The sequence below is a fragment of the Pogoniulus pusillus genome, chromosome 39 (assembly GCF_015220805.1).
Source record: "Pogoniulus pusillus isolate bPogPus1 chromosome 39, bPogPus1.pri, whole genome shotgun sequence".
Classification (NCBI taxonomy): Eukaryota; Metazoa; Chordata; class Aves; order Piciformes; family Lybiidae; genus Pogoniulus; species Pogoniulus pusillus.
The window spans coordinates 7,061,353-7,181,802 of record NC_087302.1 but is presented as its reverse complement, the minus strand read 5'-3'; the positions used below and the strand labels follow the sequence as shown (position 1 = coordinate 7,181,802).

Here is a 120,450-nt window from a genome sequence, read left to right as displayed (position 1 = left end):
AATTACTCTGATCCAATCTCATAAAAATATTATATTGGGAGTATGAAGTACATATTACCAAGTGTAATGTTGATTAGACATTCCAAATCTTGGAAGCAGTCTTAGGCAGTTTCCTCAGCTCAGGTGTTGTATGAGAACAGATTTGTAGATTTAGTCCTAACTCTTTTTTATGGCTAATAAAAGTTGTCAATTGCAACTACAGGATTCCCAGCTTAGAATGAGACTTTGTAAATTAAAACTTTTTAATTAAGAGAAAGTTATAGAAGTATTAATAGTAAGTCCAGTTGTAGAGGAATGCTGTACTGTCTTCAAATGGAACTTAATGGTCATGCCTGTGCATGAATGTTAACATTGATTTTCTGACACTTGAGAATTTAGCATTAACAAGCTTGTTCTTCTGGTATAAACCAGTACTGAGCATTTTAAAATAGAAAGAATAAAATATGCAAAGAGAGAACTAGGACCAGATTGACTGTCGTAGCTATGTGTTACAGCTATGTAGTCAGCAGCAGGGAAGCCTCCTCCAAACTTTAGGAGTCACTGAAATTTCCTGGTGCATGATATGATGGTAGCTCAAAAGGCATACCTAATCTCTCACACTTCACAGCAGTAAACCAAGATGTGAAAGTAAACTTCTTCAGCAAACACATACATTCATTAACACCTTGCTATGAGGGCAAGTAAATCCTGCATGCACACAAAACACAGCTACACCCTGTGAAACTGTGGAGTCCATGACAGAATGCAGCATACATGTCCAATGGGAATTGTCAAAGCATAATAACTTGGTCAAAGTTGAAATGATTGGAGTGAGAGCTTTGGGTGTTTGGGGCAGTTACAGTCATGCTATTCCCAAACCAAAATGTTTTGTGCCCATTTTTCTCTTTTTCAGTGTACTCAAAATAAAACTGTGTGCTGTTTCCTGAACTAACAGCAGTCAATATAAACTGGAATGTATGTTGATTCAATCATTTGCTTATCCATTTAACATAGAAATTCATCAATAGTTGGTTAGTCCTGACTGAAAGACTTCAGTTTATCAGAAATGGAAGCAAAAAAACCCCAAAATGTTAATTGTTAAAAGTAAAGTACACAAAGCAGTCACTTAACAGAATGTACCAGTTCAGACTAGACTACATACTGTCTACTTATTTAAGGTGAAAGAACTTTTTGCCATTTTTATTGCTATAAAATATCATATACTCACATATTATCAATGTATATTAGCAATTTTAAGATGCAAAACACACTTCTTGTAGAAGAGGCTCCAGGGAGCTCTTTAAGATGTAAGTATTGACAGTACTTGAACTGCTATTGTAAATATTTTGACAATTGAGTCATAGGGAAATTTCTTGTTTACAGGGCATTTGAGGAACTCAAACTGAAAATCTTCAGCATTTACTTAAGACACCTTGTAGCACATCCATGATCATGCAGTGGGACTAGACAGCACATTTCAGTCTCAGTGTTAATGGCTGTGCTCATTTTGCTTCTGGAAAATATAGCTGAACTTTGTTATTTGTGAAACAAACCAAAAAGTGCAAATAATTTAACTTAGAACAACTGGTGGCAATTGTGTGTGATACTCAGTTTCACTCAAGCAATTCAGCAATCACTGATTGCTGTAATTAAGTAGTGTTTTTGCAGGGGAAGTTGTAGGATCACTTGATTGATCCTATATGCAGCTTATGTGCAATACTATGGTTTTACCTGTTCCTCCCAGTTTCACTGTGCCAAGAAGCTCCCCAAAGCTGCTGTTTGAAGAAATCCCACTTCTCATTAAAGGTATTGCTAGCTTGCCACATAACAACCATAACAGGAATTGCCTTATTTCACTAATGAATTGTGTTACAATTATCTTGAAGCCTTCCTCTGAAATCATTACCCCATAAATAATTATTTCAAAGCTAGATTTTTTTATACATTGAAAAATAAGCAGTTAGGGGTTGTATGAAACTTAGAGTTTTCCAGGTTCTTTGGGGAGAAAAAAACAAATAATTGAATTTAAAAGGCATTTTACTTCACTCTCTCTGTCAGATGAAGTACTGATTAAACAAATGCTTGCCATCAGGACTGCAAAATTGAAAGTGTGTATTTTCTATTTCATTTAGTCAGTCACTTAAAAGAAAAAGGAAGAATAAAGTGCAGTGGCTGCAATACTTTCACGTGGCAAATTGATTTATGGCTAGAACAAGAATTTCTAATTCCAGAGCATTCAGAAAAGTAAAGGAAATACTTACAGGAGTTCCAGAGGGTTTCTTGCTTCCAGAGCTGAGTCCGCTGGGCTGCAGCACTGATCCTAGCTCTGAGTCCAGCTGGAGCAAACTGGGTCTTTTCCCTATTTATCAGTTTCTGTGCATACACGAGGCTCCAGACACTCTGCAGAGCAATGCTATGGCTCTGAGACACAAACTTCCCACACAGCCTTTTCTGGGGTCGAAGCAAGGGCAGCTGCAAGTCCACATAAATCAAATAATAACTGGGTCATCAGGGACAGAGGCCATGGGGACCCTCACGTCACTGTTTCCCAGAGTTCTCCCTGTCCAATTACTAAATATTCTGCTTTCTTGGTAGAATTTAAAATTCTCTTTTTGCTTGTTTAACATTGACATGTTTGATTGCTAGTGGAAAATATTCATTTCCTGAGCAAGGAAAATTGTGCAGTAGCATTATTTGGAGATACTTACACGATACCAAAATTCATCATAGAATGGGTTTGGTTGGACAGGACCTTAAAGATCACCTAGTTCCAACCCCCCTGCTGTAGGCAAGGACATCTCCTACCAGACCAAGTTGCTCAAGGCCTCATCTAACCTAGTCTTAAAGACTTCAGGGATGAGGCATCCACAACCTCTCTGGGCACCCTGTTCCAGTGTCTCACCACCCTCATAGTAAAGAACTTCTTCCTAATGTCCAAATTAACTATCTCCTGCTCCAGTTTCAAACCATTGTCCCTTGTCCTGTCACTACAAACCCGTGTCAAAAGTCCCTCCCCAGCTCTTCTGTAGCCCCCTTCAGGTACTGGAAAGCTGCTCTAAGGTTTCCTAGAGCCTTCTCCAGGTTGAACAGTCCCAACTCCCTCAGCCTGCACCCATACAAGAGGTGCTCCAGCCCTCTAATGATCTTTGTGGCCTCCTCTGGACCCTCTCCAGCATTTTGATGTCCTTTTTGTGCTGGGACTCCAAAACTGGACATGGTGCTCCAGGTGGGGTCTCAGCAGAGGAGAGAAGAGGAGGAGAACCACCTTCCTTGACATGCTGGTCACACGTCTTCGATGCAGCCTAGGATATGGTTGGCAGTTGAACTTGGAAACCCTTGGTTAGGTCAGTATCTCCAAACACAAAACACTTACATTTATCTCCCTTTTCTAATTGTGACATGTGCCCCCATAACACACAATGATTCTTTGCACCTTTCTGTGCTGCTAAGTTTGCCAAGTTTCATTCTTAAAACCACAACTATTCCCATTGCTAATAATTTCTACTAAATGAATTGTTACAGTTTGAGGGTTTCAGCATTTCCTAGGTAGAAGATGTGATCTTTTGGGTAGGGCATTTTTTGTTAGGCATCATGGCATCGCACTTGCCCCTTGTCATTGATCTGTGGCACAGTGTGGCAGCAAGCTGATGTTACTCCTCAAATGAGAGTCACAGTTGTGTTCCATAGGCTTCAGAGATGAGCTTGCTACTTATTTCCATGTAGTCTGACACCATTTTGGAAACTATTGGTCTCTGGAGGTAGAAGATAGAATTATAGAACCAACCAGGTTGGAAGAGACCTCCAAGCTCATTCAGTCCAACCTATCACCCAGCCCCATCCAACCAAGCAGACCATGGCACTAACAGTGGAGTCTGGCTTTGAAAAAACAAAAAAGATCGACTCAGATATAATTCAAGCAACTTCTGGGGGGATTTGAACTTTCAAATGCTCTGCATTGATAAAGGTTGGTGACAGAGGGCTGCAATGCATAGATTATGCAGTAGAGACAAAGATAATGAGCTTGTGAGTTTAATTATGATCAGCATTTTATTTTTAAGTAAAAGTAGTCTATAGCAGTTGCTGGGATGTCATCAAAACTTCAGTGGTAGAAATGAAGAACTTAGAATTGTTAGAGCTAAGATATTGTTCACAGCAGTATCTCTTTCACATATAACTTTGGCTTTTTCATCTTATCTTCTCAGCCTTTCCCATGAAAGCTGGAAAAACAAACAGAGCTTTGTGAAATGTTGCCTTTAGCTTCTAAATATTACAGACTGGTTTTTTAGTACCTTTTTCAGGCTTTTTAGTACCTTTTCAGGTATCTTTTATGACAAGGTGTTCAAATGCACCTATGGGATGTGGCTGTTTAAAGCCTATTGACTTCAGGAAACATAAGTCTGAAGCACAGGTGTTTGGAAGGTGTCTAATCATCCTCCTGTTCAGCATTATAAACCCCAGTGGATTCAGAGCAAACACACACACATATACACCTAAACCTAGAACATAGATGCAGCAGAAATTCACTGCAGTGCCACATTAAGTATTGGCCCATGGGCATGCACTCCAACCCACACACTATCTTTTTATCTGTGGAAATGAAACTTTTGCATAGTCATGCAGTGATTCAGACCAGGTGACTGATCCATCTTAAATACATATATTTAGATTATTTTAACAGATCACTTCTCCAAAGCTTAGAGTGATAATAAAAATAGGAGACCTGAGAGTTCTCTTGAGTCATGTAAAGAACTGCAAAAGAAGAAGAAAATAAACTGCTTTCCCTGCTTGTAAAGAATCAGGAAACAAGAAGCTGATTTAATAGTAAGGAAGATTTAAATTAGGTACTAGAGAAAGCAATTATGGTGGTAAAAATAGCAGTGGAATAAATTGTCTGTGTAATCTTCATCACTGCATGTTTTGAAGATCTGTTTGGGTGACTTGCTGAAACTTAAGAATTGTTCTCTCTGAGTTAATTTAATGTCTAAAGGAGGAGGAAGAGCTCCTGAGATATCTTCCAACTCTATTTTGTGTTGATTTTACTTACATAGTGTCAACTTGCAGAAAACTGATAAAGCCTCTGATCAGTACCATGCCTTGTGCCATTTTGATGGGCAGAGGAGACAATCAGAATTCAAGCAAGTTTTACTAGGGGAGAGTAAACAAAATGTTACTGATAGATACAGCCTGAAAATATTATCTGAACAAGTTCATGTTACAAGCCAAAATCTGCCAGGGAAGTGGAGAATGAGGGACACACATGTTTTCCATGAAAAATAATCAGATCTGATGACACTTGCCTGACCTTGCCTTGTGCTGCTTTTGCAGCCTCATTTCCATCTTCAGTGTAAACTGTGAGCTTTTGTGCAATCTGATCTACCTAGATCTACCTGGCTGCATTTGTGCTGTTAGGTTTGAGAATTTGATGAATGCTAACAGTGCAGATCAAGAAAGAGCTTCCCTAGACTGATGCCTTTTGAGAGAATTAATTTTTCAAGCTCAGAAGTCTGTATTCATTTGGACTACAGAATCCAGTAACTTGTTTGGTATCATCTCTGTAACTGGTTTGGTATCTGAATAGTTAAAAGGAAATCATATCTACTCCAGCTGGATCTTCTCTCCATAACTGACCCGTTTAGCTTGATCTGGTATTGGATTGTTTATGTAACTTCAGTAATTAACCACTATCAGCCTCATTAATGAAACATAAACCACCTCTTCTGCTCATTTATAAAGCATTTGTCAAACAAAACTTAAGCAAAGGGCAGAATCTCAGCAAAGTAACAGTCCTTCAAAAGCTACTGAGACTCTGACTGCAAGCCATTACGGTCACTTTGTTGTTGTTTTTCAGTCAAAATGAAACAGAAGCCATGGCATTGCCTATTGCTTTTGGCTAACTTTGCATAAAAACATCTGAGGTCTGTCACATGGAGGCAATGATGCCTGGACAACTATTTTGGCTATTTCAGTAAAAAATACTGATGTTCCAGCTCGTTACTATAAATCATTGAACGATGAAAGCCAGAGTCAAATACTAAACAATCAGGAGCCTTTGGAAAACTAATTGCTGATTACAGTAATTGTTGTTATATGTGAGTTAAAGGTTGAAATACAGATTAGTTCGTTACAGGATTGAGCCTCTCCTGTTAGTAAAATGTTTTGAACAATATTAAAGCACCATAGAATAGTCTGGGTTGGAAGGGACCACCAAAAGTCATCCAGTCCAACCCCCTCTGCAGTAAGCAGGGACATCCTCAACTAGATCAGGTTGCCCAGAAAGCCCTGTCAAGCCTCACCTTGAGTATCTTCAGGGATGGGGTCTCAACCACCTCCCTGGGCAACCTGTTGCAGTGTTCCACCACCCTCATGGTAAAGAACTTGTTCCTAACATCTGATCTAAATCTAGTCTTCTCTACTTTGAAATGCAGCTTATGTATTAAAATGATCTGACTTAATCTATACCTATTTTCAGTTTTAGAGGGGGAAAAAAAGTTTTAGAGGTATAAAATATGCTGGAGGCAAATTAATGCCAAAGGATTTGTTAGGATTTTCTGCATAGCACGGATGAAGCCAAGTTCTGAGCAAGAAATGTGTGGCCAGCAGGTCGAGGGAGGTGATTCTCCCCCTCTACTCCACTCTGGTGAGACCCCACTTGGAGTACTGTGTCCAGTTCTGGAGCCCCCATTACAAGAAGGATGTGGATGTGCCCAGAGAAGTGCCGCTGGGATGATCAGAGGGCTGGAGCAACTCTCCTATGAGGATAGGCAGAAAGAGTTGGGGCTGTTCAGTCTGGAGGAGAGGAGGCTCCCAGGTGACCTTATTGTGGCCTTTCAGTATCTGAAGGAGAGCTACAAAAAAGCTGGGGAAGGACTTTTCAGGGTATCAGGGAGTGACAGGACTGGGGGGAATGGAGCAAAGCTGGAGATGGGTAGGTTCAGACTGGATGTGAGGAGGAAGTTGTTCAGCATGAGAGTGGTGAGAGCCTGGAATGGATTGCCCAGGGAGGTGGTTGAGGCCCCATCCCTGGAAGTGTTTAAGGCCAGGCTGGCTGAGGCTGTGGCCAGCCTGATCTAGGGTAGGGTGTCCCTGGGCATGGCAGGGTGGGTGAAACTGGCTGATCCTTGTGGTCCCTTCCAACCCTGGCTGATTCTATGATTCTGTGATTCTAAATGGCAAAGCCTCGTGACTCACTGGTGTTATCCTGCACTCCTAACACTGGACAGACTTATTTTGAATGGGATGTGTAGGTGTTGCAGGAGGTGGTTTTGGTGGTTGGATCACATGTTCCAAGATACTCTCAGGTCCAGAAGCTACAGGAGTAGGAGATTTTCCCTTGTGGTATTCAGTCCATTCACCAACAGTTTGGATGCAAAACTTGAGGACAGGGAAAGGAAGCCTGGGTGGGAGCAGGACTAAAGTGTATATAGGCATGGGTTATGAGGAGGGTTGCAAAGAAGAGAAGAGTCATGGGATTGTCTGGCTGAGATGACTTGGTTTGATTTAAGTTGTTATTCACATAAAATGTAATTAACCTAGAATCTAAGAAACATGCTTGTTTTATGGTCAGCGTTTGCCTGTTTTGCCTGGAGGAGAGAGAGAGAACTTCATGTGGTTCACCAGAAATGTAAGGGTGTGAGTGTAGTAGGTCAGGGACTGTCTTTTTGTGTGGCCTCTGTTGAATGGGGCTCCAGCCAGCCTAAAGATCTTAAGATTCACTGCAATACTTCTATTGCTCTATGTACCAAACATAAGAGAAGGCACAGAAGAAGCAGGAACATTTTGTAAGCTGTTTTGAGATTATGTTCCTGTTTCTTCTGTGCATTCTCTTAAGCTTGGCATGCAGGGCAGTCCCACCACCTTAAAGCAGAATAGGTAATGATAAGCCCATCCATTCAGCACTAACGAAATCTGTGGGTTTCCTTACATCCTCACCTTTCAATATCCTGTGCCAAATCTATGCATTTCCCCTTGGACACCAAAGCTTGTCAATAAAATGCTGCAGTGCACCAATATTAGGTAAAGGACAGCAAAGGCACCTAGTAGAGCTTGATTACAAGCTCCTGCAATGACCTCAGAATGGATAGTTCTTAGAGAACACTTGTAAATGTCAGTTTAAACATTGAGACTTAAATTGACTATACTTCTTTGTAGGTACAGCACAGAGAAGCCAAGTCCTAGACCTGATTTCCATAAAGCAAAATATCTTGTCATGGTATTAAGCATTAAAAAACCAATTATTGTGGAATCCCTTGGTCAGCATTTTATCAGCAGTGGAGTCTTGCTGCTGAGAGACTTAAATAGCTAAATATATCCATTTATCAATGATAATGTTTCCTGCTTTTCTCCAGCCTGGATTCCATCTTAAGGATATTTGTTTTAAGAGTAAAAAGAATATTAGTCTCATAAATGTGAATGCTGCAGTGCAATGGGTGACTCGTTGAGATTTATCAAAGCAGGATAATTAAGATGAACAATAAAATGGAGTTTCTTGGTAATAACTTTTGTCACAGAATGGCTCTGTTTTGTGCAACAGTAATCCACTTGGAAATATAGGATAGGAAGTGCAAGAAGTGGATTCACTTGGCCTCCTGCCTGCTCTGTGAGTCTCTGCTACAGATTTTGTTGGGGGCAATACCAGTGAGTTTGTGACAGTAGCTGATGACTGTTAACATCATCACTTAATTTTAAAAGCAAGCAATCAAAAAGTGGTGGAGTCTGTCATGGATGTTGCCAATTTCTACCAGTCAGTTCTTCTGTGTATTATTATCCATCATTTCCAGTTTCTGGATAAGTTACAGGTGCTATCTGGTGCACATTGGTTTAACACCCTCAGTACTGATGCCTGAATTTGTCTCAGGTATACAGATACTGTGTTGTGCTCAAGGTCCTGTCCTCTGCCTGTTACCTGTCTCTTCAAGCACTTTTTCTGTACTTTAAGTCTGTTTAGATTTATGATCTTCCTCCTGTGAACAACAGTTTCCTCAGCTATACTCAGAAATGCTGTGGATTTATTCCGTCACAGAAATTCTATTGATGATTTTTCAAAGATGGCCTAGAAATGGTTTTGGTTGTGTAGCAGCTTTGCTGTTCTGGAGAGCCTCATATGCTTCTGTCTAGTGTATACTTCTGCTAGAACAAATCCACGTTCTGTTTGACAGAATACAGCCATGTGGTTAAGAGTTATTAAAAGCATTAAAGCATTAACCTCTTGTAACCTCATTTTTCACTTTGTACACATACATAAGTGTTTAATCGAATTGAAGTTAAACACTAAAAAGTTTGAGAGGCCAAATTTATACATTCTCTGTAGTTTATACAGAGTTGATGTGATAAGCCAAAGGAATTATAAGAAAGACACCACTACTCAGAAAATGCTCATCCGTTGATTTGTTTAAGCTCTCTTGCTGCATGCTAGAAGTTTTGGTGACAAGCATTCCCAGCATTTAAATCAAGGAGCTTTGTCCTCCTGGGATCTGATCTGTGTTCTGGCGCCACACTAGCTTATTCTGCTGTCCTTTGTAGGTTGAACAAATAATTCTGTGTCAAAAGATCTGATGGAGAAGGACTGAGCCACATCCTTGAGTGAGAACACGAGAATGGGCGCTGTGCAGTGGCAATGTTGTAGACTCACTTCTTACTGTGCAGTTTTATTTCAGCAGCCAGAATTGCAGAGAGGGACTGAACTGATCCTGGAAAGAATGTCTGATACAGCAGTGCTGGCTCTCATCTCCTTTCCTTGTCTGTACTTGGCATGAAAGGCCAGGATGTCATCTTGGAAGCCAGGGAAAAGTCTTAAATATTAAGTATAAATACAAGGAACAGAACAGGCCAAAGATTCAGACATGCAATTCAGGTGCAGCTTTTGTTGAGGTGCAGTGACCCTTTGCATTGCACAAACAGGTTGCTCCTTTAGCTGACTCATAGAATCAACCAGGTTTGAAGAGATCTGCAAGATCTTCCAGTCCAACCTATCATCCAGCCCAACTAGACCATGGCACTAAGTGCCTCATCCAGTAGATGTGGAGGTTCCAGTGCTGCACTTCTAAGCAGCTCACCAAGCGCCTCTCTGCTGTAAAGCTGAAGTAAGTGGAACTTTGGAGAGGGCTTGTTTGATTTCACAGAACTTCCTTACACTGCATAAGGTGAAAAATGGAAAGATACTGAACTGCTAGGCATAATATTCTGTGTCAGGCCTAGTCCTGTGTGGCTGCTCAAAGGCTCTGCAAAAACAGATGTACTGGCAGAGGCTTTCAGAGCAGCCACAGAGCTGGATGTGCAAGCAGAGAGAAGCACTGGAAGTGCTGAACTGAACTGCACTGGTGGGGTTGTTTGAGGATATAATGGTGGGTGACAGACAGTGCAAGAGGGGAAACAAGCGTTGCTACAACTGGAGGATGTCTTGCCTATCTTAGTACAGGATTACCTTTTGCCAACTTACTCCATAATCAGAATGACAAACAGCAACTTTCATCAGTTTCCCAGGTGTTGATGAGTCAAGTATTATGGAAAAAGGAATTCTAACCATGAGTTGTCTTAACTTTTATTATTTTCACATTGGAAGAAAAATGCAGAAGGGAAAACATGCTCTGAGCATGGCCCAGACCTTTAATTCCACACAAGCTGCTGTAAAGCAACAACGTTTCCCAGTTTTGCAAAATAGATCTCAATAGTTTTCTAATTTTGATGAAATACTCCAAATGCAGCTGCTTACTCCATTCTCTTCTGGATTGCAGGAATGCTTTGAGATTGTTGCTTATATAAAATAGTTTTATTCAGCACTTCTGCACCAGGCTTGATTATCCCTGGGCTCATAAGGAAATTCATAAAAGTATTCAAGATTTTTCTTATGTGTCCATCTGAATTGGGATTTAAACTTGAGAGAGGCCTCAAGTCAAAGGCAGTCTTGTTAAAACATTATTGTTGAAAACATCATTAATAAAGTCATTAATACAGAATAAAAAAGCTTTGTGGCACAAAGTTAACCAAAGCATCAAGGACATCACTTAACAGTAGCCTTTAGCTAGCAAATAAGTATCAAAGCAGCAAGTCAGCATTACAAAGCTTGTTATTTTAACTCGAGTAGAGGATGTTTACTGTTAAAAGGGACAAACAAGAATATTAGATAAGATGACAGCTCAACAGATCTCGGGCCGGAATTTATCACACACTGTTTAAGGGAGTATTTAAAAAGATAAGCAGGCCGCCTCGGGTCAAGGGTATGCGCCCTCCTGCAAACAGAGCGCGGGGCACGGCAGCCTTGCTCTGAGCCAGCCTTTCACGGAGGCTTCCTCCGGGAGAGCCGCGGCGTACAGCACTCGGAGCCGTTCCCTTGGCGAGCAGGAGCATCCCTACCGGTGGGAGTCGTGCACGGGGACACGGGGACACGGGGACACGGGCAGCGCTCAGTGCCGAGGGCATTCCCCCGCTGCGGGTGGCTGCGTTACGCCGCTTCCTGTGGCCACCGAGCGCTGGAGGCGGTGACGCTTCCGTGCCGCTAGGGGGCCCCTGCCCACCGCGTGCCACTCGAGCGCCGGAAGCGGCGGGGGCGTGCGCGGGTGCGTCCCGGTCCCGGTCCCGGGCTCGCCTCTGTCCGTGCGCGGCGGCGGCGGCGGCGGGGGAGGGGGAGGGTGCGGGTGCGCGCCGCCGAGCATGGGGCCGCGGCGGAGGTGAGGGGCGCCGCTCGCCTCAGCTCTCGCCATGACCTGCACCATCGAGAAGATTCTTACGGACGCGAAAACGCTGCTGGAGCGGCTGAAGGAACATGACACCGCGGCCGAGTCGCTCATCGACCAGTCCGCCGTCCTGCACCAGCGCGTCGCCGCCATGAGAGAGGCGGGCGCGGCGTGGGCCGAGAAGGTGAGAGCGGGTGGCGGCGCGGGGCGAGCGAGCAGGCGTGCGAGGCGGCCAGACTGACAGCTGCGTCTCCGCAGGGCCAGGGCCAGGGCCAGGGCACCGTGGCGGAGCGGACCGACCCGTCCCGGCTGCGGCCGCCCGTGCTCCTGTCCCAGGAGAACACCCAGATCCGCGACCTGCAGCAGGAGAACAGGGGTGAGGCTGCCCGGGCTGGGGAGCGGGACCGGCTAGCGGGACCGCGTGGCGCTGATGAAGGGGTGCGGGGAAGCGTGTCGTGGCGGGGAGCCGGCGTCGGTGCTGGCAGAGCGCGCTGGAGGAACCGGCGGACTGGGAACTGGTTGGAGATGCGCTGGGGGTGGAGGGTGATGTCCGCAGGGACCCAGTGGCCGTGTCGGAGAAGGGTGCTAGGGGCAGCGTGCTTGGTGCGCCGGGCGAGAGGGGTCTTGTCGAGGGCACTGGGCAGTGCCTCTATTTTGCCTTCTGTCAGAGGTGTGGAAGCGACTGCCGATGTCAGGATGCGAGAGGGGTGCGGGCAGGTGGCTGCGCTGGCGACGGGAGGGGTGGGATAGCACGAATCAATCGAACGAATCTGCTGTCAGTGCTGTGAAAGCCGGCTTGTATTTTGTGTCAGAGACATAGTGTATTTTGCAGAGCTGTGGATCTCACTGGAGGAGCACCAGGATGCGTTGGAACTTATCATGAGCAAATACAGAAAGCAGATGTTACAGCTTTTGCAAGGGAGAAAAGGTGAAGATGCGGAACCAGTCTTGAAAATTCATCAGGCTAATTCTTTGGTAAGTTGGGATGGGGGCAGAAGAGGGCCCAACATTTCTGTTCCCTGTCTTTAGCCATACGAAATCTGCTCCACAGTCATTATATTTGCAAGAACCCAAATCTGTTGTTTCAGTCCTTGTCACTCTTGAGTTATTTCCATCTTTGTATGAGTGACTTACCTTGCTGAGTGATGTTCTTTCTGTTGACTGTTTTCATTGATGACTCATGATAATGGACAACAAGGTACACATATTCACCTTTAAACCTTACAGATGTTGGAGAGGATTGCAAGTGCTTGGAAGGAAAGGATTAAAAATCAAACCAGGGAAATAATCCAAAAACAAGAAAAGGAAAATAATGTAACAGGGATAAATTATCACTGCTGCTTTTGCCTGAAGATCTTGGGTATGTTCTTTTTATGTCTTTCAGGAAATTGAAAGTCAAATAGACAGAATATGTGAGATGGGAGAGGTGATGAGGAAAGCTGTTCAAGTTGATGATGACCAGTTTTTTAAAGTTCAGGAGAAACTAGCTCAGTTGGAGGTAAGAACAGCTACAGTTGCTAAGAACAGACTTACTCTGGACATTCTGTTTGCATGTCAAGGATTACAACAGCCAAAAAATTGGAGATGGGGTCAGAAAAGGCAGAACATGATCTCTTTATTTTTGAGGGTTTGGTGTCTCTATTTGGATATAAATAGAAATATAATACATAAAAAGATCACATTTTATTTATATATATACAAAACTGTATAATTTCTATTTATTTTATATAAGACCATATTTTATTTATGTATATACAATTTCTATTTATTTATATCTATATGAAGCCAGAAGCAAAAGATAAGCTTTAAATGATATGATTCTATTCTTGCTAGCACTGTATTAGGGCTTACATTAGAGAATTGATGTGTCAATTACCTGACACTGTTTAAAGTTTGTTGTCCTTTAATTGTGATTTAGCTCATTTCTATTGTAGTCCTTTAATTGTGAATTAGTTCGTTTCTGTTTCAGCAAAAATATTGATTTTGCAGCTTGAAAACAAAGAGCTGCGTGAACTGTTGTCAATCAGCAAAGAGGCTTTTGAGGTGGGGAGAGAAGATCTGCCTGACTGTGAAGCTTAGCTCACAAAATAACCTTATCTCCAAATCTTGACTTCAGAGACTATTATGAAACTACCCTCCCAGGATGGGTTCTGTTTTGTTCTTTGAGGTGTTTCCTTGTATGTTAATCTTTCTGTGGGCTGTTTTCTCTGTGTTTTTCTGAAGTTGCATACTGTTGATGGCAAAGGCTTTGCATTGCTGCTCTGTCTCAGTAACTGGCAGTGTGTACCTATGCTTAACAATGAAGTATTTGATGTGTACTCTCTTGTAATAGTTTATTTCCTCTCCCATTTCTGGGTTTTGTTTATGAGCTTTAGTTAGTAATTCCAGCTGTGCATCAGCACAATCTGCCTTGTTATTAGCTAAGGAACATGATACAGATTGTGATTGTTTTATTTGGTAGAACAATCAAGAGATTATTCAAAAACTACCTTGTAAGTGGTAAGTACACATTTTGTTCTGCCTGCACAAGGAGGGCACACACAGCGTTTGATTTCTTCTGAAGAGTTGTTTGGCAGGTTTAGCATTGTTACTTGGACAGTTGCTTTGGATGAGAGAATAGCAGATAGCCAGAAGAGCACTCCAAGTAGTAAGACATGGAGCATACTTCACCTTGATTTAGGAGTGGAAATCAGAGTGGATCACCCTTTCTGGCACCTGGGTGTTTTTGAAGGACACTGCCTATAGAATCTTAGAATGGTTTAGGTTGGAAGGGACCTCAAGGATCATCCAGTTGCAACCCCCTGGATAGGCAGGGACATCTCCCACTAGAACAGGTTGCTCAAGGCCTCATCCAGCCTGGCCTTGAACACCTCCAGGAAGGAAGTATCCACATACCTGACTAACTCTTTTCTATGGTAGAGCTCTTCAGCTTTACTAGTGCTCCAAGGTTTGTGGATGCTGTCTAGCACTGATCTGAAGGCAGTGCACCCAAACCCTGCACAGAACACAGTGCCTTCAGATTAGAGGTCTTTGACCTCCTACCAGTTTGGACTTCAGGAGGTGAGGTCTTGCCTCAAAACTAAACCAAAACCAACCATGCAGACAGGTTTTTAGTATTACATCACAGGCAATCTTAGTGATAGATGTTAGGTAGTTGTTATTATTATTGCAGAATCCTGTATTGAGTGAAATTAGAGTTGCAAAGCTTAGTAATTTAGTGATATTGTGATATTTTTAATGACCTTTTTGTATTAAAAAATTGTGCGCTTCTGACCTGTGATCAAAGAAAAATCCTCCCAAGAACAGTAACCATCTTATTGCCAATATTAAAGTTTTATGCCTTTTTTTCCCCAAGTGACAGTTCTGATAGATACAGAAGATGGTTTACATTCCTGTGCTTACTGAAAGCCATTTTCATGCAACTGTTTGGAATATCCATCAAGATTGTGTGGTCAATGTAAGGGATTTCTGTACAGGAGCATTCTTACATTTGATTTTCTACTAGAAATTGTCTAAGAGGGAATAAACCAACCCCAGAGGGCAGTTATTTTCTCAAGTGTATTCTGTTTCATGGACCCTGAGGCTGTACCCAAGCCTTTTGCACCCCCTCTGAGATACTGCAGTGACAAAAGAGCTGCCGCGTCTCTTCCCAAAAACGCACCACCAGCTGAACGATGCCTTTCTGCCTTCAGCACCCTAACGTTAACGTTCCTTGAATCGAGGGCTGTAAAAAATGGAGTTACGCAGCAGGTGTTTGGACTAATGAATTCAGCATTAATTAGCAGTGGCTCAAATTAGCAGGGGACTTTTAAATCTCTTTGCTACAGTCCTGTTCTGGCTCTGCATGGAAACAGCCCTAGGAGCCCTGTGGGCTGACATACGTGTACTGAAGAACTTGGCGTGCTCGCGTTGAAAACCGGGCAGGAGCCTCAGCTCCGAGCATGCTGCTGCCTGCGCTGGCACCAGTCTCACAGTATCACCAAGGTTGGAAGAGACCTCACAGATCATCAAGTCCAACCCTTTAGCACAGAGCTCAAGGCTAGACCATGGCACCGGGTGCCACGTCCAGTCCTGCCTTGAACAGCTCCAGGGACGGCGACTCCACCACCTCCCCGGGCAGCCCATTCCAGTGTCCAATGACTCTCTCAGGGAAGAACTTTCTCCTCACCTCCAGCCTAAATTTCCCCTGGCACAGCCTGAGGCTGTGTCCTCTCGTTCTGGTGCTGGCCACCTGAGAGAAGACAGCAGCCTCCTCCTGGGCACAACCTCCCCTCAGGTAGTTGCAGACAGCAATAAGGTCTCCCCTGGGCCTCCTCTTCTCCAGGCTAAACAATCCCAGCTCGGTGCCCAGAGCTCGGTGCCCTCCGCGCCGGCCCTGCCTGCCCCCCACGGCCGCCATCTCCCCTGGGGGGGGGGGGGCGCGGCCGCCTGCGGGCACGTGACGGGGGCGCGCACGCGCGGCGCTCGCGGGCCGGCGGGGGTGTGCGCAGGCGCAGCCCCGCCCGCGCTCTCGCGAGAGGCCGGGGTCTGTGCTGCGTGCTGTGCCGTGCTGCTCATGGCGGCGCTGGAGCGGGGGCGCTGAGCTGTTGGGGTGAGTACCATCGCAGCGGGCCGTGCCGCTCCCGCCGCCGTCCGAACGGTGCGGGCGCTCGTGAGAGGGCACTGGAGGTCCCCTGCAGTCTGCGAAAGAGGTAGAGGGCACCTCTGGACCCGCCTCCTGTGTATCTCTTGTCGTAGCCGCCTTGGCGGGGCAGAGGCGCCTGGAATCTCGCTGCGCAGATTGCGGTAGTCGGTGGTGGGGACGACGTGCACCTGCCCGGTAGACCGCCACTTCTGAGCGTGGACTACTGGTGGCCACGGTCGCTGGGCCGTGGCGGCGTGCGCACTACGCTTCCCGGCGGCCTGCGGGCAGCCGCCCCGCCGCCGGGGCTCCTGGGGGCTGGAGTTAACCGGCCGCCCGCCTGGGCGGGGCCGGGCCTCACTGGAACTCGCCTTCCCGGCGCGCTGCGCGCCGCTGCGGGCTGCGGGGCTTGGTGGGGCCTGCAGGCTGACGGGCACTGGGCCGGTTGCGGTCGGCGCCCGGGGAACTACGGACCCCGGCAAGCCGCGGGCGGGGACTCAACGCTGGGACTCCTGGGGTTGGGCCTGCGCGGCCGCCGTGTAGGCACAGCGGCGGACCGCGGCTCCCGACGTGCTGCGCGTCAGCCCCACCCGGCGCAGCTCTAGGGCCCCCATCCCTTTGTGTGCGGGGGAACGGCCGCCATAGCCCCCCTTTGTGTGCGGGGAGGGCGGCAGGACGACCACTCCCTCTGCCACGCCTGTCCTTCCCTCTGGGACGGAGAGTTAGTGCGTCCGGCGCGGCCTCGTTCGGCCTTTGCGCTGTCATAGCGCAGGCCGCGGCCGGCGCCTCCCGCACACGGCAGCCCCTGCTCGGCGCCGCTGGCTCGGCCGCCTGGCACCGCCCCTCGGCCGGGTCCGCCGCTCTGCTCCGCGGCCACCATCTTGCTGCAGCGCAGTGAACAGGGCCGTCGGCAGCGCCGCGCCGGGCCTCGGTGCTCGCCGGGCCTAGGCCGCTCCTGAAGGCCTGCGACGACTCTATCGGTCTGCGTCCAATTTTGTGTTGTCTGCCTTAATAACAAGCACAGAGTTCTTCTCCAACTGCCTACCCGTTAAGAAAAACGGGCTTTTTGTTTAATTATTTTCACTCTCTGCGCCCCCCACTGATTCTCTCTGTATGCCTTTGCAGATGTACTTGGAAGTTCTCTTTTCGCTTTTCCCTGTAGGTGTATTTTTGGATGCAAAAGTGACTTCTCTAACCTAGTGACTTAGGTAGCTGATCTCGTAGCTGTCATGTATTGGTTGTGATGCTCGAAAGTTAGTATTCAGTACTGCTTTCCAATATTCATCTAAAAAGACAGGGAACAGCTTCCTCAAGTATCTGATAGCTGCTTTGTGCATGAATAGTGAAAAGAATTTGTCTTTATTACAAGTAAGTTGTATCGTTGTTACATGTGTAGTCATCTAAGAGGTGTCTGTCTTTAAAAGCACACCTTCCAGTCCAGTAAAATGTGTGTTCTTGCACTTAACCTCTTTTTGTGAGGAAAATAAGATCCAAGACATTTGAAATGTTGGCAGTTGCAGCTGTTAGGCTGTGTAGATGTTTTCTACTTGTGAACAGCTTTATGTAACTTGCTGTCATTTAGCAAAATCCCCACCTGAAAGAAGTCAAGAACAAGACCTGTATAGTTCCTTCCCCGTCCTTTCAGCTGTAGATACACAAATGCAGAATCCAGTGTGATTTGGGGGGCTGGGCAGCTGCTATGGGTGTTTACCATTTGGAGGAGTATTTATAGTAGCTGAAGTAAAGTAAAGAATTCAAGACAGACATACACCAGATTTTATTTTTTCTCCCATCAAGTTAGGCTTGCTTGACAGCTTTGTTACATGTTTTAATATTTTCAGGCTAGTAAACCAGGCTTGTTATTGAACACACTTGTAAGAGAAAAGCTGATGCCTTATTTTATTAGCTGTAGTTAAACTTTGGACAGAAAAGATGCTTGTTTTCTGAAAACGTGATGTGGTCTATGCCCAGACAAGTGAGAAACGTAACACAGTCAAAGCTACAGCTCTAATATTAGCTTAATTAGATAAGTAGATGAATAAGAAGATTCTAAGTGTCTGTGTGCAGTTTTTGTGATAAGGAATATACCTGCTTCATTCCTCCTGAGCTTTGTTGGGAAGGTGCTTGTTTGGGATCTGAAATGCTGTCTGAAAAATAATACTACCCTAGAAGAGGCTGTAGTAACAATTACCCAAATCTGCTATAATTGAATCTTACACTGCAACCTTTTCATAGCAGATACTGCTTTGTGCTGCCCTCATCCAGTTCAGAGTCCTTTTTAGATGGTTAATGGACTGACAAGAAAACTTGTTTCAGCCAAAAGCTTTTTTCAGATGGGTGACTAAAGGAAGATGCTTCATCCGTAGGAGAGGTCATTGAAATACAAACTTGTGTGACAACTGAGTGATGAGTTTGCACACAGCCACCATGTCCTTTTGGGGTTTAGAGTTCTTGTTTGTAATGGCTGACTGCAGTCAGCATTTCCACTGAGTTAACAGTCTGCATTCACGTTTCAGTCGCTTAAGTTGGCTCTTCGCTAAGGGCAATTAGAAGCTCAGTGTAACTTGTGAAAATCCCTTTTGTGCTGCAGTGAAGGAGGGGGCTTTGTCCATAGCTGTTGCTCATTTGCTGTGGGACTTGCAGAACTACTTGAGGAGTTGTGCTTTGATGCTTCATGCTTTTAGATTACTTCATGACATGCGAGTTCATCTACAGATTCATGGTTGTGTTACTTCTTGATCTATAGCTTCAGAGCTGTGTTACTTCCTGGCAGCTGTTGTACACAAAAATCTCTTCCACTTTTCCCAGTATCTACTATTGAGTAAGCAGCAAACTCTTCTCAAAAAATGTTGCTTCTGTAAGGTTTCAGTTTGCATAACCCACTTTGCCATGAAAATAGTGGCACTGTAAAACTTCAGAGAGAACTAGTGTCCAGTCAGTATTGCAGAGCAGTGTCTCTGTTAAGTTATCTACACAGATATTATCTATCTGTAATCAGAACTACTCAAACACTGTTTTAGTAGGTCTGGAGAGTGTCTGCAGATTTTTTGGGTGTGTTACACCTGCATGAGTATGATCTGTGATGAACCAGCAGGTGTAGAGCATCTATACATGGAATTGAGAAGGTTGTTTATTGTTCTATAAAGGTATAGGTGCTTCAGGTTTCTGACTTAACTTTGGAAGAGAATTTACCATGAAATTCTAATTCTCCCTCTCCTATGTGCCCTGTTGCTATCTTCGTAGTCAGTGCAAGAACTTAAATTATGAAACTGCATCCACATGAAGTCCTTTTTGATTGGAGGACTAAGACTTGTTTTAAATGATGCTGCTCTTCATCAAAACAAAATTGCTGTTTTTAAACTGATACCTTTCCTGAAATGTCTAAGCACATCTGAGGGGTATGGAATTGGAAATACCCTGTTGCTGGCTTGAAGGTAGAGTTTATTGGAAAAGATGCCAACCCTGTCTGTAAACCAGATTTTTATAAGATCAAATCTGGGACTGATGTGTGATTTCTTCTGGAGTGATACTTAGTCTGTGGTGTTGTGTGTTTCTTTTTCTTACCTGTAGTATGAAGTGGAACAGAACAGAATTTACCACCTGAAACTGCTGCTTCAAGTTCAGATCGGGAAAAGAATCTACCACATTGTAACAACTCAAGACCAAAGAAGAGGAAACTTACACTGAAGATACAAGGCTTGATCTGAAACAAGAAGTTTGTGCCTACTCAACAGCTTCAGAAGAGCACGTCCCAACGCTGCTAGTCGTCTTTGTTTTCTCCAGTGCTGTACTGAATCTGCCCAGGGCAGCAGCACGTGCATCCTCTATTAGCTTGATAGTTTTCTTGCTATCTTTTTTTCATTCTCTTTCTCTTTCAATTTTTGTTTCTTTTCCTCTTAATAATAGCAGTCTTCATCCTTAGAAACTTGTGCTGAAACAGAAGAATCGGCCAATACTACTGAAAGTGCAATATTTGAATATCACTGCGAGGTTGGTGCTTGTGCTCTTGAAAAAGTTACATATGTGTTTCTAAGCTAAGTAGGAAACAAGTTGACAACACCAATTTCAATGTGGGGGTTTTAGCTATGTGCTGTTATGTTGGTTTAGTTGTAGTTTGACATGTTCACAGTACCTGCAGTATGGTTCCATTTAACAATGTTTATAACCTTGGGGAGTTGGTATTAGTGTTTTGTGGGGAGGTTGTTGTTGGTTTTGTTTTGGTTCTTTTCTTTTCACAGGATGTCCAGTCATCTTTAAATCTTAATGCACAGGGTTCTTTTCTCTTCCTGTGTTGGTGGGGTTCATAGTTCTTGTAAACTGACAAGTCAGCTGTTGGGAATGAACTGTTGGCAATGGATAGCACAGGCAGGTAGTCATTGTGGTTTAGAATTTAACCATGATGTTGTAGCTGCAAGTCCTGTTTGTTTACTATTAGTTTGTAGCCTATTACTGCAAGTTCCTGAAAGAACAGTTTTGTGACAGTGTTCCTGGTGATATCTATAAATGGACATTATGTTGGTTTTTTTTTTAATGCTGTTGCAACATGGTGCTTGAAGAAGTGTAGGAATAAAACAGGCATCTGGAAAGACTGCTGCTATTGTAGTGTGTCTTTCTTTCTACAGCATGTTTCAGTGCCAGTCTGAGAAGTGTAACTTTTGAACTTAAGTTGTCAGGCTTTGGGTGATTATTGATGAGTTTTGTGCTGTACTGCTAATAGTCTTTTGAGCTTGAACTGTTCAAGTGGTACCATGCAATGGCAGTCTGAACAAGAGATTACAGCAGGGTGGTTTTCTAGCTGTAATACGGACTACTCTGAACTTGACTTCTAAGCAGATTTCTGTCATTTATCTATCTGCTGTACCTTTAGTAGTTACTTCCTCAGTGTCTTTGACAGTGAGAGTGTGTGTTTATGTGCTTGCTTTGTATCAGAGATGTGAAGTGGCCATTTCATGACTCACAAGCATTTCTCACACTCATTTGATCTTTCAGAGTGGGTTAATGGCCTTGCCAATTATTCTCCTGGGAGAAGTTACACTAATCTCTCACTTTCCCTTCCCCCAGTCATCCTACTTGCAAGACCCAACTTATTTTTTAGAAGTATTTCAAACTCCAGGGTGACCTAAAATCAAATATTTCAGCTATTGCCTTTCAACAAGGGCATCTTCTTGTGTCTAGAATGCCCTAGAGGTTCCTCAAAAGGTGAAGGTTGCTCTGTTGCAGTGATGCTTACAGGAATCAGTCTGTAACTTTCAGCACCTTTGCATGCTGTTTTTTTTTCATTAGAAAATGTGCCCTCTAAATATAATCCACTACATAAAAAAGATGAAATTCCTGTGGCTTTTGTCCCTTGAGCAGTTCAGGCTTGATGTGAGGGAATAACTTTGCCAGGAGATCAGTGTAGCACTGCAACAGTTAATGCAGAAAGGTGATAGAACCTCTGTCCTTGGAGATTGTCAGGACTGGGCCAGACAAATGTGTGGCAGCCTTTGTCTCTTGCTGTCAGGAGGCCTTTGAGGAGGATCATCTGGAGTTTTCCGGGGGTCTTTGCTGGGAGTCATGTTCTGCAAGGCTGTGAACCTAATTCTCTTGGTTCACAACTGTTGCATTTTTCTAATTCCCAGCTTGAGAGCAGATATTTGAGAGGTTTTCAGGCAGTGGTGTGAAATAGGGAATTTTGTGTCCATTTAGTTTGTTTTGGTCTAATCCAACTTTATTTTGGTGTTTTATTTCTGGCCTATTTTATAAACATATTGGCTGTTTAAATTTAAAGGATAGTAGTACAAAAGCTTAACTATCCTGGTGTCCTTACTCTTATCTTAAAACTGGTTACAGTTTATTGCTCACAGTAACTTCCACTAAGCTCTTTGTGTTTATTACTCTCTGGGCATGGAGCAAGGAAGCTCATTTTAAGTAGTGGGGTTTATGTGCCCCTTTATTTCTCCTCTCCCTGCACTTTGTGTTAAACAGATGAGCTTTGATCCAAACCTGCTCCACAACAATGGACACAATGGGTACCCCAATGGTACTTCGGCAGCACTGCGAGAGACGGGGGTCATCGAGAAGCTGCTGACCTCCTACGGATTCATTCAGTGCTCCGAGCGGCAGGCGCGGCTCTTCTTCCACTGCTCACAGTACAATGGCAACTTACAGGAGCTCAAAGTAGGAGGTAATTGGGCAACTTTCAGAGCTGCTTGATTGAGTGGAGACCTGTTTCTTTCGCTTGCATAGAAAATCCTTTTTATCTGGTGGCATGAACAGATGCATGCTGTTTCTGCTGGGTTAGAGACAGTTTAATTCATCTGCCGCTCCCTGAGAAACCTTTACAGTGCTTCAGCTCTTTACAGCTCGAATCAATGCAGTTGTGGCCGTCTGAAGAAGGTGTGGTGTTAGGTCAAGCTTGTGTAACTGAGGTGGAGGGAAGTGGAAGAAATACCTCACCTACTCAGTACTTCTTTTCTTTTTTTTTTTTTAGAATTAGTTGGAAGAAGGTCAATTGTTTCTCATAATGGGGAGGCTGCTACTTCATGCTGCCAAGTAACGTGGCAGTGAAGTTTCTAAACTGTTCAGTGGCAGGGCAGGGAGAGGGAATTATCGAGGGGCAAACCATTACAGTAGAATAATTCAGTAACAGCAGGAGTAAGCAGAATAACTGTAGAAATAGTTACAAGTAATGTCCTTCCTTGGTGACAGTCACCTGAGTTTTATTTCATTGCATTTGGCTAGAGCAGTGAGTTATTTAATATAACTACTTAATGATTTTTAAACAACCCAACCATGCATCCAAACCAAACTGATGCCATTCTCATGTTTATCTTGTAGATGATGTTGAGTTTGAAGTGTCTTCTGATCGCCGAACTGGAAAACCCATTGCTATTAAATTGGTCAAGATAAAACCAGAAATACTACCTGAAGAACGAATAAATGGACAAGTTAGTGCCTGTTTCCCTTATGTACATAACTTCCATCCTTCAGTGCAGGAGCTAGATTCGTTAAACATGCATATTAACTACACACAGTTACACTCTACTGTATTTTTGTTGCCCTAGTAAAAACTGAGAGGTTCAGCGTGAGCTCTTACTTAGTTCCAAAGAGTTCTGAGAGTCCTCTGTAAGATTGAGTCTTTGCAGTGTGGCTTTCCCTGTTGAGTTACACCACAAGCACATCCCCAAGTGTGTAGTAGGGGATACTGAGATTGGTTTTGTATTGAACGATGCTGCTCCTAAAATGACTAGCAATGGATTTCTTGTTTTTTGACTGGTAGGTTGTGTGCGCTGTTCCTCACAATTTAGAGAGTAAATCTCCAGCTGCCCCGGGTCAGAGTCCAACAGGGAGTGTATGCTACGAACGTAATGGGGTAAAGCTTACCTATTTTACTTGAACTCTTCACTGGTCCATCACTGTGGTCTATGAGCAACAAAATAGACGCAACTTAATGCGGACAGTTGATACTGCTAAGAGCTGCAGGTTTTGGCCAAAAAATAGAGCATGCTTTGGTGATTAACACAAACAGAAACATTAATTTAATGGCTTCTTGCTTTTGTCTATGGAAAGCTTCATCTAGAGCCAAAATGTTGTTTCTGTCTTTACATAACCCAGCTTCGTTAAATTTTTTAATGCCCATATATCCATATCTTGAAGTCACAAAGCTTAGAAGTAGGCATTTAAAGGTGGCCACATACAAACTGTAGTGATGCCTCCTCCCTGGGGGCGTTCAAGGCCAGGTTGGATGAGGCCTTGAGCAGCTGAGTCTAGTTGAGAGGTGTCCCTGCCTGTGGCTGGTAGGTTGGAGTAGATGATCTCTGAGGTCCTTTCCAACCTAAGCCATTCTGTGAAACCTTTCAAGTTTAGTTGCTGTAACAAGAGCACAATGGAAAAAAGAATGTGTTTGTGTGCCGTGTTTGAACAGCTTTTATTTCCTCACTAATAACAGTATCTGCTATTAAAGAAATTAACTTAAAACTGTGTTATTCTCTTTGAAACAACCATTCTACAAATTGAGTAATATTAGTCAATGTTAATTTACAGGAAGTATTTTACCTGACTTATACCCCAGAGGACGTTGAAGGAAATGTACATCTGGAAACAGGAGATAAAATAAACTTTGTAATTGATACAAATAAACAGTAAGTTGATATTGCTTTTCAGCCTTCATACTTTGCTTTAGTAGTCAGGCAGAATTCATGCCTGTTCCAACTACTGAAGTGACTTTATGAAATATGATCTTTTGCTCCACTTTTGAGTTGTTCAGGTTTGCTCTGTGTATTTTTTTTCCTCCAGTACTGGTGCTGTAAGTGCTCGTAACATTATGCTATTAAAAAAGAAACAAGCCCGCTGTCAAGGAGTAGTCTGTGCCATGAAAGTAAGTGATGCTTCAGCTCTGAAGTTTCATTTGAAAAACCAAATGCTGTTCTAAAAAGTGATGTTATAAGTAATATAATTAGGGCATTAAGAGCTATTAACAGTTTGGAGCTGTGGGTGTAAACTGGGTGAAATGTTTTAAACAGCTCATCTTTGGTACTAATACTCTTCTTAACAGAGGAAGTCTCATTTATTTCCATCTGTGTATTTCTCATGGTAGTCTGTTAGCTGTCTGCACTCATAAGTTTGCTATACTGATATGTCTTGGTCTTTTGTTGTGTTTGATAGAAGCTGTGAGATTTTTGTTTTGTGCCAAGAGAATGGACAATTTATTAAACACTTTGTTTTGTTCTTAGGAAGCCTTTGGATTTATTGAGAGGGGTGATGTCGTGAAGGAGATATTCTTTCACTATAGTGAATTTAAAGGTGACCTAGAAGCCTTACAGCCTGGTGATGATGTGGAGTTTACAATCAAAGACAGAAATGTAAGACGAAATCCAGTAAAAACTGAAGACAAGGTCCTAGGGCATAACTGGACAACTGTCTTCTTATCTCAGATGAACTTGTAAAAAGAAGGGGGGAGGAGGTTCTTAGGAAAATGTCTGTTACTTAAACTCTTGCTTGTATTTGACTGATTCTCTGCTTTTAGGGTAAAGAAGTTGCAACAGATGTTAGACTCCTGCCTCAAGGAACTGTCATTTTTGAAGATATCAGCATTGAACATTTTGAAGGAACTGTAACCAAAGTAATTCCAAAAGCACCCAGCAAAAACCAGGTGAATTTCAATGTTAGGCTTATGTGATATGTTGTATTGATTGTACAGAATTCCAGTTAAACAATGAAAGTGTTCCCTTTTCCCTGTAGCACTGCTGCGGAAGTGTTGTCTGGTCAAGGCGTAAGCTCAGACTTAGCCTGTCGTAGCCACTGATAGCAGTCACAATATGTGATCTTTATAAAGCAACAATTAGGGAGCTTTTTTTTTTCTTTTAATGTTTCAAATACCTTTTCTTGATTTTTGTGGGTTTAGAATGCATCTTTAAAACAAAAGCACAGGAAAAAGGGAAGAAAATACTTCCTGGACTTAGTCTGATCTGTGGCTTCCTGCATGTTGTAAGAATTCATGAGGTTTTTGACAGATGACTTGACCTTTAATGTTTGGCTTTGAGGAAACTCTATGTGAGCCTTTCCCTTGAGTCTTTAAGGGAGTCTGTGGTGGTGTCTGGGGTGGTATTTTTGTGTTTTATACACTTCTAAAAGGCAGTATATATGGTAAATCTAATCCTTGAAATAGTTTTGATATCTTTGACAGTGTGTGCTTACTGCTTTAAAAAGCCCCAAGCAACAAAGAAAACACATAGCATGTGGGTATGGACAGTGAACTACAGAATGATGAGTGGTAAAAATGAAACATTGCTCTGAGTCCAGCGGGCATTTGGTGTCATCCTTCCTTCTCTTGGCAGCATCATTTTTGCAGATTCTGCAGCTTTGCTGAGTCCTGTAGGCAAACTTAACTGTTTGTGTTGGATTTTCTCTCTGCTAGAGCGATCCATTACCTGGCCGCATCAAAGTTGACTTTGTGATTCCTAAAGAACTTCCATTTGGAGACAAAGATACAAAATCCAAGGTGACCTTGCTGGAGAGTGACCACGTTCGATTCAATATTTCAACTGACAGGCGTGACAAACTGGAACGAGCCACCAACATTGAAGTTCTCCCCAACACTTTCCAGTTTACTAATGAAACGAGGGAAATGGCAAGTATCTCATAGAGGTTTTTAATCTTGAGGGGAAATGAAGGTAGAACAAGGGATTTTTCTCATAAATGGTAGCTTTAATGCAAAAATCACTGGTGTATTCCATTGCCTTCTCTGAAATTCAATCCCCAGGTGAACACTCCAATTGTTTAAATACTTAAGTGGTGCACAATTCAGAATGAATGCTGTCCACCCTTTAAAATAAGTTAGCTACTGAACAAATGAAATCATGTTAGGGAGTTAGACCTTAGCTAGGCTTCTTGGAGTGGATTGCTTACTGCTTATAGCAGGCACAAGTAATGCACTCATGAACTATTAGTTCAAAATTCACGTGCTTGAGTCTAAATAGATAACAGCTCCTGTTCCTTGGCAAAAATGGAAGATCCTGGGGCTGCTCTGGTTTGGGTAGTGAAAAGTCTTAAGTATCAAAAGATGCACTCTGTGCAGCTTTTGGATGTCATGGGTTTTGACCAGTCAATCTGAGGGTCCAGCAGAAGAATGGTGAAGAGCTGTGCTCTCACACAAAAAACTCTGCAGATGACAGGGACTAAGGGGGATGTGCTAATTGGTATTGATGTCTCTCACTCCTGTGGTTCGGAATGTTGGTTCTATTCCAGGTGAACCATAAGCTTGCCTTCCTTTTCGGTTGGAGTCTAATTGCAGTGCTGTCACATCAGTATGTTGTTAATTAGGGACCCTTTGCCTTAAGAAAACCACTGAACTTTGACTTCATCCTCTTAGCTTTGGCATTCTAAGTCCTCTAGCCTGTCGACATTTCTGCTCAGGCTAGTTGTGTGTGCTGGCCTGAACGGAGCTGGCACCGAGGTGACAAGTGCTGGTGGCATCTAGAAAGGTTAGCTGCTTTTCCTGAGCTTATGAAAGCTATATAGGAGAAGAATGTTCTTGAAGGTGAAAAGTGGCTTAGCATTGTGTTCAAATCCTGTCAGCCTTTGCAGAGACTTGCTGAAGGTTCAGTGGTAACTAGGTTGAGCTGAGTATGATAATGGATTCTGTCTTGCTCAACACCTCTGGTGTGGTTATGTAACATGCTTACCATAACTCAGTCATCAAGATGGTAGTCTTGTTTTAACACACTCTTTTGTAAGAAAGCCTTCTAATTTCTTCATTTGTGTCTGAAAATCTGATGGGTTTTCTCTTTAACTTCCCTCTGCCCTCTGGTTTTATTTCCTGTTTATGTAGGTTCTCCTGTATTCCTTTATGTTCTTATGTGTGATACTTGCATGGGTGCTGCATGCATTGGTAAGGTTACCCCCTTTGAGACTACGTTCTCTGGGTAGTAGTAATCTCAGGTTCTTTAACTGTAGTTCTTCTTGTTGCTGGCTTAAATTTTCTTTCACTCTTCATAAGAGATTAAGTTAGGAAATGAGACAAGTATGACTTGTTTGCTTTCCAGATTGACCACTCCACTTGTGGGGAAGCATGTTGCGTAATCCAGGAAGTGTGTTCATGGGGTTCAGGCTTTGTGTTCAGAGTTGTCTTAGCTTTTCCACAGACAAATGTGTGCTTGTAGTAAAACTGTACTTGTCCATTCAACTGTTCTCAGGGTGTGATAGCAGCAATGAGAGATGGCTTTGGCTTCATCAAATGTGTGGACCGGGATGCTCGCATGTTCTTCCACTTCAGTGAAATTATGGATGGAAATCAACTCCATATTTCTGATGAAGTAGAGTTTACAGTTGTTCCTGTGAGTCAAAAGAGTATTTTAATGTTCTTTGTAGACAGACTGCATGTAAGGTCTTTACAGACTAAAATCTGATTGCTCTTGGGTTTCAGGATATGTTGTCTGCACAAAGAAATCATGCCATAAGGATTAAGAAACTTCCAAAGGGCACAGTTTCTTTCCATACCCAGTCAGATCATCGTTTTGTGGGCACTATAGACAAAGAAGCCACTCCAGCTAAAGCTGCTAGCCCAAATAAAGGCAAAGAGAAGGTAATGCTGCTCTTCTGTCTGTAAAGTACCTGTTTTCTGTTCCTTAAAATCTCACTTATGTGTTCCTCCTGTGTGAATTTGAACTACATTGAACAGCTAATGACAGCAGTCAGTGAAAACTCACTTGTGTCAAACAAGGTAATAAAAGTATTGGCAGTGATCATGTGATTGAGGATACTTCCCAGGAACCTGATAGGAAATTTCTTTCTACCTCCTGTGGCATAAGATGCTAGACAGGATTGGTTAAAATGAAGTTTCTGGGCCTTGAGGAGATGCTTGGCCTTGTTGTAAACAATGCCAGGATACTTCAACTTCCAATAAATACTTACTAGAAATAGTGGGAATACTTCCATTCCTGCAGAAATATTGTGTAATATCATTTCAAGCTTCTTAGTTCATTATGTGGTTTCCAGCAGTGACTGACCAGTCACTGTAGAACTGCTGTGGCTCAAATGTACAGTGCTTGAATTGTGTGTAATTAACTTGTTTGCTTACAATTCAGATACTGACTGGTGCATTCTGATGGTTGGTTGGTTTTTGTTTGTTTGTTTTTTAGGAAGCTGAGGATGGGATAATTGTTTATGATGACTGTGGAGTAAAACTGACCATTCCCTACCAGGCCAAGGATGTGGAAGGATCTACCAATCCCCAGATAGGAGATAAGGCAATATAACTACCTATACCATTGGGAAATATTTAGTCAGTATTGGGGAGCTATGCCAGGAGGACAGTCCTGATACTGTTCTTGAAAGTCTGAAACAAGTGAAAAAGTTGGGTATATGTTCAGTGTGGGTCACTGGTGATGAGTAGTGAAAGGAGGCAAATCACAGAGACTCTATGTAGGGTAAAAGAAACTGGGTACTAGGGGCTGGTTTGCCTCACAGGTGTCACTGCTGTGGCTGCTACTCTTTGGAATGTAGTAAACGCCAATGGCAGATGTTCCTGGGACATCATGGCTAGCAAATTAGTTTCTTGGAGAGCCTAGGCATTGATTAGAGCTACACAGCTTTGACATGTTTTTTCATGGTTTTTAGTTGTTGGGCATGGTTTTGGGTGGTTGGAGTGAGTTGGCTTATTTTCTATCTAGTATTGATGTGCATCTCTCCAACAGGTTGAGTTCTGTGTTTGTGAAGTGAAGAGAACTGGTCTGCAAACAGCTGTTTCTGTCAGGATGCTAGGACGCAATTACAGCTCTAAGAGGCTTTTGGGATATGTGGCAGCCCTGAAGGATAACTTTGGATTTATTGAAACAGCCAATCACGATAAGGAGATCTTTTTCCACTACAGGTGACTTTTATCATGTTTGTATGTGTGAGGGATGTGTGTTTCATCAAAGGAGAGGAGTTTTGTAGTGTTGACTGTTAAACCCCTTTGGACTTCACATGCTTGGGTGTGTTAAGTTCCACTTAGCTGGACTGGTTCAAGCTTCTCAGTCAGCAATCTTTGTTCTGTGTCTCCGAATCCTAGGCCAAGAAGTATGTTAGTGTTGTATATTTAAAATACTTCATTAAATGTGAAGTACTAAAAACTAGTGAAATAGTGTATGAACTTATGTAGATGTTGGATGAGCATCACTGTTTTCATGTAACTAAGAAAATTGTGCCTAATTCTGTCTCTGCAGTGAGTACTGTGGCGATATTGATAGCCTGGAACTTGGAGACACTGTTGAATACAGCTTGTCAAAAGGCAAAGGAAACAAAGTTAGTGCAGAAAAGGTGAACAAAACGCATGCAGGTAAGACTGTACCTGGTATTTTTTTGCTCACAAGGCTTTTGGCAGGTGCTGATGAATGAAGTTCAGTAATAATCTATGACTGAGGCCTAGACCTAAGAGGATGATGTTTACTGTGGAGGGCACTGGTTTCCTGGAAGCTATTGCCTGTTTTCAGAAAGCAGACAAGTGCAGACTAACAGCCCTATAGACAGTGACTCTGTCTTCAGTTGAAGGGTTAGAAAGGACAGACCCAGTGGCAGAACTAGTCCAATTAGTAATGATGCTGTTCCTTGCAGGAAGCATGTAGATGAGGGGTTCATTAAGGACTTGGGGACAAAAACCACACACTTGAAAACTGTTAAATCATTACAGTGAACAGGAATTGGGAGTGCAGAGGAAAAGAAGTAAAATACTTCCATGAGAAGCTAGCATTTTTCTGCTCCTGTGTTTGAAATGTCAGTGTGGCCTTGATCAGCAAAGCTGTCGTTACTTACTGCTGGGTTAAAGCCGATCCAGTTTTGCTGGGTGGTAGTGTACACCACCTCCAGTGTCTCGCAGTGCAAGCAGTTGGCTTCTGGCCCATCTGAATCACTTAATTCTTTTTAAAATAAAGTGTAACTAGAACATCCTGTTCTCTCTTGCAGTGAATGGTATCACTGAGGAAGCTGATCCAACTGTTTACTCTGGTAAAGTAATTCGTCCTTTGAGGAGTGTAGATCCCACACAGACCGAATACCAGGGCATGATTGAGGTCATGGAGGATGGTAAGATTTGTTGCTTTTAAATTAGAGTGCACAATCGAGATGGGAGTTTAATAAACTTGAAATGGGTGTTAAGGATTATAGTCACACTATGAACTGCAGTCATATTACTAAGCTGACAGTAAAAGTAGCATTTTTAATACTGGAAATAAAACTGTGCATACTCTTAGGCAGAAAAGCGTGCTCCTCAGCTCTGCCTTGTGTTTTATCCCCTAGGTGAAATGAAAGGAGAGGTCTATCCATTTGGAATTGTTGGAATGGCAAACAAAGGTGACTGTCTGCAAAAGGGAGAGACAGTTAAGTTTCAGCTCTGTGTCCTCGGCCAAAATGGGCAGACAATGGCTGTTAACATCACGCCCTTCCGCAGAGCCACAGTGGAATGTGTGAAAGATCAGGTGAGTGAGCACTCCTGTGAAGTCAGGGTGCCTGTTAATAGGAAGTAACTGCTTGGTTTGGCATAGGGCAGGTAAGAACTAGGTAATTGCACCTCAGAGTGGTTAGACAGTCAAGTGCTGTGGAAGCTTTCTGTCTTGACAGTTACTCTGCAGCACTAAGCTTGAGTCCTTTCTGGAGAGGCTTGTTGGGCTTCGGCAGTCTGTAAAGAAGTAGAATTGTTAATGGAGGTAGTGGACTTCTAACCGGAGACCAAAGGATGGAGTCAGCTCTACTGTGTAACTTCTAAGGTGGAGTCGTAGGAAAGGGCATGAACAGTGCTTTCAGTACTTGTTCTGTAGACTTTAGGGTTTAAACGTGACTTCACAAACCCAAGAAGAGGAGTGACTCTACAGAACAGAATGTTTTGTTCAGTGTAGAAATTGCATTCCCAATTCTGTTACCCACTTCAGAGCTTTTCCTAGAAGCAGTTAAACTGGCAGAGTGACTTAAGTCATAGTGTATCTGTTTGGATTAAAAGGAAAGAAATTAACTTGTGATGTGTTGGTTTTCAGTTTGGTTTCATTAACTACGAAGTGGGTGACAGCAAAAAGCTCTTCTTCCATGTCAAAGAAGTTCAGGATGGTGTGGAGCTGCAGGCTGGGGATGAAGTGGAGTTCTCTGTAATCCTGAATCAGCGCACAGGAAAATGCAGTGCCTGTAACGTCTGGCGTGTCTGGTGAGGCTCTGGAATTGCAGTGGGTTCATCTGGCACAAGCTGCTCCTAGAATGGCTTCAGTGAGAGCCACTGGCCTGAAAACATCCAGCACCTGTAGTGCCCAGAGCAGCAGCAGAGCTCTCAGCTAACTTAACTACAGATTGGTTGCTCTTACTTTATTCTTAAGAAGCTCCCTACCGGGAACCTGAGTACAGCCTTTTGAGCTGAAATTGGTGAATGATTACAAAACTGATCTCATTGCTATGTAGCTGCTGACCTGTCTGGCCAGGGTAGCACTATATAGTGCTTCCACCTGTTTCCTCAAGAGCAACTCTCCTTTTTAAGCAGAACCCCCATGTCATTTAGGCATTTCCTTGCAGGCCTTTCCACAAGGGCAGGGTTGTTTGGTTTCGAGCTACTTACACTTTTTGGAGAAAACTGCACAATTTGCAGCACTTCTACAGTAACAAGAAGCTAACTTTTTCTCTCTGCATTTCCTGTTCTCATCTAAGATGTTAATTCTGTGCCACTGTGTACTGGCAACTTGTAAGCATTTTACTGCTATGGTTAAAGGAGGCAGGAATGGAGGAAATAATCCTTGAGTGCATGAGAGTAAATGCAGCATCTCTGCTTGCTAAAGAACATCCTCTTAATGCTGCTTGAGCTGCTGTTAGTTCAGAGTCTTGTGTTTAAAGTCACAGTTTTGAGGTCGATGTTTGCACCATCCCAGAGGTCTGCTTTCACACAGCACAGGCTATGCTAGTGGGTTGAAGGGAATGGTGACCAAGTTGGGAAGCCATCATCACTCTGTGCTTGCCTCGGTTACAGCGAAGGTGCGAAGGCTGTGGCTGCTCCGCGCCCCGACAGACTCGTTAACCGTTTAAAGAGCATTAATCTGGACGATGCCAATGCTCCTCGTCTCACAGTTCTTCGTCAGCCCAGGGGACCTGATAACTCAAAGGTATGTGTGAGAAAAGTAGGCTGGCTTGCAGATCAACTGCAGTCTGTTCTAACTCATCACAGAGTGCTGCTTCCTCCTGTGGCAAGCCTCAACTCTCTGGGATCTGTTCTTGTGCCTCAGAGATCTGGTTGGTTGCTGTGGGACATGAGGTTATCTTTGTGCTAAGTCAGAGGTGCTGTACCCTGTGCCAGTAACCTGTGCACACAGCATAGAAACGGACGATTGCTGCCTGTGTCCTAGCCAGTAATGGCCTTGTTATGTCTTACCTAAGCCTGCTGCTCCCTTTCTCAGAGATAGCAAGGGGAATACTTTTTCCTAAACTTGGTGGCAGAACCTTACGGGAAAGCCACTTGCTAGGCAGGAGTAACAAAGTGTCTGGGATCTGAAGTATCTGGGACTATAAAGAGCAGTCCACAGAACCTGTTCTATTACTGTCTGTGTTTCCAAAGACAAACGTGGCTGACGTGGCTGACAAAGCGTGCTAATGATTGGAACAGACCAGTTTTCTTTTCAAGCTTGATGCTGGAGCTAAAAGTTTTGTTTTCCTTGCAGGGATTTGGTGCAGAGAGAAAGATTCGTCAAGCTGGTGTTATAGACTGATCCACAAAACCCATACCTGATGTACAACTGAGTGGTGGGGGCTGGTGAAGGGTACCGAGTTATCTCCCTGTTCATCCCTTCCTCCAAATTCTAAGAAGCTCTGACACCGGTTTTAACACCTTCTCATGTTATGTTTAAAATAAATTTATGAAACCATTTTAAAACTCTTCACAGTTGCATTCTGGAGAACTTAAGGTGGCGCCTTATAGTATCACATTTTAGAAGCTTGTTTTGAATGGTGCATTTAACGCAACTGGTAACTGCAAATCTACATTGCCTATGTGAGTAAACATTATAGACAGCTCTACTCTGGTAGACCCTTATGGAATTCTGCACCACAGTTCTCTAGGATTTTCTCTTTGTTATTTTGGCCGAGGTATTGCTCTGCCTTAGTGCTCAATTGTGTTGTTTTTCCTTCCGCGCGGAAGTCTCGCGTCAGCTGGAGTCTGCTTAATTTCTGAGGACCATATGAGGGTGGAATAAAACTTTATATGAAAGCTGTAGCAACATTTAAAAGAACTTCAGTTGATGGCCAAATTTGCAGTGTTTTCCTATTTCATTTGACTCGACTCCTTTAACCAGCAAAGCTCCTAGAACTCGGCGAATGCCTCTGGAGTAGACTTCGTTTCTGTGGCGTTCTGGAACGTGTGCAGTGCAGAATTTCATGAGGCTGAGGTGTGCCATCAGTGTGGTAATTTAAATATATTTAAAACAATGCACAAATCTGCTGCTGCTTAGAACACTGCAGCTTCTAAACCCAGTTTCTTTTTCTGATTTAAATTTAAGAAGAAAGAAGTTGTGCCTGAAGTGAATACTTTTTTTTTTTCTCTTCTTCTTTGCAGCCAGCACCCAGTGTACTGTAAAAGAATAAATACTTAGGCTTTCCATAGCTGTATTGAGACTTTCATCAAGGTGAAATAGTTGATGTCTGTGTGCTTTTTCCCCTCCCTTCCCCTGCCCCCTCCCTCCATTTCCCCAGTCACACCTTATCAAGCAAGAAAACTGAATGATTGGTCTAAGTATTACTTTAACCAAAAAAGATCAGGAGTTCCTTTCTTTGAATAGAGGGCAGTACTGTGGTTTATTTGTTTTGTTTTGGGTTTTTTTTTTTTGGGGGGGGGGGGGGGGGTTGTGTTTGGGGGTTTTTTTTGTTGGTTTCTTTTGGTTGGCTTTTTTTTCTCATGTTACCTCTATTCTCAATTTAGGGTTTTCTTCTCGGGGAGATGCATTATCTTTGTAAAACAAACATTGCTTTCTCCAATTTTTTCTGTTAATGGCAAAGAATGGAAATAGAATAAAGTTTTACTGATTTTGAGAAACGCCTGCCCCTGGCCTGCCTCTTCCTTCCCGCGGCGGCGCTTCCGGCGGCGCCTGATGACGCAGCCCCGGGCCGGAAGCCGGAAGGCTCTGGGGAGGGAGTTCCGCGGGAGCGGCGGGCGGGGGCTGGCGGCGGCCTGAGCTGCGCCGCGCTCCGCCCGAGGCCGCCGTGGGGGCCATGACCGAGTACAAGCTGGTGGTGGTGGGGGCCGGCGGCGTCGGCAAGAGCGCGCTGACCATCCAGCTCATCCAGAACCACTTCGTGGACGAATACGACCCCACCATCGAGGTGAGCCCGGAGGCCACGGCCCGGCCGCCGGTGGGGTGTGTGCGGGGAGGCTTCGGGCGGGAGCGGGGTGTGAGGCGAAGCGGATTGACTGAATTACTTGGCGGGGGGGGGGCGGACTGAAGCAGGCAGGTGTGAAACCAGAGCGCGCAGGACAATGGTGGGAGCGTTCTGAAGCCTGCTTGCAGAGCTCCTCTAGAAGGCAGCCAACAATGGCAACCCGCGTCAGAGGCTGCAGGTTTTACTCCTGCTGTAGGAGTTAGATTTGTAACCTTTGTTCTTCTGGCTGCCATTTGAGGAATTCCTTGTGACGAACAGGACTTTGTTTTGTGTTTGAGTCAGTGACATTGAGGCAGTTCAGAGTTAAGGTTTTAAGTGCTGCTACGCCTAGGTAGAGCTGCCTTTTCCTGGGGAGCTGGGTTAGAAAAGCTCCTCTGGGCCACACTCTTCTTTTGTAGTGTGATATTTGTTTCTTTAATGATGCCTAAGGTGGAAAGCAGTAGTGCAGTGCATCAACTGGCTCCTATGTTTGCAGGATTCGTACAGAAAGCAGGTTGTCATCGATGGGGAGACCTGCTTGTTGGACATCCTGGACACGGCAGGGCAGGAGGAGTACAGTGCCATGCGTGACCAGTACATGAGAACGGGAGAAGGCTTCCTCTGCGTGTTTGCCATTAACAACAGTAAATCGTTTGCTGACATCAACCTTTACAGGTATGAGCTGCAGCTTTACCACAGGGAGAGAAGACTGGAAAGGGCATCAAGCCCAGTGCAGATTAATAGACAAATATTAAATCTCCCACTTCTTTCAGGAAGTTTTTCAATCTTACCTGCATTTTTGGTCAACAGGTTGTTAGTGGCGAGTGGGACAGTTATCTGGGTTGTGTTAATCAGATGATATTTAGAGCATACAGAATGGGATTTAAGTAAATGGATCAGAAGGCAAATCCATCAGAGTAGATTTATAGATGGAGTAAAAGATGGAGTGTATGAAGTCCTTAGACTTACTGCTGTAGGTTAGGATGTGTGGAGTTCTGCCCAGCTTTAATCCAGATTTTTGTAGCACAATATTGTTTAAATATTGGACTAAAGCAGCTTTGATATTTAGAAAACAATCTCTAACTTTTTCTTTTAAATTACTATTGGTCTTTTTAAAGAGAACAGATCAAGAGAGTGAAAGATTCAGATGATGTGCCAATGGTGCTAGTTGGGAATAAGTGTGATTTGCCCACAAGAACAGTAGACACAAAACAGGCTCAAGAATTAGCTAAAAGCTATGGAATCCCCTTCATAGAGACATCTGCTAAAACAAGACAGGTAAGATGCTTCTGTTCTTGGTCTGTCTGCTTCGTGTATGCGAAGTACAGAATGGTTTAATGTTTCCCATATATTTCTTAATCCATTTGCAATTCTTAGCTTTTGATTCCCCATACAAACAGGACTCTCTTAAGCTAAGTATCACAGGTCTAGGCCAACAGGCAAACCACTTCAGATTTTCTCTCAAGTGGGTCATGCTTGTAAAAAGAAAAGGGATTTTTATCTGCTCTTCATGAGAAATGGTCAGGCTGTAGTTAGCCCAGACCCATTTGGTTTTCTTGGCTCCTTAATGAAGGCCACTTGTGAGATGATGTTTACAGGAAGAATTTCCCACGCTGGTCTAATGGACATTTGAGAGCTGCATTGAATGTGTGACTGTCCAGCCAGCCTGTGTTCTGCCTGCACCTGTGGAATGCTGCAGGTATTATGCAGTAACCAGGAAACTGTCAAGTGGAGGTGACTGTTTCAGTAGCTCATTTTCTGCAAGGAACCTCTCTGCAGTTAGAATTTGCCTGGCTTCTTTTCATGGCTGTTAGCTTGGGTGCTTGCCTCAGAGGAAGAGTGGGGAGTGGAAGTTTGAAGTGCTGGTTTCTTCCTCCGAACTGTGGGGCAAGTTGGCTACTGCTGTTCCTGTAGAAGTCTGTCTTTGACATACGTTAAGGGATTTTGTGATCGAAAGAGCAGTAAACTCAGAAGTTTCAGGGAAGAAAATACTTTCCTGGATCATTTGCATTCAGGGTGTGGAAGATGCTTTTTACACGCTGGTGCGAGAGATCCGGCAGTACCGGATGAAAAAGCTCAACAGCAACGAAGATGGAAACCAAGGCTGTATGGGACTGTCCTGCGTTGTGATGTGAGGAGGTGAGCTGTCATTTCTTCATTGTCTGGATGTCTTTTAATTGCTGATAAGCTTGGCTTATACTAGCTGCTGCAGGTGGTTGTTCTTCCTGATTTACAACCCATCAATACCCAGAAAATAGGAAAAAAAAAGATAACTTTTCCAGAACTTCTTTACCTCTAAGTAGGTAGCAAAGCTTAAGAAAAGGAAATTCTGTTCATAGCAGCCTGTAGCCTGTGGATTTCCACTGGACTGATAATTGTGTGATTTCTCTATATCATCCTTGCCAGAGTCTCCTTCCTTTGGGAAACCATTTTGATTGTTTGGAAAATGTGTCATTTCTATCTTGTACACAAGAAACAGCTGAACTAGAGAGAGGAGTGTGCACAGTTCTGCAGTTGCCATTTGCTGATGATTGACTGACTTCTGCACAGCTCGCCTTGAGCTGTGCTCCTCTGGAAGATGCACTCTGTGAACCTTAACCAAATAAAATAATATGAGTCATGAAATTTTTGAGTTCCCCAACTGAGTGAAATTCTTTGCCAGTTGCCTAAAAGATGTTGCTCACTACTCTGAAAACAGCTAGACCAGTTCAGGACTTGTACTGCACATCCATCACAGAGCTGGACAGCAGCTAACTGGAGGTGCCTTTCTGTTCCAGATGCCAAGAATACCTGGTTCAGATGTAGCTGCTGGACAAGTCTCGATGCTGCTGTATTGCGTCTCATGCTGATGCCCTGCAGTATTGTGGTGCCAGTGACCAGGATCTTGGTACCAGTTAACTAGCACAAGGTCCTTTCCTGTGCTCCATCTGAAGAGAACATCTATGGCATCTACCTCCTTGCTCAGCTGTCGGAGCAGTCGCATCTCTGGCTGGACTGGGATTCTTTGCTCACTGTTATCTGGCTTTGTTCAAGAAGAAAACCAGTCACAAGAAAAGTGAACCATAGAGACTAAATGCTGTGAAAACGATGACGCTTTACCTCTAGAGTAAAAGCTAGAAGTGATGTTTGTCCCCTCTGTGTTGGATTCTGATTTGTGGTGCTTTCAAAGGAGTGGCAGTAATCGTTACTTGGCAGGTTAATGTCAGGAATGATTTTGCCACCACAAATGCTCCTGTCCCCTCTCGGATTGGTATCTGCTCTCTGCGTATTTACAACCTGCCCTTTGTGCCAGAAGTACCACTTAACTTTTCTGTAATAAAAAGGAGATATCTTTCCTAACTCAAGTGCCTGTTTGCTACGAAGATATGAAGCTGTCCCCTGCTCCCTTGGGTGGAGGAAAACCCCAAGGACTGGAATTTCTTGGGAGCTCATTGTCTTAAGCAGGCAAATCCTGTGTGGATGGTATCTTTACCTGACAGGACACTAAATCAGGAATTTGTAGGCTGGAAGATCCAGCAGGCACTTGTAAGGCTGTTGAACTAGGGAGAGGGACATTCTGCATCTGGTTTTTACTTTCTTGTAGGTAGAACTGTTAATGTTCTCTACTGTTGTTCTGCAGCATTCAGATCTCTTCCAACTTGGACCAAATTAGTCAGCTGTTCATTTCTAACTGCCAACATTTAAGGGCAGCTTCTCAATAGTTGATCTGGTAACTGGAGGTGAGTTAGTTTGAACAGCTGTTACTCTGTAACTTGCAAATTACTCTCTTTTGAATTATTTTCTCACCACCAGACTGTAAACATAGTCTCTTCAAAATGGCTTTCAGTAAAATGTAGCTGGAGGGTCTCCTTGTCAGGGGAGCAGTGTGGGGTTTTAGCTGACTGCAGCTGGTGCAGTGGTTGTTAGGACATAGTATACCCTGACTGAGGGGAGAAAGCAGGCAGCTCTGACAAGACTGAGACAGCTTCTGCTGGTGGTGTCATTGCCTACTGAGGCAGGAAGTGAGTTCTTTGATGACTGCAGAAGTGTGTGACACTGATGGGAATTCTGGGCTTGTTCTGACAGCCTTGGAGTGGAACAGAATTACTGCATAAGCTGTGTGAGTTCTTCCTAGAAGAGAACATTGTCACCATCTATTGTTGGAACATCAGTGTGGTCACTGTTGCAAAAACCTACCAGTGTGCCTCAGAATTGTGTCCTTACGCTGCTGGGACTGGATTCTGCTCTGTGTGCTCAAGTGTCCCACAGCAAAGCTGAGCTCCCAGTTGCTATCCGATGGAAGAGTAATGAGCCCTCAGCCAACAGAGGGAGCGTTCAGCCAGGCTGCTGAGACTGGCAGCAGCAGGATTGTTAAGGGGTTTCATTTTGGTTTGTTGGTGTCAGAGTCAAGCATCTTAATTTAGACTTCTCCATTTCAAATGGCATTAAAAATCAGTAAATAGTGCGAGAAGAAAACGTTCTTTTTAGTGTTGCTTTCTTCACTATTTGCATTGTTAATTTTCCTCTTGGCATGAGGAGAACCAATCTGACTCATGTTTTCTTCTTTAGCCATGGTAGTCCTAAGAACTTTTTGCCATTTATTTGACCTTTGACTGATGTGTGACACTGATAAGACTTAAACCCACAATACTTTTAACTAAAGCTTTCTTTTCCAGCGCCATACACAGTGATGGGCATGATTAAGGATAACTATAGAGAGTTTCTTTCCTGGCAAGCAGGGCTGCAGCATTCAGAGCATGACTGCCTGCAGCCTGTGGCAGTAAGAAGCCTTTTGCAGCTGGCATTTGATGTTTGAAGGGTGCATGGTCAAGTGTGGAAAATTGCTTCTTTGGGATGGAAGTTCATGGTAATCATTCTCTGCATTACAAGGCATTAAAAATGTGCTCACTGCAACTCCCAAAGTTGTGAGTTGTCAGAATTGTGTGGGAACTCACAAATGTAGCTCTCTGCATTCTCTCCAGTGTTCCCTTTTGTCTTGGTCTGTATAAAATCTTAAAAGGGAGGAAGGCCTGGCATAGTTAGGTCAAGCCTCTGTGTCAACTGTGGAACCTTAGAGGGGGATGCATCAGCTTTTAGGATGCTGCAGAGCTGAGGTGGACAGGCAGTCCTCCCATCTGCATGATTGCAGTCTCAAATGTAGCAAATGATACAAAATCAAGGTGTTGTGCTAGTCATGAGTAGGAAGTGTATGGCTGGACTTCATTTCTAGCTGGCTGCATAAGAGGACCTTGATTTGGGTGGCAACTGGAGAGAGAATTGTGTGGAAAGAACTTTGGGAACGTTTAGAAGATAGGCACAATTTTTCTGCACAAGACAAGTCCCTGGAAAAGGTTTTGTAGATTTAGTCCAAATGTAACTGAGAACTACCAGCACAGCACCGTGTTAGTGCCAAGCTAACTTTACTATCCTGCCTGGGAGGAACAGGCATAACCAGCTTCTTGTTGCTAGAAAACAGCCTTGTTACTGTCAGTGTCCCCACTCCGTGGTCTCATTCAAACAACAGCACTCCAATGCTCTTCTTGTCACAAAGGAGGACTTTGGGGAGCAACAGTGATGCTTAAAACATCGTTTTTAGTGCAGTTCAGTGATAGAATTGGATTTTGAGCAACTTCAAGCCTAAGGGGGGAAGGAGAGTAGTGGAAGCTCAAATTTACCTTCTGATCCTGTCTGTGGTCCTCCTTTACTCCATAAGCCTTGAGTGACTGTGTATAACCTCCAGGATGGTAGGGAACTGTTGGGTTCTGGACTTCTTAAACAAGGGCTAATTTGTGGTTACTTTGTATAATTCTTTGCATCTCTTCTGGTTTGAAGTAAATTATTTTGCTTCTTAACTTTTTTTTTTAAAGAATAAACTTGGAATTGTTTGGTTGTTTCTGTTGTGGTAGTGATCTGGGCATGGGATCCACAGCTGGCTGGCAGAAAGCTTATCACGGTGCTCTCTGCCTTCTCTCTGGGATTTAGATTTACAAAGAGTGTCACTTCTGTAACATGGCATGAACTGCTGAATCCTATGCATCCCCTGTGGCATGAACAAGCACTGAGAGTGGCTTTGAGATGTGCCATAGGCTTGCCCCAGAGTCCACTTTCCACCAGTCTCTGCTGTGCCATATACACTGAATTTGTGGTGAGTCTGTATTTGCAGTGGAGCCTCCCTCATAATTCTGGTGCCTTTGCCCATTCAAAGAATGCTTGAGTCAAAGGTGGAGGGGAGATTTTTTCACTTGCTATTCCAAGAGTGAAATCAGCTATTGAATTATTGCTGTGGCAAAAGACTTCTCTGGCTTTTGTTGAATTAGGTCTCCTAAAATAATTCCCTTTTGGTCTTCCTCCTGCAATATGGCAAATGGTGCTGGACCATGCAGTCCTCAAATGCTCCTCAAACACTCTTAGGCCTCTAGAACTCAGAACCCAATTCTGGTTTCTGTGCAAGGAACTTTTAAAACATGCTCTTAGGAACAGAGGTGTAAAGCTCATTGCACTGTGTAGCTGCAGAAGTTGCTGCCTCTTCCAAAGAGATTCAGGAGTCGTCCAGATGGGTGCTTAGTGAGGGCTTTCTTGGCTGATTAGGAAAGCCTTCCCCCAATGTGGTTGCTACCCAGAACCATCTTTTCCTGCAAACTAGTTCACACCTGAGGGACCTGCTGATTTCTGCTGCAGACAGCCACAGAGCCCATGAGGAATCTGTGAAGGCTGTGACTAATGGGGGGAGAGAAGAACTTGGTGAGGCTCTTAGTGCAAGATGGTGGTGGTAAAAGCATAGCACCTCAAGTAGTGCCCTTTTGAGGGTCTACATGATACACTCTGTTCAAATACTTTCAGTCTTCAGGAGTTGCAAACATTTTTCTAGCACAACTTGGCCCTAGGCTTCTACCTGGCCAGCTCCCCCTGTGACCTGGCTGCTCTGGATGGTGTCAGACAGACGACGCTGGCAGATGTCTGGCAGGTTTGGCCATTCTCCTTTGACAAGACTTGGGTGGAATGAAGGCAGCTCGAAGAGAAGTGTGGGGGTTTAGAGCCACCCTGAAGCCTCTGCGTGTGAATCACTGCTTTTGCTGCTGAAAATGAGTGGGAAGATGACTTGTTTGTATTCAGGGCTTCAGCCTTAAGAGGCTGGAGATCTAACTTTAGCACAGCATACCCACGCTGGACTCGTATTTCTACCGCAGACCCAACTAAGTTGACCCTGTGATTTGAAAAGCTAGAGGATCAAGAGGTCTTTTGAGGCTGATGACCTCTGCACTTGAAAGGTTATTTTTGGTTTCATATGTGAATCTCAAGACCTTGATATAACCAGGAAGGTTGAAGGCACATAGAGTACCTGTGGGAGAGTAAACAAGCAGAAATCAGTTCTTCTTGACCTCAAATAAAATGGTGAAAGTAGTGCTGGGGCCTCACAAACTGGGACATGAATGAGAAGAAAAATCATTTGGAAATTGAAAACTACTCTCAGCATGAGAGAGGAGACCAGATACTGGAGCTCAAGGCTGTAACAGCATCCCAGCTTTGCCCTGTTGGCTGCACCTCTGCTTCTTGTGGAGGGAAATCAACTTTATGCTCTTGGGAATGTATCTGGGGAGTAGGACTGAAACTTAAGCTATGGAGGGTTTCTGAGTTGTAACCCAGCATGTCTGGAATTTGTGCATATCCAATAAAGGTCTTTCAGAGAGAGTTTCTGGATCCTCTGGAAATTACCTCACCTGGAGCTGCTGCTCCAGGCCTCAGCTCATCTGACTGTTCTTTCTAGCTCTGTACCTTACACAAGTGACTCATTCCAGCTATCCTTCTGGACAAGTTCTTTTCATAGCTGTTCCTCCACACTAGCACAGGAAGCCCTGGCATAGAATCCTAGAATTAAGTTGGAAAATGCCTGAGATCACAGAGTCTGACCATCAGCCTAAGACCCCCATGGGCATTAAACCACATCCTGAAGTGCCATGTCCACACCTTTTTGGAGCACCTCACATGTTCCTTAGTCCTCGTGCCTAGCTCCACGTTGTCTTTTCCATGGGTGTTCCCTTCCACATTATGACCAAAGTTACCTTCTAAATCAGTACCAAGACTGCAGGCTCTAGTCTCAATGTTCTGCTTGCCTTGCCATGATTTCAGTGCACTTTTTCAACTCCATCAAGAAGTGAAGTAGAAACAGGAAAAGACTCTTTCAAATCAAAACTATTGCATCCTTCTGACCTGTTTGGGCTTGCTGCTTCCCACCAGGAAGCTGAGTCAGAAGCTCAGTTACCTCTGCAACATACAGGCCACTACACATTCTGGCCATTTGCTTCAGCTGGCAGCTGTTTCCCAACTTCATGTCAGAGGTCTGAAGCAGCAGTACCCAAATCCTAAAGGACTCAGTACAGCTCCTGATGCCTGTATGCTAGTAAAAGAAATCTATTTAAAACAAGCCAAGAGGACTTCCCAAACTGCTCCTCTGCTTTGCCAGATCCAACCCACAATGTGTAGCTTAAGGGATGAGTTTTTTGCCATGCTGGTCTCTGTAAGATACCTCCTAGTAATGACTTGCACCTACAGAACTGAACATCACCTCCCTATTGATTAATTTTTATACAGGCAGCTCTTTAGGAATAAAATGCAGCCCCTTGCAGTTTCCTTTTGTTTGCATGATTCAGAAAAGCTCAGGATTAAAATGCAGCCCTTCACAGTTTCCTTTTGTTTGCTTGATCGAGCTGGGTAGATGAGAGGAAATCTGTGCAGCTCCTGCTGCTAAAATCCAGTCTCGCAAGCAGACTCTCAGGAGAAATCTCTGCCCAGCACACTGCTTGATGAGAACACATCATTAGTGCTTATCCACCACGCTGGTCCTGATGGAAATACAGCCCTGTGCCTTAGGGATCTCCTTTAAACCACTGCTGCACCACAGAACACATCTGCTTGGTCTCTCTCAAAAGATTGACTTCTAGAGTCCACTTCAGACAGGTGCAGCTGTCCCATGAAGAAGCTATGGGGCCAGGCAACAGGTGGAACTCTGCTGGATGTAAAATGAAAGCCTAACTGAAAAAGAATATTATTTTGAGCCCTGCCTTCACCTGTTTCAATGTAAGTGCCTGTAGTTGCACTTTAAATAGTCTTACAGTTGATCTCCCTTCTCCTTATAGAGCAGGAGAGTCTAATTACAGGGAGGGGAAAGCAGTAAAATTAGTGTGGGGCTGTTGTGCAGTCAGTCAGCCACTTGTGCTCTGTTACTAGCAGGCTGTTACTTGAGGCTCTGCAAACCTGCTGCAAAGATGTCACGGGTGAAAATTCCAGGTAGGTCTGAAAACGTAGTGAGACAAGGAGCCATAGGGCAGGTTCCTTAGCCTGCAGCCTCTCAGATTTTTTGACATGGTGTCTTTGTGGTCCAGGAGACCTTGCTGTGGACTTTCAGCATTTTTCTTCCTGCTTGGTGACATTTTTGATAGTGCAGCAAAGAAACAGCATTACTGTTTTAACCTTGCTTGGCTTGTACTGAAGAGCAATAACTGTCCCTCCTGCAGCATAGTGTAGACTTTAGTGATACCATGTGGAAGGCATCCAAGGTATTCCAGCAGTCTTTGGTCAACCTGGCTAAGCTCAGAAGATGTGGAGTGCTGTAGTCCTAAGGAGATATGGGGCAGAAGCTGGGCAGCAGGAGCAAGGGCAGCCAGGTTTGCAGAGGGACATGTGACTGCTGTTGCAGAGGCCTGAAGAGTATCAGCACCAAACAGTTCAGATAAAGCACATTTAGGTCTGCAGGGCTGTGGTGTGTGGCAGGCACTACCCTAGCACGTGGAGCCACTATTAAAGCTTGGCCCTGCAACGTCGGTAGGAGTTTGTTGACCTTCATGAGTGCAATTTTCATCCACTAAGGAGATAAGAAGTCAAACTGGATGTTTCTGAGATGTGGAGTTTGCAGCTGAATATGTGGAGTTCAGATGCCAGGAGCACCTTCCACAGCTGGTGATGCCAGAGCTGTAGTCTGAATGTTCTGCATCAGGTAGAAAGGGCTTGAGTTGTACCCCCAAAATGTTGATACTGCTCTCTATGACCAGGAGAATGAAGACCTGTGGAACTGCAGTGTCTCAGCTGTCTGCTCCTGCTAGTGAAGAAGTGGAGATGTGCCCATAAGGCAGCAGGAGGATGACCATCCATCCTGATCTTCACAAAGGAAGACAAGTCATGGGCAACAACCAGCAGAGCAACCCCAGTGCTCACTAAAACTCTGCTTTCTTGCTCAGGCAGAAGAATGCTGCTTTGCCCTCCTAAGTTGTCCCTATTTTCTTCTGCATCCCTAGGCACAGGCATAAGAAGAGACCTTCCAAGACAGCTCAGTTTTATTAGACAAGAAAGTATCTGTTAGCTGCTTGTAGTGTTGGCTGAGGTGATCTGGGCTCTAGAAAATGCTATTCCCCTTGGACAGCTGCTGTAAGGCAGAAGTGCTGCCAAGAGCCTCAGGTTGGATGGCATCTGCAGGATGCCACCAAGGCTCTATTGTGGCATAGCCAGCACTGTGTCTTGTACAAAGTGCCAAGTGCTGTGCCTCCTAAAGGGGAAGGCTTTGGCTACACTTCTACTTTACTAATGCCTTCAGTCACTGACGTGAAAATCAGGCCAAAAGGCTCAGATTTTAAGAGCTGACCACATCTGGGTTTATTCTATTTCTGTTCTGTCTCAAACAGCACAAGGCCAAGGTGAGTCTTGCTCCACTTCTCTGTGTTCTGCTGCCTGACTGCCTAGACAAGGTCACTGCAAACAGCAGACACATGAGCATGGTGATCTTCCAGCAGATGCTCTTTCTCAGCAGTGCCAGCTGTGCCCTGCAGTGTTTCCTGGAACGCTTTCAGCTTTTTGGTCCTCTGATATATGAGGCTGCTCTTTGTTAAATACTGTCCTAGCACCCCTGAGCTCCTGCTTAGGAGATCTTTTTCTAGTGGAGTTCCTTCCTCTGTGGCAGGAAGTGAAACATGTTGCAATTTCCCTTACACCTATTCAGGCCTTTGTTGGCTTATTGGTTGGTTCTTGTTTTTCCATCATTTCCCCCCCTTTTAACAGAAAGCCTAAAGTAACTTCTAAAGGCAGTGGGTAAAGTAGTTTCTTCTGAAGAAGGTGTGTTTGACCTGTGAGGGGACAGATCCTCCTTTAAAATCCACAGTATGGTGTCTCTACCACCTTCTTTGTGCTTTATGTTTGCTGAAGCTTTATGTGCCAGCAGAAAACCTTTCTTGCTGAGACACTCATCCTCTCACAGTCAGCAATAATGGGATAGTGCAACCCCCCCCAGCATTTTGCCTTTTAAGATCTTGGGCCCCACTGATGATGCAGCAGCTCTTCCCCAGTGAGCAGCTTTTGTTCCTGAAATCCTGGTTGTGACATTGCACTGCTGAGAAATGGAGCCAGCACCAGAGTTTTCCCATGTGTTCGTAGCTCAGCACAAGCCCTTTTGCCCTGCCACATCACAGCAGGGAAAGGAAGCTCCTGAGTTATCCTCCCCAGGCCCTATTAACCCACAGCTAGGTCCTTGGAACTGCAAATTCAGGGCTAGAGGTTTTGATCCCCTGACACCCTGCTGAGGGGGGAAATGGCCAGGCTCTTGCACTGAAAATCTCCCATCGCTCTGGCACACTTCTGCCGTGCACATCACTCCTTTCTGCCTTGGTCCTCTCCTGCTTGTCTGACCTCACTGGTCCCTACCATGGCTTGTCTGTCATGTCAGAGGTGTGGTCCATTCTTCAGCATCAATCCCCACTATACTTCCTGGTGATCTGCCAGCTGCTGGGAAAACCTGCTTGCTGCTGTGCAAATGTGTGCTTCCAGGAGATGAGGCCAGAAGAGCAACATCTGTTGGCAGAAGGTTTTTAACCTTCTTTCTCCCCCTTCATGAAGCTCTAGCCAGCCTTGTGTCAGTGGCAACTTTCATAGGACCACAGAAGCTGGCACCTTTGCAGCATGCTGTGTGTGGTGGGCTGAGAGAAGCCTACTCCACATGATGGTTCCCAGGCTAGAAGCTCTTGAGCTGCTCTGTGACAGCAGGAACTGAGTGCTGGGGATGCCAGCTCTGTCCTCTCCATCTTTGTCCTGACTGGATGCCTTGTGGACCAAGTGGGTCTAGGGCTGAGTTGTAAGGACTCTGCCAATCTTCTCCTCTTCTCTGCGGGAAGAGGAGCTCTTAGAAGTGCTCTTGCCAAGGACTGGCTCCTTTCTAGGCCTTTCTGCACTAGCCTTGGGCTGTGTGTTGTTTGTATGGGGAGTGTCCAGGTATGGCTCCAGTCCACTCTGTGTGCCCCAAGCTCTGGTGATTGTTGGAGATTTTGGAGGTTGCTCAGAGTCTTCCAGGCAGCATGGAGGTGCAGGTGCCATAAGGAAATGACATCTGAGCATTCAGCTGACTCCAAGGGGCACCTGCTCGTTAGGGTGTCTGGGAACCAGATGCCTGTGTGACCCTGTACTCTGCTCCTTCTCCTTGCAGAGATGGATGAGGCAATTCGCTTCTTGGCGGAGAAAGTCTTTGCCTCTGAGGTGAAAGATGAGGAGGTCAGGCAAGAGATATCTCCTTTTGATGTGGAAGAGATCTGCCCCATCTCCCTCCAGGAAATGAGGGTGCACATGATGCTTCAGGAGAGATCTACCACACAAGAAAAGCGGTGAGCAACAACCAGGGCAGGTGGGGCAAGGAGAGGAGCATTGTCTGCACATCCCCAGCTACAGCATGGAAAATGCAGGGGGAACATAAATTAAAGCCTGTGCAAACTGCTCCTCACACCTGTGTGATAAATCCTTGGTAATACCAGGGCATCTCTCAGGTATTTTGGGGTTTCTTCTCCAACTGTTCCCACTGATGGGCAGAAAGACACCTTTGACCTGTTCCCTGAGTGCCAGCACAGAGCTGCTGGAGAGGGAGACACTGAGACCTTGCTCTGGAAAGGTTTAACTTCCAGAGACCTTGCTTGAAAATCTGTGGCTACTTTGTGTGTAGTGGCTCCTGCTCTTGGTGTATCTGTTTAAGGTGCTCAGAGAGCACCAGTGAGCTGATTCCCATTGTGCACAGCTGCGACATGGCTGTGCTCCTGGCTCTGCACTGGCACGTGTCCATGGAGTCAGGGCTGTCTGCCTGAGGCTTCCCCCCCCGGCAGGAAGAAGCGTCTGCTCCGAAGTCAGACAATTGCTTTTGCGGTCCCGGGGGCTCAGAAGACTACAACCACACCGACCACTGTTGAGGAGGCCATCTCTACCTCCCCCCTGTATCAGACCGTGCCTGACTTCCAGCGGGTGCAGATCACAGGGGATTATGCCTCTGGGGTAGGTACTTGCATGCCTATACCCATCCCCATGCTAACTGCCACCTCCTGTAGTCCCTGCCTGTCCTTCAGTAGTACCCAGTGAGTGTCACAGGAGTCTGTACCAGGCACCGTGGGGACAGTCTGTGTCTTCCAACTGAGTCTGTCTCATGGGCATTTGATGGTGCCCTGCTGTGTTCCTGGAGGATCTGGAGCTGAATTCCTTAGCAGGAGTCTGTGGGGTGCTGCATGCTTCCCACAGGATTCTCCAGGGAGGGCAGAGGGGAGGGCATGACAAGGTGAGCTGTGTTCATCCTCTGGCAGCCTGCTCCTGCTTGCACACTGCTGCGGCTGAGATCTGTGCACAGCACAGGTTCCTAGAACGTTGAGATTGGCAGGGATCTCTGGAGGTCTTCTGGTCCAGCACCCACACTAAAGCAGAGTCACCTAGAGCCAGTTGACCAGGACTGCCATCACATCCTGTGCTAATTCCTCTTCCTTCTCCTGCACAGTCTCCTATTACATTTGTGCTCCTTCTGAGATATTTCTGGTAGGTTGCTCCATCCTGGGCTGAACCAGGCTGCTCAGCCTGAGCTGTCAGCAGAGGAAGTTAGGAGAAGCTGAAAGTCCTTCCATGCACAGGCACATTTCTTCTGCCGTGACTGTAGCCAGCTGCAAGTGCTGCATGGTATTCTCCCATGCTGCTCCAGTGTGACTTTGCCTGCCCTTGCCTCTTGACTGCCCAAAACACTTGCCTCTGCAGTAAATCAAACATCCTTGACACATTGGCTCAGTGTATGTTGTTGGTCCTGCTTCAGTTTCAGCCTGGGCTCCAAAAATAGCTTTTAGTGGTTTGTCCAGGCCTGGCTTCCATTTCAATGCCAGCTACAGTTCACAGCAAGGAATGTAAGCAGGAATGACAGCTGGAATTGATTCTGGTGTGAGGAACTTCCCTTTGCCACCTCTGAGACTCTGTCTACCATCCCTGCTTTACCCTGCTCAGGCAGAGTGGTGGGAGGGGATGATGAAATGTGCATGGAGAGATTTAGACTAGAGATTAGGAAGAAATTCTTTACAGAGAGGGTGGTGAGACACTGGAACAGGTTGCTCAGCAAAGTTGTGGATGCCCACTCCTGAGAAGTGTTCAAAGCCAGGTTGGAAGTAGCCTTGAGCAACCTGGGCTAGTGGAAGGTGGACTAAGATGATCTTCAAGGTCCCTTCCAACCCAAACCATTCTATGATCTTGCTGTCAACAGAGCTGCTCTGTTCATGTCTCAGTGCACCAGGGTATCTCTTTGGAGGCTAGGTTCCAGCTGTGCGGTTGCATTCAGCAACAATCCTCTTGCAGGTGACAATAGAAGATTTTGAAGTTGCCTGCAAAGGCCTCTACCGTGCCCTGTGCATCCGGGAGAAGTACCTGCAGCAGTCCCTGCAGAGGTTCCCCAGGACCCCGTCGCGGTACCTGCGCACCATCGAAGGGGAGGTCTGGAGGCCAAGTGATGCTGGCCCAGGTACGTCTGAGCCCTGCAGGGTTTTCCTCTCTGGCTTCAGCATGAGGTGGGCAAGGGGCAGAAAAGGGTTCTAGAAGTGCACCCTAGGAGTATCAGTTGCCCAGACCTCCTCTTCAGTGTCAGAGTGTTGGGGCTGTCCCTGCCTGGAAGAGACGAGCAGGACTCTGGGGATTTGGCTGGCAGCCTGTACCTCATGGTGCTCTCCTTTTGGCCCAGTGTTCACTCCACCAGTGAAGGATGGACAGGATCCCTTCGAAACTGAGAGTCTCCCAGAGGACCTGGGATACCACATACAAATGAAGGATGGAGTAATTTACATCTATGAAGACAAGGCAGCAGCTGGTAGAAATGAGCCAAAGGATCTGTCCTACCCCAGCCTCGAGAACTTCATCAATGACATGAACTTCCTCTTGGCCCTGACTGCACAGGGGCCTGTGTAAGTGCACAGCCCAGCACTGCTGGGTGCAGCTGAAGAGGTCCAGCCTCAGCAGGCAGAGGGAGGACAGAGCAGAGCCAGGGTTGCCTTCTCTTCTTGGGAGGAGGGAGGAACCTGCTGGTGACATATTTGCAGCCAACTGATTGCCAGAGTAGCCTCAGCCCTTGTCAGCCATCTTGACTGGGATCTTAAGTAAGGTCAGCATTCAGGGGTTGGAGACACACCCTGCAGGTATGCTCACATCTGGCCAGGCCTCCCTTCGAAGCTCTGCAGTAGAGCCAGGAGGAGCACCTTAGGAAACAAGGCTAGGCCAGCATGAGCTCCTCCACCTCAGGAGAAGCTGCATCCCTGTGTTGGGCAGACCATGCCCCTGTGTGATGGGGTAAGGACTCCAGTCACAGTTCTTCCCTCTGCTTTCACTAGTAAGACCTACACTCATCGGCGCCTGAAGTTCCTCTTATCCAAGTTCCAAGTGCATGAAATGCTGAATGAGATGGAGGAGATGAAGGAGCTGAAGAACAACCCCCACCGGGACTTCTACAACTGCCGGAAGGTAAATGGCAAAGCTCACAGCCCCACTGACTCTGAAGGTGACCTTGCACCTTCCCCTCCCTGGGAACTGGACTGGAGGCAAGTCTGTGGCATCTACATTGTTCCTGCTAATGGGATGGTGCAGGCTGGGCTGCTCTTGGCCTAGGCCTGTTGTGTTCTTCTGTTGGCCTGAGCCCTGATTGCCACACAACTTGGGTTCATCCCAAGTGACCTCTCTGTGATGATGCTACCTGAGCATCCCAACTTGAAGCTAGATAGCTGCCTCTCTGGTTTCTCAGGTGGACACACACATCCATGCTGCAGCCTGCATGAACCAGAAGCATCTTCTGCGTTTCATCAAGAAATCATACTACATGGACGCCGACCGTGTTGTTTATGATGCCCAGGGCACACGGCTCACCCTGAAACAGCTTTACCAGAAACTCAATCTGCACCCCTATGACCTGACAGTGGATTCCCTGGATGTTCATGCTGTAAGTGATAGAGCATTTACTGCAGGGCCACTCTCAGGTTACTCTCATCCACCCCTGCGGTCCCGGTTTTCCCCTCCCTGTGTAGCCATGCTGTGTTAGTGTTTACAGCAGGTTGTAGCAGCTCCTGGCTTTCCCATTTTGGGGTTGTTTGGATCAGTCCCTGCTTCTAGGAATGCTTGGCCCCTGCACGCACCTGCAGTTTGCCCTTGACCCTCCGTGCTGCAGGGGCGGCAGACGTTTCACCGCTTCGACAAGTTCAATGCCAAGTACAACCCGGTGGGGGCCAGCGAGCTGCGAGACCTCTACCTGAAGACAGAGAACGCCATCAACGGCGAGTACTTTGCTACCATCATCAAGGTGAGAGCAGCGGGGAGGAGAGGGCAGTTAAGAGATGATGCTGCTGTGCCCAGGGGCTGAAGAGTCCCCTTCCAACTGCTGGTTCTGATTTGCAGGAGGTTGGCTCCGATCTGGAGGATGCCAAGTACCAGTACGCGGAGCCTCGCCTCTCAATCTATGGGAGGTCAGCTGAGGAGTGGCACAAGCTTGCCAACTGGTTCAACATGCATCGAGTCTATTCCCCCAACATAAAGTGGATGATCCAAGTACCCAGGATTTAGTATGTGCCATGGGTCTGAGGCAGCACAGTGCCTTACCCCTCATCTTTTATCCTAGAGTGATTATGGGCACGGTGAGCCACGTTGCACCTCTGCTGGCAACTAACCCTGTTTCTGCCCACAGTGATGTGTTCAGGTCTAAGAATTTTCTCCCACACTTTGGGAAGATGCTGGAAAACATCTTTGTTCCTGTGTTTGAGGCGACTCTCAACCCTCAAGCTCACAAAGAGCTGAGTGTCTTCCTACGCCACGTGAGTAGCACCTGATGTCAGGGTGTGCTGTGCACTCATATTCCTGTCTGCACACAACAGGCTCCTGGCCCTGGCGTGGAAAATGTCAGCAGTGGACTTGTGGCTCTACTGCCACATTCTGGGAAAAGGGAGGGGTTGTCCAGAAGTGCTGGGAGGGGTCAGACTCCCTGAGCTGGCTGCTGTGGCTGTAAGTCACGCTGCCCACTCGCCCCTGGAGAAGTGGTTTGTTGTGAGCTTTATTTCTAGCTCTTGGCAGAGCTTGGAAGTTTGAGAGGAGTAAGGTCTGCAGCCTTGCCTCTGCCTCTGCTCTTAGATGGTGCATGGTACAGGCTACAGCTGGGCTATGGCAAGCTGCAGTGGGCAGGATGAGCCACCCTACGTGGGCATGATAATGTGGGGAGCTTTGAGGTGCAGCTTTTTTGTTATTTGCCAAGCAGATCACTGGCTTCGACAGCGTGGATGATGAATCCAAGCACAGTGGACACATGTTCAGTACTAAAAGCCCAAAGCCAGAGGAGTGGACTTCTGAGAAGAACCCATCCTACACTTACTATATATACTATATGTATGCCAACATCTGTGTGCTTAACAACCTACGCAGGTGAGGCCCAGGATCTGCTAAGGGGCCTGTGATGGGCTGGCAGGAGGGAGGCTGTCTCATGAGTTGTCTTAGCTCTCTGATTGTGCTTGTGGAAGAAGTAGGGCCCTCTTTGCTCTGCCAGCAATGTATTTTGGAGCTTCATGTCCTAGAGCAAAGCAGTAGGAAGTGTGATGGACTTCAGTGAAAACTCTGGGACTGCAGACATTGCATCTATTGTGTGCACAGAGGAGAAAAGCAAACTAGTCATGTGCTCCTAGGTCAAGCTGGATTCTTTGGGATCCACTGGTGCAGGCAGAGCTGGACCTGAAGTTGGGGAATCTTGCATTGCATGCCACCTAACCATGCTGCTTGCCTGCTCAGCTTCCTTCTATGTGTTTAGGCAGCGTGGTATGAACACGTTCCTCTTCCGTCCACACTGCGGGGAAGCTGGGGCCATCACACATCTGCTTACAGCCTTCATGACAGCAGACAACATCTCCCATGGTCTCAACCTCAAGAAGGTAAGTGGAGGAGTCTTGATGCAGAGCAGCCCAGGCATGGCAAGGAGGACACGTTCACAGCTGGCCTCTACTGTCACTGCCAGCTAATTGTGCCTCTGCTTTAGACTGACACAGCTTGGCTTCAGGCAGATGTTACATGGTTCTCTGGGTTTCTCCAGGCATATCTGAGGATGTAGCTGAGAAATATATTCAGATTTCAGGGGTTCAGTCAGTGACAAGTCTGTGAAGCTGTGTCTGTTATCACTGGAGCAAACTGAGTTCTGAAATCACACAGCTTTGAGCTTGCTTGGGCTCTGGTGCTCCATGTGGGCCCTAGGGGATCTCTTGCCCCCCTCTTGTACACACAAGCTCTCTGCACCAGACTTCCTGGCTGGGGTATGGGGCTGAAGTGACCCTGGAGAGGTAGGGGGACACAACAACTTTATCCCTAACCTGGCAACTCTGTTCATCTTTGCAGAGCCCGGTGTTGCAGTATCTCTACTTCCTCGCCCAAGTTCCCATTGCTATGTCCCCGCTCAGCAACAACAGCCTCTTCCTGGAGTATGCAAAGAGTCCACTGCCTGACTTCCACCAGAAGGGTCTCATGGTCTCCCTTTCTACAGATGACCCCATGCAGTTTCATTTCACCAAGGTACGGTGTGAGCTGATCACCTCCTGTCTGCAAGCACCAGGGCTGGGACTGTGTGGGCCTCATTTCTCAGGGAAGCCAGCAGCATGTGCAGAGGGTGCAGCATTGTGCAGAGGGTGCAGCATTGTGCAGAGGGTGCAGCATGCTGCGCCCCTGGCAGCGGCAGGAGCTGGTGGCCGCTAACACAGCCTGTGGCTGCAGGAGCCCCTGATGGAGGAGTACGCCATTGCTGCTCAGGTCTTCAAGCTCAGCACCTGCGACATGTGTGAAATTGCCAGGAACAGCGTCCTGCAGTGTGGCCTGTCCCATGAGGTAGGAGCCTTTCAGGGAAGGGCGACTCGGCTCGGCCCTGCCTGCCGCGGTCCCTCCTGCGAAAGCGGACAGTGCCGCGGCTGGGACCTGCCTCCAGCGCTTTCCTCGGGTGCTGCACGCAGCGCTCTTGAGGTCTGCGCCGCCGTCCTCGTCTCTGGCAGGATAAAGTCAAGTTCCTGGGTGAAAACTACCTGGAGGAAGGGCCCGAAGGCAACGATATCCGGAAGACGAACGTGGCTCAGATCCGCGTCGCCTACCGCTACGAGACCTGGTGCTACGAGCTCAACCTCATCGTCGAGGGCCTGAAAAACGACTAGGCGTGGGGACGGACGCTGGGGTCTCGGGCCAGCGCCCAGCAGCGCGCCGGGCCAGGCGTTGCGGGAGCCGCGCCGGGAGCCGGGCGCGGCAGCGGAGGGCGCGCATTAAAAGGCGGTGTGCGAGCAGCCGGCAGCGGAGGGCGCGCATTAAAAGGCGGTGTGCGAGCAGCCGGCAGCGGAGGGCGCGCATTAAAAGGCGGTGTGCGAGCAGCCGGCAGCGGAGGGCGCGCATTAAAAGGCGGTGTGCCGAGAAGCCGGCGGCGGGGGGCGCGCATTAGAAGGCGGTGTGCGGAGCAGCCGGCGGCGGGGGGCGCGCATTAGAAGGCGGTGTGCGGAGCAGCCGGCGGCGGGGGGCGCGCATTAGAAGGCGGTGTGCGAGCAGCCGGCGGCGGGGGGCGCGCATTAGAAGGCGGTGTGCGAGCCGCCGGCGGTGTGCGAGCAGCCAGCGGCCTGCTTTGGGGCGGTGCCGTGCTTGAGGGGCGGCCGTGACAGCCAATGGGGGCGGCTCGGTGCGCGCCGGGAGCGTTCTCTGGGAGCGGGGCCGGCCGCGGCCCGGGCAACGGCAGCGGGTGAGATGGGGTGGGGAGAGCGGGGCTGGGCGGCGCGGCGGGGCGCTGGCCGGGGCGGGGGAGATTCGGACTTGCCGAGAGTCGGTGGGGCGCAGTCGAAGCTGGGCTGGGCCTGCCCTGGGAGAACGCTGGCCGGGCCCGGGAGGCTGCTGATTCGACGTGAGGCTGCGCCATCCGGTCGCTGCCGGCCCCGGTGGAAGTTCGGTCTCGCTGCGATCCGGTGAGGGAGAGCCGCGGCGCTGTTTCCCAGTCCTGATCCGGCCGGCGTCTGCGGGCGGGCGGCCAGCGCTCGCCGATCCGTGCTGCGGCTGCAGGGTTTTGCAGGGCCTGTGGCGGGGAGCTGCTCTGTCCCGAGGCGTCCCCGAGAGCCGGTTCCCGGGGCGGCAGGGAAGAGCGAGCGGGAGCTGGACCCACAGGATCAGTAGACGCCTGTTGGAGCTCGGCAGCAGCCGCCACTGAGCCACCAGAGCCCCGCGTCAGCCCAGCGCCCCGGCCTGTCCCGCCCGCTCCGCTGGACACGAACGCTTACGGAGAGGAGCGGGCAGGCTCCGGCGGTGCTCGGGGACGGGACCGGAGCTGATGGGTGCAAACTGACGCAGGAGAGGTCCTTCAGCGTGGGGAAGCAAGCACTGTCACAGGCTGCCCGGGGAGGCTGTGGAGCTTCCAAACACGGTCCTGGTCAACTTGCTGTTGCTACTTGAGCAGGTGTTTGGACAAGGTAACCTCCGAAGATCCTCTCCCACTTCAAGCACTCCGATTCTGTGCACAAAGACTGTTTTTAATGATTTGCTGGCAGGCGGTGACGTTCCAGGTAGTGCTGGGTATTTGTGCGCCGTTGCACTGAGCTCTATGGGCCTGAGTCATTGCTGAGGCCCTTCCTGGCAGTGCTGTCCAAGGGCACGAGGTGCAGCCTGGCATGCTGCACCAACCTCCCTTTGCCCCTCTTGGTTCACTGTGTGCACCTCTCTGTGCCACCATGGTTGAACACAGCCTGAGTGCATCTGGCTGCCGCAGCTCTTGATAGAGCCCTAGCAGTGGTGAGAGCTCTTCTTGACAGCTGGGACCTGCATCGGCCCTAATGATGGAAAAAATGTAGACGAGGAGTCGCAGCAACACTGCCCTCGGACATGCTGTTTGGGGCATGGTGTCTGTGGTTTCTGCTGTGCCAGTTATAGAGAGGAGGGATGAGGAGTGAGGAGGTGGGAATAGAGAGGTGGGAAGCTGCCGAACAAGCCTTTGTGCTGCCCTTTCAGGGCCCTGTCAGCTGGAGGGGAGGTGCAGGGGTTTGTTCCAGCTGTCCACTCAGCTGCAGGTGGAGAAGGTGAGGAAAAGCTCCTAAGCAGGGTATTTACTACAGCTCTGGAAGTGTTCTGGCTGCTCCACAGGAGCATGATATGTCTTTCAATCACAAGAAATGAAAGGACATTTGTTGTGGTCACACACAGCCTATCCCTGGTGGTCTCTGGAATGTGAAGGTGGTCAATGGCTTTATGGTGATGCCAGCCCTAGGAGATGCCTCTGCCGGTTGCACTGAGAAATGGCTCCATGCTATCTCATGCTTGAGTGTAGCTTTTTCACTGTCCCCACCTTGAGTCTCAGTTCCTGTGAGAAGCTGCAGCATTCCCAGGGCATGCAGCCAGCCCATGGTGTGCTGACCTGAGCCTTCAGATAGTGTGAGTCAGGCTAGACCCCCACGACCTGAAAAACAGTACATCTGGCTTCTGTCCAGGTGTCCTCGGGTATAAAAACCTTCAGGGCTTATGCATTTAGAGCTCTGTTTTTGGTTGTTTTTTTTTTAGCATGGGTAGAAACTTACTTTCAAGAAGTTGAATTTCACCACTTCAGAAAAAGGCTGAAAGCAAACAATATCCAGATACACCTTTTGCACCAGCACAAAGTCAGGAACCGTGGCAGAGGTCAGGCTTAAGCTCCTTTTGCTGGGTAATTAAGATCAGCATCATACTTACCCTGTGTAGGAGCTGTGCTCTGCGTGGCCATGTACCTGATGAGGTGGAACTCCGTTCCTCGGTGTGACATGCAGAAGCTCTGAATGAGTTAATGAGTGGGGTTGCTTTGTGTCGTGATGGAAATGACTAAGCACACTGCATTCCTGAAGCATTACTGATTTTGAAATAAAATCTGCCTATCCAGTACTGCCCATGTCTCAGCAGGGCAGAGTTTTGCTCAGAAGAGCTTCAGGGTTATTCTGGAGCTGAATAGAATGGGAATAACTGATAGCTCTGGAAGAAGTCCTTGCTGCTGCACTGGCTGTCCCCTCGTTCCTCCGGGACTGGGCTGGCAGCTTTCCTATGCCTCAGAATATCAGGAACTGATTTGTGTTTGGCTACCAACACAGCAGACTTGGTGACAAGGGGCGATTTAGAGCTGCACGGGTCTCAAAAGGAGTAAAAGATTGCTTCAGAGCTGCCTGGGCTTGCCAAGGTGGTGATTTGCATATTCTCTTGCCTGTTGTGCAGTAGGATAAGGTAAGGTGATGCCTTAGTGTCTTCTTTTAGCTACCTAGTGCCTTCTTTTAGCTAATCAGCTGGTGATGTGAGTGTGGTAGAGGGACTTGGGGGTGTACCAGCAGCACCTGTGAAGGCTGGGGTTGACCTCAGCTCTGGAGAGTATTTTGATCTTGACACTAGCAACGTTCTCTCCTTGAGGATGTGGTTTCAGGAAATGGAATTGTCTTGAGACTTTGCATGGAAAAGGCTTAGTGTGCTCTCTGGCTTCCAGAAAGAGCTGGAAAAAGCAGGGTACCTATCACATGCTGTGAATGTGCCTCATTCTTCTGCTCTGGATAAAGATATGTAAGCTCTTTTGGCCCTCTCTTAGCCTGCCTTTCCTCTGCTAGTTTGTGCTTCAGGTTTTGAGGAGTGGCCCTGAGCACTGTTGCTGTGAAGTAGTTGCAGTGGCATAGGAAAGGGGGAAGCTGCTTTCCTGTGCTGCTAATCAGGGCTGTGCAGACAGGGACTGAGGAAGGATGGCTCTGCTCTGGCTCAGGATGTTTCAGAAACAATGCCTGTTTATAGGACAGGACAGGGGCCCCTTGCTGCCTGCAACAGCAGGGGAGCAGACTGGCTGTGTGGGAAGAGGTCTCACAGTTAGGCACTCCAGGCTCTTATGGTAAATTCAGGTCAAATGTTGACAAGCAGAAGATCAGACAGGTTTTTACTTGCATGTGCAGCAGGAGAGCACTTCTGAGAGGACAAGTGCAGTCAGGCTCTCACCCACTTGTCACAACTGTCCCAGATCTGTGTGAAGCAGCAGCTGCCACCCTGCTGCTCTGCAGATGTAGATGGGGTTCCCTTTCTACAAAGTATTTTGTCTTGCTGTGCCTCTGCTGCATTGAGAACTGTGCAGAGCCATCGTGCTGCAGTGGTTTGGCTATGTGCTGCCTGAGGTGAGCAGCCTGTAGCAGTGCTTAGCTTCTCCCGATGCTGCCTGGCCTGCACTGGCACAAGCCAGCAGCAGAGGAGCTGGCTGAGAGCTCTGCTGCTGACAGGCCACTGTGCTGTTAAATAATTTCCTTGAGCTTGGACTCTTGGCATCCTCAACTGTGTTTGGTTCCTGTTGTGGTGGTTTGGGTTTGTTTGTTTTTAAGTCGGTGAGACCTCTGCTTCCTTTTGTTATCCATCCCAGATGTGTGCTACAGAAATAGGCTCTGTGGGGAAGCCAGCCCTGAGCAGGTGGTTTGGGGAGCGATGTTCTCAGCAAGTGCCAGAGCGCCGCTGGGAGTGCCTGGTGCTGGCTGTGGCTGGGCTGCAGCTGAGAGTTTGGCTTTCTCCTTTTTGTCCACAGGTCCTGCTAGCAGCCAGTCCTTGAGGAGCTGACTCCCAGGGGCTCTTGGACACTACTGGGTGCTTTGGAGTCTCATGCCAGCCCTATGTATGCAGGACAAGGCTGGAGATGGGGTGGTTGTAAGCACATTGGCACTTGCCATGCACTCGTCAGGCTCAGTGGACAGCAGCTTCTCGCGCTTGGCAGTGCAGACCCTGTCCCGGAGCCACTGCCGCAACATCAAACAGAAGATCTCCCAGTGGGAGGGGAGGACACGAGGGTGCCCCAGCAAGGAGAAACAGCAGCTGAAGGACTTTGGAGTAAAGTATGATCCCAGCTGTGATATTCTACCTAAAGTGAAGCCAGAACATACAGAGAAGGGCAGAAAGACTGGATCCAAAGATCCAAAGAGCCTGGGCTTGGACTTCAGGGAAGATGCATGGAGCTACTTGCAGACTGATGAGAGTGGAGACCTTAAGCCCTGTGCATGCAGCGTAGCTTCCCAAGCCAAGGAGAAAGGAGGACAGCATGCAGGCTTCCTGGATCCAGGGACAATGTCGCCCCTAGAGAACTCCTATACCTCACAGGCTCTATGGAATGGAGTAGATTCCCTTGTGCCTGGCAAAGCTGCACCAATTCCCTTGGGTCTTCGGAGGAAGCAAGTGAGCTGTAGCTCCACGGAAAGAGAACTTACAGGAGCTGACTGTCTCTGCAGGGCAGAGAGAAGCTTGAAGAACATTTACTCTGAGGCTGAGGGGCAAGAGAAGAAGTCAGCTGCTGTTCCACCACCCAAGCCCCAAAGGACTTTCCACTACCTTGCAGAAAAGGGTGCTGGTAGCTGTAGCAATGGCAGTGCCACCAGGGGAGCTCCCCTGCAAAAGCAGCATGGAGGAAACTTGGTGTCATCCTCCAACAGCCCTGAGAAGAAAATAGCCATCAGGAGGATCAGAGGGAGAACCCAGAGGTACATTGATTCCTCTCTCATGTCTAAAACATGATTCCTTAACTCAGTTTCTAGATGGGTTTAAACAGTTTGCCAAAACATCCTTGTGGAAGTGCTAGTACTGGTGATGGGGAGAGGATGTTTCTGGTCAAAGTATCCCCTTTCCAGCACTGCTTATGCACTGCTTCTGCTGATGACAATCTTGCAGAGGTGGCTAAAACCTCCAAATCTATTAGTCCCACACCTGACACAGAACTAAATGACAATATGCTGGCCACGGGAGAAGTGCTGCCTGCTTCTTGTCCTGAGCTGGTCTGTAGCTGCATGTATGGATCGCAGAGTGGCCTTCTCCTGAGGCAGGTGGCTGCTAAATGTTGTGGCTTTCATCTGAGCCTAAGATTCTCTTGTTGCTTGAAGTTGGAGGCTGTCAGCTATGAGTATCTCTGTTGCTATTCTTCCCTCTTTCCTGTACTTTGGTTCCTATTGCAGAGTAAAAAAAGCTCAGAGCTAGCTTAATGCTCAATTCTGCTTGCAGATGAGATGCCTGGGGCAGCTGTGCTAGAGAGAAGTGAGCATTGCAAGTGGAGATGTGGCTAAGACTCCTCAAACCTTTCACAGCAAGCAACAACAAACCAAATTTTATGATGAGCTAAATCCTTACCAGCTGGTTTGTGAGCTGTGCAGCATGCCTTTGAAATGGAGGCAAGTGTGTCAAAATGCAAAGCTTGCAACTGCAATAACACCCTTGACATGAGTTGTAGGAGAAGTCCAGTGGAAAGCAGTGCCCTATTTCTGAGTACTGCTGTAAGTGCTTAGTCTGCAGAAGATGATTTAGGTTCTTGCCTCTGTGACAGGATGGGTCTCTCACGTCCTGCTTGGAGTGTGCTTGGCCATGGAGCATCCAGCTTTACTTATCATTTAAAAACCTGGCAGGTGAAGTGAGTAGGACTTGCCTGGTGTGCTGCTTTGGGCTGGGCTAGAGTTAGAGGTAATTTTTCAGTAGTAGCTTTTCTGGTGCTGTGTTTTGGATCTGTGGTGGAAGCTGTACTGACAACACAGCAGTGCTGTGGGTACGGCTGAGCATTACTTACAGTCAAGGCCTTTTCTGTTCCTCATAACCAGCCCACAAGGTAACAGGCTGGGGGTGAACAAGGAGTTGGGAGGGGACACAGCCAGGACAGCTGACCAAAGGGATATTCCAAGCCACTTAATACTGTGCTCAGCAATAAAAACTGAGGGAAGGAGGAGGAAGTGGGACATGCCTTGAGTTGTGGCGTTTGTCTTTCCAAGTCACCACTGCACATACTGGAGCTCTGCTTCCCCAGAGGTGGCTGAACAGCTGCCTGTCAAGGGCAGTAGTGAATTAATTCCTTACTCTGCATTTCTTGCCTGTGCAGCTCTTGCTTTACCTATTAAACTGCCCTTTTGATTCTCTCATCCATCTCACATAGGGGAGGGAGTATATGTGTGGGGCTCAGCTGCTGGTTGGGATTAGACCTCAGCACTTGGAAATCAGAGTGCAGAGTGGAGAATCCATGTGCTTGATGGCTCCAGTGAGGAGCATACTCTGTGTGAACTGGAGACAGCAACTCACTGCTACATGTAGGTGCCTTTAGAAGTTGCATTGGTTTTCCCCTAGGAAATCTTTTGAGTTTGAGGACATCCAAGGCTTCCGCAAGCGTATGGCAGCCACCAACTCCCACAGGCTTCCAGAAGAGACAAATGACACTACAGGATCCAGGCTTGTCTACACACAGTCAGAAGACAACATCTACGAGGACATTATCTGTATGTGCCTGTGCTTCTGGGGCTGCACTGACTGTATTTAAGGGTGGCAAATTTGCTGGGAAGGGAGGAGTGAAAATGAGAATGCATTGAGGCCCTTTCCAGCTGGGTGGCATTTAAAGTTTTCCCCACTTGAGGTTCTTTCTTGATACTATTAACTGTCTAAAATCCTGCCTGGTTTCAGATGTCATGGGAGGTCGCTAGAGCTGGCCTGTGCTGAAGTGATTTCTTTGTTATCTCTTCAAATGCTTTGCTTGAGTGCTGCATAGAGATCAGTGTGAACACTGACAAAATTAGCTGCTTTGCAATAGAGCTACTTCCTCTGCACTGGTAGAAGGGTTTTGTTTTGCTGAGTCTGTGCACAGCTTTCCAAGTTGGCAGTAGTGAGTTTAGAAGTATCTTTGAGTGGTGGGAACATAATCCATCTTAAAAAGGTCTTTTTCAGGCCGTGTTAAAGCTTGGCAGACAACTGCACACCCTCCCTGCTTACCTCCCTTGCAAGAGGGCAGGACTTTATCTCATTCCATAAATCCCTCATCCACTGCTTTTTCCAGGTCCTGCCAGAGAGAGCCCCTATGAAGATATCGGAGTGCTGCCCTTGTGGAAGGTGCCATCAGTCTGGAAGCTACCACCCCCCCGGGGAGTCAGCAGGGCTCCAAAGGTAGGGTAAGGGGATTACATTGTCATGAGTTTGCAGAGTCATTCTCACAAGGACCCTCTTTTGTGCTCCCCTGTGGCCCCAGTTTCTTTATTGCTACTTTATTGATATTACTTAGTTTTTATTGTTTATTAGTGTAAATTATAATGAGCAACCATGGCAGTGGCAGATGATTAAGCTGCTAAGAAGCAAAAGAACAGGAATCACAGAGTCACAGAATGTCTGGGGCTGGAAGGGAACTGAAAAGCTCATCCAGTCCATCCCCCCTGCCAGAGCAGGATCTCTTATACCAGATCACACAGGAACACATCCAGGCAGGGTTTGAATATCTCCAGAGAGGGAGTCTTCACAACCCCCCTGGGTAGCCTGTGCCAGGGCTCTGTCACCCTCACAGTTTAAATGAAACTTCCTATGCCTCAGCTTTCACCCTGTGCCCCTTGTCCTGTCATTGGGCATCACTCAGAGCCTGGCTCCAACCTCCTGACACTCACCCTGCACATATTGGTAACCATTGATGAGGTCACCTCTCAGTCTGCTCCAAGCAGCAGAGCCTCAGCCCCTTCAGGCTCTCCTCATAACAGAGATGTTCCATTTCGTTAATCATCTTCATGGCTCTGCAGCAGTTCTATGTCCCTCTTGAACTGGGGGGCCCAGAACTGGACACAGTACTCCAGATGTGGCCTCACCAGGGCAGAGCAGAGGGGCAGAACATCTCTTGACCTACTAACCACAGCCCTTCTAATACACTCTAGAATGGCATTGGTCCTCCTAGCCACCAGAGCACATTGCTGGCTCCTGGTCAACCTCTCACCAGCTAGGACCCCCAGAAGCTTTTCCTCTTCACTGCCTTCCAACGAATCAGTCTCCAGCCTATACTGATCCCTGGGGCTGTTCTTTCCTAGGTGCAAGACTCTACACTTGCCCTTGTTGAATTTCATGAAAGGGTGTTGAGATGTTTGACTGTGTGTGGTAGGATGGAGAGCTTGGTAGAGCAGGAGGCTGCAGGAAGTTTGTAATCTAACTCCTCTGGGCTTGGACCAAAGCTTAATCCCATCCTTAACCATCTCTTCTGATTTTGTTTTCTAGCCTCCCCCAAAACTCCCCTTCCTGAGTCGCAAGACTCTTGATGTAAAGCCCTCACAGACAAGTTTCCAAGGGAAGGTGAAGGAGACAAGCTTGCCTGTCACACTGACTGAGTGGAAGCTGTTCCGAGCTGTAGAGGCTGCTAGCAGGAGAAAGAACTTGCCCTGGGTAAGATTTAAGCATGAAACATTACTTCTTGCTTGACATTTCAAACTCTTGCAGCTCATGTCCCTCTGATAAAATCCCAGCTATGTTAGTGGTAGTAACTTAACTTGTGCCATGGTAAAATCCTTTAACTTCTGCACATCTTCATCTCTTGTGAAAATTAGATGTATTTGTTCAAACTGCACAAGGTCGAGGTGGAGGTGGATAGCTGCAAAACACTTCCCAAACCTTAAGTTCTTTAGGTTAACAAGCAGCTTCTGTGTGTGTTTTAAAACAAATTGTAGGACTAGAAAATAAGGCAGGAGATGGCAGGGTTATAAAAGTGATGTGGAGTGTCTTTCACTGGGAGGGGAAAAAGAAAACATTCTCTGCAAGCAAGCTGATTCCAAAAATCTGGAACAATTTACATGCAGGAAGCACACTTTGCTCTTTTTGCTCACAAGGGATTGAGCCAAGATTGCTTGAGAGGTTGTGAAAAGAATTGGGAGTCTAAAAAGAAAAAAAAACTTAGTTATTGCTTAAGAAATGCAGAGCTGCCTCAAACACACCCAGTATCTTTTAGTGGTGACTCAGCTGCCCAAAAACCAGCCCAGAAATGGAAACCCTCTAGGTGAGACTGGGTGATAGAGGAGAGAAGAAAGCAGGCAGATTCTGCAGGAGAAGCACTGATTGCTTCCTTGCAGCTTCCTGGTGCTAGCAGCACTGACTGCCCCAGCAAATGGGGAGAAATAGATGGGAAAAGATGAGTCTGAGCCTAGTTTGCTGTGCTGGGGATAAAGGCTTGAGCTGCAGAACAGGTTCTCTTGCTGAATATCTTCCTTTTTTTATGCAGTAGTTGTGGTGACAAATGGCTGGGCCCCACCCTCCTACGTTCAGTGGGAGCATGTAATGAATTCTTATCATGAGGCAAGAATGAACTTGACCTGCTCGCTGCATTTAGGGTAAATACTTCTTCACCCAGAAGTGCTCTGCCTTTGACATGCAGGGAACCACCTGCAGCATCCAATGCCTGACAGCTGAGGGGCTTGTGCCAGGAGAACAGAAAGCATTAGGACCTTAGTTTTAAGGCCATTGTGACCAGTGGAAGGAAAATTAAGAGTGTCTAAATGCTGACTTCTTTCATGTCTGTAGCTTAGTCTGCACTGGGGTATGGTTTTCCCTACTTTTTTCTTCCAGTGGACCATGTCTGTGGTGTCCCTGCAGCACACACCAGTTACTCTGTGCCACTGTCTTTCTTCACCTATGCAAAATGAAAGCACATAACTCTTAGCTAACTACCCTGGGATAAGGCCTATGCTTAGAGCAGCCTTGCTCTGTGCCAGACCTGGTGTTTTGGAGAATCTACTCTGACATCCAACTACAGCAGGAAACTTAAAACAAATGAAGACAAACCCTCAGCTACACTGACAGAGCTCTGCAGTTCCTGGACTCAGTAGGAATTGGGATGCTTGAGAGCACGAGGAGTTCAGAATCCTTTGTGGTGGAGGATTTGTAAGATATTCTTGCAAGCACCTCTGCAGTTGGCCTCTCTAGCAGAAAACAGTGATGCAGTGCCAGACAGTTTCTTGGTCTCTTTGGTCAGCAAGTTATAACTTCAGAATGCATGTAGAGTATGGGGTCATCTCTGAGTTGTGCTGACAGTGACCTCTCTCTCATAGCAGAACTTCTGTGCACATTCATTATCCAGTGTGCTGTGCTAAAAGGACTCTAGCAAGAAGCCTCTGAGCCAGGCTCCCTGATGGGACATGAACAGCCTTTCACCTAGCAGCACAACACTGGGGATAGCTGTTATGCTGCAGCCCTGTTGGCACCAAGACCCTCCTTTAGACCCCCACATTAACCTCTGCTTCTGCTTTGCATTTCAGCTGGTACTGAAAATACAGGAGATCTTTGATTCTAAGCGTGGAAAGAAGCGGCTGAAGTTGCTCAGTCCAGCTGGGAGAGAAGCACCTCCTGTGAAAGGTATGGAGATCTCCAGCACCACTCTCTCTGCTGTAAACCTCTACAGCAGACACTTCCTGTACAACTGCCAGCAGGGCAGGCACCATCAGCTCCTGCAGCTCATGCTGAGCAACCTATGCCAGTGTCTCACCACCCTCACTGCAAAGAACTCTTTCCTGACATCTAGTTGGAATCTCCCTGCTTCCAGATTAAATCCATTACCCCTCGTCCTGTCTTTACAAGCCCTTGTCAGTAGTCCCTCCCCACCTTCCTGTAGCCTCCTTCAGATGCTGGAAGGCCACTATAAGATCTCCTCAAAGCCTTCTGTTCTCTAGACTGAAAAGCCCCCAACTCTTGTAGCCTGTCCTCATAGAAGAGTTCCTCCAGCCCTCTGAGCATCCTCTTGGCCCTCCTCTGGACTCGCTCTAACAGTTCCATGTCCTTCTTGTGTTGGGGGCTCCAGAGCTGTAGACAGCACTTCAATAGCAGCATCAAATGACCTCCTGGTTTCTGTTCTTTGCCTGTGTTCAGCTGGTGGTTTACTGGCAGCATTGACTTGATACCAACCTCACATTTGGAATTCACTGTTGGAGCAGATTTGCCAGAGCTGGCTGATCTTTGAGCGGGGTGGGTGGGCAGCCCTGGGTGATGTTCATCTGATGAGTCTAAAGGTCTCTCTCTTTCCCAACTTTGGGTGTTGCCCATCTTCCCTCAGCGTGGCTAATAAGCGAAAACTATGTGTGTTTCAGGTGAAACCAGTGGGAATGAAAGTGATACAGAGAAGCAGCCAAAAAGTGAGTGAATCACAGGGGCTGGTCCTGTCCCCGTAGCACTGCACACTGAGCACACCAGCAGAAGCTGTGACTTCTGCTAAGGCAGAGAAAGGGGACATTTAGCAGGCAGCATGGCTGAGGTTGGGAGTCATTGCTGTGACAAATCAACCTTTATTTCTGCCACTTCTCCTGAGCCCTTAATGTTTAATTTGCCAGCTGCTAGAAATAGATTTGGTTTTGGGTTGGTAGAATCACACTTAACTAAATTATGTCTGCCTGTCCCTGGATCACCTTTGCTGATAACACTTGAGATTAGTTTTGCCCCCCACACTTTCTTCCCTTGGTTCTGTTTGTAATGCTGTGAATTGTCTTTTCTCTTGGGAGAGAACATGTGCTTATTGGTCTGGTTTCACAGTCCTGATTTTGATGATGGTCCCAAACAACAGACTTGAAATACCTGCTTTATTTGAGCTGGTCTGGGAAGGAGCAAAGAGGTTGTAGTTTCTACTTCGTTAAGGTTTGAATGCAGAATGGTCACGAGTGGCCAGTGGTGTCCCATGTGTGACTCTGTTACATCTGTCAGCAAGCATCTAGAAAAACAGCAGTGGAATTGTTTGAGGTGGTTCATTTACTTGGAGGGAGGCATGCAAAATGCCCTCACTTGGAGCAAATAGTGAGTTCCACTTTTTTGGGTTAAGGAGAGTAATGGAGAGTGAAGAAACTGCAGAAATAGAGCAACTGAGTCACTGCCTGACTTAAGAGTTGTTTCCAGAGAGTCCAGAATGTGTCACAGTGCCTGGGCCACAGGAATTTCTTACATCAGAGTGCTGTGCCTGTGCTTGTGAGTTTATGCTGTCTGTCAAGGCATCCCAGCCTGGAGGTTTCTTGGCCAGGAAACTGGCTCTGCCTCTCTTGAACGGCCATGCTGCCTGACAGAGCAGTGCCTGAGTCCTGGCCATTGCTGAACTGGTGGAGCTGAGCTTTGCCTCATCATCACCATGGTGTGTTGCTCTGAGGTGTGGCAAAAGTGTCAGGACAGCAGCAGGATGCTAGCTACTGGTCAAGAGAAGTTTGTAGGGCTACTGCAGGGCCAGTGTTCTTTATCTGGAGCAGCAGTGTTTGAGGAGCTGACACAAGTCCAAGTCCTGCAGTGCACAGCAGTGCTGTTAGGCAAATGCACTCCTCTCTTTTGTCCCCTTGTAAAGGTGGTGATGAGTCCTATTCTGTGACCTCTGGCTGTGTGGCAGTGATAGCCACACACTGTTTTTGCATTTGTTTCTTTCTTCAGGTCGACACAAGTGCCTGCTGCAGGTGCAGTCAGCCTCCAAGAGGAACCCACACTACCAGACCTTGGAGAGGGATTTGATAGAGCTTCAGGAGCAGCAACTGTTTGAGCTGTTTGTGGTGGTGTCGCTGCACAAGAAGGCATCTGACATGACATACACACCACAGATCATACAGCAGTTTCCCAGCAAGGTAGGAGCTGCATGGGGACTGTTTATTTCCTCTCAGTGTGTATCCATTCCTAAACACTAGTAGTAAAGCTGCTCACTGGTTAGGATACAAGCTTGGGGTAGAATTTGAGCTGCCTTGCTCCATGGCAGGCCTAAAGTGCAGTGTTGGGCACTTGTTGAGTGTCTTTTTTGATGATGAGCTTATGGACTTTCTTTTTCCTTTGAACTGGGAAGGCTCTAACTCTAATTCTGATTGTCTGGAAATACCATAAAGCCACCCTGTATTGTGATACACTGCTGAGGAGGCCTGCAGGAGAGGAAATGGAATGCAGTGCTCCATCCCCAGAGCTGGCATTGCCTCATCCTGGCAGTCTGTTATCAAGGAGTGAAGCAGCTTGGCTGAGGGGGCACAGGAACTAGAACTGCAGAGCTTATACACTTATTTGTATTAGTCTGGGAGAAAAAAGTCCTTAAACTGGCAAAGCCATGTGCACTAGCCCCCAGAAACAGAGGCAACTATGGGCAACTGCAAATGCTGTAGCTAGGATAAGCCACTTGAAGCCAGCTTGCTTTCTGTCTGGTCAGCCCAAATGCATGAGCAGCTCAGTATGTGATCTGAGCTGTGGCTCAGTGTGCACAGCAGCTACTGTGAAGCTGAGAGGATGGAGCCTTGGTGCTTGCTTCTGTGATGGTTCCAGATGGAAATGAATATTCAGTTGCCATCGTCTAGGCTTGTACCTGCTGCCTTCCACTCAAAGCCAGAACAGAACTAGTAATTCTAGCTGTGCTGTGTGATGGTTTGGGAGTTACCTGCCTCCCCACTCTTGTGAAATCACCCAGGCTAGACTCAGCTGGCTGGAAGATGAGGAATGAAGCTTTATATGTATAGCTAAGCACAACATACAAGCAGATATTTCCAATGTATACAGCTATATACAAGTTAAAAGTAATACAGAAACACAGTACCCGTCCCTGAAATCAGATTGCCCAGGAGGCTCCCGACCCAAACTTCCTCCCCCTCCCTCTTTTCCTCCCTTCAGAAATAACCAGATCAATCCCTGTATATCTCTCCTGATAAATCTGGAGAGATCTGAGGTGAGATGTCAAAAAGATGACAAAGAGGTGAGAGGAAAAAGGGTTAGGTTGGATTGGAGTTAAGGCAGAGGCAGCCACACAGACAGACCACCAAAGAGAAGGAGCAGAACTGAGAGCTAAGAAGTGTGAGAAGTGTCTTACCTATATTTTGATTAGTTGCATTTCTCAGCAGAAGAAAGAGTGATAGAGGCTACTGTTGGATTTTTCTTTCTTCTCACAGCTAAGGATTTAATTCCTATCAATAAAATACTCCAGTTAGCCTCAAGCCAGCACAGACAGATTACTAATGGATCTGCATGCCATCCAAATAGGGAGGGAGATGTCAGATGCAGTAAGGGAGGTTATGTGGGACTCAGCAGGACCCATAGCATCTGTCTGTGGGAAGTTGGTATGCAGATAACTCCAGGGTGTAAATGTTTTGGATTGACAAAGCGAATAAGGGACTACAGCCAGAGTGCATAGTCTTATTTTAGTGGTAAAATTGAACATATGTAAATGATAGCTGCTGAAACTGCAAACTTTAGGGTGTTAGAAGGAGGGAAGGAATGTAACCAGATTTAGCTTTTCCCTGGTGCAACCACTCTGTCTGCTAGAGCACCAAGAACAGAACAATACATTGCCCTCCCCAAAGGCAGTGAACAATCAGGCCCAGCAGTACCATTTGGCTTTTGACTATCCTTTATAAAGGCACTAACAAAGCAGATTATTTTCTCTGTGTTTGTTTAGCCTCTGCTCGAGTGCAGATGTTTTGCTGAGTGACTTTGGGACAGTCTGTCATGCTGGGATTTTGCTGGAAACATTGCCCAGTAATTATGGAGGTGTTCTGATTACAGATTTGTCTCACTTCTTAAAATAGCCTTGCTTCCAAGTAATCTGCTTGGCACCCTCTTCTTCAGGCTGCGTGCCAAAGGCTGTGGAAGTTTTTGTGCAACTGTTACTCTGTGAAAATGCTGTACTGTTTTCCTAGCCCCTCTCTCGTGCTGTCACAGCTCGGGACACTGGAATAGCTGAGATGGCCTGGCTGAGAGTAATGTCTGAGATCAGCTTTGTGCAATAAACTTTCCTCTTCCCAGGAGCCTTCCCTATTCCAGTGGCATCTGTCTTCCTTGAAAGCCTTCCTTTTGCCCCTTTGTGGCAGTTTAGAGCTTAAGTTGTCCTGTAGTCTTGGAAGGATATGGTTTGAGCCCACACATGGGGACTGGAACATGTGATTCAGATACGCTGTTTTTGCAGCTCCATGGTGAGTGATCTGCCCACCACAAGCTGAACACATTCCTGTCCCTCTTAGTATCTTCAGTGCTCCTGGGAGTACTGACACAACCATCATTTGGGGGGGTCAGTTATAGCTTAATTCCCCAATAAACTTGGTTATGTTTGTAAACTCATGCTCAGTTTACTCAGTTCTTACCAAGACTCCCTGGGTAATTTTACAAAGGTTCAATTAGCAGGAAAGTTGCAAGAGGAAGCTGGAAATCTCCTACAGCCAGAGTCCATTCTACTGTGCTTGTGTGTTAGCTGTCAGATGGTGTCAGGAAGATGCTGACTGGTATTGGTTTAGGTGCCTCAGCTGTACATCACACTTCAGTGACTTCAAATGTGTGACTTGCCTCTGCAGCCTGAACACCCCTTCAAACAGTCAAAGGATATGGAAGAGAGGCTAAAGGTCATTCCCAAATTCTGCTTTCCAGATCCCAAAGACTGGTTTCCTGCATCAGACCTTAAAAGGTAAAGACTTTTTTTTTTTTAATATGCAAGCCCAAAAGAGGCAATGATGAAAACTTGGGTTTGTCCCAGCTCCCTGGTCCAGAGAAAGGAGTAATCCCTAACCCTTGTGATAGTGGAAGATGAGATATGGAAGTAGACTCAGGAGTGCTGCTCCTGTCCAAGTCCCAAGGAAGTTTGTGCTTTTTGTTCCACTTGTCTGCTCCTAAGGTTGGCAGAGTGGAGAAACAGTTGGGAGAGAAGATTGCTGTTGTAGTTCAGTCAGTGTCCGTGGGCACAGTTTTACACTGAATAGAGCCTGAAGCAGCTTGCTACCTACAGCAGGAGGTCTTCAGCATGAGAAGAGTGACTTGCAGTGCATGCATTGTCTGTCAGTCTCTTCTCTGAATTTAACCCTGACTGTTCTTTGGTTCCCCAGTGAAACGTTTTCTTTTGTGTTGACTGGTGAGGATGGCAGCCGCTGGTTTGGGTACTGCAAGAAGCTCCTGGTAAGCATCTGTGTGTTGGGTGGAGTGCAAAGAATGTGCTGCTGAATGCACAGTCAAGTGCAGGACATGAACCAGCAGCAATTGCCACGTGGGTTCTGTGGCACCTGCACTGCTGCTGGGGTTTCTAGCCCATTGAATGCTTAAAGGCAGGAGCAGGGTGATCCCCAGCACTACAGTGACATGGGCTCTGGGGAATGAAAGATTCTGGAACTGGTCAGTCCTCAGGAATCAGAACACTTGAGGGAACTACAGCAAAAGGAATTCTGTGCATCAGCTACAGCAAAGGTGCTAGGTTCCTTACTGCATCCCTGTTCTCTCCATAACTCTTCTGTTGCCTTTCAGCCAGAAGGGAAAGGGAAGCGCCTTCCTGAGGTGTACTGCATCGTGAGCCGCCTGGGCTGCTTCAACCTCTTCTCCAAGGTGAAGTGGGCAGAGCTTCTTGCTTATTGAACTGCTTGGACTCAATGGTCTTTTCCAACTGAAATGATTCTGTGTTTCTGTGAACTTGAGTCTCTGGCAGCCTGCAGGCTCCAGAAAGTAACTGGATATTTCCCTGCAGTCCTGAGTTGCTCAGCAGCTGTAACTCATCCCAGGACAGTGCTGCTTTCCTCCTGCCTTCAAGGCCAGTGAATGATCCTAGTGCCAGGACTTGTCAGCTGTCACCAACTCCTTCACAGAATTGCAAGGGAGTAGCTTCTAGTAGCTGATATTACTGATGGTGCCCTTCATCCTCTTCTTCCATCACCTGGAAATGGAAAATCAGTTTAAGGGGCAAGGGGAGGGAGGAGATCTCACCTTGGTTCTCACAGCACCATCAGGAGAGTAGATAAAGAGGTAAAGAAAAGGTAAAGTGCAACCATTGCAGAAGAATACAGGAGCAGACTTTTGACAGCTGATTTCTAATTGTCAGAGCATTGAGCCTCTAGGACAACGTTTCAGGAAGATTTCTTGGAGGATGGAGTGTTGCTGCTCTTACTAGTTCTGAGAGTTTGATTACCACTTCCCAGGCATTTCTTTGCAGTAGCAGCAGACTGGATTTGAGAATGCAGAGTTGTACTCACAAGTGCTGATTCCCATTCGATTGTTCAGACATTTGAGAGGAGCTTTCACAGAGATCCCAAGTGAGGAAGGAGAGGGCTGTGTGTGTGCTGGAGCCATCATGTGTAGCTGTGGCACAGAATGCTCTCTTGGAGGCTCATCTCTCCTATGGCTCACCAGCAGACGTTGAACCACTGCCTGCTGTATTTCTCACAGATTTTAGATGAAGTGGAGAAGAGGAGAGAGATGTCCCCAGCCCTGGTGCACCCCTTCATGCGCAGCGTGATGGAGGCACCTTTCCCTGCACCTGGACGCACCATTGCTGTGAGGAGCTTCCTGCCAGGAGCAGGAGATGAGGTAAGGGGATGCAGAGCTGCCTTTCCACTGTTGATGGTGTCTCTGGGCCACAGTGGCACTCTGCAGACTGCACTGCAGAGTGATGTTCCTGTAGTCTGAAGGACTGTTCCAGTGAGTTCTCTGGGGACCAGGGAACGCTTTCACACATGGGTACCCTGCTCTGGGTACAGTTTCAACACTTTATTATAGCTAAATAATCTACACTATGCTAAAATATATACTAGACTAAACTATGCTATACTAAAAGCACAAAGGGAAAGGTGTGCTGGGAACTACAATGCTTTTAGCTCAAACACTAAAATCGCAGAGAGAAAGGTGTATGACAAGGACTGCTGAGTAGCTCTCTTGGTCAAAGAGCAGCTTATACTCACCCTACCCAACTGGCCAGCAAAACTCCTGAGATGCATAGCTCGCAGGGCTGGCAGGCACTTATCTTCTTAAGGTAGGCATCCCCTCCGGGAACTGCACCATCGTGGTGGTCAGACTGGTGCCAGTCCAACCCAGCTCCCTAGGCTCTTGGTATAGATGGGTTCAGAATTCTGTGACATATGGCCAGGACATCCCAGAAGGCTGAACGAAGGAGAACGGAGCTGCTCCTTTATTTGGGCACCTGTTCCATACCATCGTTCCCTACCGCTCACACGCACACATGCAAGCCCTGTTTCACTCTGCTCTTACCTTTAGTAACCTAGAGATTACTGCCCTGGTGGAACTTGTAATCAAACACAGACCAGCTCTTCCCTCTTACAAAGGGGTCTGTTCTGGTGACTCATCTCTGTGGAAGTGATTCCCTATTTCTTAAGAGGTCTCTGCAATGCCTTGCACAGAGTGCCCAGGCTGTGGGCTCTACTCACGGGGAGCTACCAGTTAGGTGCTGGTCCAGCCTGGCTGCCCCTGGTCCAGCCTGGCTCTGCACCGAGGCCTTCTCCTCCAGTGCTCTGCATCTGCTCTTACTTCTCAGGTGATGGAACTCTGCCGTCCGCTGGACTCTCGGCTGGAGCACGTTGACTTCGAATGCCTGTTGCAGTGTCTAAGTGTCTCTCACACAGTTCGGGTCTTTGCCTCTCTCCTGTTGGAAAGGAGGGTCATCTTTGTAGCTGACAACTTAAGGTAAAAACTGACCCCGAGTGGTTGGTTCTTCCTGAGGGAGGCTGTTTTTCCTTCTGCATTGAGGCCTGTTTCACATGCAAGCCAAGTTTTTGTAAATGGTTACATTGAAAAGCTTTTTTTCAGGCTTTTCCACACAGTATCTGCTTGCTTAGAGTTTGGAGTGTGCTATTTGCCCAAGAGGAGACAAGGGAATGTTTCTTCTTAGTCTGTGTTGATGTTATTTCTGGCTCCCCATAACTGACTTTGAGTGGATGCATGTGGCTCCTGCTGGTGATGTTTTCACTGAGCTTTCCTAACCTGCCTGTGTGCTGAGTTCTGAACAGGATACTGATGCCCACCCTGTGCTTCTCTTGCCTTTCCAGCACTCTGTCTAAGTGTGGGCACGCCGCAGTTGCAACGCTTTATCCCTTCACTTGGCAGCACACCTACGTACCAGTCCTGCCAGCTTCTATGATTGACATTGTGTGCTCTCCAACTCCATTCCTAATTGGCATTCTCTCCTGCTCATTACCACAGCTCCGGGACCTGCCCATAGAAGAGGTGAGAATTGAGTGAAGCACAGTGGAGGGGCAGTGTCAGTGGTATGAGGCTGACTTGTCTCGAACAAACTCTGTGAATTCTGCCTTCATATAAACCCTTAAACTATTTCTGAAGCAGTTGGTGAACTTCCTGGGTCCGTGCCAGGGTGTTCCGTTGTTACCAAAGATAAATAATGTCCATGTGTGACATCTCCTGCCACTGGGGATATATAAAAACACAGAAGTGTTTGTGGTTTGTGGTTGTTTTTTTTCTGTGCAGCAACACTGCCGGGTTACTTTGTTTTGTACATCTTTCCCCAGGTTCTGATTGTTGATCTTTGTGCTGACAAGTTCTTGCAAGAGGTGAGTGAGATAACAGGACCAGGCACATGGGGTTGTATGCCAGAAGAGGCACCAGTGAAGGAAATCAGCAGAAGCTGGTGTTCATGTGTAGACTCCAGTGGCTGAAGAAATACTCTGCGTTCCTTTTTGATCAACAGAGGAGGGAACAGGCATCCTTGTTGCAGGATTGAAGTGAAATGGGGTGCAGAGCTTTGTGAGGGCAGAGACGCTGCTTATCTGAGCTGAACTGAAAACAGATCCACTAAGTTGACCACTAAGGTTCTCTGCTGCTTTCTGACTGTCTTTCTGTGTAATTGTTCTCTACAGGGCTTTCTCCTCTCTCATCTAGCTGGGGTGTTTGTTGGTTTGGCTTTGGCTTTTTCCAGGAGTGATAGTCTAAGAGACAAATTACTACAGTTCCCTTGTGGTTCTCTGCTGCACTTCACTTGACCTGTTTCTACAACACCAGACAAGTAGCTATACACATGCTGGAGTTCTACCAGTTCAGAAGGGTATTTGCATCTCCTTTCCCTTTCCTTACTGTTCTGTTCTGCATTGCAGCCTGCAGCTGGAGGAAGGTATTAAAGGACTGATGTTTTTTTACCATAGTGTTGAGACTTGTCATATTTTCTCCATAGACTTTGGTTGTTCTTTGTGTTATTGCTTGGTGTAATGAGCCTGATTTTGTGTTGTGGATATAGCATGTGTTTTGTGTTGGCTGGAGGGTGCTGAGCAGATGTTTTTCCTTTCTGTGGCTACAAGACAAGTGGTTGGTCTTTCCAACATGTCACACAGGAACTTGCCCCTAATTGTTTTAGGCATGTTATGAGTGTTTCTCATCTGTTCACACTGAGAAGATTCTGCTGCTGACAGATACAACACAGAAATGCTTCCATGGCCACTTTTCTCTCTAGGTATCAGATGAAGATGAGATCCTGCCTCATAAACTCCAAGCTGCTCTTGTACAAGTCTTGGAAGAACGAAGTGAAATCTTGGCACGTGAGCAGAGTGATGCACAAGGTGCTTCTATGGGGAAGTGTTTTCACATAAGCAGATCTCTGCAGCCTCTATGTAGTTGATACAGAAATGAGCACATGGAAATGAACATCAGAATGTGACATTTTAGAAAGCTATTTCTCTTGTGACTGTGTTAGGAAGAGGTTTGGTGTCCTAGCAGCGATTCCTCTTTCCAGTCAGTGTGTGCTGAGCTCTTAAGTTTTCTGTGGGCCAGGTGCAGCAGTTCCCAGGCTTTGAGCTTGCTCTGATTTTCTTTTTTTTAAGTGGCAGAGAGAATGCTTGTCTGAAACAGGGAGCATAGGAAGCTTCTGTACTTTAGAGGGAAGTCTGACAGATCATTTTCAGAGCTGAACTGCTAAGAATAATCCACCAGATCAGTAAGTGTGAGAATTGTAGAAAGCATTGAGTAGCTTCTGCAGATGATGGAATGCCCATGCATGGCAAAAGTAACAAAGTGAGTTTTCCAGTGGGTATGTGTTCTGTAATTTGCCTGATTAGTTAAGATAATTAAGCCTGGACTGCTCTGAGCTTACCCAAACTTATTAGACAACAGATGTTTGACAGGAAAGGAAATGATGAATGCTCTAACTGCTGGAAAAGCTTTAGAATGGAACCTGCCTCAGCTCCAGCAGAAAGCTGACACAGGAAGAGATCTTCATATTTGAGATGTAGCTTCTTTGAGGTGTTTGCTATCACCTGAAGTTTCAGTCTGGACAGCTAGCCCAAAAAAATAACTGCTCCTCCTCTTTTACCAGAGAAATGACCAAAGTAACGAACGCAGAGGGCAATTTCTCCTTGCTTGTCCTCTCCACAGGTGACACGCCTCTGAACTCCCTGGTCTCTGAAGCCTTTGTGCAGTTCTTCGTGGAGATCGTCGGGCACTACTCCCTGCACATGAACGTCACAGAAAGAGGGCAGAGGGTGTTTCAGAGGGAGCCCTTCCGCAAGTCCCACGCCTCGCGCACCGTGCGCCACTTCCTGCACTTCTTCATGGAAACGCAGATGTTCGCAGGCTTCATACAGGACCGGGAGCTAAGCAAGAACGTGGCCAAAGGTGAGCTGTGGCCTTGCTTTCTTGGTTTACAACCTCCCCTTCGAAGCATAAAGCCATGACACACTGGCTCCTAGGAAGCCTTTTCCTAGCAGGTTGTGCTGTTGGCATTTTAGCCTGTGTGGTAGCTCTGACTCCTTCCAATTGCTCAACAGAATTCATCTTACGAAGCAAAGGATTTTTGTGTCCTTCCTGCACTTGAACCTGTAGCTTGCATGACATCCATGACTTCCTGTTTTCATAGAATGGTTTAGGTTGGAAGGGACCTTAAAGCTCACCCAGTTCTAACCTCCTACCATAGGCAGGGACACCTCCCACTAGAATAGGTCGCTCAAGTCCTCATCCAGCTGGCATTGAACACCTCCAAGGAGGGAGCATCCACAGCCTCCCTGGGCAACCTGTGCCAGTGTTTCACTACCCTCACTGTAAAGAACTTCTTAACGTCTAGTTTAAATCTCTGCCAGTTTAAGCTCATTACTCCTTGCCCTGTCATTACAAATCCTTGTCAGTAGTCCCTCCCTAGCCCTTCTGCAGGCCCCTTTAAGATACTAGAAGGCTGCTACAAGGTCTCCTCAAAGCCTTCTATTTTCCAGGCTGAAGAGCCCCAACTCTCATAGCTTCTCCTTATAGGAGAGGTGCTCCAGCCCTCTGATCATCAAGGAGTTTTGTAAACTCCTTGTTATTGATACCAAGATGCCACATCCTAACAGATGCAACAACTCATCTGGCTGAGTGATTCCTTGGATACTTTTTTCTCCTCTTTAGGCCTTTTTGAGGTTCGTGCCTTGGAGTATTTGGAGAGTATTCCAGAGACAGAGCCAAGTGGAATGAACAAAATTCTTCGCAGCCTTGGTAAAGAAACACTTTTGCTGTTTGCCTATTAATTGAAAAGTAAATTCAGCTATTGAACAAATAATTGCATGCAGAAGAGAGCAGAGCCTGTTCTTTGCTTTGGGTGTTTGTGCTCCTGTTGTTTACATTTGCCCCTTCAGGGGATGCCAAACACTTTCTAAGTGTTCAGTTTTATTCTATTTTTAAGCTTTCTTGCATTTTTATCTGTAGTTTATGGAAACTGCCTAATCCTAGAGCTGTCAAAATTCGCTTCTTGATGTTTCTCAGTGCTGAGGGGGCTGAATTCTACCAGCATGAATTCCTCAGCCAGGTGCCTCCTGCAGCGGCTTCAGCTCCTGATGCTGTTTTTCCTCTGCAGGGAGTAAGATGCGGTTTCTGCAGAAGAAGTGACCGCGCGCAGCTGCGGGACAGCGGAGCGGAGCTGGACTCCTTCGTGCCTCTGCGGGGCACTGCGTGCTGCTGCTGCCGTCGCTAATAACCGGCCGCTGGCCCCAACTCCTCCGTGTCTCCGTTCCTCTCTGGGCTGCGCCCGCGCCGCCGGGGCCGGGGGTGGGGCTGCAGCCGCAAGGGGCGGGGCGGGGCGGGCGGAGTGGGCGGGGCTGCGTCGCCGTGTCCCGTGCGGACTGTCGCTGGCCGCCAGGGGGCGCTGCGGCAGCGCGGCCAGGCGAAGGGGCGGGGGTGGCGCAGGCGCAGAGCGGGGCCGAGCATGGCGGGGCCGGGGTTGGTGGCTGGCGACGTGGTCGTGGATGCGCTGCCCTACTTCGACCAGGGCTATGAGGCACCGGGCGTCCGGGAGGCGGTGAGTGCGGGCCAGGGAGGCGCGGTACGGCGGGCCGAGGCGGCGGGCGGAGCTCCTGCCTGACGCCCCGTGTGCGCTAGGCCGCGGCGCTGGTGGAGGAGGAGACGCGGCGGTACCGGCCGACGAAGAACTACCTCAGCTACCTGCCGGCGCACGACTACAGCGCCTTCGAGGTGAGGCGGCCCGGCCGGTCCTGCCCTCCCTTCCCCTCGCAGGTCCCCCCCCTCCTTCCCCTGGCCAGTCCTCCTCTCATCTGGCCGGCCCCCGCAGCTGCCTCACTGCTGCCTCCTCGCAGACGGAGATCATGCGGAACGAATTCGAGCGGCTGGCGGCTCGGCAGCCCCTGGAGCTGCTTAGCATGAAGAGGTGAGCCGGAGCGGCCCCGGTGCCGCCTGCCCCTTGGCACCCTCGGGGAGGTCCGCAGGTGCCGGTGGGAGCAGCGCCCTTTGCTGAGGGGTTGGCGGCGTGTTCCAGGTACGAGCTGCCGGCGCCGTCCTCCGGCCAGAAGAACGACATCACGGCGTGGCAGGAGTGTGTGAACAACTCCATGGCGCAGCTGGAGCACCAGGCAGTCCGCATCGAGAACCTGGAACTGATGTCGCAGCATGGCTGTAACGCCTGGAAGGTGTACAACGAGTAAGGCTTTCACTTGCATTGCTAGTTCAAGTCGTGACCTCAGCTACTGTGTGTTTCTCGCGTTCCCCCGTGTTAGACCAGGTGGGATCTTTGGAACAGATCCTGGAACAGCTGAGCCCCTTTGCCTTGAAGTGGCTGCTTGTGTCTATAAACTTTGAAGAGTTACACTGCAGGTTAATTTGGGCTGATCTAGCAACTGCAGGTTTTCCTAATGCTTTGCTTTCATTCTGCTATTAGACATCTGGTTCATATGATAGAACAAGCCCAGAAAGAGCTTCAGAAGTTGAGGTGAGTCCCTTTTTTTCCATATTTTCACACTGAAATTGGAAGGACAATGCACCCCTTTTCCCTCCTCCCCCAGTAATGAAGACATCTGACCCTGTCCTTGTGATGGTTTGGGAGTCATCTCCCCCCACCCAGTGAGTTCACCCAGACTAGACTCAGCTGGAATGAAGCTTTATATTCACAGCTTAGCACAATACATTACAAATATTTACAGCTACAGACAGAAATGTACAAGCTAAAAGTAATACAGAAACACAACTCCCCACCCAGCAGTCAAGAGTGCCCAGGAGGGGCTCCCAACCACCCTTCCACCTTCTTTCCACCCCTCTACCTTATCCCAGAATTTGCCTTACATGCAAGGTGAGCTGGAAGGATTGGCAAGGGGGGTTAGAAGTAGAATGCTTAGTTGGGTTACACAGATTCAAGCAGAGCAGCAGAAGCCCAGGGAGAAAACAGGCACCAGCTCCAACAGATACTCTCTTACTTGTTTTCATACATCTCAGCCAGCCTATGAGTGAAGCAGACATCAACATTGTTTACTTTTCACAGCCTATCATATGTTTTTTCCCATGAAAACATTCCAATTAGCCTCAAACCAGCACAGCCCTCCCCAGGTGGTTTGCATTCAAGATGCCAATTCCACTCCAACTCCATGCTTGTCTTGTTTTGTCTAAACCTTTGCTTTGAACAGACTGACTTGTGGTGGAACCACAAAACTGGTTTCCTGTGCTATGCACTTGTCCAGCTGGAACGTTTGAAGTTTTGCCTTGTAGTGGCAGGGGTGTTTGATTTATTGATCTATGTGCAGCACTGTGCTGGGACTTGTCCATCTACGTGTTGTAGTTACGGTCCTGGCTACACAAGTGTTTCCTGGTAGTACTTCTAAGCATTAGTTGTATTTTTGAGGTGTACTAGCAGCAGGTATTACAGACTCTAAAGAAAGGAAACAAAAGTTAGATCTTTTCTCCCCAGGAAAAACATCCAAGATCTCAACTGGCAACGAAAGAACATGCAGCTGACAGCTGGGGCTAAGCTACGAGAAATGGAATCTACGTGAGTGTCTGGGAGTCTGTCACTGCATTTGCCACGAGTATCCCTTGTGCTTGAAATTCTTGGTGCAGGTCCTTGCTGATCCTTCAGTGCTGCTGCAGGATCTTACCTTGGGAATTGTTGCTTCACGTTTTCAAGCCTCTTTAATTCAGGTCTTTGTGATAGTTGTGGGGGCTGAGTGAATTGATGAGTGATGGATGAAAGGAGGACACATTAGTGCTTGAAGTTTATGTTGTTGTGTCTGAAGCTCTTTAAGATACAGAAGATTTTATCTAAAGGTTGGAAGTTAGTTGAGTCCAGTAAATTAAATGTATGTGAAGGGTTAACAGGGTTTAAAAGCTACTTTTTAGCCCTTTGGTTGCTCAAATTACTGTTGCTGTCAACTGAGGTTTGTCATGTCCTGAGAAGCTGTTTGGTCTGAAGTCTTTGTGCTTTCTTCAGAGCAGTGGTGGCTGATGTTTTTAGAACAGAGGATGGTTAAGTAAAGCTTCCTGCTCTAGTGGGAAGTGTCCCTGGCTGGGGTAGGGGGTTGGAACTGGATAGTCTTTAAGGTCCCTTCCAACCTCAATCATTCTATGATTCAAAGCTTTTGTTAATTTCTTTTCCCTTCTAGATGGGTCTCTCTCGTCAGCAAAAACTATGAGATCGAACGAACTATTGTGCAGCTGGAAAATGAAATTTCACAAATCAAGCAGCAGCATGGGGAAGCAAACAAGGAGAATATCCAGCAGGACTTCCAGTGACTGAATCCTGTCTTACTGCAGCGTGTTAAAGGTGGAACAACAAGATTTGGTGATGCTTGGCGTTGGTAGACACCTCTAGCTGCAGTTGTGTACAATGACATTGTTTCCTTTCCTTGTTTCAGATGTGGTGCCCTTTACAGGTTTGAACAGCTCGATGTACCATCACCTGTTTCCCTTATGTCCCTAAATAGGAGCTCTTAGAAAATGTGTTTCATGGTTTTGCATCTGCTCTTTGCCTTTAATAAAGGTTGTTTTGGTATCTGTGGGCCTTTTACTGCACATCCAGAGCAGACTGCACTGCAGGGTGACCCCATCCCACAGCCCTGCTGAGCGGCACAGACACATCTGCTGTATGAGGCTGGGGAAGAAGTGGCAGCATCCCAGTGTCCCAAACTGGCCCTGTCTGGATATGCTGACTAGTCCTGCCAAGGCAGAGCCTTGCTCATGGGCCGAGCACCCAGCCCTTTTGAAGGAGTTTATATCCTAAGTTACAGGGCTGACAGCAGCCACCCTCTTTCCCTCTGCTGCCTGGTTCTAGTCACCCCCACAAGGTGTGGCATTGCAGGGCTCCCAGTGTCCATTACATCAGCATCCTCACAGCTTATCTGCCCAGCCAGATGCTCCTGGTGTCAGCTTCTGCACTGCTGCCAGCCCTTACAACTTGCTTTGCTCCCTTGGTTATTGCTGTGAGTGAAAAGGGCTCTGAGGCTCTCCTGGTGACAATAAAACCATGGCACCATTCTTGGCTCCTGCCTGTACCAAGCACACAACTGCTACGGCTCCAGGTGGGCCATGACAGCCCCCATGTTCTCAGAGTCACAGAATTAACCAGCTTGGAAGAGACCTCTAGGATCAGGGACTCCACCCTATCACATAAACCCTCTAATTAACTAACCCTTAGCACTAAGTGCCTCATGCAGCCTCCTCTTAAACACCTCCTGGGATGGGGACTCCACCACCTTCCCCAGCAGCCCATTCCAATGCCAATCTCTCTTTCTGTTAAGAACTTCTTCCTAATGTCCAGCCTAAACCTGCCCTAGCACAGTTTGAGATTATGTCCTCTGGTTCTGTCCCTGGGGTCCTGGCAGAAGATGACCTGCAAAATGAACACTAAAACTCATGCAGAGTTCTGCAGTAGATCTGTTGTGGGTGCAGGCAGAATGGCTCCATCAATCCTGCACACCTCATGCTGCCACAAGCCACAATTCGTGTTACAAGAGCAGGCATATTCATAATAAGAGGTAAGGTTATCACAATGGTGTCTTGGAGTTCATTAACAGCTATTTTCCCATCTTTAGCCCTGGTTCCAGCCAGCCCTGGTATGTTATCTGAGTGCCAGCACAGTCTTCCTCACAGGGTCTGCTAATCTTTGATCAGCTTTATTGCTGCTGTCAGGATACTTCTGCTTCTCCTTTATCTCCTTCCTCCTTTCCTTAGTCACTGCAGGCCTGGGCCTTTACAAGATTACATATCACAGATCTCCAACTGGGAGCTGCAGAGACTTCTGCAGCAGTTTAGGTTTGCATATTATCAACTGACTACATTTCTACTAAGTTTGGTGTTTTATGGCTTGCCACAGACACACGCGAAATGTGCATGTGGTCTGCAAGGCCCTTTAGCAGCACTCCTTGATTTTTCTTACACCGGAGACCGATCCCCGCCCGCCTACAGCCTCCCTGCAGGCAGCAACGAGCGCTGCCCTGAGCCTCCTCTTCTGCAGGCGGCACACCCCCAGCTCCCTCAGCCTCTCCTCACAGGTCGCTTCCCCAGGCCCCTGGTACCCTTTCCTGGACACGCTCAAGCACCCCAAGGTCTTACACCGGGGCCCTGGCACCGCAGAGCTCTGCCTGCCCCTGCCGCCGCCGCCGCCGCCGCTGCGCTCCGGACGCTTCCGCGGGCGGGGCCCCGCCCCCTTCTGGTGACTGGTGGGAAGGCTCCCAGCGCCAGCCAATGGCGATGCACCCCCGCGGGTACGTCACGTCCTGTCTTTCCGGACGCGCCCTTAAGGACGGAGCACGCGCCCCGCGCGCGGCCTGCCGGGCCTCCCCGAGCGCGCCTGCGCGAGCCCCGGCCCCGCCTCCCTGCTGGGCGCGCGCACGGCGCGTGGGGACGGCGCGCGTGCGCGGAGCGGGGAGTGGAGTTCAAAGGAGGGAACATGGCGGAAAACAAAGGAGGCGGCGGCGGCGGGGAGGGGGCTGCTGAGACCACACCGGGCGCCGGTAGTGGCCTAGAGCCTGCGGCGGCATCCCCCGTCGCCGCCGCGCCGCCAGAGGAGCGGGAGAGCCCGGGCGCAGCGCCGGTAGCGGTGGAGCGCAGTCTCGGGGAGGCTGAGGCCGAGGCAGCGGCGGGGCCCGGTGTCGTTCCAGGGCCGGGCCCCAGCCCGGTTCCCCCGCTGACACCGGCGGCTCCGGGGCCTTTTTCGCTGCTGGACACCTGCGCTGTTTGCGCGCAGAGCCTACAGAGCCGGCGCGAAGCCGAGCCCAAGCTGCTTCCCTGTCTCCACTCCTTCTGCCGCCGCTGCCTGCCCGAGCCCGAGCGGCAGCTCAGCGTGCCCGTGCCCGGCGGCGCCAACGGCGACATCCAGCAAGGTGAGCGGGGGGCGGTCAGGGAGCCTTCTGACGAGGGTTTCTCACTCTCGTTGCCGTGCTTCTCCTTTCTGGCGTGGTTCTCCTTTCTCGCTATCGAACGAGCGTTCGACAGCAACTTCCCTGGGCTTGAGCCGGTAGTTCTTCCGGCCTTGGTCGGTAGCTGTACCCGGCGGAGCGGTTGCGTACGTGACCGCCGGTGCCCTGATCCGCTGGGGTCTGCCTTGCAAGGCCCAACAGTAGTTCTCTTCGTGTTTCCAAACGACGGGCGAGAGTTGGGAGTTGTTGGGGTTACGGCGTGAATTGCGCGGTGCATTTTGTTTTCGCTTTCGGGGATGCCACGGCAGAGGCGTGGCCGTGAGGTGCGCTCCGAAACAGACCTGTCAAGGAGCAATCTGGCGTTTAACAGCATTGCCCACTTGGTTGGAAGCGGTGTGAACGGTGCAGCTGCTTTCTGAGTCGTGTGTCCTGCAGACTGCGTTAAAATGTTGCGGTGCCGTTTGTCACTTGGCTGGCTCTGGCTGTGCCTCTCCGCGCACACGACTTCGGAACCCTGGAACAAGCGCAGGCTGCGCCTTGCAGGTGTTCTTACAGGAATCACAGCTTCGATTTTGTTTTGATTTTACATATCCAGGGAAGGAATTGAAAAGCTTCTGGAGCTTTTAGTGGAGTGACTCACAGGCTGTAGTCTACAGACCAAGCTAGGGCCCTGGTAAGTGGTTTTGCAGGTCTTACCTGGGCCCTGTGTTCACAGAGACCTTGTTTGGTGACATCTTACTGGTTTTAGCAAGCTCTTGAGCCTTTTGTCTGTTGAACAGTAATGGAATTAACTTGGCTTGCTAGTGGTTCTTTCATCCAAACTGTTTAGAAGCAGTTCATCTAGGATGTGATCTTGGAAATTCCATCGGTTTGAAAAAGGTGGTTAGAAGTAACTGATAAATGTAGTAGAATCAAGCAGTCTTTTGGTGTCCTTATTCTTCCTGTTAAACTCTAGGTCCTACATTTTCTGTTACGTGTGCTAGTGAAAGATGCAGAACGTGGAGAGCTGTTTCCCTATCAGCAGGAGTCTCTGTCTCTTAGGGTACAAGTGTGGGAGCAGTATGAGATGTAACTGCGTGAGTACGTATGAGCAGGAGCATCAGTTTTCGTTATACAGCTTCAAAGAATGCTTAATTGTGTGTTTTGGTGAAGGAGGAATTCATCTTTGGGTTGTTGCATCAAAACTGACATGAGCAAGATGTGCTTGTGGGTTCTGGGAGAGTGTACTGGCAGAGGTATGTGTAAATCTGTCTGTGTAAGTTCAAATGAACAAGTGTGTGAGCCCAGCGGGTCAGTTAAGGAGACATTGACCAGCCAGAAGATGCTGTTGTTTGAGTTGCAACTCTCTCTGCACACAGTAAGTAGAATCAGTTGGATGGCAGTAAATTGAGGGCAAAATGAGCATTCTCAACATAGAGTTAGCACATTCCTTAGTTGTGCAGGTTCCTTCCCTGTTGACGTGGAGTTTGATAGTAATGCAGTGTTGCTTCCACTTCTGCTGCTTCTTTAGTCTCCTTGAATATGAGCAGGTGTTTCTTCATGAAGGAAGAATTAATGGGAAGTGGTAGCCCTAACTAATACTTCAGGCAAGTTGCACTGAGAACTGCTGCATTATGTGCTCGACCATTTAATGTGCTTTTAAATTTGCCTCGGTCGGTGTTTCTGCACCTAGGTAAGGGAATTACCAGTGCTAAGGGGGGGGGGGTGGGAAGAGAGGTTTTATTTTGGTATTTTCCTGGTTGCTTTCTCATTTAGCTTCAGATTTTGCACTGTAATAGTTGTCAGTAATTAAAATAGTAAATATGTGTATTGAGTAGTAACTGTGGGAACAACCTAGCAGGGGTTGAGTGCGAGGACAGTGCCTGCAGAGTGAACGACAGTACTGTGCCTTTCCTGCTGAGAGCCTGCTGTTGCTCTCATGGAGACCAGTAAGGGTGCTTGAAGGCAGGAGTTTGTGGTCTATATCAGCACCTCTTCTTCTTCCCTCCTGCCACTCCCTTGAGAGACACTGCTGGTCAAGACAGAAGAAAGGTCTCAGTTCCTAAAAGCCTGGGAAACGCTGACTAAAGTTTAAAACAATTGTCTAGCATTATGGCTTGCTGTCTTGTGCTGGTGTGAGAATTGCTTTTGCTCTGGTTTGTGTTCATGTTGGGGGAAAACTTAGGAAGTTTTTGCTTTTATATAATTAAAATGTGCATTTTTATGTCATTTGTCATAAAAGGTAGCATCTCCTACTCAGTTCAGTGACTTCATAGGTGGTTGGGATGTGCGTTTTGTTTGCTGGAGAGGTGGTTTCTTACTGCCTGATGTTTCAGCTGTCTGTCTGGGCTCTTCCTGTCAGACTGAATCAGTTACAGGAATTGATGTATCTGTATCAGAGCATTCTGAAAAAGTGTGAGGGGGGTTTCCAAGTTGGAGATTTCAGAGGGTTACAGATACTGAAAGAAAAGCAGCTTCATACACTCACTGAATTCTGGTCCTGGGAAGACAGGTTGTGTTGTTTGGAGTTTCAGTGCCTCACTGAGATATTTACAATCTCTCTTAAGAAGATTATCTCAATAGAGCAAGTGTGTGGCTCTCCCAGCTCCTTGAGAGTGTCACAATCTTCATTAGGCTGAAAAACTAAAAAAGAGCTGCAGAATGCTTGCAGAAAGCCTTGAGAGAAGCATCCACAACAGGTTAACGTGCATCTGTCTCCCTGTAATTTAAGGGAGAATTCATTTACTGCCCAGTGCTATAAAATGTATCACAAATGATTTTGATAGGCTAAATTCAACTTCTGTATCCAGTGCTTGTGTATTTAGGAACCGCATTTTAATCACACCTTAAATTACTCAGTAACTATTTTTAGTTTGCTTTGGAAGGGAGATGTAAAACTTAGACGTTTATGGGACTATGACATAGCACTTAGGCTGAGTTGGGTGATGGTTACTGTGTTTTCACTCTAGAATGATGAGAATTCCTGTGTCAAATCAACTGCTTAGGCTCTGTAAACACAGCTTGACTTCCTTCAGGGAGTGTTAGCACAGGTCACCTGGACTCCCTTGGTTCTTTAGGTTTCTTCTTTGTTGAAGAGTGAGGCTCACTGAATGCCTGCTGGAGCTCAGCAAAGGCCAAGTCCTGACCCAAAAAAAATGCTCAGTCCACACCGAGTAAAAATCTTGGTCTGAAACTTAAATTTCAGTCTAAATTAATGGTGTATTTTAAAACAATATCCTTGCCTGAGGGCAATTGGGATATGTTGTTTTTAGGGGGATTGGTGTCTATGACTGCTATAAATCTGTCTTCCTTATTAAATCTCTGTGTGCAGTTCAGTGCATGACAGTTGTGAGATAAGTAGGGATTTTTTTTTGTCCAGGAAAAGGAAAAATGGACTCAGGAGTGGACTTTGAAAGCAGTTTTTTAGTGTTTGCTTGGTAAAATGTCTTTATATTCTGATATATTTCGGTCTGTATTGCTCCCTTCAACCTGTGAGGGTTTATTTCAGGGTCTGAATGCTGAACCAAGAGATTGTGGTGTGTGGCTATGCAGAAGCTTGTTTGGACTCTTTGACTGCCTTTGACTGTATTAGGAGCAGTGTGGCCAGCAGGACAAGGGAGGTTATTCTGCCCATGTGCTCAGTGCTGCTCAGGCCGTTCCTTGAGTATTCTGTCCAGTTCTGGGCTCCTAAATTCAAGAGAGATGTTGAGGTGCTGGAAGGTGCCCAGAGAAGGGCAGCAAGGCTGGTGAGGGGCCTGCAGCAGAGCCCTGTGAGGAGAGGCTGAGGGAGCTGGGGGTGTGCAGCCTGCAGCAGAGGAGGCTCAGGGCAGTGCTCATTGCTGCCTGCAGCTGCCTGCAGGGAGGCTGTAGCCAGGTGGAGTTGGGCTCTGCTGCCAGGCAAGCAGCAATAGAACAAGGGGACACAGCCTCAAGTTGTGCCAGGGGAGGTTGAGGCTGGATGTTAGGAGGAAGTTGTTGGTAGAGAGAGTGATTGGCATTGGAATGGGCTGCCCGGGGAGGTGGTGGAATCACCATCCCTGGAGGTGTTGAAGCCAAGCCTGGCTGGGGCACTTAGTGCCATGGTCTGGTTGACTGGATAGGGCTGGGTGCTAGGTTGGGCTGTCTGATCTTGGAGGTCTCTTCCAACCTGGTTGATTCTGTGACTTCATGACCTCTGAGGGAAGTAAATACCATGCATGTGCAGTGACTGCTGATGGTATTCTCAACCAATAAATAAAACCTGGCAGAGATTCTTTCCTTGGAGGGCTGCAAACCTGCCAAGATTGAGCTTAAAGCGGAAATTCGAGTTGCTAGAGTGCATGAGGGCTTGCAACGATTTCCTGAACTGGGAAGCTTTGTTGTCATCATCATAACAATGCAAGCACCTGGAAGGATTTTGCATTTTCTTAGATTCACTTAGCACTTTTGTGTTGGGAATCAGCCTGACACATTTCAACCCCAAACAAATGTGTGTATTTAGAAAGCAGATGTCCAAAACGATGCTGTTCCCTCCATAGGGGTTAGGATTGTCAGTGAATGCTATGGTAGAGTTCTGGACTAGTGCTCATTGTGTTCTCATCATTTATCCACAGAAAACCCAAGCTGTTTCTCTAAAATGAGTGTTCTTGAAGGAGCACAACACAGCATAAGTTGTCAGGGACTTGTGCATGTGTCCAGCTCCACCTCTGGCTCAAAGCAGGTCTGGTTAGAGAGGTTCTTGAAGGCCTTGTGCAGTCATGATCACAGAATCACAGGATTTACCAGGTTGGAAGAGACCTCTGGGGTCATCGACTCCAACCTGTCACCTAACCCTTCCAACCAACTGAGCCATGGCACCAAGTGCCCCATCCAGCCTCCTTTCAAACACCCTGGGGATGGTGACTCCACTTCTTGATGGCAGCTTCACAGCTTCTCTGAGCCTCTGCTGCAGTGTTTGACCTTCCTTGTTGCAAATATGTGAAACCCTGCGTTGGAGCCCTGTGCTGATGCTTGTCCTTTTGGGGAGCACCTCTGGGCAGAGCCTGGCTCTGCCCTGCCCTGTTGGCAGGTGAGGGATCCTCAGCACAGCCTGAGTGATGTGGACTGTACTTCCACGTTGTGTCTTCCAGCCCTCTTCCACCTGGGTTTGCCCCAGTTTGTCAGTCTGTCCTGTACTGGGGAGTCCCAGTCTGGACGCAGTATCCAGGTGTGGTCTCCCAGAGTGTTGAGCAGGGCAAGCATCCCTGTGCTGGACCTGCTGGCAGGACCTGCTAGTGCAGCTGTGATGCTGACGGGTGTGTGTCACCGAGGAATAGGTTGTGATTTAACAGCAATTCAAAAGCTATTCATAGCATGAGGTAAATCAAAAGGTTGAGTTTTAGCAGCACTTAATGATTAACTGGCTTAAAGACTAACAAGTAATTCAGTAAAATATGTTGTAACCAAGCAGGGAGTTAATTACAGGCTCGAGAATGACAGGATTCATTCTGACTTTGTAGTGAGGGAATCCTAAATAAAATACTTGTGTGTGTATAAACACAAAACAGGAGCACAGGTGGGCAGGCAGAAATATTTGGATCCAGTGAAGTATCCACAGACACCCACACTGTGAAGGTTGCTGTGCACAATTACAGCCCTTGATTCTGCTGCCAAGAGCTGTCTTGCAGCTAGAGCTGCAGTGACTTTACTTTTCCATTGTTGCTTTTGTTCCCTGTGAGGTTTAAAAAGTGTTTGGTTCACTCAGTGTTTGAAGAAGTGGTTGGCTTATTTTAAGTTGACTGAAGAAGCCAACAAGTGAATGTGTGGGTCCTGTGCTGTGGAAGCTTCTTAGGAAGTCAGCAGTTTTGCTCAGCTGATGGAGGGTTTGTAGTGAGTAGGTTTCCATGGATAATTGTAGCTGTGCTCCCTTTTGCTTCTTCCCCACTCCCCCTTTCTCCAGCAGCAGGGTGACAGTGCTGGAGGCTCCAGGCCAGCTTCTCTCTTGTGTTTGTAAACAAAATCTAGAACCCTAGGTGGAGAGGGTTGGTAGTATGTGGGCTTGGGAAATGGGTTAACCCTTGCTGCCTCAGGAGGCCTTGCTCTGCTACAAGTGGTCCCTGAAACATCCAGTGGAATTGCAGAAGGGAATTATTAGAGGCATTAATAGAGAATGTGGAATAAGATTCAGAAAATTCTGTTGCTTTTTCTTCCTTGTGCAAAAGTAGTAGGTAAGAATTCAAAGCATTGTCTTGCTGAGCAGTGTGTCTTGCCTGGCAGAGATGCACTGGGGCAGATCAACAAGACCAAGTGCAAGGTCCTGCAGCAGGGTCAAAGCAATGCCAAGCACAACTCCAGGCTAGGCAGTGAGTGGCTGGAAAGCAGCCCTGAGGAGAGGGACTTGGGGGTGCTGGTGGGTGAAAAGCTCAGCATGAGCCAGCAGTGTGCACTTACAGCCCAGAAAGCCAAGCAGAGCCTGGGCTGCAGCAGGAGTAGTGTGGCCAGCAGGGTGAGGGAGGTGATTCTCCCCCTCTGCTGTGCTCTGGTGAGACCCCACTTGGAGTACTGCATCCAATTCTGGAGCTCCTATTATAAGAAGGACGTGGAGGTGCTGGACCATGTCCAGAGAAGGGCCACGAGGGTGAGCTGGAGCAGCTCTGCTGTGAGCACAGACTGAAAGAGTTGGGACTGTACAGTCTGGAGAAGAGGAGACTCTGAGTTGAGCTTCTTGTGGCTTTCCAGGATCTGAAGGGGGTTACAAAAAAGCTGGGGAGGGACTTTTTAGGCTCTCAGGTAGTGACAGGACTAGGGGGAATGGAGCAAAGCTGGAGGTGGGGAGATTTAGACTGGATGTGAGGAGGAAGTTCTTCAGCATGAGAGTGGTGAGAGGCTGGAATGGGTTGCCCAGGGAGGTGGTTGAGGCCCCATGGCTGGAGGTGTTTGAGGCCAGGCTGGTTGAGGCTGTGTGCAGCCTGCTCTAGGGTAGGGTGTCCCTGGGCATGGCAGGGGAGTTGGAACTGGCTGCTCCTTGTGGTCCCTTCCAACCCTGACTGATTCTATGATCAGCAACTTCAGCTTGACGTAGGCTTTCTCTGGAGATGAATTCTCTGGTTTCATCCAGCAGGATTTGCAGTAAGAGACTGAGGCCTTTCCTCATCTGTAGCTCTCAAGCATTTCTAACATTTGGAAGAGCATTTTAGCGTTGTCAGACTTAAGATGTCAGACTGCAGAAATGAATTCTAGGTAGGTTTCTAATAAATGCCCTGTTGAAGCTGGTTCAAGGTGCTGCAGTTTCATAGTTACATTGACCTGCTGAAAAAAAGAATGCCTGTTCTGAAATGCATGCAGACAACTCTCAGAGAAATGCTGTTACCCTTGGGAGATCTCAAATACATACAAGACCTTCTCACCATTCAGAGGCACAATTAGGAAAAATGCTTTTATTACAGCTTTAGCTGTTAGTTGGCAATGAGAGGTTAAAAGCATCTCGAAATGTTCTGTTGTGATTTGCTGCTGGATTATGGTGCAGATTGTTTTTAGCAGCCTTTCTTTCTCCCTAAAAACAAAATCACTTTTTCTCCAGGATTAAGTTGGGCTTTGTGCTTTCTGACATCTTTTGTCTGTGGTCTAGTTTGGTGTGCTTGATCTGAATCAAAAGCAGTTAAAAATATTATGTAGATGCTGCTCTCATTAGTGGTCTTAATGAAGTCTTTGACAAGTAAGAACATCTCATGTGCAGTGCAAGGAAGATGTGACTTGTAGCAGTTTGACAGCATCTTGCCTTGTGGTATTTGTGCTTCTTGCCTCTCTGCTTGGACAAAACTCTTCACCTGCTGTCAACTCCTGCTTTCTGGAGTTAGCCTTCCCTGCAGAGCCCTTAGAGCTTCAGGTAGTTGGTACTGCTGCACCTGCCTCATGGGAATGGGGTAGAAGGCATCCTCTGGTGTGTCTGGGAGAATGCTGGGACACTGCTTGGACATGTTCATGAACATCACACTTGACTGTCCACACATGTCTTTAGCTTAACAGACAGAAAGCAAGGGGGAGAGATGGAAAAGATTATAGTTGCTTGGGGAGAACAAATGAGTTGGCTGGAAATACATTTTTTTTTTCTTGAAGAAATCTGTGAGGGAAGCTGAGTGTGCTGGAAATTCACAGAATGGTTTAGGTTGGAAGAGACCTCAAAGCTCATCCAGTTCCATCTCCCTGCCACAGGCAGGGACACCTCCCACTCGAACAGGTTGCTCCAGGCCTCCTCCAACCTGGTGTTGAACACCTCCAGGGAGAGAGCATCCACAGCCTTCCTGGGCCACCTGTGCCAGTGTCTCACCACCTCACTGTTATTAAGAACCCTTTCCTAACATCCAGTTTAAATCTCCCCTCCTCTTGTTTAAGACCATTCCTCCTTGTCCTGTCATTACAAGACCTTGTCAGTAGTCCCTCCTCAGCCTTTCTGTAGCCTCCTTCAGGTACTAGAAGGCCATTATAAGGTTCTCCTCGAAGTCTTCTCATCTCCAGGCTGAAGAGCCCCAACTCTTGTAGCCTGTCCTTACAGCAAAGCTGCTGCAGCCCTCTGAGCATCTTGGTGGCCTCCACTGGAGTGGCTCCAACAGTTCCATGTCCTTTTTGTGTTGGAGGCTCTGGAACTGTACACAGGTGGGGTCTGATAAGAGCAGAGTAAAGAGGGAGAATCCTCTCCCTTACCCCTGCTGGCCACAACTCTGTTCTAGGTAGGGAACCTTTTCTAAGGAGGTGTATGTGGTTTGTGGGTGTCTTTTTATTCTCCTGTGCTTTGTTGTTGAGGTGACATTTTTGGAGGGGAAATCTCTCAGACAGCTGTTATGCAGCTGGTTTTTAAGGGTAGTGTCAGTGGTGGAATCTCTTCATTTACCCAAGCGAAATGAGCAGTCTGAAGATTTTGTGTTGACCTCTTTTGACCATGGGCCTGTTGATTTCTCACATTCTTTTTCTTAACACTGGGAAACTCTGTTCTGATTTGCAGTTGGTGTAATCAGGTGTCCCATCTGCCGCCAGGAATGCAGGCAGATAGATCTGGTGGATAACTACTTTGTGAAAGACACCTCCGAAACGCCGAGCAGCTCCGATGAGAAGTCAGAACAGGTATGGCACTTCCCTGCTTGTGTGGGCTTCAAGTGGGGGTTTTGCTTCTATCCACCTTAATGCCTTCCGGGAAGATGATGCTCACTGCCTGAACCCCTCTGCAGGTGTGTACCAGTTGTGAAGATAACGCCAGTGCCGTTGGATTTTGTGTGGAGTGTGGGGAATGGTTGTGCAAGACTTGCATAGAAGCTCACCAGCGAGTGAAATTTACTAAAGACCATATGATCAGAAAAAAAGAGGATGTGTCTTCAGGTGAGTATTTGGATGGCCCCGAGCCCTGCCTGCAGTAAAAACCTTTTCTCTTTGGCACAGGTGGAAGGAGAGAGGGAGGACTGCTGTGCTGTGGAAGGAGAGAGGGAGGACTGCTGTGGTGTGGAAGGAGAGAGGGAGAACTACTTTGATAACAACCAGCTGTTCCTCAGGCATCTGGGAAGAGTTTAGTAGAAGGCTGCCAGTGCAAAACTGGCAGCTCTAAAACTAGGAGGAAAAAAAACCCTAAAATGGGTTATTTGCTAATACTTTGTACAGTTTAATTTCCAGTGCAAAAAAAATAACTACAGAAAAAAACTGAGCCTGCAGACTTGGGAAAGGATTTAAATCCATGCTTAATAATCTTTTTATTTGGTAGAATAATTAAGTGGGGGAGTTGAAATCTAGAGAGCACTGATAGTTGTTGTAGATGGTTGTAAGGAGCTGTTGTAGTTCTCCCAGCAGAGAAGTGTATATAGAGAAACTTGCAGTCATACTCAGTAGTGTTACTGTGGTGTTGAAATCACCGAGGAAAAGTGAAAGTTGACTTTATTTTGGGTTCAGTATCTTTTTCAGTTAGCAGAATTTAAGGTGGGGACCCTTTGTGCAGTTTGTTTAGGCAGGCAGCTCTATTAGAAGTTAATCCTTGAAACTGTCATTTGACTATGTTTTGTTTGAGGTAATGTGAAAAGCATTCTCCAAATGGTAAAAGGGATTTTAGCTTCTAAGGTTTTATTTGTAGATGGGATAAAAGTTGTGCTGAAAAGATCTCTGGGTTTTACAGTCTGGATGTAGTTTGAGACTGATCATGTTGAAGAGGAGTGATCTTGACATTTTCCACTCTCTACATTTAAAACAAGGACTTGGGGATTGTTTCCTTGTGCCATCTCAAAGGAGTAACACTGCTTTGCTTTTTGCCAGCTCTGGTCACAATCATATTAATAATGAAGAAGGTTGCCCTTGAGCTTAGTTCTTTAAGATATCAGATCTAATTTCACCCACTCTGTCAAACTGTTTTTGGAGAGGTTTCTCTGTGTGTCTTAATGGATGTTGTTTAATAAAGAATATTACCTACTGAAGTGTCTTAATCCTAGTAGTCATGAAACCCTTAAGGTGAAATCAAATTACAGGGCCCTAGAAGGAATGAAGAAAGCTTTTCATTAAGGATGCTATATTGTAACTGGCAAGGTGATACTAGAGCTCCATTTCCCCTTCAGTAACTTGAGTGGGGAGGTGCTGATAAATGGCTGTTGCAGTAAAGTGAAGTTTGTCAGACGTTTAGGTGCTGTTTCTGAAGGTGGAAGCCTCTGTGTGGTCAGTGTGGAAGCAAGTGGCAAGGATATTGCCTGCCTTTGACCTGTGTACAGCAGTCCTTAGGAGCTGTTGGTTGTGGGGAATGACTGTTCATAGTTTCTCAGAGGAGCTTGTTCCTTTTCTTGTTAGTCTAAGGTGTGTCCTGGACTCTTGAAATGTCTTACCAATGAGTGTCAGCTGTAGACTCATGAGCTCTCTATCTTTACAATAACTTGCATGATGTAACAAGCTTCAGAAATGCTGGAGTCTGAGGAAGACATTCATGTTTTAAACCTTACCTGCTGTATCTTCCAAAGGCTGCTTTCCTCTGTGCTAAGCTCAAAGTATCTTTAGAGGACTGTGCAGGACTTCTTAGTAAACTCAGAAGTGATTTTGACATTATCTGCTACTTGTTTAAGTGGAAAAGTTAAGCAGGTTAGCTGGGGATTAAGTACAGACAGTGTTTGTTTTGCCTTTACCTCTCCAGTTACAGAGGGTTTAATGAGGTTTGTAAAGGTTTTGAAGTGATGATTTAGAAGACCTCTGAATACTTGACAGTATCATGGTTTGATCCACCCTTCAGTGTGCCAGAGGTGAAATTGAAATCTCCAAGCAGGTGTACATGATCCTGATCTCTGTGCACACATTGTACATCATACACATGCCAGTGTCTTTTGAGTGTTGGTGGGCAGAGAGGATTCCTTCTTCCCTCTGCATCCAGGGAAGCAGAAACAGCTCTAAAACACTGGCGTGGTAAATACTTCAATGGGAATTCATTCACAGTAACTTTAGGGTGAGACCAGGCCTGCAGTTGTCTTTGTCCAACATCTTGGTTGTTGCTTAGCTCAGAAGTCAGTTGCTTTGCTCTTCAGATTGTCTAAATTTTATTTTAAAATGCAACAAATGGTTTATTTTCAAAAACAGAGGCCGTGGGAGCATCTGGTCAACGTCCTGTTTTCTGTCCTGTCCACAAACAAGAGCAGTTAAAACTTTTCTGTGAAACATGTGACAGGCTGACATGCAGAGACTGTCAGTTGCTGGAACACAAAGAACACAGGTACAAATATTCCCATATCTTAATTCCTGTGGTGCACTTTCTGAGAGGATGGAACAGCATCGATTTAAAACAGTTGTGTCATTAAATACCTTTGCATTTACCCTTTGTTGGGCTGAAATGATCCTTTGCAAAGGAGAACCTGCCTGGAGTGCTGAAAATGTTGAGCTGTCAGTTGATTGAGCTTTGCCAAGAACCTTAAGAGCATGATCTGAGGGGATTTGGTGTGGTTGAGGTGCTGGCTTCCTGCTGTCTGCCAATGCTGCCACTGGTAGAGTGGTTCACTGTCCTGGTACACTGGTTCAGCGCTGGAATAGAAACTGCTACAGCTCTGAAGGCTTAGTGCTGCAAAGAAGCAAAAGTGATTTAGTGAGTCATGGAGGAGGTAACTTTCTGAAAGGATGTCTTTTATGATGCAGCAGCCTTTCAGTTTAGGGTAATTTTGTAAAGGAATTTGTAAGTACAGAGGGGGAAATCATTTGGGCTTAGTTGGTTAAGAGTTGCCTCGTTGCAAGCAAAAAAGAAACGAGGAGCTTTGTCTCCTGGGCTTGCTTTGCTCTGACTGCTAGAAAGGTTTGGAAGCTCCTTTTTAAGATACATGAAAACTTCCTGCTCTGTAGCAGCTTTGTCACACAGTTGTTTGAATGCTTGGAAAAGTATTTTGCAGCATTACAACAGAGAAGCTGGGGATAAATGTATTTGTCAGCCACTACAGCACTGCTTTTCCTAGGCAGTCTAGAGGTGACACTTGTCTGTAAAGGTCTTTGACAGTACACTGCAAGATGGAATTCAGGTTTCTTTCACCCAGAGCAGTGGCTGCTCACAGACAGCTCCAGCTGCCTGATGGAGAACTTTTACTTTTAAAATTAGTGCTGTTAAAATATTGACAACCTCAAATATTCTTGCTCTCTTCATCCCCAGCCTTGGTCATAACTAGCCTGAGGGACACTTGCTCAGGAAGTGTGCTCCCCTGGGATGTGCCCACTAACTTTTTCTTTGCACCTGCTTTGCGCATGATGCTGCTTCACAGATGTGCCTTGTTCTACTTAACCTGTCCTCTGCCACTGAGAGAATACTTTGTTTTTACAGGCTTCACTGCAGGATGCTCTTTAAAAGCTGTTGTCTGCAAATGACAGTTAGAGAGGAGTCATGGGATGATAGATAGGCTTAGCTTGCAAAGGACCATCTCCTCACCATGGGCAGGGACACCTATCAACTAGACTCAGCTGCTCAAGGTCTCATCCATCCTGGCCTTGAACACCCCTAGAGAGAGGTCATCCACAACCTCCCTGGGCAGTCTGTTCCAGAGTCTGACCACCCTTGTGCTGAAGAACTTTCTCAGCTCCAGTCTAACCCTGCTCTCCCTCAGCTTCAAACCCCTTGGCCTGTCTCTAGACACCCTTATGAAAATTCAGCTTTCCTGCAGGATGCCTTCAGGTATTGGAAGGTAGCTCTAAGGTTCCCTCAGAGTCTTCTCTAGGCTGAGCAGAATGTAGTTTAGGTGCTGCAAAGACAAGAAGTGGCAATGACTGATAGGAATCCTGGGTTTTGGGGAAGATCTGTTAATGTTTGAGCAGTTGAGCAGATGAAAACTCTTGGAGCTACTTCATTCTCTTTGGCATTCTGCAGCTGTTGTGTTGTTAATTCCTCTTGTGGCATGTAGTGTGTTAGGAAAGCGGAACTAGTTCCATTATTTTCTTACATTGTAGCTACTTGCACTCTTTTCACACCTTCCTTTGGTGCAGTAGTTGGTTGGTTGAAGGATTTGGAAGGGAATGAGATGTTACAGAATCAGTCAGGGATGGAAGGGACCGCAAGGATCGTCTAGTTCCAGCCCCCCTGTCATGGGCAGGGACACCCTACCTTAGATCAGGCTGCCCACAGCCTCATCCAGCCTGGCCTAACCACCTCCAGGGATGGGGCTCCCTCCACTACCCTGGGCAACCCATTCCAGACTCTCACCACTCTCATGGTGAGGAAATGCTCACAATTGGAAGTACCAAAATTTCTTACTAAAGACGTTTTCTTTCAGATTAAGCTTAAGTCAGTCAAATATGAGCAGTGTAATCTCAGCTGTAGAGCTGTTTTCTGGGATAAGTTTTTTTTAATGCTATTGAACATGTGTTTAAGCTCATGGTGCATTTTCCCTCATCTTAAACTGATTTTTCCAACTGAAGTTTCTGGCATCTCCTTTATCTGCTGTTCCATAATTTGTTGTTTTGTGAAGTGATTTAGTGCATTGTCCTTTTTTATAGCTGGAATTAGTAAGTGCCCCAGAGAGGTTCAATCTTCTGGACAGTTAGGATTGATCAGCACTGCAGTGTCTTGCACACTGATTGGCATATGTGTAGTTTGATTTTTCTGTGTTGGTATTTTCTACCAACTTTTATAGCTTAAATTTCCATCTGAAGCCTTAGCTGCAAGGTGATGCTCTTTGGTAATCGATATCTTCTTTTGCGTGTTGAAAAGGTATCAGTTTCTGGAAGAAGCTTTTCAGAACCAGAAGGGTGCCATTGAGAACCTATTGGCCAAGCTTCTTGAGAAGAAGAATTATGTAAATTTTGCAGCTGCTCAAGTTCAGAATAGGTAAGTAGCTCCAAATGGTTATTTGCTTTTGTTACCTTGCCTTTTTAATGAACCATGATAAGCCCTCGCATTGTAGTTGACTCTAGTTGTATTGGACTGACTTATCATAGAATCACAGAATGGCTTAGGTTGGAAGGGACCTCAGAAATCATCCACTCCAACCTCCCTGCCATGGGCAAAAATGCCTCTCAACCAGACTGCTGGCTTTTCCCTCGTGCTGCTGTGGTGTGCTGGAGGTCAGGGAATTCCACTGTTATTCTTATAAGCTTTGTGAGCCTTCTGCAGCTCTGAAGTCCTCTGCAAAGTGACAGATTGTCTGAAGCTGGAAAGTACAAGGGTAGAAGGAAGTGTGCCAGAGATGTGAGAAGTTCTGGTGCACGTTGTTAACTCTTAGTGATACCATGTACATGAGAGAGGCAAATGGAGATTTTTATCACAGAGTGTTAGGAGTTGGAAGGGACCTCCAGAGATTGAATCCAACCCTCCTGCCACAGCAGGATCACCCAGGGCAGGTCGCACAAGAACACATCCAGGTGGGTCTTGGAAGTCTCTAGAGAAGGAAACTCCACAGCCTCTCTGGGCAGCCTGCTCCTGTGCTCCATCACCCTAAAGAAATGCCTCCTTGTGTTGAAGTGTAACCTCCTGTGTTCTAGCTTGTAGCCATGCTTCCTTGTCCTGTCACTGGGCACTGCCAAAACCAAATTGCTCCTGCACTCTTCAAGCGTGGGAAGATGCCTGTGGTGTTTACTGTCAGTGTGAAGTGACTGCCTAACAAAACACTGCTCCTTTTCTAGGATAAAAGAAGTAAATGAAACTAACAAGCGAGTAGAACAGGAAATCAAAGTGGCTATATTCACCCTCATCAATGAAATCAATAAGAAAGGAAAATCTCTCTTGCAGCACCTTGAGGTACAGTTCAGATTTAAAATGAATGTTGTTCACTGTTCACAGTCCCTTACTGACGACTTGAGAAGGGTTTCTTTGCTGTCACTGCAAGTTTGCAGCTGGCAGGTTATCAAAGGCTGAATACTGCCTGGAGTTGGGGCTGCTGGGTTTGCCTGCAGGAGGTGTTTAGAGGCAGTTTCTGGTTGGCACCAGGAGCTGCTGTTCAGAGCACCTGGGCCACCACTGTTGCTGTCTCTTCCAGTTGTTGTTCTGCAGCTCGTGTGGTGGCAGCTTCAGGAATGCCAAGGCACCAGCCAGGACAGAGCTGTCAGTTCTGTTGGGCTTCAGTCTGAGTTGCTCCCTCAGTTTGTTGTGCTGCTGTGCCTGTGGCAGTGTGAGGAAGAGAAGTGGTCTTGGCTTAGTAGTTGATATGGGATTAAGCAGAGGCTCTTCTCTGAGCCTGCTCTTTTCCCAGTATTGATACCTCTGAAAAGGTGGTGGAGTGGACTGTGGTTGGTGCTTCTGGCTGCTCTGCATGGCAGGATGAATGGATGCTGCTTTGCTTGCCACAGTTTTTTATTGCTCTAAGAACTGCAGCAGTGGTTTACATTTTCCTCATAAGCATTGTAACAAAGTTTTTGTTTTCTTTGTAGAATGTGACAAAGGAGAGACAGATGAAGTTAATACAACAGCAGAATGACATCACTGGTCTTTCACGTCAAGTGAAGCATGTAATGAACTTTACTAATTGGGCTATTGCAAGTGGCAGCAGTACTGCTTTGCTCTACAGTAAACGGCTGGTAAGGAAATATTCCTCAACTTGTCTTACAGAAGAAGTGCTGACACAAAAGAATTAGAGTCATAGAATCAGTCAGGGTTGGAAGGGACCCCAAAGATCAGCCAGTTCCAACCCCCATGCCATGCCCAGGGACACCCTACCCTAGAGCAGCCTGGCCAGAGCCCCATCCAGCCTGGCCTTAAACACCTCCAGCCATGGGGCCTCAACCACCTCCCTGGGCAACCCAGTCCAGGCTCTCACCACTCTCATGCTCAATAACTTCCTCCTCACATCCAGTCTAAATCTCCCCACCTCCAGCTTTGCTCCATTCCCCCCAGTCCTGGCACTAGCTGAGTTGTCTGTGTATTGAGTAGCTTCACTAGATCATCTCCAAGGAAGAGACAATGGGTTCATGGTTCTTTTGTTAAAAAAAACAAGACAGAAAGCCTGGAAAAGGCAGCTCAGTGTTGGAGTCACTGCAGAAGCAGAATCATTGCAGTACTCTTCTGTCCTCATCAGAGCTAAGTATTTGGTATGTGGTGGATGATTTTCCTGGTGAGCTGAGGACTTTCCAGGCTACTAACCACCCTTGTTGGTGATCCAGCAGTCTGAACTTGCCTCTTAATGTTCTCATTCTTAGCTCTTTGTCATCAAGACTCTTGTTCTTGCTTCCCATTAGATAACATTCCAGTTGCGGCACATTCTGAAGGCGCGTTGTGATCCTGTCCCGGCTGCCAACGGAGCCATTCGCTTCCATTGTGACCCTACCTTCTGGGCAAAGAACGTTGTCAACTTAGGTGAGAAAAGGGTGTTTGTTTATTGTGTGCTACCTGAAACACTAGATGGACTTCAGGGTGCAAATCAGCTCTTCATGGGGAAGACCAAAATTCCCTTGATTGAACCCCTCTGGTTCTGATTACCCTCCTGATCTGCACTGTCCTTTCTGTTAGCAAAGCTTTTTTCACAGCTTTTGTTTTCCAGTGGGAATGGTTTTAGACATGGCCCTTTTCTTTGGGTGCTTCAGTTTCTGGAATAAGGTTTTATTTCACAAGTAAATTAGTTTTGCCTGTCCTGAGCCTTCTATTTAGCTGCATATTGGAATTATCAATGTGGAAAACGCATGAATAAGCATAATTAAGAGGACTGTTGGTATGAGCTAAGTTCTTGGTTAAGTATCAAGACAGTCCAGTGCCTTAGAAAGGTTAGTGAAAACGTTTTACTAGTTTTGGATTCTAAGATGCCTGACAGATTTATGAAGGTAGAAAGTGCTCAGGGGCTCACAACAGGAGATCTACTATTGCTCTGTCTGTGTTGCTTCAACTGCCACATGGTAGGTTGCAGCACCATAGCTGTAACCATTAATATCTTAAATAGTTCTTGGTGCAGCTGTCTGTTCCTTCCTTGCCCTAAAGCATGAGCTGCCGTGGGAGTCTGGTAGTCTGGTGAGATGTGAGCTTGGAGGGGTTGGAGCTTGGTGAGATTGGAGCATGCAGAGCTCATGTTGTGCATGAGCACCTTGGGGTGGCTGGGATTGCAGGCCATGCAGTCAGGATTGCAGCACTTTGCTGGCTGTTGCCAGGTGCAATAACAACATGTAATAATAATAGCATGAAGGATCTGAGGGGTTTCAGTTTTTAGCCACTGTATTATTGCCTCATCCCTGCAGCAGTGTGGTGTCACTTTTTTCTTCCATATTAATCCCCTAATCACTTACACTTCTCAAAAAACAGGTTTTGAATGAGGAAAGAGGAGAGGTGAGGTAGAGTATGGAGAGCAGAGTGAGACAGAAGTGTCTGTCAGTACATGCTGGTGAACATTGCTCTGAAGTAAAAATGTAATAAAAGATCTGATAAAAGTATCAACTCCTCCTGATGCTTTTATATCTGCTTGCTTCTTGCTCTTGAGTCCACAAGCCAGGTTTTGGTGTTCCCTCTTCTGTCAAGTGAACGGTAACCAAACTTTTTGTTATGTCAGTGCTGGTTTAAAATTGACACAGTTCTTTCGTGGGAAGTTCCTAAAGCAGTGCTGTGATTCTTGGTCATCAGTGAAGGAAAAAACAAAGCTTTGCAGAAGAGAGCTTCAGCTGTTGTTTGACTACAGTCTCCAAGTAGATGGGGGAAGCTGTACAGGGAACAGAAACTGGCCTCTTCCAGAAAGAGGCATGCAGATCCCAGGGGGTGCATGTTCAAAGTAAAGAAATCAACATTTTGCCTTTTCTCTTTAAAAATAGAACTGGAGATAGCCAGAAAGGCTTTGTGGCCTATCTCATTGTTGCAGTGTTGTGTGCCATAGTTGTATGAGCTGTTCCAAATCACTGTGTTGAGACACTCTCCACTGTCCTCCCAAATAGCTTTTCCTGAGCTTAGTTTCTTTAGGTATGGAAACTTAGTGCTCAGTGTGTGTTGTTCCTATTTTATCTCTTACTTTACCCCTTTGCAGTTACCTTGTTGTTTAGGCTGTGCAGTTCCAGTTCTTTCTTTCCTCACACATGTTTGTAGATTTGTGAGGTTTTTTTCTTCAAGCCTAAAGTTGTTTTTGCTTTTCTCATGAATAGTTATGAAAACTTGAACGTGATTTCAAACTTAAATTGCTTTTGTGCTGCTCCTGAATTAGAATAATAGAATGGTTTAGGTTGGAAGTGACCTCAAAGCTCATCCAGTTCCAACCCCCCTGCCATGGGCAGTGACATCTCCCACTAAAACAGGTTGCTCAAGGCCTCGTCCAACCTGGCCTTGAACACCTCCAGGGAGGAAGCATCCACAACCTCCCTGGGCAACCTGTGCCAGTGTCTCACCACCCTGACTGGAAAGAACCCTTTCCTAACATCTAGTTTAAATCTCCCCTCTTCCAGTTTAAACCCATAGAAACATCTGAATATCCTGCATTTATCGAACGTCAGATGATGGTGGAGATTCAACTGGTTACAAGTTCTTTTCTTTGTTTTGTTTAGGTAACCTTGTCATTGAAAATAAGCCAACTCCTAGTTACACTCCTAATGTCGTGGTTGGACAAGCTCCTCCTGGGACAAACCATGTCAGCAAAGCTCCAGGACAGATCAATCTGGCCCAGCTTCGACTTCAGCACATGCAGCAGCAAGTGTATGCACAAAAGCATCAGCAACTGCAGCAGATGAGGATGGCACAGCCAACTGGGTCAGTTCCCAGGCAGACAAGTCCTCAAGTCATACAGCAGCAGGTAAGAGTCCTCTATGTTTTAATCTCACCACCAAGCTTTACAGTTGTCCTAGCAAATAGAAACTTAGAAAGCAGTTTATAAACCTGAAATTTTTGGGCTTTCACATCCTTTAAGTGTGACAGCTGTTGGCTTTTCTTGATGTTATGTAACTGGTAAACCTACTACTGTGGGAAGAGATTGGCTTCTTTTCTCCATGTTGAAAGCAAAAGTTTTAAAAAACACAAACCCTTGCAGCCTCCCAGGTTGATCAGCATGCAGACCATGCAGAGGGGTAACATGAACTGTGGGGCTTTCCAAGCACATCAGATGAGAATGGCTCAGAATGCTGCTCGTATACCAGGAATCCCACGCCACAATGGACCACAGTACTCCATGATGCAGCCTCACCTTCAAAGACAAGTATATCCTGTGTACACGCTTCATTTGTGCCATCCTGCCAAACTGTCATACCTCCAGCTGTAAATGTGTTTTCCTGCACTGCTTGTAACTCACAGCTACACACATTTATATGCTTTTCCCTGTTGCATATTCTGCTCTGACGCTTTCGCTGTGCCACACAGCTCAAACCCTAAGCGTGCAAGTGAACTCTAATGCTTGTGTTGCATTTTACTTCTGGGAAACAAACCATTCCATTTTACACTACTCAATGGCATTCAGCTTTGGGATTTCTTAGAGTTTAGTGAGGAGCAGTGAAGTTCAGTGTGGTGTAGTTGAAGGTTTCTAATGAAACCATATTCTAAAGTCTCCTTAAATTCAAACCTGAAGCATGATGCAGAGCTCTGCCTAGCATTGAGAGTAAAAATTCCTGACTACAAATGGCAGTGTGACTGGAAAATCAATAATGAGTTTGCAATACTTGAAACAGTAGTTTCTTGTAGCAGTGCTACTTCAAGTAGTAACTTGAAACTAATTACAGTTATTAGATGATAAAGAAATGTGTAGATGGGTACACAGTTGTCTTTGGAAGAAGTAAGGGATTTAAGAGGTAGAACTCTGTAAAAAATCCATTTGGTGGCAGGTGTGCTATATATTTGTCTAGCCACATCAAGTGGGTTTTCTTTCCAAGTAAATAAAAAGAGGGGTTGCCTGGCATCCAGTGCTGTCAGGTTATGTTGGTAGAAGTGTGAGCTTGTGTTCTTCCCCCAAGTTGTTTTTGAGTACTCTCATTACTGTGCACGTGTTTCAGTTTTACACGCAGGGGCTGTCTGATTTGTCCCTAATGCAATCATGGTCTCTTTTCTTTTCCCACAGCATTCTAACCCTGGGCATGCAGGGCCTTTTCCAGTCGTTTCTGTGCACAACACCACTATTAATCCAACTAGTCCTACAACAGCAACAATGGCGAGTGCAAACCGCGGTCCCACGAGCCCGTCCATCACTGCGATCGAGCTCATCCCCTCTGTCACAAATCCAGAGAACTTGCCTTCCCTGCCAGACATCCCTCCCATCCAGGTCAGTGGACATCAGGCCCTTGCACCCTGGCTAGAGCAGTGATCTGCCTTCCTTTCTGGATCTTTATACTTTGGATAGTAGTACTAGTCTCTGGAATGCTGTAGTTAGTGACCACTTGAGTTGAAAGACTGAAATGTTCAGCCCTTGACTTGTGTGTGCCTTTGTTACACAGCACTGCCCTGCTCAGACTGTGTTAGCCTTTAGAGTAAGCAGTGTTTAGTGGCTGTCCTACAGTAAAGCTGGCAGTTAGTTAATCCCAAGTGCTGCATCCACTGCCTTTGTTCCAAACAACGTCACATGGGGAGATACCACTACAGCAGTCACGGACCTGGAATGCCCTGACTGGTGATGTACTCAGAGTTAAAGTTGCCTAGCACTTGTATGTGATCTCCCTGAGTGTCATAACCAAGTACTGAGAAAAGGTGTCCCACTGCCCTACTTCCCTCACATTTCCTCTGCACCCTAGGAGTGTGGCTCTAAGCATTCCCTTGTATGGATGATGCCAGCATCTACACTGGCTTTGGAGCCTGGAAGGTGCTGCAGGACACTTTTATGCTGGGCCCCATGCTTTGTCTTGAGCTCTAGTGGGGTCTGCTTGGAAATTCTGCTGGCACAGAGTGACTTTTGCTGCTTCTGTAGTTCTTGGTTCTTCTGCATGCCACAGAAGTGCCCTTGTAAAGCACAGGGGACTCAGTCACAGTACAGGAAACAGTTGCCTTAGAAACAAAACCTAACTTTCATCCAAGCAGATGATCTGCTGTAATACCAATAGCAACTTCTCCACTCTGTAGTCGCATTCAAGGGTTGTGTTTTCAGTTTGCTCGTGAGGCTGCAGGTAATTTGCCAACATAAGAAAAGAAAAGAGAGAAAGATCACATCTCTGATTGTGATTGATCTGCAGTGCTGAAGCTTTGTGTAGCCATTAGGACAAACCACAGCTGGTTATGACTGATTCAGCTGCCTAAAGGTTTAAAGCTTTTAGACCTAAAGCTGTCTGGAAAAAACACTTCTCAGTTTCTGACTTGGGGGGGTTTAGTTGTGAAAAACTAATCTCTGTATGAAACTGATAAAAACATTTGCTGATGCCCTGAATCCTTGAAGGGATAATGAATAGCTCTGGTGAAGAGTGCTGATCAGAGTTGAAAGATGTGGAACTGTTAGTAAACCTTAATTAGGCCTCTCTGGTTCAGACTTCTGTTTTTGTTTCTTAGCTTGAAGATGCTGGTTCAAGTAATCTGGATAACCTGCTAAGCAGATACATTACAGGCAGCCACCTACCCCCTCAGCCCACAAGTACCATGAATCCCTCCCCAGGACCTTCAGCTCTCTCTCCAGGGTCATCAGGTAAATGTGATGAATACTTTGATAGTTCTAGAAAGTGATGGGTAGATCTGGTGTTGAACTTGAAAAGAATTACTTACTGTTTCCTGCCAAAAGGGGGCTAATTCCTCATTTGAAATCTATTTTACACAAAGTAAATTCTTATGTAAATTTAAATTTTACCCTTAAAGAATACCTTTCTAGTAACAAACTGCCAACACATGAATGTAGTATTCCAGATCACAGAGATCAGCCAGTCCAATCTCCCTGCCAGAGCAGGATCACCCAGGGCAGGTCACACAGGAACACATCCAGGTGGGTTTTGGATGTCTCTAGAGAAGAAGACTCCAGAACCTCTCTGGTCAGGCTGCTCCAGGGCTCTGTCACCCTCACAGTGAAAAAGTTTTTCCTTATGTTTACATGGAACCTCCTCTGCTCCAGCTTGCACCCACTGCCCCTTGGCCTTGGACAACCTTGAGCAGAGCCTGGCTCCATCCTCCTGACACTGCCCTGCACATCTCTGTCAGCATGAATGAGGTTGCCTCTCAGTCTCCTCCAAGCTAAAGAGCCCCAGCTCCCTCAGCCTGTCCTCACAAGGGAGAAGTTCTGCTCCCTTCATCATCTTTGGTTCTGTGCTGGACTCTCTCAAGCAGTTCCCTGAGGTCCTTCTTGAACTGAGGAGCCCAGAACTGGACAAAATATTCCAGAGGTGGCCTCACCAGGGCAGAGTAGAGGAGGAAGAGAACCTCTCTCGATGTACTAACCACAGCTCTTCTAATACATCCCAGGATGCCATTTGCCTTCTTGGCCACAAGGACACATTGCTGGCTCATGGTCATCCTGTTGCCCACCAGGAAGTAAGTTTATAGAAGTGCTTAGTGACAGAAATGCTTACAGCCAACAATACTTGAGCAAGGTCATTCTAAATGCAGCCAGTTGATGACAGAGCTTTTGTTGTGCATGTGACCAAATTAAGTCATCAACCTCTGACACTGAGTTACTTAAACATTGAAAGTGTCCATTTCTGTTCAGAAGAAGCTAATTTCAGTAATTTGCTATGATCTTCTCTCTGCAAGATCAGTGTAAAATTCTGTGAGTTAATGGTTGCAGTCCTGGAACTTTTTGTGTTCTTAAAGTCCTCATGCAAAGCTGAGGCTGCTTTTCCTGACTTGGTTGGTGCCTGTCAGTGGATAAAATTTGAGGCCTTAGTGGGCTAAGGACCTTAGCACTGTTTGGACTGTGTGAAGTAACGAATGTGACTCACAGCAGAGTATTCTCTGTGGTTGGTAGTGTGGTGTGCTGGACCTTTGCTCTGATAAAACAACTGAGAGCAGCTTACATGGCTGAGTTATTAAATAGTAGGATAGTCTAGCAGCTCTTGTGGTGTCACTGAGCACCACATTTCTTTTGCTGCAGAATGTGAGTTTGTACCAAGTCAATGTCTCCGCTTCTTCCTTGCAGGTTTATCCAACTCCCACACTCCTGTGAGGCCGCCTAGTACCTCCAGCACAGGTAGCAGAGGAAGGTGAGCATGTTCTGTTTGCACTGCCAGCTGTGAAGTCAGACATGAGAAATTAGAGAAACCCTGAGTTGGCAGTGGGTCAGCAACACTTTGATGTAACTGTAACCCAGTAATGAGAGTGCTTACATGGAGAAAATGTCGTTTCTTTCTTTTTTCATTGTGCTTCTCTACTGTCTTGGAAAATGAAGCTATCTTGTTCTACCATGCTTTACCTTTGGAAGCTGTTCAGAAAATGATTGCTTGCATTGCTTTGCTCTGATGAATTGTTCTCTTTCTTTATGTGCTGGTGTCTTTCTAGTTGTGGCTCCTCTGGCAGAACCGCTGAGAAAACTAGTGTGAACTTCAAATCTGACCAAGTGAGAGTCAAGCAAGAACCAGGGACAGAGGAAGAGATATGCAGTTTCTCAGGAACAGTGAAGCAGGAGAAAACAGAGGACGGCAGGAGGAGTGCTTGCATGGTAAAGTTAGTTTGTGCAGCAGTGTCTTACCCTTTTCCCAGCAGCATGGTTAAGCGTTTGGAAGTAATAAAGCAGTTTTAAGCCTGATGTTCTGTTAAAGCTCTGAAAACTGAGGTACTTCGCTCCCTGGCAGTATGTCTGAGCTAAGTGTGGGCCAGTTCAAGTGTTGAGTTGTCTGGTTTTTGCAGTACTGCTAACTACTGGGGGTTTGTGACATAAGTGCCAATCAGCTGGCAAAAGGGACTTGGACAGTAAGTTGCTGGCTTACGTTGAAGAAATAAACATGTACCCCTTCCTGATTTAGAAGGATGTGACCTAGTGATGGGAATGCAAAACACACTCAGCCCATCTTGGTTTTTTGTATTGTGATTGGTAGCTGCACCTTGAAAGTAATCTGATAGGAAACAGCACTTAGAATCCGAGTTTGGTCTGTGGTGAAGACTTCATTATATCATTGAACGCTGCTTTGCCAGACACAGAACAGCCTCTTGTGTACATTTCACCTTTAGCTATTGAAATAAATTATCCCCAGCACTGTAGCTTGTTGGCTGTTTTTAATCTCTAACAAAAGCTGAAAGGGGGCTTCAAGAAGGCTGCAAAGGGACTGTTTGCAAAGGCCTGCAGCGATAAGACAGGGGCAATGGTTTGAAATGAGAGAAGAGCAGATTTAGATTGGACACTAGGAACAAGTTAAGCACCAGGAGCATAGCGGAACACTGGAGCACATTGCCTGGGGAGGTGTTTAAGACCCCATCCTTGGACATAACTAAGGTCAGGCTCGACAGGGTGCTGGGCAGCCTGACCTAATGGAGGATGTCTCTGCTCACTGCAGAGGAGGTTGGTCTGGATGACCTTTGGGAGATCCTTTCCAACCCAAACCATTCTATGATTCTGTGTTATGTATGGGTAGAAATGAGTCTGTTCCTGGAAAGATGGACTTAGGGAAAAGTAATTTTCAACATTGTGCAACTCAGATGTTGATGATGATTTGCCACCTAGTTTGGGAATGAGTCTAGTGCCTTTAAGTGGTGGATGGCTTTTGACATCCAACATGTGAAGGAGGATGCTCTTGTAAAACTGACTCTGATTTTTGTGTGCCACTTTCCTTTCAGCTTAGCAGTCCTGAGAGCAGCTTGACACCACCACTGTCCACTAACTTGCATCTGGAAAGTGAGTTAGAAGCATTAGGAAGTCTTGAAAATCATGTGAAAACCGAACCAGCAGATTTAAGTGAAAGCTGCAAACAGTCTGGACACAGCCTTGTGAATGGCAAATCCCCGGTGCGGAGCCTGATGCACCGATCAGCTAGAATCGGAGGAGAGGGCACTAACAAGGATGATGACCCCAACGAGGACTGGTGTGCTGTCTGCCAAAATGGAGGGGACCTCTTGTGCTGTGAGAAGTGCCCAAAGGTGTTTCACCTGACTTGTCACGTACCAACACTCCTCAGCTTCCCAAGGTACCGGGAACAGCTTACTGGCTCCTGAGACCAGCTGTGTGGTTTCGTTTGTTCTGGTAGATTCCAACCTAGCACCAAACCTCGTGTTTCATCCTCAGCATCATCTGCTTCTGCATGATTTCTTGTCAGTAAGAAAATAAACTCAGCATTTCAGAGGCCTGCCTGTTGTTTATCTGATAAATGTAGTCTGTCAAGGTGTGATTTTGTTATGTAAAGTTCATTTAAATGTCACAGTGATAAAGGTTGGGGGAGGAATAGGAGGGCAGGGAAAATGTCTGTGACTGGCAGAATTCTTTTGGGCATGGAGTTCTGTGCCTTATCTTTGGCTTCCCAAATCTTTACTACAGTACAGTGTGAATCTGTAAGACCTAATGATAAAAATCTGTAGTCATCGCTGATGAGATGACTTTGTCCTTGGATTTCTAGACTAATTGTGTTTCTTTCTCTTTAGTGGAGAGTGGATATGTACATTCTGCAGAGATTTGAGCAAACCCGAAGTAGAATATGATTGTGACAATTCCCAGCACAGCAAGAAGGGGAAAACAGCACAAGGCCTGAGTCCTGTGGACCAAAGGGTATGTCTGACCTCTGTGGGAATCTCTTTCCTAGACAAAAGTGCTTTCTTACACAAGCTGTTGCCCACTGTTTCTTGAAAGATGCTTTTGTTATGGCTGCAGCAAATTAAAGTTGAGTAATGAGAGTTTTTTGCTGTGACCACACATCCAGGTGTTGGTCACTGTGTGGAAGTGCTAAGTTACCTTGGGACTGAAATCACCTAGTACTGAAAACCTGCAGGTAGACACATTCTATATTTAACTACATTCTTAACATGCACTGATCTCTGCAGTGTTCTTATTAAGGAGTTCTTTGCATTTAATGTTGATGAAACCCTCATTAAATGGTTATGTAACTTTGGTGTCTAAAGCTCATGCTGTGAGAGGTGCCAGAAGTATTTGGTTGCATTCTTGTGGAAGGTGTGATGGCCTTGGCAGCCAGAATTACTCTAAGCTGTGTCAGTCAGCCTGTGCATACAGTGTTAGAGTATTCTCAAAGCAGACTCCCCCAAAGGAATTACAAGCAAAGGAAGGAAGAAAGTTCAACAGGGAGTTCACAGAAGCACTCTGGCTTCGGTTTCAAATTGCCTGGTTTTGTCTTGTGGAGAGAAGAATGAATGTCTGCAGGGTCAGTCCTTTCCTGTTGTGTGCAGTCATGGTTGGACAGAAGCAGTTGTAGTTTGTCTGTCAGCAGACCTCTCATGTTTGACTTTAGCCCTAGGCTTTTGTTTAGGGAGAAGAAAGCACCAAGGGAAGTACATTTCTGTTCAGTGAACAGAGAGGTGTCCTGCTCGAAGGACTTTGCATTGGATAATCAAGCTTGTGAGGATTGTATTTAAATTGTCTAGTGCTGAGCTAGTAAAGTACAAACCTATTTAGAACAGGGAGATGTGCGCTTGAGGGGGATAAATTAAGGATATTAATGTGAAGCTGTTTATTTCTTTGCAAGAAATGTGAACGTCTCCTGCTTTACCTGTATTGTCACGAGCTGAGCATTGAATTTCAAGAGCCAGTCCCAGCCTCGGTGAGTCTCCTGAAAAGTAGTGATTATTTTTACATAACATCTCTGAAAGTCTGGAGTTTACTTTGGGAAGGAACTGGCTGCTTTTGCTTGGAGCATGCCCACCTTGATCAATCTAAAAGTTCTGGTAGCCACTGAGTATCTCATGATTCTGGGGGACAGAAGCTGATTCTGTAGCTTCCCTGTGCAGTGGCTCTGCTCTGTCTCCAACCCAGATAGTTTAAAATGCTTTCAGTTAGCAGCTGTTGAATTGGGAGGGGATGTCTCAGGATCCCATTGCATTCAGGATGCTTTAGGAGAGCTTTTTGTTTTCTAAATAATCTTGTAAATGAAAGGAGGAGAGAAACTACTTTGCCTGGTCTTGTTTTCAGCTGCAGAAGTAGTGGCTGTATTGAGCAGCATTGCTGTGCCATGGCAGAAACTGAAGGTTAAGAAGAACTGTTTGAGTTCTTTCAAACCAGTTTGAGGAAAGAAATTAATTCTCACTTACTGAACATGCACACAGTGTATGACCAGGTCAGCTCATTGATAAATGGAGAAATTCTTTATGGTGAGGATGATGAAGCCCTGGAGCAGGCTGCCCAGAGTGGTTGTGAAGTCTCCTTCTCTGGAGACTTTGAAACCCACCTGGATGGGATCCTGTGTGACCTGCCCTGGGTGAGCCTACTCTGGCAGGGAAGTTGGACTCAATAGCCTCTGGAGGTCCCTTCCAGTTCTTAACGTTCTGTGATTCATAGAATGGTTTAGGTTGGAAGGGACCTCAAGGATCATCCAGTTCCAACCCGCTGCCATAGGCAGGGACACTTCCCACTAGAACAGGTCGCTCAAGGCCTCATCCAAGCTGGCCTTGAACACCTCCCTGGGCCACCTGTGCCAGTGTCTCACCACCCTGACTGGAAAGAACCCTTTCCTAACATCTAGTTTGAATCTTCCCCTCTGCCAATTCAAACCTATTACTCCTTGTCCTGTCTTCACAAGCACTTGCCAGTAGTACCTCCCCAGCCTTCCCGTAGGTCCTCTGATTCTGTGATTTAACTGCTCCTGTGAGTTATGTATTCACTGCAGTGAGAAATCACTTTTCCTTTTTTGCAGATACCAAACTACTATAAAATAATAAAGAAACCAATGGATTTATCCACGGTGAAAAAGAAACTGCAGAAGAAACATTCCCAACACTACCAAACCCCAGAGGATTTTGTGGCGGACGTCCGGTTGATCTTCAAGAACTGTGACAGGTTTAATGAAGTATGTTAACTTCCAATCTGTACACCTTTCTTTAGGGCAGGCTTTATTTCAGCAGAGCTTTGTAGCTTCTCCACTTGGAAGGCTCTGCTGCCCGTCTTAACTTCTGCTTATGGAGCAGATGCTGAACCAGGCACTTCAAACCCAAAGCAAATAAAAGCATTTGCAGAACTGCCTTGGTTTTAGCCAGGCTTTAATAGAGGGAACCTTTTAAAATGCTTTCACTGGTGTTGATATGTGAACTAAGGAGCAGGATGACCTTTGTACTGTACATCACATAGCTTATGGAAGGGCTTAGGAAGTTTGGTAATTGAGACAATCAAGTAGTCTTCAAAACTGTCTCAAGCTCTGCAGATAATTGTTCTTGCACTCGTGAAGTGTGGCAGACCTCTACTGAGGAAACTTCTTCTGCTAAGGAAAAGTGCCCTTCTGAACAGGGATCTACTGGATGCAGTACCTCCTGCAGGCTGAATCCAGGAAAGCATTGCCCTCGTGGTTAATCCTGCACTTAGTGCTTTAGTTCTGAGTGGGGCTCTCAGAAGTAAGTTTGCAGTAGATTAGCTTTTGTATGGAGTCTGATTTTTGATGACTGTGGAAAGTTGATTTATTTTTCCAGTGAACCCATCTGTAATGAAATATGTGCACCTTATCTGTGAAACATGACTTGAGAGGCTTAAGGCACCAAAGTGGTGTTGCTGGGTGGAGCAGTGGGGAAAAAATACTGTGAATATCAAACATAAATCATGATGCTGGTGTGCTGAAACAGGAGCTGGGCTGAGAGGGTGTCCTTGTTTCTGAGATGCCTTAAAGCAAGGACGGCACCGAGCCCTGGAGAGAAGGCATGCCAGGGAATGGCTTTCTTCTGACCTTAGAGATGTGTCAAACAGTACTTTTTCTGTAGAGTGCAATCAGAGTTTTGCAGTGCTTGGGCTACATTTCTGCCTCTGTGAGGAAATGGACTGAAGGAAGTACACAAATTTACTATTAAAATCTTAACTGTTTCCCAAGTGCACTAGTGAAAATCCAAGTTGGTGATCTCATGCTGTAAATGCTCACAAGCATTTGGGACTTTGGACACCCTTTATATCTCTTTATTAGGTGGAGATTAATGTGAAAGAAATTGCAATTATGTGAACTTGTTAATGGAGGGAATTAATGCAGCATCTCCCACAGAGGAAAGCTTGCTGCAGCTCTTAGGGCTGAGAGTAAGACAAGGAAGCAAGGACTGGTGGATGTTTTGTTTTTTAAGATGCTGGCTCGTGGCAAAGATGAGTCACCTTGACCTGTCCTGACAGCATCGTGGTTGGTGTCTCTAAGCCACCTGCTTTTAAAGAGTAGAAGTCAAAGAGGAGAGAGACCCCTGAGAAAGTTGCCCTGTGGAGCACTTTTCTCTAAAGTGAGACTCCTCCTCAGTAATGTCCAATCAGCTGGAATTTATAATGGAAAAAGAGTCATGAGTAGAGTGCAGGTTTGGAAGTGACTGGGAGCCACTGATGGTACAAAAGCTGTGTGTTTTACTGAAGGGTTATTAACCTCATGACTGTTTTAAACCTGCTTCGGCTAAGATTCGAGAACTAAAGAGCTGTAGCCCATAACAAACTGTTCTGTTATGGCTGACTTTTTAGTCATCCAATCCTATGCAATCTCATAACTTTAGAAAGGATTATAATTTCATTTTTTTTGACTCTGGTATCCTTTTTAGATGATGAAAGTTGTTCAAGTTTATGCAGAAACACAAGAGATTAATTTGAAGGTAAGCGTTTCAGCCCATGCACACTTGGTGAAGGGATGTGCATTTCCAGGAGGTGAATGTTGCTGTCTTCTTTTGTTTGCAGGCTGATTCAGAAGTAGCACAGGCAGGGAAGGCAGTTGCATTATACTTTGAAGATAAACTTACAGAGATCTACCCAGACAGGACCTTCCAGCCTTTGCCTGAATTTGAGCAGGAAGAGGATGATGGTGAAATAACTGAGGACTCCGATGAAGATTTTATACAACCACGTAGAAAACGCCTAAAATCAGATGAGAGACCAGTGCACATAAAGTAATCTAATGCCATGGACCTAAAGTTTATTGTAAAAACTCTTATTTAAGTGTTCTGGAATATTATCATGCCTACAGTGGCCAACCTGAAGAAGCTGATAGCTTTTTAACAGTATTAGATTACAAAAACAAACACTTGTACAGAAAAGCATTCTCGTCAAAAGGGGAAAGATGTAAAGTTTTGGTGGGTTTTGGTTTTTTATTCTCCTCTATGATTTGTTCTGTTCTGTTCTTTTCCTGCTGGAGGGGACACAGTCATCCTGCTCTTGCAGATAGAGGATAAACACTGAAGAGAAGCAGGTCTGATACGTTCCATGTACAGTTAGGACCGCTTTAGTGGAGCGGATGGGTTCCAGTCTCTCACCTTCCAACTGGCCTGAAGTGTTCCTGGAGTCCCCTCCTGGTGTGAGCTTAGTGCGTGTTGGTCACGGCTGCCATCATCTCATTTAAGTGGTGTTGTGAATAACTCTGTGGATCCAATTCTCTACATTTTCTTTCTTTACTACATTTTACCTGTAGCAGAAGTTTAACACAAAACCCAAACAACAAGCAAACAAAACACAATCTCATTGAAGTGTTCTGAATTGGCAAGTGCAGGAGTGTGACTTCTTGACAGATGAAAAACTCAGCTGGTGGCAGCAGCCTCTTTTCTGCAGGGCTTGGGTCTGTTTAGTCCTGTGCACAGAACATTTTGATGGCCTTCATGGCAGAAGTCTCAGCGTTGTCTCATCTGTCCCTGATCCCCCTAATGAAGCAGAATGTTATCTCCAGTATTCATTGCCTAATTTTCTGTACTTTAAAAATATAGACTGAAGAGGTAACAACTGGTTGGGGTGTTTTTCCAGTCTTCCTGAATATCAGTTTCTAACAGACCACTCGGCAAACAATAACCTATTAACTACCAAATGTGTAAAATTTCCTGTATTCACTTTGTCTTATTTGTAAATAGTGAATTGAGATTCTTGCAGCTCAGCAACATTTGCTGGGCTGTTTTTAAGCTAATATGTATTCTTATTAATTGTTCCTATCAAGAAAAGGTTTGTAATATATGCTATTTCTAACATTGCATTCATTTGGAGGTTCTCTCTTATTTTTATTAGAGTACTACTCAGAACTTTCTTCAGAAGCAGCTTATGAGCAAAATATCTTGAAAGATTGGGATAATTCCCTTGGGATTGGCTTACTATGTTCAGCAGTTGAACAAAGTACTTGCACAGACCAGGATTTGGCTTGGAGTGGTTTCTGGTCAAATACTGAAAACAGAACAATTTTCCCCCCTTTCCCTAACCCCTGTGGCAAGCACCTCTGCAGTGCCTCCCGTTGCACACTGCCTTCATCCCAGCAGTTCTGGTTAGAAGTGAGGTCATCGCAAAGTCCTTGTAGTTTGAACAGTTGTTTCCTTTACTGGCAGGAAGCAAGGCTAGAAATAATCAGAGTAATTTCTGGCTTTCGTGTAGCTCTGGTTTAAAGTGAGATGATACATTCAGAGGAGATGAATTTGACAGGCTACAAATTTGCCACCAGGTTTTGTGTGAATGCAGCAATTCCATAGCAAATCGCTAGGGTTTGCTCTACCCAGCAGGAGCAATTCCTGTGGCATTGTTATACACTTTACCATAATGGTAAAGAGAAGTATTTTAGCAGAGTGTTAGCAAACTGAGGGATGCTCTCAGCAGTTTTTATGCAAATCACTTAAGATTTGATTCCTTTTTCTGAGAACAAAGTCTGTGTACGTTGTGACTTTGCCTCTCTTACGGCGAAGGAAGGGGCTGAAGGTGTTTGTAACTTCAAGCTCATTTCTTTAGATTACACTTAAAACCCAAACTGGACACTCTTTGTCAGATCTCAAGAGAGTGCCAGTTTCAATTTTGTTTTTTTTTTTTTTAACCAGTTTGTATGTGAAAGAGGAACTAATTCTGCTTAAACATACCACACTGACACACAGCAGAAGCTCTGGCATAGGAAGGGTGCCGTATGTGAGTAGGACACGGATAGCAACGAGGGATCATATAATGGCTCTGTGGATTGCCTATTTATGCATTTCTAGTTTCTCAGCTTCATTTTGCAAAGGAATATAATTAAAATTATCATGAAAAGATTTTTTTCTGTGAATTCTCTTCACTTGTGGTTCCAATGTTTGTGGTGTTTAAGCACTGTAGGCTCTGTACCTTTAGACTTCAACTTTTTACCTGTTTGCTGTCAGGCACCGCTCATGTCCAGGTACTGCAGATGCCCACTGCCTCAGCTGGAGCAAAGGGATGAGGTAGTGGCTTCCCAGGCTGGGTCAGAGTTGAGGAAGGACCACATTGCAGAGCTGCAGTCCAGAGGCTGCACCTGCTCCCTGGCTCTGGCCAGGATACCTTCTGCTCTCCACCCAGACTGCAGAGCAGGCGTCAGAATGTTAGGGGAAGCCTCTGTGGTTGAGTCACTCCCACTGACAGGCAGAAAAACCGTCAAGCTCTGTAGGCTACTGCCAGCCTGTGTCCACCAGCTCATCTGCAAGCCACGAGTGGTGCTGAGCTTGGGTCTTGATGAAAGTTCAAGCTCTACTCTCACACATAACCTCTGAACTTCTAGAACTGATGCTTCCATTTAGCTCAGCAGGGCTCAACAGTATTGTGGAATTTTGACCTGGGTTCTTGGAACCTGATGTGTGTCTGTGTTGTATAAAAGCAGCAAAGCATCTCAATTTTTCCTCCTTCATTTTGGAGCTCTCAGTACAATCATTCAGTGATAGTTTGGAAATGAGATAAATTCTGTTAAAAAGTAATTGAAAGAGAAGCTCTGCCAGTACACCTCCTGATCCTCTGTCTTGTATCTGTCAGTGTTCATCATAGGACCGGTAAGGGTTTGCTCAGTTAGCACAAGCTGTGTGAAACTGGTTCCAGAGCAGCTTTGTGGGGTTTGTGTGGATGGTTGCTGAGCTGCTCTGAGTGGCTTCTCTGTGCCTGGTGATGTGAGTGTTTGAGAACTGGAGCAGAGCTTGCATCAGCAGAACTTCTGCAGACAGAAGTTGTGGCAGGCAGGCTCTGCATGCCAGCTCCTTTGCACCATTGCAGCGTTCCCACGCGACAGCAAGAAGGTAGCCTGGCACTTGGTGGAACTTCGTGCTCTGGTTTAAGACACTTAAAAAAAGCCACCCTTTGTGTCTCCGTTTTTGTTGTAAATGGCCCTGAAGTTTAAGTTAATCCAAAGAAGTAAAAGGCAACTTGCTTTTGAAATAGGAATGAAAAGTTCACAGGATGCTACCTGTGGACTTCTCGATTACCTCAGCAGGTATCCTGCCATGTACTGACTAGTGGGTAGTGATTAGTGCTAGTTCAACCAGCCAGATTCAGGTCTTTCATTTGACTGTGCCCTGCCTATGGCATGATGAGGCAGAATTGCCATCAGGGCTAGACCAAGAGAGGATGTTCCCCAAACTTCTCAAAATAGGAATGCTCTGTTAAGCGTCCAGAGAGGTTCTTTGTGTGCAGTGCCACTGCTGCTTGTGACAGTGCAGTGCTGTTGGCACATGAGGCACTGGAATGCTTCATAAGCATTTCTGCAAGCCACTGGAACAACTCCTCAAAACTAGCCCAATTTTATCATTCTCCATAACCTCCTTTATTGGCTGACTTCTAAAAGTGTAGGCAGTGGCAGTGTTGAAGCAATGTGTGTGATGTGCTGGGAGCTGGCTTTTCCTTCTCTTTCTTTACCCCTTTCCTTAGCAATAAAACTGCTTTGCCTGGTGCCTGTTGGCACGACAGGAGTCCTTTGCTCTGGGCAGTGATTTTATAGGAGAGCTTGTATGCATATTGCCAAGTCCTGCTTTTGGAAGCAGAGTGTGCAGGAGTTCTTGACAGCACAGCCTGGTGTTTGAGTTCAGAAATGGGAGAAAGTTGCATATTTCTTTTACCAGTTCGGGTGTGAGTGAGAAACAGAGACCCATGTTTTAAAAGAGCTTGAGTGGGCCACAGTTTACACATTTCAGAGGGGGGCATTCGTGTTGTAGCTTTGGGTGTGGTGTGTGTACAGCAACTCTTTCCACCTAGCTCCTGGGTTTGCTCCTGGGGATCCTCCTTTGTGTGCTTTCCAAGGTGTCTGGATTGGCTTTCAGGAGTTGCAGTGGATTTGGATGTCTTTTTTATGACGAGTGAACTGTTCAGTCTGAAAGGCAGTTTGGGCCTTTTCTGTTGAGTGATCTTACAGCTCAAAGCTGCTCTCTCCAGGATTTATTGACTTTCTACAAGGAGGGGGCACTAAAACATTTTCTAAGCTCACCGCGGGGTGAGCTGTGCTGAGAAGTGCATGTCCGCTGGTGGCCTGCGAGCGGGGGGGGGTATGTCTTTAGGTGCAGAACACCACAAACCATGTATATAAATAAGCCTTTAAAGATTTGTGCAGTCAAAAGCCTGTTTTACATGTAAACGTGCTCCTGGAAGGGTTAAATCCATGGCATTCTTCGATGATTTCTTGCTTCCAGCCGTTGAACTGGTTCTTTTTTGCACATAGGAAACCGCTCACCTTTTAATATGGTTCTTCAACAAAAGTGCTGTTTCTGTGGTATTGTATTCTCTGAATAATCATATTTAACCTTTTTTTTTTCCTTCTTTTTTTTTAAAGGAAAACAAACCCAAGGTTACAGTTTCTAATTGTTCTGTTCCTGTGTTTTTTGCTGGTGTGTAATAAAAAGAGAAGTTTTTCTTTCCATGGTTATTTAATACATTTAGCTGCCTGTAAATATTTCTCGTTAAAATGCTCTGGAATGTGCTGTAGAAGTTGTATTAGAGCAGTTGAAAGCATTGTTTGACAACCATTTTGTTTTGGGTTATTTCTATTAAATTAGAAAAAAAAAAATTACTCTTTCAATTTGAGTTTCTTTCTTTTTTGTTTGTTATGTTGTTGTTGGGTTTGGTTGGTTTGGTTTGTTTGTTTGCACTTCTGTTCTAGGTCGTTAGCTTCCAGTCCGTGTCTTGGCAAAAGACTTTTCTCTGTGCTTGCAGTGCCTCGGTGGAGTTTTAACTGCAGAAGTTAAAGCAGAAGCACCTGAGGCTGCATCATCTGCAGCACCTGGGAGTTCCAAGACAGAAAATGCTGGAATTTAAACTCGATTCAGAGTTTGGGGGTGCTGTGATTTCACCACTCTGCACTTCTCCATATGGCTTGGTGCCATGGTCTAGCCTTGAGCTCTGTGGTAAAGGGTTGGACTTGATGATCTATGAGGTCTCTTCCAACCTTGGTGATACTGTGGCTTGGCTGTACTTAGTGCAGTGCTGTTGTGTTCCTTCACCTTCTAACGACCATTCAGAGTAGGTGCTTTGAGCTGCTTCTTCCTCCTGATTAAGCCTTTGTGTGTGTGCTGATGCTGCTACTGGAGCAGCCTCACGGCGTCGTATCAGAGGTAAAGGTAGAATTGAGTTTACCTAACTTGAGGTACAGCCCAGTTCAACTACAGCTGTACAATTTGGAGTAGGAACTGGGTCTGGTTTGTTTTAACAGCAGACAGTTAAATGACCACAGGTCCTTCCAGGCACGAATCTCAATTACTGACCATGCAGACTTGCCAGGAAAAGTGAAGTGAGCAAGCACATAAGCTCAAATTACCTCTCAGTCATTTGCCTACAAGCAGTGGGAGCTCTGGTAACCTGCAGTGCCAACCATCGTGAAGGTCTCTCTCTACTTCTGTAACCTTCACAGTTGGTGAAGGCTCTGATCCAAGGATCTCTGTTATGTACCAGAGAACTAACTTCAGGCTGTAGCTCATAAAGAAATTTGTTTTTTTTCTCCTTTTATTCTTTGAAGTGCTTGTGTTGGGTTAGTATCACAGCAGCTCCAGGACCAGAGAGCTGTTTCTAGAAGAAGGTTTAGCTACCCTCACTAAAGCCCACACTTACTGCTGCATTTCTGAGCACAAGTGGCTTGCTTGCCCTTTGCAATGTGCAGCAATGGAACAGATGGTTTCAACCTAAACCATTGCACTTCAGATGGATTTTGCCTGTGTGAGGTGAGGCTTGTGCCATGTGTGCTCCACGCCAGCAGCTGTCTGCATGCTCTGCTGACCCTTGTGACTCCTCCTTAGCTGGAGCTTGGCACTCTGCTGGCAGAGGAACAATGAGGAGTTCTCTGGGTGGCTGTTTCATTTCTCTTTGCCAGGCACTGCCTCACTGTGTCCAGAGCAATCTCAGCTTTGCCAGCCCATCTGCTGCAGCTCCTCTGGCACTCACACTGGCTCCTTTGTGGCAGGACTGTCATGTTCGGGACCTTTCTTTGATTTCACTCAGTCCCTGCATTGCCTCTGCAGGCTTGCTTGGTTTATTCCCTTTTAGTATCCTAGCTAAGCTTCTGCCTGGCTTCACCCTGAGTGATGCCCTTCAGCTGCTGGCAGTCCTTTCTGCTTCCTGTGGCTTTGACAAAACCCATACCTAGCATTGCTCACAGGAGCATCTTGCTGCCACGTGTGCAGCTCGGCCCCTGCCGTCCCCTGGGAGGAACCAGAGCCACCAATGCTGCCGGAGGCTGGATGGCTAAAGAGATTGCTGAGACCTGCTGGATGCTGGCACTTCCTTCACTGCACCTGTACAGCAATCAGCCTCTGGAGAGTATCTTACAAGAAAGCTGGGGAGGGTCACTGGTTTTAAATTTAGAGAAGAGTAGATTTAGGTTGGACAATAGGAAGAAGTTCTTTGCTGTGAGGGTGGTAGAACCCTGCAACAGGTTGGCCAGGTAGGTAGCAGAGGCCCCATCCCTGGAGCCATTCAAGGTCAGGCTTGATGGGGCTCTGAGCAACCTGATCTATTTGGGGGTGTCCCTGCTGACTGCAGGGAGGATTGGACTGGATGACTTCTAGAGGTCCCTTCCAACCCAGTCCATTTTATGATTC

At 46.6% G+C, this 120,450-nt stretch overlaps 7 protein-coding genes across 20 annotated transcripts; all 7 read left to right on the top strand.

Annotated features, from left to right (window-relative positions):
* The first annotated feature begins 11,575 nt into the window (after positions 1–11,575).
* SIKE1 (suppressor of IKBKE 1) lies at positions 11,576–15,191 on the top strand. The gene is given in 5 exon segments (XM_064173736.1): positions 11,576–11,874; positions 11,877–12,024; positions 12,481–12,623; positions 13,033–13,146; positions 13,638–15,191. Coding segments are annotated over 5 exon segments (696 nt in total). The 5' UTR covers positions 11,576–11,673; the 3' UTR covers positions 13,728–15,191.
* Positions 15,192–16,135: 944 nt separating this feature from the next.
* Positions 16,136–33,622, top strand: CSDE1 (cold shock domain containing E1). 2 transcript variants are annotated; one of them, XM_064173858.1, is made up of 20 exons: positions 16,136–16,239; positions 19,840–20,259; positions 22,237–22,435; positions 23,089–23,198; positions 23,531–23,623; positions 24,295–24,392; positions 24,547–24,628; positions 24,984–25,112; positions 25,277–25,402; positions 26,168–26,380; positions 27,945–28,085; positions 28,175–28,333; positions 28,890–28,997; positions 29,445–29,620; positions 29,955–30,067; positions 30,691–30,810; positions 31,024–31,202; positions 31,755–31,918; positions 32,726–32,858; positions 33,411–33,622. In XM_064173858.1, exons 3-20 carry the CDS (start codon positions 22,237–22,239, stop codon positions 33,456–33,458), a joined length of 2,391 nt encoding a protein of 796 aa, XP_064029928.1. In that variant the 5' UTR covers positions 16,136–16,239; positions 19,840–20,259; the 3' UTR covers positions 33,459–33,622. The 2 variants fall into 2 exon arrangements, with proteins under 2 accessions (XP_064029928.1, XP_064029929.1); XM_064173859.1 differs by lacking the exon at positions 23,531–23,623.
* Positions 33,623–34,869: 1,247 nt separating this feature from the next.
* Positions 34,870–40,964, top strand: NRAS (NRAS proto-oncogene, GTPase). Of its 2 annotated transcripts, none has more exons than XM_064173935.1 (5): positions 34,870–35,064; positions 35,597–35,775; positions 36,219–36,378; positions 37,116–37,239; positions 37,507–37,741. In XM_064173935.1, the coding sequence occupies exons 1-4, from the start codon at positions 34,954–34,956 to the stop codon at positions 37,233–37,235; spliced, it is 570 nt and encodes a 189-aa protein (XP_064030005.1). In that variant the 5' UTR covers positions 34,870–34,953; the 3' UTR covers positions 37,236–37,239; positions 37,507–37,741. The 2 variants fall into 2 exon arrangements, with proteins under 2 accessions (XP_064030005.1, XP_064030004.1); XM_064173934.1 differs by lacking the exon at positions 37,507–37,741 and adding an exon at positions 37,878–40,964 and having other exon boundaries at positions 34,871–35,064.
* Positions 40,965–44,342: 3,378 nt separating this feature from the next.
* AMPD1 (adenosine monophosphate deaminase 1) lies at positions 44,343–54,776 on the top strand. Of its 2 annotated transcripts, XM_064173933.1 has the most exons (15): positions 44,343–44,378; positions 47,542–47,714; positions 48,204–48,369; positions 49,696–49,858; positions 50,075–50,294; positions 50,718–50,847; positions 51,125–51,319; positions 51,545–51,676; positions 51,772–51,935; positions 52,058–52,184; positions 52,622–52,785; positions 53,165–53,285; positions 53,743–53,916; positions 54,115–54,225; positions 54,387–54,776. In XM_064173933.1, the coding sequence occupies exons 1-15, from the start codon at positions 44,343–44,345 to the stop codon at positions 54,540–54,542; spliced, it is 2,232 nt and encodes a 743-aa protein (XP_064030003.1). In that variant the 3' UTR covers positions 54,543–54,776. The 2 variants fall into 2 exon arrangements, with proteins under 2 accessions (XP_064030003.1, XP_064030002.1); XM_064173932.1 differs by lacking the exon at positions 44,343–44,378 and having other exon boundaries at positions 49,696–49,830; positions 50,011–50,294.
* A 160-nt stretch (positions 54,777–54,936) lies between these two features.
* Positions 54,937–77,784, top strand: DENND2C (DENN domain containing 2C). Of its 5 annotated transcripts, none has more exons than XM_064173854.1 (19): positions 54,959–55,111; positions 58,916–59,858; positions 61,477–61,625; positions 62,177–62,283; positions 63,367–63,531; positions 65,394–65,490; positions 66,219–66,263; positions 67,531–67,718; positions 70,407–70,516; positions 70,932–71,001; positions 71,344–71,421; positions 72,256–72,396; positions 73,358–73,506; positions 73,869–74,046; positions 74,346–74,387; positions 75,281–75,386; positions 76,198–76,437; positions 77,200–77,286; positions 77,645–77,784. In XM_064173854.1, exons 2-19 carry the CDS (start codon positions 58,990–58,992, stop codon positions 77,674–77,676), a joined length of 2,853 nt encoding a protein of 950 aa, XP_064029924.1. In that variant the 5' UTR covers positions 54,959–55,111; positions 58,916–58,989; the 3' UTR covers positions 77,677–77,784. The 5 variants fall into 5 exon arrangements, 4 of the variants coding, with proteins under 4 accessions (XP_064029926.1, XP_064029924.1, XP_064029925.1 ...); XM_064173855.1 differs by lacking the exon at positions 54,959–55,111 and adding an exon at positions 55,170–55,829; XM_064173857.1 differs by lacking the exon at positions 54,959–55,111 and having other exon boundaries at positions 59,013–59,858.
* A 170-nt stretch (positions 77,785–77,954) lies between these two features.
* On the top strand, positions 77,955–81,058 carry BCAS2 (BCAS2 pre-mRNA processing factor). 3 transcript variants are annotated; one of them, XM_064173760.1, is made up of 8 exons: positions 77,955–78,085; positions 78,166–78,258; positions 78,381–78,451; positions 78,560–78,721; positions 78,959–79,009; positions 79,979–80,059; positions 80,670–80,830; positions 80,922–81,058. In XM_064173760.1, exons 1-7 carry the CDS (start codon positions 77,993–77,995, stop codon positions 80,797–80,799), a joined length of 681 nt encoding a protein of 226 aa, XP_064029830.1. In that variant the 5' UTR covers positions 77,955–77,992; the 3' UTR covers positions 80,800–80,830; positions 80,922–81,058. The 3 variants fall into 3 exon arrangements, with proteins under 3 accessions (XP_064029830.1, XP_064029829.1, XP_064029832.1); XM_064173759.1 differs by having other exon boundaries at positions 80,670–81,058; XM_064173762.1 differs by having other exon boundaries at positions 77,961–78,085; positions 78,356–78,451; positions 80,670–81,058.
* A 1,855-nt stretch (positions 81,059–82,913) lies between these two features.
* TRIM33 (tripartite motif containing 33) lies at positions 82,914–118,439 on the top strand. 5 transcript variants are annotated; one of them, XM_064173484.1, is made up of 21 exons: positions 82,914–83,387; positions 92,359–92,477; positions 92,582–92,729; positions 94,944–95,076; positions 97,543–97,659; positions 98,454–98,568; positions 99,198–99,344; positions 100,002–100,119; positions 102,273–102,517; positions 102,752–102,916; positions 103,769–103,969; positions 105,181–105,313; positions 106,078–106,146; positions 106,751–106,814; positions 107,110–107,269; positions 108,382–108,728; positions 109,180–109,303; positions 110,232–110,306; positions 111,396–111,548; positions 113,248–113,298; positions 113,381–118,439. In XM_064173484.1, the coding sequence occupies exons 1-21, from the start codon at positions 82,955–82,957 to the stop codon at positions 113,591–113,593; spliced, it is 3,330 nt and encodes a 1,109-aa protein (XP_064029554.1). In that variant the 5' UTR covers positions 82,914–82,954; the 3' UTR covers positions 113,594–118,439. The 5 variants fall into 5 exon arrangements, with proteins under 5 accessions (XP_064029554.1, XP_064029558.1, XP_064029556.1 ...); XM_064173488.1 differs by lacking the exon at positions 102,752–102,916; XM_064173486.1 differs by lacking the exon at positions 106,078–106,146.
* Positions 118,440–120,450: the final 2,011 nt, after the last annotated feature.

Bases quoted from the DNA above. Each gene is read 5' to 3' on its own strand.
- TRIM33 (XM_064173484.1), top strand. From the start codon at position 82,955: ATGGCGGAAAACAAAGGAGGCGGCGGCGGCGGGGAGGGGGCTGCTGAG. The intron at 95,077-97,542 runs GTACAAATATTC...CGTGTTGAAAAG, and splicing joins CTGGAACACAAAGAACACAG to GTATCAGTTTCTGGAAGAAG. The intron at 113,299-113,380 runs GTAAGCGTTTCA...TTTTGTTTGCAG, and splicing joins CACAAGAGATTAATTTGAAG to GCTGATTCAGAAGTAGCACA.
- CSDE1 (XM_064173858.1), top strand. From the start codon at position 22,237: ATGAGCTTTGATCCAAACCTGCTCCACAACAATGGACACAATGGGTAC. The intron at 26,381-27,944 runs GCAAGTATCTCA...AACTGTTCTCAG, and splicing joins CTAATGAAACGAGGGAAATG to GGTGTGATAGCAGCAATGAG. The intron at 28,998-29,444 runs GCAATATAACTA...TCTCTCCAACAG, and splicing joins ATCCCCAGATAGGAGATAAG to GTTGAGTTCTGTGTTTGTGA.
- DENND2C (XM_064173854.1), top strand. From the start codon at position 58,990: ATGCCAGCCCTATGTATGCAGGACAAGGCTGGAGATGGGGTGGTTGTA. The intron at 63,532-65,393 runs GTAAGATTTAAG...TTTGCATTTCAG, and splicing joins GGAGAAAGAACTTGCCCTGG to CTGGTACTGAAAATACAGGA. The intron at 77,287-77,644 runs GTAAAGAAACAC...TTTCCTCTGCAG, and splicing joins CAAAATTCTTCGCAGCCTTG to GGAGTAAGATGCGGTTTCTG.
- NRAS (XM_064173934.1), top strand. From the start codon at position 34,954: ATGACCGAGTACAAGCTGGTGGTGGTGGGGGCCGGCGGCGTCGGCAAG. The intron at 35,776-36,218 runs GTATGAGCTGCA...GTCTTTTTAAAG, and splicing joins GCTGACATCAACCTTTACAG to AGAACAGATCAAGAGAGTGA. The intron at 36,379-37,115 runs GTAAGATGCTTC...ATTTGCATTCAG, and splicing joins CATCTGCTAAAACAAGACAG to GGTGTGGAAGATGCTTTTTA.
- BCAS2 (XM_064173760.1), top strand. From the start codon at position 77,993: ATGGCGGGGCCGGGGTTGGTGGCTGGCGACGTGGTCGTGGATGCGCTG. The intron at 78,452-78,559 runs GTGAGCCGGAGC...GGCGTGTTCCAG, and splicing joins GAGCTGCTTAGCATGAAGAG to GTACGAGCTGCCGGCGCCGT. The intron at 80,060-80,669 runs GTGAGTGTCTGG...TTTCCCTTCTAG, and splicing joins CTACGAGAAATGGAATCTAC to ATGGGTCTCTCTCGTCAGCA.
- AMPD1 (XM_064173933.1), top strand. From the start codon at position 44,343: ATGTCACGGGTGAAAATTCCAGGTAGGTCTGAAAAC. The intron at 51,677-51,771 runs GTGAGAGCAGCG...TCTGATTTGCAG, and splicing joins ACTTTGCTACCATCATCAAG to GAGGTTGGCTCCGATCTGGA. The intron at 52,786-53,164 runs GTGAGGCCCAGG...CTATGTGTTTAG, and splicing joins GTGCTTAACAACCTACGCAG to GCAGCGTGGTATGAACACGT.